Source organism: Corvus cornix, chromosome Z (genome assembly GCF_000738735.6).
Source record: "Corvus cornix cornix isolate S_Up_H32 chromosome Z, ASM73873v5, whole genome shotgun sequence".
Taxonomy (NCBI): domain Eukaryota; kingdom Metazoa; phylum Chordata; class Aves; order Passeriformes; family Corvidae; genus Corvus; species Corvus cornix.
This window is the reverse complement of record NC_046357.1, coordinates 70,514,023-70,658,201: the sequence shown is the minus strand read 5'-3', so window position 1 is coordinate 70,658,201 and position 144,179 is coordinate 70,514,023. Positions and strand designations below refer to the sequence as shown.

General features: G+C 38.2%; 2 long non-coding RNA genes across 4 annotated transcripts; one reads left to right on the top strand and one right to left on the bottom strand.

The window, feature by feature from the left end:
- Positions 1–40,911: 40,911 nt before the first annotated feature.
- Positions 40,912–87,503, bottom strand: LOC109145494. 2 transcript variants are annotated; one of them, XR_002046882.3, is made up of 4 exons: positions 87,302–87,503; positions 83,303–83,407; positions 44,923–45,024; positions 40,912–41,483 (listed from the first exon to the last, which is right to left on the bottom strand). It is a non-coding gene; the product is annotated as an uncharacterized LOC109145494 (long non-coding RNA). The 2 variants fall into 2 exon arrangements; XR_002046881.3 differs by lacking the exon at positions 87,302–87,503 and adding an exon at positions 87,109–87,178.
- LOC109145495 lies at positions 84,510–103,218 on the top strand. 2 transcript variants are annotated; one of them, XR_002046883.3, is made up of 4 exons: positions 84,510–85,144; positions 92,556–92,615; positions 93,198–93,289; positions 94,342–103,218. It is a non-coding gene; the product is annotated as an uncharacterized LOC109145495 (long non-coding RNA). The 2 variants fall into 2 exon arrangements; XR_002046884.3 differs by having other exon boundaries at positions 84,511–85,144; positions 94,524–103,218.
- Positions 103,219–144,179: the final 40,961 nt, after the last annotated feature.

Sequence of the window (144,179 nt, the reverse complement as noted above, 5' to 3'; positions counted from 1 at the left end):
TGGAAAGCACTAGATCTTATGTTTTCTTTTGAAGCCGTGGATGTGTTCATATTCACAGGAAAAAATAACAGGTCTTGTTTTCCCAGAGCTTCTCAGCTGAAGACAGGTACAAAGACATAGAGTTAGTACAGGAAAGATCTTGTGCATTTTGCCCTCGGAATCACTGTCTAGACTAACTGTGATAAGAAAAATAGACCAGTGGATTTCAGTCCACATCATATTGTCATCTCTAGTGGCAGGGTAGATGTTTTTCTAAGAAGATCTTTTTTTTTCCATGGAATTTGGACATATCTTTTTGTTAGCAAGAATTCTAGATATTCATGGCTGATGCATGAGAGAGTTTTTGGAGCTAGTTTTCAGTAGTATCATGCCAGATTTTTAGAAAACGAGGATTGGTTGATATGTCCTAATACTAAAAGATATGTACATCTGCTAAATGCAGTTGTCTTACATGGAAAATATCTTCTATTGTTCCTGTAGTTTACTAGAAAATAATAGCTCCACATTTGGAATCTTCAGAGACTTAATTTAGGGTATGTATGAGACAAGGCAGTGGTATGTGAGGCAATTAACTTTTGGTCAGGATTTGTTGTCACCATAGCAGTCAAAGTATTGAAAAAATTAAGAAAAAATAAAAGATTGTATGTAAAACTAAAAGATGGTATACATATTAGTCATACTTAAAAATATATAAATACTTAGAAACTTCAGTATTGCTAGCACTGACCAAAAAAGGGAGGTTCAGCTGCTGAATCTGTTTATTGTCAGACAGTTTGAGTAAAAACCCAAACCCACCAGTGTTCTACGACCAATGGCAGCTGAATTTCCTTAATGTAAAAAATTCTTAGTTGCACAATTTCAAAGTGATATGCAACAAGGCCAGGAAGGCTCTTCAACAACCCTTTATACTTTCCTACCATAAAACCCACGCCTGTGTCAGCTCTTCTCCATGGGCCACTGCTCCTCACAGGAACATGGTGCTGGTGGGCTCTCCACAGACTAGAGGTTCCTTCATGGCATCTTCACCTGCTCTGGCATGGCATCCTCCACAGGTCCAGTGTGGATATCAGCTCCATTGCAGTTCTCCATATGTACAGAGACAGACTGCTTCACCACAGTCTTCACCACAGGCCTGCCAGGGAATCTGCACTGTGGGAGTGTGTTTTGGTTTGGTTTAGTCCAGGTCTCCCCTCAGGTTTTGTACTTTTGTATTTACCCAGTTTGTACCCTCCCAGTTCTCTGTCAATTACCCTACTTCCCTCCTTTATCTCCTCCCTGGCCCTTGCCAATCGTGCTGGTACCGCCCCCAGGCTTCTAGAAAGCTCTGGCTGGGGCGTCGTGTGATTGGCCAAAGGAAAAAGGTCTCTCCCTTCTTCTCCCATGATTGGTTCCCTTATGCGCCCTTCATCCTGCTCACCACACCCTTCCCTCCTCTGATTGGTTGTCCCTATGTGTTGGGGTCCCTCCCCCGCCGTGTAGCCCTGGCAGAGGGGCCCTGAGGGCACAGACACGGGGTTTCCCTGCCCCTGCTCAGTCTCGTTCCCATGGGTTGGTTTGTGTTCCCTGCACGGGCAGAAGGACCCTTGGTCCCGTGACTGGGACAGTTCCTCGGCAGAGCCCCGGCCATGCGGCTGGAGAAATAAACATCTCTCTGAAACAGCTATCAAGAATCTGTCTGTACATATATATTTCCTTTCCACGGGACTCCTAGTTTGATATATGCGTGTTGCAGGATCCCCACTGCAACATAATGGTGGAAAATTGAGAGCAGAACGATCCCCGATCCCTAAGCGACTGATTTGTGTGAGTAAACCCTGGAAACTTTGGATTCCTCTTCTTGGTTTTGCTTTGCTATTCCATATCTAAACTATGGAGGAACCGTGGGAAGACTCTTGGCTCTCAGAGCCGCATATGGACATTTATCTTAAACTTAAAATGATTCTTGAACAACGATTTGTGAATTTTAGCTTGATTCAAGCTCAGAAAGAACTGAAAACACTTCCTGGCATGGTTGTTTAAGAACTTTTTCTATGTTTCTTGGGATTTAATTCTTACCAAGGGCTTTTGGAAAACCGTTTGGACACAGTTAATACTGGAGTCAAAATATATGCCGATGGAAGAATATTTTTGTGAATATTATTTAGTTACCGAGACTGTTGAGCAATGTCAGCTGTGTCCTGGCGAAGGGAAGCCTGGCGCAGGGACCGTGCGGCCCAGGCCACGTGCGCCGAGCGCTCTGTGAGCAGCAGCGAGGCAGTTCCCGCGTGCGGGTGGAGCCACGCGAGCCGCAGTGTCGGCGGCGGAGTGAGGTGCGGCGGGAGTGGCGGGACCCGGCGGTGCCCACCCGGCCCCATGCAGCACGTGGTGGAGCGAGCCCCGTGAATGCCCGGCCGAGAGGGGCGGCGCGCGGGCGGCGGCGGGTGGCGGTGGCGGTGGAGTGGAGCCGCGCCCAGCCGAGACGTGCGCTGGAGCAGGGCGCGGGGGGAGTCGTCGCTCGGGGGCCCGGCCGAGACGTGGGTGCAGCGCCCGGCAGCGGCAAGCGAAGCTGCGACCAGAGGAGGCGACGCACGGAGAACTGAGGCGGCGCGGCCCGGCCCGGCCCGCGCAGCCCCGAACGCGACCCCGGGAAGAGCGCGCAGGCACCAGCAGCCCCGACAATTCCAACACGGGAGCGACCGAAAGAGAGGGCAAAGACGCAGCGAGACAGAAAACAGCAGCCACTCGGAAAAAGGAAAAGAATCATAGTAATTAAGACCTTAGGGATAGTAAAATGGTATAATGTTAAGCAAAATTATGGTTTTATAACAAGGTGTGACAACCAGCAAGACATATTCGTGCATAGAACTGCTATTAAAAAGAATAACCCTGAAAAATGCATCCCAAGCTTGGGAGATGGAGAAGTCGTGGAATTCAAAATTATACAAGGTAGAAAAGGGTTACAAGCATTGCAGGTCACTGGGCCTGATGGGGTTCCTGTAAAAGGCAGTATATATGCAAAAAATCGTAGTCATGTTAGACAGTATCTCCATTGTAAGGCCCCCCTACAGTCTCCCTTTCCTAATCCCACCTTTCCCTTTTACCCTATATCCTGTTACCCCCAGTGTATTCCTAATCCGTTTTTTCACCCATGGTTTCCCTCACAAAACCATGCTTTTGCCAATTGTTTCCCCAAAAATCCCTTTCCAATGCCGAGTGGGGGATGAAAAGGGGGAGGGAAGAAGTTAAACCCTCTCCTGCCTCAGTTTCCCCACAAAGCATGCTCAGAGAGTTCTGTCTCCCTTCTGTCAACCCTAAGATGTTCCACAGAATCTGATTGGACATTTAAAGACCAGGAGGGTGGCTTGTTTTGTCTTGAAACGGTTCTTGTTATGTTTATCCAGTTGTTTTCATTCTCCTTTTATTAAAATAAAACGGGTGAGGTGTTGGGGTCCCTCCCCTGCCGTGTAGCCCTGGGAGAGGGGCCCTGAGGGCACAGACACGGGGTTTCCCTGCCCCTGCTCAGCCTCGTTCCCATGGGTTGGTTTGTGTTCCCTGCGCGGGCAGAAGGACCCTTGGTCCTGTGACTGGAACAGTTCCTCGGCAGAGCCCCGGCCATGCGGCTGGAGGAATAAACATCTCTCTGAAACAGCTATCAAGAATCTGTCTGTCCATATATATTTCCTTTCCACGGGACTCCTGGTTTGATATATGCGTGTTGCAGGATCCCCACTGCAACACCTATGATCCCGCCCTTGTTACCACCCTCCCATAAAACCTCCTGCAAGTGCCTTCTGAGCTTGCTCAGAGCTGGGCGCCCCTGGGAGGTGGAACCTCGTGTTCGAGGGAACAATAAACTTCCCAGATTTCACCCAGATCTGAGTCTGCCTCCTCCCTCCACCGCTTGCCTCCATCACCATGGTCTTGTGGAAGGACCCACGAGCCAGACCTCTGGTCTCCCAGAGTCTGGAGGCTGGTCCCCGCAGCCTGCTGCGTCCTGAGCTGACCGGGCTGAGTGGGATCTGATCCCAGGGGACGCAGAGGCACTGCACCTCCTCCCCCACCTTCTTCCCCACTACTGGTGTCTGTGAGGCTGCTTCTTACACATTGTTTCCCTTACTCCTCTCTTACCCTCTGCCGTGTGGCATTTTTATGCTTTTTAAAAAATACTGTCTTGGACCTACCATCACCTTGGGTGGGTGTGTTGGAGTCCTCCGGAACTGTCTGTTTTGGTACAGAGCAGCTCAAGCTTCTTCTCACAAAGGCCACCCCTGCAGACCCACACTGCCAGGACCTGAGCACTTGTACACAGTAAAGCTAAATAATGCGATCTTCCAGTGGACAAGATATTGTCAAGAGATTTCACCTCTAGAACTGACATTAGTGAGCCTTTTTACCGGTAGTTTCAGTGTAGAAGTCAAGGACTGGATGGGAATATTGATTTACCTATCTGTCCTTGAACTGAATCTTACAGGTACTTTTTGTTTATCAGTAAATACTGTTGGTAAAGCTGAGTACAGGTGTTACAATCCGGTTTAGACCCAGGAAAGCAAAGTAAGCTAAGTCTCTGAGCATAAACCAGAAAGAACTTAAAAGGTTCAAAATATTCCCAGAAATGAGATTAAAACCAAACGAGGTTAGATGTTGTTGCCAAAAAATGGATGTGTTTTATTTAATAGTAAAAGAGGCAAAGAGAAGGGAAAAGAAAGAGAAAGAAATGGAAAAAAGAAGTGTGCATGGGGGCTGGGGGGACAGGGAGAGGTGACAGGGGTTAGGTGGAAGCAGATCACCCATCCGAGGGTCCCAATGACGTCTCCTTGCTCCCCTCCATCTGGTCTTCCGGTGGTGAGGGTCCCCCATCGCCGCCATGGCCATGCCAGTACATGCTGCCACATGCCACATGCCACACCACATGCTGCCACACCCCGAAGAGTACAGAACTCTGTGGATTAATATACACCTCAGGCCAGGTGGGAACACCCACGTGTCTCTCTTGCAAGGGCTGGCTTGACACACTGTCCCTTGCAACACTGAGGGTCTGTTGCATCTGGTCTGGGGACCCCTTTGAGGGGGGCCCCTTTGATGGGCCATGTCATCCCCTTCTGCTGTGGTTAAGCTTCCTCCCCCCAGGTGAGGACCCCTCAGCTGGGCTCCTCTGCACAGTGGAGGATGGGCAGTCACTGCGCCTCTGACCAGAGGCTTTTCCCAGATACCCAAAGCCTCTCCTCCCTCCCACCCTTTGGTGGAGGGTCTGTGCGAGCCTGGCAGCTGATAGCCCTGGGCCTGTGGTCTCCACCTTGGAAGTGTTAAGCCTGTGCTTTGTGAATGTCCCCAGCCCTGAGTTGTTACTTTGTCTTATCCTCATCATCGAGCAGTGTAAGGCCTCAGTCAGTGCCCCGTTCAGGGTGCGGTATTCTTCTCTGCAGCTTTTGGAATACAGTTTTAAAAGTCCTTTAAGAAGATGTTTAAGTCATATAATATTTCAGTGTCTGACAACAGGCAAGGGCAATATCTGAGTCTTGCATCACCTCACTCTCTAGGGGAAAATGGTAATTCAAGTTATTAGGGTTCTTCACATGAAAAGTCACATAAAATTGTAACATCTGTTAGATAATTATGCTATTCTCATAGCAGATTTGCATCTTTTTCCTTCTGAGGGTGAAAATAAGCTGTTTGAAAGTTGGGCCTTTTATCTTAAGCCAGTTATCTTGCTGTAGGAAAAAGAGTCATCTTCGAGGGTCTTTCATTCTGTCACAGCATAGAAATCTTAGAGAGAGGTGACATGGCAGGTAGATGATTCATTTAGATTATATCCACTAACCTTTTGAAAGCCAAAATCAGATGAGGGAAGACTTGTATTGAACAGCCATTTGGAATAAGCCAGATATACAGAATCCATAGGTTGTCATGGTATTTAAGAGACTCTGAGAGAAAGACTTTTTCTGAAGACTATGGTAATGTTGAAGACAAGGATATAGTCCTTCAGGACCTCAGGTAGAGTCCCAGAGACTGTGACAAATGCCACTTCAAGTTTTGGTGTTTTTTAATGTGTGCAAATCAGTACAGTGTCTGGCTTCTTTCCACTCATATAGTGAAGTCTTGGATAAACGTCCTAATTTTTTCTACCACTTCAGCACACAGAGAGTAATCAAAGTTATGCCTATCTGGGACAGATTAATGTCAATACAAACAAGAACATGACCCCCCCCCCCATCTCGCTCTCCCTGCTTCTTTTGAGCTTCTGTGTACTTTGATTGATTTTAAAAACATGACCTCACACTTGGTATGTAGAACATTTGTGGTCTGCATTGACACAATGCAGACATCAATATACATTTCTAAGGCTTTTCAGGGGCATCATGGGTGGCATTCATGAAAATTTCACCAGTGTTTAGTGCTGTGGCTTTGTCTCTCTTAAGATTGTGGCTTATGGCTGTCACCTTTCCTCATCTATTCCCCATTTAATTTCTGTAATAAAATACTGAAGGGTATTTTATTGAAATTTTCTGTCTACACAAACTGGCTAAAAATACTTACGATTAATAATGGAAAAAACATTCAGCTTCATCATGAAATTACACTTTTTAGAGAGTTTATCAGTGTTCACAGTATTTAGTATGCTTTTTTGTGAAGCAGTGAGCACAAATAAGCTAGATAAGCATTATATATTTAGCATGTGATACTAAAGTGATTTTGAGCAATTTTTCATGTTCTAGAGAGACCAAGATACTTATAATGTAATTTAGATGTTTCCAGCATTAAAGTTATATGATTCTTTCAATCCATTTGTACCATGTACCACACACATAAGTGTGTGCATATGTGCGTAAAAGCGTCTGTGTGATAAGCTGTAGTAAATTCTCAACTCTTTTATAGGGAGAGCAATATAAATTAGTTTCCAGAGCAGAAAGTGTCATGGAAGAGGTGAGTAATTAATCAGATTGATAGCTTTTACTCTGTAGACAAAATTATTGCAAAAAGTTAATTTTGAATGTCTACTGTTACAAAACCTGAGTTTCAGAGCCTTGTTCTTATTCTTTTTCAATAGTAACAAAGTGTGCCTAATAAAATATTTAAATCAAATCCAGGTTTCCTGGTTTCTCAGTTATTAAACTGTTCTTATCTTAACACATGTGTTTTCACTTTTTTTATTTACACTCAGGGTCTGGGGGGGGAGTGGGTGAGTGTCTGCATGGTGCTTAGTTGTTGGTGGGGACAAGGATAAAATTAGTCTTTACTGAATGGGAAAAGCAATATACAGTAAAAAAATATGGAAATACACTTAAAAAAAAGTATAATCACTATTTACAAATGTTTTGTACCTTATTTTGTAAACACAAACACACTTGTAACCCAAACCCCCTTCTCTTCCGTCAAGGTTTTTTGACATTGTAATATATTTATCATGTGCTGTAAGCATTGCAATTTCTCATGAGAATATCTGAGCATTCTGTGATATTGCATAAATATTAAAGCAATACCTTTCCAGGTATTCCCAGATAACCTTCTGCAGTTTTTTTCCCCAGTTCTGGCTTTTTAGATCCTCCACAAAATTTTTGGTGCTAAGCAAAAACTACTTGTTTTCATATGGCTGCATTGAGCTTGTTACCATGCATTCACCTCCTCGCAGTGCAAATATATGTGTACAGGAGAGGTGTTAGAAAGTGTGAGTGTTGAAATCATGGTGAAGTTGTAATCTTCTAAGTCACACTGTTTTACAATTTTTTAATTGCACATTAAGTAAAGGGGGAGAAAACTGTTCAGACCTGAAGTTCAATGAAAGTGAATAGCCTGATATTGAAAGCATTAAATCTAATCTCAAATAATTTTGAACACATTGGAATAGCTATTTCAGTGAAAGCCAACACTAAATTTCATTTTCCAATGCAAAAAACTCTTATTATTAAAGTAAAGGGAACTGCTTGTCTTCACAAGAACTGGGTGGTCTGTCTTAAACTGTGATACAGACATATTCCCTGTAATAATTCCTGGAGTACTGTGACATCCAGAGAAATATGAATCCAATATGCCCTGTCTTCTTATGCCTTTTTCAATCTGTGCAGTGTTTATAGTCTCTTCTGTGAGAAACCTGATTGCATTCAAACAAGAAGTTTGAAAACACAGTGTTCATTGTCAGATCGGACCTTAACACAGAAAGTTCTGATGGGAAAGATGGGAACCATGGAAGAATGAGCTGCTCTAGAATGTCCTAAAAAGTGAAGAAAATTGATAAAAGGCAACATAATTAGCATTGGTCAGAATGGCAGAGGAGGTGTCCTTTTTCATAACTTCTAATTTAATTTAGTTCCATACTCTTGAGGAACCCATTAAGTGCTGATAACTTGGGGTGCAGCTGCAGTGAAACTTCAGGTTGAGCTCTGGGTGGCAGAGCCTGAGACAAGAGGTTGTGAACTGGCACTGACCCTTTGCACAACAGAGGGCACGGGGACCTGTGGGACAGCCAGGTGAGGGACACTCAGATACACAGCAGGAGATGAGGACTCAGCAGGAGCAGCCGAGACTTCTACGTGTTTGGACTGTGAGGCTATAAAACCCCAGGATTTCCTCCCTCCAGAGGCATCAGCTCAAGATATTGTGGCACGATGATTAAATTAATTTAATGATGAGATTTGAGCCTCTAAAATGGGAAACTGAGTGTGTCTGACTGTGTGAGTGGTGTGAGTAGGGAGTCAAAACTGTGTAGCAAGATCACTAACACATATGTCATTTCTTGGTCTTTTACACCTTTGTGATTAGAAATGCTGTTTGGGTGTGCTAGTGAGCGGACATTTTAAATTATACATCAGAAATTTTTCTTTCAAGTTTTTATCTTCACATTGAAAAGAAATTTCTGTTTAGTAGAAATCTGTATGCATGTCACAAATAGCAGCTCAAAAAGATGTTTAGGATACCTAGTATTTAATATCTAGCTATCCCTTACAGCAATTACTGCCTTTGCCATGTTGTATTGTAGCAAAATGCAACTGGAACAAATTAGAGGTCTGGTTTTAACTATATAAATTGATCTTGGAATTCTGGGAACTGATAAGGAAGTGGCTTTAGCCCAATATTTGATTTATGGTTCAATATGTTTCTTCATTATTTGATTGTTGCAAATTCAGGCAAACCTTACAGGCTGAGTTTTCCTGATAGAGAGCAAATGTCAAGAAACAACATGAAAACTGAAGCAAATAATACTAGTATTGTTCAGATAACTCTGCTTTAGCTTGCATTAGATAGCAAGTCATTAATGAGCATAAGACTTCTGTATAGCTATCAGAACACTTTATTGAAAAGAATATGTAAAGCAGCATTGAGTGTCCCTATCAACTGCTAGATTGATTTTCTTTGCATTTTCAGGAAAATATTTTATAATAATATTGCTACAGTGAGCGAAAAAGGCCATGTTTTTTATTTAGATGCTACTTAGTTGTAGAAGTGCATACTAGGAAATAAAAAGATGCCTAAGGTAGGGATTGGTGGTATGCATTTTTATGAGTAGAGAATGCATTACCTAAATATCTGTATCTGCACTAAATGACAGATAATTTACACTGTTGAAGTGTTAGGCAGCTTATAATCATTTTGTTATCCTACAAGTTTAATATTTTTCAGGCATATGTCTTCTTGTAACTAAAAAAAAAATCCGCACATAATATTTCTTCCAGATTAAGAAATAACTTCACTATTTTGCCTGTTACAACATTTTGGATATACCCTCCCCATAAGGTATTTTATTATATTTTGCAGGAGATAAGGAGTCCGTATGCCATAAAGATTTTCTTTAGTGCAAATTGTATTTTGATAGAGTATCTCTAGAAATTCTTTATTAAACATAATTAATATTGTTTCCATACAATATTTAAGGTATCAGAAGGACATTTAGTGGATATAGATGTAAATCCAAACTGAGCAATGGTGATGTTCCATATAGTAAAAAAGTTGTGCTATCAAAAAAAAGCTGAAAAAGTTAATCAAGCAGTAGCCAAGAAGCATTACATGAAAAGGGTAAAAAGAGGAAATAAGAAAGAACTGGGTGGACAGTGGGCCTGTGCATTGTGAAGAATTTTGAGATTTCCATAGTTGGTTTAATTTTAGCTGGGACCTGAACCATAAGAGACTGAAAATCTATCTCAATCTGGGAGATCACATCACTTAAGGAGATTAAAATATTTTGATAGGGCATGCTGCTTTCCAATGTTTGAGACTCCATGAACGGCCATGTTACTTGGTCTTCTTTTGACCTAAAGGCAAAAACGCTGAATCTCTGTCTTTATGGTGATCCTGGAGGTATTCTGGGAAGCTGTGTGTTTAAAGCTCAAGAAGATCCTGGACTTCAGACCATGTCACCAGCATCTGTAAATTGGATTGCCTCAGGAGTCAGTTAGCTCTAAAGACAGGAAGCTTGCGTGGAAGTTAGGAGGCTGTGAAATCCCTGCGTTTGAGGCAGCTACCAGGTTTCTGGTGGTCAAACAGCAGATTGCTTTGGAAAATTGCTCCAGATGAAGGAATTTGGATGCTATGTAGGTATGAAGATGAATATTACCATACCACCTAACCACTCCCTAGGCTTCAGTACAGTAAGTAGCCAAAGGCCTTGCCAGTGGTGAAAAAACATGGAGGCAAGTAGAACGTTTCCTTTGGCAAATCTATCTGTATTTTGTATGATGCAAAATATAAGTATCTTTATCAAAGGTGGTTTTATGGGGGAAGAAGTATCTCAGTGGATTGGTAAATGCCAATATACTTTCAGGAATTTTCTTAATCAACTTTGGAAAAAAACAACTGGGAATAGTGTAGAGAAAGTTCAAAAACCCCCAAGAATTACAAAAATGGTCTGATTACAGATGCAGACCTGGTAAAGTTACAGGTGTCTATTTAAGCATTAAAGTACTTTTTATAATGTGTCCATTTGTACAACTGATTACCCTAGAAAATATAATATTAAGTTATATAAGAACCATGATAAAAGTACAGGAAAAATAAATAATTTAAAATGGGTAGGTCAGAATTTCTGCACTATATTTTTTCATAGTGAGTAAGGCTTCATCAGCTTCATCAACTATCTGGAATTGTAGATGATGTAACATTATATTAGGCCAGTGCTGTTTATCTTCATCAATGACACAGGTGAAGAAATTGAGTGCACCCTCAGCAGGTTTGCAGATGACACCAAGCTGAGTGGTGCAGTTGACACACCTGAAAGACAGGATGCCATCCAGAGGGACTTGGATAAGCTTGAGAAGTGGCCCCTGGGAATTTCATGACAACCAGCAAAGCCAAATGTAGGTCCTGCACATGTACTGGAGCAATCCCTGCTATCAAAACAGGCTGGGGACTGAAGGGATTGAGAGCACAGAAGTACTTGGGGCACTGGTGGATGTTAAACTGGACATGAGCAAACAATGGTTCCCCTGATTCCAGAAATACATGGATGTTATGGAGACGGTCCAGAGGAGAGGCACAAAAATGATCAGAGAGCTGGAGTACATACTCTGTGGGGATAAACTGAGAGAATTGGAATTGTTCAGCCTGAAGAAGAGAAGGCTCTGGGAACATCTTATTATGGCCATTCAGTATCAAAAGGGGACTTGTCAGAAAGATGGAAACAGATCTTTTAATAAGGCCTGTTGCAACAGGACAAGGCATTAAACTCAAAGAGAGGAGGTTCAGAAGGTGTGAGAAAGAAATTTTTTACAGTGAGGGCGGTGAAACTTGCACAAGTTGCCCAGAGAGCTGATGGATACTTCATCCCTGGAACATTCAAAGTCAGGGTGTCTGGGGGTCTCAGTAACCTCAATTCATCTCTCCATTGCAGAAGGTTTGAAGTCGATTAGCTTTCAACCCAAACTATCCTATGATTTTATTACAAGACGGGAAGTAGAATCCTGTACTTCAGGATTTTATACAGTATTTGGTTATTATTGTACTCACATCCTGTTAAAATATTTTCCTGTATTTTTATGTAGCTAGCTTCTGTTGACCTCAGGGTACTAAATGAAATGAGATGATGACACTACCTTTTGTAGTACTGCCACGAAGTCAAGAAAAAATTAAATGTAGAACTTAGTTGGAAGCCAACTAAACCTTTGTCTGTCTTTTCCTCAGGCTCTGCTTCATTATGAACAGAATGCCAATCAGGCAAATATCACTAGATTATTGATTTAACTGAAATCAGTACAATTTATGTTTAAACACATATTCAGTTCTAGTTTTGCTTTATTATTTTTCTAATCATGCTAATATGATTCAAGAAAGCCTTCTGTGTATCAAAATTCTGGTGTGTATGGATCTTAAAAATCCACAAAACATCTTCACAAATGGGTCTATCTTTTGCATATACAGATGCAAGTGTGACAAGACCTTTGATGTGATAAAATTCCAGGTCATTTCTCCTTCTTGCAGCACTCTGCTGCCATTGTTTGGCAAGATTCAAGGCCTTAATGATTTCTTGAAGTAATGCTCCTTTTCAACGAGGTTAGTCATCTAGTGAAAGAACTGAAATCATACTGCACTTACAAGCAGTATGAATAAGAATGTTTTAATAGTGCGTAAAAATATTTGTACTTAGATGAAAATAAGGGTCTGGTGAACATTTACTGAGAAATGAATGATCTGCAAAGAGAGAGAGGATCCCTACTTCCTGCTGATGTCATGTGGGAGTTCAAGGTGTCCAAATTTACTTTATAATGCACTTCTCACTTATGATCTCAACACCAGTAAAAAATTCTTAAATACATTCTACATTCAGTAACACAGTAACTGTTCCAAAAGAGACCAGTCTGCTGAGCCTGGCTGTGTTTCTTTGCACAGCAAGTATTGGTGTCATGCTATCATTTGTCTGGTCTTTGTTATGATTGTGCATATGTTCCTGTCAGAGAATTGCTGATAGTGCTGGTCTGCTGCTCCAAGACCTGGGTCAACCTGTAATTAAAAAAAGCACCATAAAGGAGGAAAAACTTCCCATCTGAGACATTGGTTAGGTTCCCACATCTATTAACGAGAGTTTTCAGGCTTGACTGCTTACGAGAAACGTAATCAGGAAAAATATTCTAAGGACAAATGTGATTCCATTGTACATAGATAGAAAACCCTAGTGTTAAAAAACAAACAAAACAAAACAATTGTTCTGGAAAATAATGAAAGCAATGAAATATCAAATAAAGTTTTTCTGCCAAAGGTAAATAATTTCTAAATAGGGCAGTTGTTAAATACTTATGAATATTGGAACCTTTAAAGAACACACATGATCAATTCAGTGTTCAGATCTTAGAACTTCAAACAACTTACATTAAAAGATCACTGTTTCTTATATGCGTTATGTGCAAAAAACAACTTGTAGATATAGAGTTCTTGTGACTATTAATCAAGGCTTATTGAAAATTCTCTTGGTGTTAATTTCCATGGCTTGAAATTATATTATCATCTACTCTTTGACATAATTCTATGACTGCAGTGATAGAAGGGCTTGTCAAACATAATATTGCATGATACACTTCTGTGTTTTTCTGGCTGACCACTGCAGTGGCCTCCTTCAGGTAATGGAATCAAAACTACTAATAATGTTCTGAGATTTACATAAATACATCAACTTTAGCAAAAAAAAAAAGGAGAATGTTTGCAAATTAGTAGAAGGTGTGAAACACAGTATTACTATATCTCACAGAGCTTGCATTTTGAAGAAAGCTTTTTCGAAAATGTTTTTTGGAAAATAATTGTCAAAAAGAAGGTTTTTATTGGAAAAAATAATTAACCCCAAAATCTAATATTAACACTTTTAACTGAGCCAATACATTATTAGTAAATGCTTATAATGAAAAAGTTACTTTTAAGATGACATATCAGGAACTTTGAAATTGCTTTACCTGCTTACTGAACTGTAAGGTTCTACATCCATGCCTGGGTAGTGGCCTCTACCCCCTATTTTAATCAATGACATGTGACAGCAGTAAGGATTAAAAAGTATTCCTGACAGCTGGAGACATGTTCAGATGAGACACTAAATATAAGATACAGTCTGTCTTTCTTTTTTCTGGACTGCTTCTGACATTAATTTTAAGCAGAATTGATGAATATTTAATATATTACCTAATTGCGACATCTAAACAAAAATTAGATAGTAACAAAGCAACAGAAGATGTGAGATTTGTGTGTGAATTTCTTCAGCAGTATCTATGTAACCTGGCAATTTTTACAGTTGTCAGGTGGGATTCAAAATGTGGCAGGTAGCTCTTTTTAATTCAAGACACTGGAAACTGGCTTATGGTTTCCTAATGACAACATGAATGGAACCTGACTGGCATCTTTATCTGCATCAATGAAAAATAAATAAACGCATTTGCAACAACAGGAGACTTGTAACTGCTATATTTTTTCACTCCTCTAAAAAAGCAAGACAAAAGCATCTACCATGATGGATACAATTTCTTCCTCTTTATGTGTATTGTAAGCATGTCAACAGAAGGAGAAGGTTTCAAGAAAAAAAGGAGTAATTACTTAAAAGAAGCCATTTTTGTTACCTAGGTTGGTTTGACTTTTAAAAATGTGTGTTGGGTTATCTTTTTTTGTTCTTAGTAACAGCCTTGAGGATAAAAAATCATTCTGGATACGCAACACATTTGAAACTATATTAGCATGAAAAGGATGAAGTTTCACTGAAGAGTTAATGGAAGTAAAGGTGCAAGATCCATGGAACCAGTGGAATATGGTTCACGTATTAAGACACCATCTTTTCCACTGGTTGAAGCTGATCCTTATTTTGAAAATTTGTGAGAACTGTGGACTGTTTTCCATGTTTAAATATCTTATTCTGTAGTGATGATCAGTGAATTAGAGAGGAGTTTGTTTTGCTGTGCCTGAGCCTAGGAACCACACATTCACAGGAGAGACTGTACCACTTTCTCCTGCATGCCTACTCTTTTGTGGATAGGAACAGACATTGGGAATAAGATTTCCTATTAGTTGACTAGGTTCAGAGCAGTCAGACAGACTAGCTTCTCCTACTAGCTCCTCTGCTGTACCTGTCAAGGGACCAACAGAATTGCTGCAGACCTGATGAAATTTGGGGTCAGGGATGGGGAAAAAAAAAGGATGGGGCTTCACACACTCCTGTGCATTTGAAGCATGCCAGCTTTTATCAAATGGCAGTATGCTAATTTTGTGGTCCAGGCAGATTTGGCAGTTAGGAAAGTTTACCTCAGCTGCTGCCTAGTAGCAGTATTTGAAGCGTGGGTCTGAAAAAGCTGAGCTGCTCTCGATATGAATGATTGACCAACGCCTGTGTGAGGCAATGAGTACAGCAGGAAGCCAAACCCGGGTTTAATTGAAACAGGGTACCTGTGGTCTGAGGTAGATTGGCCATGAAGACTGCAGGAGGATGTGAGGGTGTAAAGAGTAGGGAATGTGTAGATAAGGCCTTCCAATGCAGGCTATTAATAATGGTTGGAGTCTGAGAGCATGCTTAGATGAGCTAATTAGCTAGCTAGATAGTATATGCTGGACGCTCAATAGAAGGCTGATAGCTGATAAGATTAAATGATAATATCATTTTGGGAAACAAGAAATGCACATAAGAAAAAATTTGATTTAAGTGTGATACAGTTTAAAGAATGTTAAGTGCATTAGTTATTGCACAGGTATATGGTACCTGATCTTCAGTATGAATATTGATGTCTGCCATTGTCCCTTAAGAAATTCAAACACTTAAGCAGTCAATTTGACTGTGAATTGAGCTTTGGGGCTAAGCATACCTAGGTGAATCTAGTCAGTTGGGATCAGAAGCATATTCTGGAGTAATCAAAAGTAGCTGATTAATGGACATTCAGACGCTGGCATACTAGCAGCTCTGGAAGCAGCAGCTAGTGTGCTTTGGCATTAGGCATTACAGTTCTGAGCTGATGTTTGGATGAACTGAGGGAATCCCTTTAACTGTGAGGTGGTCACCCTTGCTAGTGTAACAGTGTCCACTGAGAGTAGTGACACCCACTGGCAACTGTGACATTCACAAATACTTTAAGATAAAAAAGGACTAAATTAAATGACAGAAAGGGAAATATTCTTGTATGTGTACCTGATTTAGAGAAGCAAACTGTAAAGAATCCAGCATATACCACATCCAGGCATCTTTTCATCCATCGAAACAAGTCTCTGAGAAGAAAGGAAGGAAGCATGGTGTCCTACAAACTGTTAATCATATACAAAATTAAAGAATCTATTGAAAAACACTTTAAAAAAAATTAATAGATATTAACGAAAAGACAATTTTGGAAAAATTCAAGAAAAATATAACTTCGCAGAATTCAAGCAAGCTGCATTACAGTGAGAACCAGAAGTATAAGAATTTGTACATATTCCTTGGGAATATGTGACTATATTCATGGGGAGACGACAGTTCATCTATACTTACACCAAATGATTTGGTCTGTTGATACTGATGTGGCGAGAAAAAGGTGAGGAAGCAAATCTTCACGGTCTGACAGTGAAACAAGAAAAAGATTTTCCTAATTTGTTAAATGCACATATTAGATAGAAAATTAGACATATCTAACTTTAAGATAGGTATCAGTTGCAGAACATTTAAGGATGTAAAAAAAGACTGTAGATTCTGCATAAAGATGAAAAACCTGAAATTAATAACAATATGGTTACAACCACCTCACAATGTTAAAGACGAAGATTTGTAATATGAGCCAAAGACATTACTACACTATGTTGGGAGGGAAATTCTATTGAGACAGTTATCTAAAAGTATACCCTGTACATTTATGTGTGGTGTGTGCTATGTGGGCAGAGAAGACTACCTTTCCTTATATTAGAAGACTAATATGAGAAAATTACTCTGCTACCTACAGATCATAAAATGAAACTTTTATGAGTTGTCTTAATAATGTACTGAAATGCAGTCTATAATCTGCATCAGGTGTTTGTGGCTGGGGCTGAATCTGCATGATTCTTCTGACTGATGATGGGGAAATTGGTAGAGGCAAACCCTATGCAGAGGAGAAGCTTGGAATTATCTTTTCCGGCTTTAATAACAGGAAGCTTCACTCAAGTGTCAACTCGCATGCTATAATAGATTCTGTGGTTTTACTTCATGGTATAGAGGGAAAAGACCTACACTGAATAAATGGCTAGTTGCTAGTAACTGATTAAAATAATATTTTTACTTCCTAAACTACAAGAATTAATTGAGCCTAAGGGAAACTAAGTATTGTTAATCAAAACAGGAATTATGTCAGCCAGAGAAATGGGCTTGGATATTTTTGAAAGACTTTCTTTACAGTGACTTGCAATTCCTGTCATATAACTGGTTTGCCCTCACAGTAGTATATGTACTATTATAATACTCTGAACAATTTTTTTTAAATAAATGCTTCTTTTACAAAGGAAATAAGAGAATTGAGTTCTGTGAACCTAGTTAGGAAAATTAATTCAATTTTATTTTATCCAGTAAGATGTTATTATTTAGTAACTTCTGAGAGACTAATTTATAGGTCTACATTATTTCTATCAGTGGAATAATTCACAGAACATGTTGTTTAGCTTGGAAGCTTAAGAACTTTCCCATGAAATACCTCAAAATTTTTTTAGTGGATCTTCTTGTTTTTAATGGAGGAAGAGTGGAGTCATAAATGAGAAATGATAGGGGTATGATTAAGAAAGCATTTATTTTCTTATAATTCTAGTGCAGAATTAAATGTATGAGTCTCTGTTAAGTAGGATATACATAACTTCCCTAAATCTCAATTTATCCAGAAAAGAAATGGAGTTTTCACTTCTTTGGCAGAAGTACTCCTAGCCACCAGTATAATTAGGTACATGCAAATGTATAGCAAGTATTATTAATTTGAATTAGAATCTGTGAGATTTATAATGAAAAGCAGAGTAAGGCATGGTGAATGAGCCACTTGAATGGGATTTTGGGAAAGGCTGTTTTAAAGAGGGCAAAGGTAAAAGATCACAGAATATTTAAGATTGGGAGGGACATAGGTCAGTGACACAGTGGGTTGTCTGGTCCTACCTCCCTGCTCGAATATGGTCTTCCTAGAGTTCATGGCACAGAATTGCATCCAGACAGTTCCTGAATATCTGAAAATGATACACGGAAGTATTAGGACTAATGAAATTTTCCCTGGTTTCATGCAAAGTTGAAATATTTTCCAATGTTCAACATTGTTTCATTGTTCAAAACTGCAATGTGACAATTACTCTAGAAAGTGGAAATAATTCAGAAGATATATACAGGTTAAAAGATTAAGATACTGAAAGATCTGTTATCTCTGTTACCATACATATAATTCAGAACATCTCTTTGAACCTAGGGATTTAGCTAATAAATTCTCTCCTTATAGAATAAAAAACCAAACAGTTTACCTGGGCAATAAAAAAAGTGCTATTTTATTGATTTACAAAGCTCTTTGCTGCTTATGGCACTAAATCCCACTCTCTTTTTTGAGGTAAAACTCTTAGTGAATTCTACAGCAAACATATTTTTATTTGAACTTACAACCTCTGGCAGAGAAAGAGCTTTCCTTATTTTTTTTTTTCCCCAGGATAATTAAAGATACAATACTATCATAGCTCTATAAGAAAATTCCTTTCCTTTATCTCCTAGTGAGAGTTCTAGTAAAAAAAATTAGGGCAAAAAAAGATCTAGAATAAATTAAAAAAAATACCCAATCCCCAAAAAACAACAGGTTCAGTTTTCTTTGGATTTGACTTGGTACATTAAGATCTTTAAATTATTTCATTTTGGTGGCATCTGTATTGTGATGGGCCCTCTGGAACCCCAAGAGTTGCATCCAGAAGAGAAACCTGAACCTCAAACAGGAAAAATAAACAAAAATTCTAATAAAGGTTATGTCTCCAAGCTGCATGCTGATCAACTATCTCATGATAATACAGAATCAAAAGATAAATTAACCATTTTCAGGAATTCCCACATATCATAGTAAGTTATGAGTATTTATTTTGGAGCATTTCTGTAGAAATGTGGAGAAGCTGCAGAGCACATAACAGTCATGTCCACCAAGTCATGAAGGTAGCTGACATCATATGTGACCCCATCAAAAGAAATACAGAGATGCTTTCTGAAGAAACAGAGAGGCTGTCAAGTCTGTCACCACTCCCCATCCCTTGCTTCCTTCAGTAAAGTAAGATAAAATAGTTTAAAGCAGAAGGAGACATAGGTTGTATTGTAAAGAACAGAAACAAACTGGGAGCACTGACAAAAGAAGACAGTGCAGGGGGATTTTAATAACCTTGACTCACAGAAAAAATGATCTTTTTTGTGCTTTTTTGACTACCTAATATGTAACTTATTTGGTTTTGAGATCAGAGGTTTTAGAACTGCAGTGAGAGGAAAATGAGTATCCATTATATATATAATTATTTTCAAATATTTTTTTTGACATCTATAATCCTGTAGAATCTTTTATACTATGTACATCATCTTTATCAAATCCTAGATGGACCATTATTATTTTTGTAAAGGGTAAAGAAGGTAAGACCTTCCTTTGGTTAAAGAGGATTGGTTAGAGAACACCTCGAGACACCCACAAGTGAATGGGCCCTGATTCTCAGCATCCACGAGTGCTGAGAATGCTGGCTGAAACAATAACTAGATAACTCATAAAATCTTTGAAAGGTTGTGGCCATCAGGTGAGGTGCCTGAGGATTGGACAGAAGCAAACATCACCCCATCTTTAAAAAGGGCAAGAAGAAAGACCCAGGGAACGACCAGCCAGTCAGCCTCAGCTCAGTCCCTGGAAAGGTGATGGAGTACCTCGTTCTGGAGGCCATCTCACCCATGCAGATGAAAAGAAGGTGATCAGAAGGGGTCCACAGGGATTCAATAAAAGTAAAACATGCTCGACCAACCTGATTGCCTTTTACAGTGAGACAACCACCTGGATGGATGAAGGGGGAGCAGTGGATATTGTCTACCTCGTCTTTAGAAACGCTTTTGACACTGTCTCTTACAACTTCCTCATAGGCAAACTCAGGAAGTGTGGACTGGATGAGTGAACAGTGAGGTGGATTGAGAACTGGCTCAGTGGCAGACTCCAGAAGATTCTAATATGTGGCAGAGGGTGTAGTTGGAGGTCTGTCAATAGTGGTGTTCCCCAAGGATCAACAGTGGCCCCAGTATTGTTTAACTTATTCATCAATAGCTTGGATGAAGGGGCAGATGCCTCCTCAGCGCTGATGACACAAAGCTGGGAGGAGTGGCTGATACCCCAGAGAGCTGTGCAGTCCTTCAGAAGGACCTCAACAGGCTGGAGGTATGGGCAGGGAAAAACAGTTTGAAGTTAAACAAAGGCAAGTGCAGGGTCCTGCACCTGGGGAAGGACAACCCCTGACACTAGGACAGGCCGGGGACTGACCTGCTGGAAAACAGCTCTGCAGAAGAGATTTGGAGGACCTGGTGGACAGCAAGCTGTCCATGAGTCAGTAGTGCCCTTGGGGCCAAGAAGGATAATAGTATCCTGGGGTGCATTAGGAAGAGCATTGACAGCAGGTGAGGGAGGAGATCCTGCCCCTCGACTAAGTCCTGGTGAGGCACATCTGAAGTGTTGTGTCCAGTTCTGGACTCCTTAGTACAAAAGACATGGAACTCCTGGAGCGGGTCCAGCAAAGGTCTATGAATTTTGATTAAGGGATTGGAGCAATTCTTTTGCAAGGAAACCCTGAGAAAGGTGGGCCTGCTAAGCCTCTAGAAGAGATGACTGAGACAGGAGCTTATCAATGTCTAAGAGTATTTGAAGAGAGGGTGTCTGAGGACAGAGCAGGCTCTATTTGGTGGTGCCCAGCAATACAACAAGAGGCCATGGGCAGAAACTGATGCACAGGAAGCTCCACCTGAACATGAAGAAGAACTTTAATTTGCAGTGCCTGAGCACTGGGTCAGATTGTCCAGAGAGGGTGTGGAGTCTCCCTCACTGGAGATATTCCTGAACCAATTGCATTCCTGAATGGAATCCTGCGCAATGTGTTTTAGGATGACCCTGTCTGAGCAGGGAGGTCATACCAAAATTGCAGTAAATTGGCACTGATTTGCCTATCTAAGCTTTGATATAGGCTCCTGGTTTAACGACCTGGAAAACAAAAGAAGAAAAGTTAATATTCGTACCAAGTTTGAATAAAATACACTAACAACACATGGAAGTTCCATTTCATATTTTTCATAAAGTCTTTTAATATTTTAAAGTTTCCTGGTTAGGGATGTTGAGAAGAAATAAAGTATATCACCAGGAGCATTCTTTATTTCAAGGTATCAAGCTTGAGAGTGGCAATTTGGAGTTAATGAAGAATAATAATATCCAGTTTAATTGGGTTGGGTTTAAGCATTATTAGGGAGAGAAAAGTAAGATGTTTTACTGATTAAGACCACAGGTATATCAGTTTGTTCTGTTTGTTCTCCCTCCCCTCCTCAGGATTAGACTGCATAAATACTAATTCCAAGTTAGGACAACAAAGAATTTTCTGTCAGTCTTCTGGGTACCATGCAGAATGCCGGCTGCAATGCTGCATTTTTGAAAATGTATTACTTTCCTGCTAAAAGAGATGGATTTTCCTTTGACATTTTGACATCATCAGAATATAGAGATTGTCATGTCAAACAGTCTTCTAGAGTCCATTAGAAAACAACTACTAAGAGAAACGTAACACAGCAGGACTCTATTCTAGCTTGTTTTTTGAAAATAGTTCTTTAAAAGTTTATTTGTTTAAACTGGCTATTTCTAGGGATTTAAACTATGCCGAAGATTATTTCATGTAAGTCAAACAACCTTGATAATCACAGGTTGTCACAGACAAATGAATTCTTCTGGTTACTATGAGTAGATAAAACATTGTAAATGAAATAAGAAGTAGGTTGTTTTTGCACTTCTCACACTATGAATTTCAAGTAATGAATAAAACTTTTTGCTTGTTTTTAATAAACATCAAGTTTTAATAACACAACCTAGTTTTAAAGCCTCATTGTTGAAAAAAATGCTGTTCTCATGAAATTCACTTGCCATTAAAAATTCACAGAAGATTTGATTATCCTGAAGAATGCTGGCAGGAATCCTCTGGTATTTTGCATTTTAACTGTGAGTAGATCTTAGTCCTCAAACATTAATGAAAATATAAAATGATAATGAGAAATGCTTGTTCCCAGTCTTTACTACACAATAAGAATCTTTACAAAATGGGAATACTTTTACATACAACATAAATATATCCTGTATGGGGAAGAAATGCAACACCAAAAAAGCTAATGATATGCATGTTGCCATATCTGTAGAAAAGACACACACCTGCTCTGTCATCTGTGTTACATGGAAATAAAGTGGCTCAGTTTTCTGATACTCTGATACTTTCTATACTTCTGATACTTTCTCCTTTTCAGTGATGCTAGGATCTCTGCAGCTATTGTATGAAGATCTAGGTACTTAAATTGGAATTGTGCTGGGGCTGTATGCTTTTCTTGATAAAATTTTATGAGGTTCAGGATGTGAGTTGAACTATACTAAAAGCCTGGGCATAGTGGTAGATACTGAGATGTTCAGAAGATCTTGGTTATTTAGTCTAAAAATTTCATGTAGTCAGTCAGTCAGCATAAATTATTAATAAATTAAAGTTATTAATAAAACCCCATGCTTTTTGTAATCTCAGTACTTTTTCCACTTCTTTGCTACAGAATATTCTCAACATAAAGCAGACTAAAGAGGTTACTGTCACAATTTTCTTATAAAGCATGAATATCTCTTTGAGGTTGCTGTGGGGAGACCTCATGAGCACAACAGACTGTATATGTGGAAAGTGCTAGGAAAGTGTGAAATACTTATTTTGCAAACAATTTTTGCCTGTATCACTTTCAGTTGTCTTTTGTAGGAGGTCCTTTGATAGTATCTTTCAAATGACAACTGACTTTAAAATATTTGAATTTTGAAGGGCTCTTTTCTTCTCTGTTTTTTATGTATTCTTGAAGCATCAAGTGCACTACAGAGCTGTTGTAGTGAATGATTCTTACTTAAGTACAGTGAATGACACCAAAGTTTTATTCATCTTTTGCTTAAACTTTGCAAAAAATGATTTAGAGGCAACAGAAAGCTTTTCAAAGGATTTTTAAATCAATTAATATGAGTGGCATTTACTTTTTTCATTCCACATTTTCCATAGCTTGCTCTTAATGCTCTTCCATTTTCCCCCCTGCAGCTTTAGTAATCATATTGGTTCAATGGTCCTCATCTCTCTGTAGAGCTGTTTAATGATCAGGATAAAATGCAGTTATCCTTGAGATTTCCTTGAACCTTGCGTTGTTGGTTGAACCCAGATTCAGCCAACAAATGATTATTTGAGAAATTCTAACATTAGCAGTCCAGCTTTCCCCAAAAATATGCTAAGGAAACATGAAAAATTAGAAGTCAACTGCAATTCAACTCATTTGCATCTATCATGCCTAAATGCATAAAAGGTCATGTCCTCAAGCACAAAAGAACCAGTCACATCACAACCATATAACACATTTAAAATAAATTTTTGTCTTGGACGGTGTGCAATATTGCAATAATTGTGTTTCTACACCATGTCCTGCATTGACAGGTAAACAAAGACATTTTATTTATATAATTATTACAAAAAGATATTTTGTGTAAAAAAAAAAAGTGAGGATGAAGTGACCAAATTCCATAGGAATTTCTGCTTATTATAGTCCAGAATGATTCACAGAATCTAAATGATTCTAAAAATAACTGTGTGTTTATTTTTCTTAGGAATCAAAATAGATTAAAAGGAGATTCATGTGCCTTTCCCAGAAAGCCCCTAAATATTTTGAGTGTCTTCTGTTCTTATTTGCTAAATATGACAATGTGGAAGACTGTGTATCTGTAAAAGATGATAAAAGAGAGACAAGTAAAAATGCACTGTTTGATTCCATTTTTCTTCTACCTTAATTTACAAAATAAAATGAAATTGTCTCAATTAAAGGAGAAAACCAATGATGGTTTTAAGAAGAGCAATAAAAAGTAGTTCTGCAAAGTAGAGTAGTAGTTGAGTACTCTTCTCAGTTCTGGGCTCCTCAGTGCAACAAAGATATGAAGCTCCTGGAGTGGGTTCAGTGAAGGGCAAAGAAGATGATTAAGGGAGTGGAACATCTCTCTTGTGAGGAAAGGCTGAGGGAGCTATGACTGTGCGAGATGAGTGAGAGGAGACCTCATCAATGTATGTGATTATCTGAAGGGAGGCATCAGAATATGGACAAGGCTCTGCTTGGTGGTACCCAACAATAGGACAGGAGGCAATGGGCAAAAACTGATACACAGGAAGTTCCACATTTTACTATGAAGTGACTGACACTGGAACAGATGGTCCAGAGAGGTTGTGGAGTCTCCCTCACTGGAGATACTGCAGAACTGTTTGGACACAATTCTGTGCCATGTGCTCTGGGATGATCCTGCTGGAGCAGGGAGGTTGTACCACATGACGCACTCTGGTCTCTTCCAGCATGCCTCGGTCTGTGATTCTGCGAATCACACTCTAGCATCTATATAACTGAAAAACTATAAGAAAGTTACCCATCCCCTACCATGAAAACTTCTGGAAGCTGTGATTCTTGTTGTAGCTGTAAAATAAAATTTTAGATGCAAGAGGCAACTGTCTACGCACAGACTAGTGTTAATGTGCAGGCAAGGCTTCACATAATGTTTTCTTAGTGAGGAAAGGAGGAAGTAGACACTCTGATTTCCTGTGTTTATATTGTTTTCCTCCATCCTTTGTCAGAGATGATAATTTAGAATGTTTAGATATGCAGGAATCCTTTTAATAGTATTTACTGTAAATGTCCAAACTGGGGTAACCAGCCCTTTCTAGTGGAAAATTTTTTTAGTATTACTTTCCCAGATCTCGCAATACTTACTGTCTATTTAGAACATATTCCACTCTTTATTCTCATTCCAATGCTGAAATTCATCACTTTATAAGAATAAATAATTTTAGAGTGGTTGCTGGCTAAGTGATTTTTACATTATTTATTGACAATTATTATTTTAAAAGGAATTTTTTATTCCCAGTAAAAACTATTGATCTAAGTTACTCTATGGAACCATTAGTCCATTCTGTTCACTACTGATTGAAAATGAGTATCTAAATCTCTTTAAGAGAATCCTAATAGTTCTCTTGGGAGATTACACTCAGTGAAACATGTGAAACATGGTGAAGGTATGCATTTTTGCAAAGATTTTTATACACATATAATGCACAGAGATGTCAACTTTGCTATATTAATATGTGAAGAATAAGAATATGGAAAAGTACAATTCATGGTTAAGTACTTGTTAAAGTGGGCTAAATTATCTGCAAGTAACTGGCTGTCACCATTGCAGTATGATTTAACGTGACCCTTCAGAGCTGTTCTCTATGTGACAGAAGTTTGCAGGGAAGTTCAGTGATACCTCTAAGAGATTATGCCATCCGAATTATGGATTCAAACAGTGCTACCTTTTATGTGACTGTAGAAAATGAAAGGGTTTTTGATTTATAGATATTTTATCCCAATGTACATTTCTCCATTATTGTTCACCTAAAACTAGGCAATATATATACATAATTTCCACATTTTCCTTTGAATCCTCCAGCGAGCTATATTTAAAATTAAATGGCACCACTCCTTAAGGGAAATATGAGATTGAGCTAGTATTACTGAACTAGCAAAAAGACTCATAATAGCCACTACTAAGAAACAGAGCCCGGACAGCAATAGAAGTTTTGACTGTCAGGGACTGAAATGGTTCATGCCTTAAATATTGTTATGAAGGAGTTTTGCCTGTAATATCAAAAACTGTATAAAGAAGCTACAACACAGAAGCCCACCCCTCCTTGAAGATGCCTGACAGGAACTTTGGACTAGGAGTTAAGCTGCCTAGATAAGATAAAGGGGACATTAATATTCGATCATCTCAGGTTGAGGGACAAGAATGCATCCACAAGAATGCCAAACCCAGTAGCTGTCCTGATAATCATCTCCGGCTGGGTTTGGGGTGGGGGAGACACAGCCCACAGAGGCCAGGTTTACACAGACTCCCCCCACAAGTGAGGGTAGGAGGAGGAGGTTTCGGGTGTGTGGTGTAACCTTTGGTGAGAGGCATCAAACACCCATCCTCCGTTACACAACCTGGCCCAGCTGTGAAATCCCAACCCTGGGAAGGCCACATTCATGGGACATTCATGTGGGATTTAGCTGAGGGGGAGTCATAATCCATCAAAGACCCCCCAAAGTGCTCCCCAGAGTCATTCCTGTGGCCTTGCACCACAGGGCTGCATGTGATGCAAAGTAATGCAACAGACCCAGAGTTTGCTGCAAGAGACTGTGTCAAACTGACCCCTTGCACTGGGGGAGGCACTTGGGCATTCCCACCTGTCCTAAGTGTGTATTAATCCATTGGAGTCTATGTTTTTGGGGAGGACTGTCACCACCAAAAAGACTTAACTGGAGAGGATCATTGGGATGCTGGTGGGATCCATGGAGTGGTGATATTTTCTTTATTGTTTCTGTCACTCTCTGTCATACCACCTCTTTTCTATTTCTTTCTCTTCCTTCCTCTCTCATATATTTACTATTAAAAAACCCTGTACTATTGACTTTGGCATACGGTCTCATTTGCACTTTAATTCGTGTAGAGGCATTTCTAGTAGCTTTAAAAACCAGACCATAACACTGACATGGAGAATGCTGACTTTTCAATTGAATATTGAAATGCTTTGCTCAAATTCAAGGTCTTATTTTGGTGGTATTTAGTTTAGAATAGATATAGCTGGCTCTGCACACATTATTTATCGTAAAATTTCAGTTATGACAGCTGAGTCTGGAAAGACTTTTATTTTTTTCATTTGGCTGCTTCTGGTAAGCAAATACCATGGATTTTTTGTTTTATTTTGCATTTTACTAGCCAGATCAGGTTATAAAACTCATTCAAGTTTCTTCCTATATCTTGCTATTACACAGAGATTGCTAGTTGTGATTCTGCTGTGCTTTCTCTGTGGTGACAACCAGACTACATCTGTTATCTTACCATGTGTTTTTCTAAGACTGTTTCACACTGTCAGCTAAAAAAATACAGCAAGCCAAACTTTCTTTTATATCACTGTCCTTGCTCTAGGGTTCAGCTGATAGAAACTGCTGATTGGACACTGTAGCATCATAAAGTAGGCATGGTCTACCTGTGGACAGCAGAAAACAAAAATACATAGCTGCTTGTCCAAAGAGATTTTATCTCTTCTAAATGGGACAGCAGAGGAAAGATGGAGGTAGACTGCGCCATTCCCACTGGAACTTTATGAAGCTCTCTAAAATTTTATTTTTTTTTCTGTCTTAACGGTGACAATTCAGTGCCAGCAGGGTGCAATCATGGTGGCTTTGTACCCTGTAGAAATTTGTCACAACATGTAGAAAGGTAGAATTTGCTCCATTTTAAAATATGTTTTAATTTAATTTTAGCTCATTTTTCTTGTAACGAACATTTAAGGGCATTACAGAGTTTAGTCTTTTGTTAGTTTGTGTAATAGATAGCAGGGGAAATTATTTTGCCTTTTCCAAACCTAGCATGTACATACAACTCAAGTAGAAAGGGACACAAAGGAGGCAGTTGTACATTTGGACAGCAGCAATCATTTGATGTCTTTGCCTTTATTTAAGAGCTAAAGATTCTTGTCTGTCGGCGACTGAATCACGGACCCAGACTGGCAGGGGATCTGAATCGTTTGTTCAAAGGAATGAGCTGGTTTTATACAATTTTCTAAGGCACAGTATTTCCTAATATGGTAATTCTCACTATGTGACCTATCCTGTGTTGCCACATCAGCAACACACTTCCTAAATGTCCTTCTGTGGGGTGATCACTCGCTGTTCACCCGTCTGTCAGCTCCCAGCAGGCTCCTCTCCGTAGGGGCCTACCGTGCGACACCTCCTCCCCCCAGAGTCTGGAGGAGACAAACCTCTCTGTGCTACCATGTGCTCCTTTGTGCTGCGATGGGCCTCTACAGGCAACTTTTACAGCTCACAACCCAATTCTCTCTTATAATTCCCCATACTTGTCTGTTAGAATAATCCTAATAATGAAAAGCTTTTCTTCTATCTTGAAAAAAAAATAAAATTCTTAAACTTTCTTAGCATTGTGTGAATCTTCTTGTGCCTTTGCATTATTGAAGATTTTCTTTTGAGATCCTTAACAGCCAACAGACTTTAGAGGTGTCATTGGGAGAGGGAGCATTTTCTCTCCAGCTCTCCCCAAAGTGCAATACTTTTCTCAATCATACAAGTCTGAGACTTTTTTTCACTCTGGGCCAGCTTATTTTTGAAGAACCCCATATTTGTTATCCTTTCAATATCTTCAGGAAGTGGGTTGGAGATCTTTGTGATAATGCTGAGCCTGAAGTTTTTATACTTACACAAGGAATACAAAAGTGTAGGTGGGCTAAGTGGAATACATCCTCTTTAGACAACTCAAAATTTAGTGGTCCTAAGTGGAAGTTTGTTGTACATTCAAGCATCAGTGATCCACCTCAGCAGACATGCTGCTCTGCAGTGTTCTGTACAGTGCCATGCTGTATGGCACAGGCAAGCCTTCAGAATTGCACTCTGCTGCGCATACCTCTTGATGTGGGATAAGCTTGGCTGGATAACCATTAAGGAAGGCTCTCCAGGTGGCACACACTTGGTGTAATGGTGATGCTGGGAGCAGGTGTTTGTCATAAAGTGAAGCAAGTGTTTCCATATAAACTTCATTTTGACCAAAATACAAAAGTTGAATGAAGTTGCTTGTTGCTAAGAAAATTCTATCAAAACTCAACCACAGTGCCCTCAGGCTGTTGGGGTTCCTCCCCCCTGGCATGGGGTCCTGGGAGAGGGGCCCTGGGGTAGAGGCAGGGCCTACAGGGTTTTCCTACTCCCTGGTCAACCTTGTTCCTCATTGGTTGTTTTGTGTTCCCCTGCCCGGGAAGGACCCTCTGGTCCCATGATTGTTCAGTTCTTGGGCAAGTCGCCGACCAGGCGGCTGGAAAAATAAACATCTCTGAAAATATCTACCAAGAATTGGTCCATATAATCTTTTCCACAGGCCTTGTTGTCTGATACACGTGTTGCAAGAATCCCCACTGCAACAAATAGTTGGAGAATGCTGTCAAGACATCGATCCCTTGGGACAGCAACTGTGATTTGTGAGTAAACTCTGGATTTCTCTTCTTGTTTTTGTTTTGCTGTTCCATCTCTAAACTATGGAGGAGCCATGGAAAGACTCTTGGCTCTCAGAGCCACATAGGGACATTTTTCTTAAACTTGAAAAGATTCTTGAACAATGATTTGTAAATTTTACCTTAATTCAAGCTCAAAAGGAACTGAAACACTTCCTGGCATGGTTGTTTAAGAACTTTTTCTGTGTTTCGTGGGGCTTGATTCTTAGCAAAGCCTTTTGGAAGACTGTTTAGACACAGTTAATTTCTGAGTCAAAATATATTCCAATGGACGAATATTTTCGTGAATATTATTTAATTACCGGGACTGTTGAACAATGTCAGCTGTGTCCTGGCGAAGGGAAGTGTGCCTCAGGGACTGTGTGACCCAGGCCACGTGCGTCGAGCGCTCTGCGAGCAGCAGCGAGGCAGTTCCCGTGCGCGTGCGGAGCGACGCGAGCTGCAGTGTTGGCAGTGCTGTGAACGCCCGACCGAGAGGGACGGTGCGTGAGTGGTGGCTGGTGGCGATGGCTAGGGAGCGGAGCCGTGTGAAGCCCAGGCATGTGCCGGGGTGGAGCCGTTTGCAAGGCACGCGGGGCCATCACTTGGAGGCCTGGCTGAGACGTGGGTGCGGCTCCAGGCAGCAGCAGCGCAGCTGCGACCAGAGGTGGCAGCAGTGGCAGCGCGTGGGGAGCTGAGCAGCGCAGCCTGGCCCGGCCCACGCGGCCCCGAATGTGACCCTGGGAAGCCGAAACCCTGCGGCGAGAGCACGCAGGCACGAGCAACCCCAACGGCCCCGGCAGCCCTGGCAGCTCCGGCAGCTCCAACACGGGAGCGAGCGAAAGCAAAAACACAGTGAGACAGAAAACAGCAGCCACTTGGAAAAAGGAAAAAATCATTGTAGCTGAGGTTGTAAAATGGTATAATGTTAAACAAAATTATGGTTTTATAACGAGATGTGACAACCAGGAAGACATATTTGTTCATAGAACTTCTATTAAAAAGAATAACCCCAAAAAATACATTCCAAGCTTAGGAGATAGAGAAGTAGTAGAGTTCAAGATTGTCCAAGGAAAGAAAGGGTTACAAGCAGCAAATGTTACTGGGCCTGGGGGTGTTCCAGTCAAAGGCAGCCATTATGCACAAAACTATAAACAATATCCATCCCAGCAGCTTCCCTACCCGCAACCTACTTTCCCCTTTTACCCTATGCCCAATATGAACCCTTTCCTAAGTTTACCCCATCCCCAGTGTATTCCCAATCAGTTTATCCCCCCATAGTTTCCCTCACAAAACCATACCTTTGCCAATTGTTTCCCCAAAAATCCCTTTCCAATGCTGAGTGGGGGATGAAGAGGGGGAGGGAAGAAATTAACTATTGTTGTTTAGAGTTCCAACAATACAAATTGAAGAAACCCTCTCCTGCCTTAGTTTCCCCACGAAGCATGCTCAGAGAGTCCTGTCTCCCTTCTGCTGACTCAGGATGATGGCTTGTTTTGTTTTGTTTTGTTTTGAAACTGTTCTTGTTATCTCATGTTTATCCAGTTATTTTCAATGTTGAGTTTTAAATCTCTTTTTGTTAAATGGGTGAAGTGTTGGGGTTCCTCCCCCCTGGCATGGGGTCCTGGGAGAGGGGCCCTGGGGTAGAGGCAGGGCCTACAGGGTTTCCCTACTCCCTGGTCAACCTTGTTCCTCATTGGTTGTTTTGTGTTCCCCTGCCCGGGAAGGACCCTCTGGTCCTGTGATTGTTCAGTTCTTGGGCAAGTCGCCGACCAGGCGGCTGGAAAAATAAACATCTCTGAAAATATCTACCAAGAATTGGTCCATATAATCTTTTCCACAGGCCTTGTTGTCTGATACACGTGTTGCAAGAATCCCCACTGCAACATCAGGCCTCACTATGAATAGTAGAGCTGTTCAGCATGTTGTGCCATTACCAGAGGTCCATCCAATACTCTATCACCTCAGGTTTACCAGCATCAGAATAGATGTAAAATTTTATAATGTGCTATCAGTTGCTCTTGGAAAGTTATAAAACCTTTCTGCGCAATGTTTTTCTTACTGAGATTCAGAAAGATGACAAGTCCTATTGTGTAAAACAAGAAACCATCTAGAAAGTGCATTTTCTCTGTATCTCTTTCTTCCTTAGAATATTAAAGGTATGCCAAGTGAATTTCCATTGAAAAGTACAAAGGAAAAGCAGCTTTCTGAAAAAGTGGCAGAGAGGAAGAAAAGTTCTTGTAAAAATTAACTGAAGCATGGAAATTTTAAGGATTCTCCCCTGCTCATTTATCATCGTTCATTACACGTTGGGATACTTTACTGACTAAAATTTTCCAAATCTCTGCCCTAAAACTTTCCTCAGATTCCAATCTGTTCTCTTTTGTTGTTGCAAGATAACATTTTGACACTTAATATCAGCTGTAGGTATCAGATATTCTCAGATTCTCAAGAGAGAACATGACATAGCTGCAGCTGGAAGAAATCTTTTCCATCCGAAAAGCATTTTGACAAACATGTGGAAGATATGATAGGATAAAATTTTATCTAGAATGTCTGGAAAGTTGCATTGCTGGTGCATCACTGTTGTATTTTCTCTATAGAATAATGTCTTGTTACCTTTCTTTAGTGACTTACTGCCCAGCTCTTTAGTAGTTAAGCAGGATTACCTAATATATATATAATTGATCAATTTATTCTGTTGATATGAAAAAAAACCCCACCCAAATGTACCCCTTTCTGATTTTTCTGCTAATATTATCTCACTTAGGAAGGCTTTGGGAGTGGAATTGCTAATTTTGTAATTAGCTAAGGTAAATAATATCGGTGTTGACTGCTCAGAAGTCTGAGACCTGGTTTACAACAGGGAAAAAAGGTAGAATACATTTATAATTACAGAATTTGAAGGTATGTGTAAACATAAATGTGCTCTTTTATATAAGCAGTAAACATATTTTTAATATAGCATTAGGGGAAAAATGACTGATTTGGTCACATAAAGAGAAATTCCCTACGCTGGCTGTAAAAGGCAACATTTCAAACAGGAAGACTACATGTAACTGAAGTCTAGAGTGCTCTCTCCTTTAAGGGCTTAAGCATTCAGGAATATTTTTATATTTAGGATCTTGTTTTTCTGAGTGCTTTATTTTTCCTTTTGACAGTACAGATGCAGTGATAGTGTCTGAAGTTTAACTTGAAGAGACTACCTACCCATTTTGGTAATATTTATATAAAGAAGAAAAAAAATTGACTGAATTATGAGCTACAGGTTTTTTTCAGATGTTGCGGTAATCCTATAGCTCCTTTGAATATGTGGGTCAAGGAAAGTGTAGAAATTTTTCGGTTGCACTTTCAAATTTTTTTGGGCTCTGGTAGAGATACAAAAGAGAGACTGATATCTTGGAAAAGCAGCCTCTAAGAAGTATGTTTAAGATGAGATAGCTTGTCTGACTTTATGTTCTACACATAGTTGGGGATAACTATGTTTTCCATCTGAAGTCTGGCAATTAGCTCATGCTCAGCCTGATTTGCTTTTCTGTATAAAACTTAACAGCTACTAGGAAGTGATAGAGTTCTTGTATTTCATCACTTTAAGAAATTTCGTAACACTGACCCATTAATGCATAATTTTATTCAAGAATCAAAATACTGGAATCCTTAAACTACTTATTTAAAATTTATATTTTGGAATAAACTAATAATAACCCCCCGACACACAGATCTATAGATGTTGTCAGTATATCTGGATACTTTAGTAAATTTTTGATAATTTTTGTAGAGGAAATAGACATTAAAAATATTCTGATAGGTTTCTGTATTCTTCCAGAGCTTTGAAAACACTACACATACGATATGGATGTCTTATATTCATGTTCCTCAAGTGGCCATGAATCTCTGATCTTCTCTCCCTTATGGGAGGGACCCCCTGTCCATGTCCTAAATCTGTCTACTTGAGTGATAAGGGAAGAGAGGTTGCCAGTGAGGACTGAGGCAAAAAGTTGTTCAGTACCTCAGTTTTCTTATCTGTTGCCACCACTTTTCCAGGATTGTTTATCAGTGAGGGTATGATTTCTTTGACCTTCCTTTCCTGGCTGGCATACTTGTAGAAAGATATAAAATGAATTTACAAAGGAATAACTAATGTGAGGCTCTTGGCCTGCACGTTTCTTTCAGGTGATGATAATCTGGGAAGAATGGTTCCATTTCCAGGGCTGAGGGTGATTTTTTAAGTGCTTAAAAAGAAAAAGACTAAAAACAGATACTGTGGGAGACAGAGGAGAGTAGAAACTCCTGCAATTAAAGGAGGCTTTGATTTACAACCCTGGAAGAGACTAGGTCTGGCTTAATTGACAGAGATTTATAGATTTTAAGTTAAAAGATTACAAGCTTGTATTCCTATAATTATAAGTAAAATTGTACACTGGGTGTTCTGGTGGAGGGTTTTAAAATACAGTAGTGTGATTTTATATAGTTTACGTTAAGAATGTAGATGGTATAATAGAGACATCTGTGTGTATGTGACATGAGAAGTTACTGGTCAAGACATGGCTGCATTGCAGTGAGAAGTGCCACAGGTGATATAGGTCATAAATCCAAAACAGTGTGGTTTTAAGTGCCTATTGGATTAGAAAGTTATAAATTACAATGTAGCTCTAAATCTTGTGACTAGTCGCCATTACTCAGAGGTGTTGTAAAATCTCACGCCTCGACTGATGCTTTTGTTATTTTAAACAATAAATTAATGTAATTGCATAGTCCCATCCCTTAAAGTTATTTCCTCTGACACGTGAATGTGCGGGAAATTTGACAAGATACATCTCCAAAACTACTTGCCTTAAACTGCAAAAATATTTGCTGTGCTAAATATACTGGTTCATAAGTCTGTTTTAACCGAGTTACTGGCAGAATTAGTGGTAAGGAAGTGTCAGAACTGATACTATGGAATTTAATGTGGCCAGGATTTTGCCCTAGGTATGTCTAATCTAAGAAATATTTTGGAAAGTTTCAAGCATAAATCAGGAGATGATTGTTGAGTTTGTTGGCCACTTCCATTTTTAAAAGGTTCCACCAGAGGGAAAGGAGTCCAACTATTAAAATTCATAGATCTTTGATATACAATAAAAAAAGTCTGACCTCAATGATAAAAAAGGAAGTAACTTTAAAAAAGTAAAGTGAGTCTTAAATCCAGCTGGAATATTCAGTGCTAGGAGATTTATGTCTATCTGTTCGCTGGGTATTGCTAGATTTTTATTTCTATACAAAATTCACCATCTCTGGCTCCACAATTACAGATTTTAGTGAAAGAGAAAGTGCAATTAAAAAGAGAACAATTTAAAATTACATACCTAAAGCACATAATTTCTAGAATGTTTTTTAATTTCTCACTTTTAATTACATTGAACTTAGTCCTTGTATTAATCTCTAGGATTCACTGACCCAGGAATTGATGATATTCAAAACCTGATAACCTGATAGAAAGGTAGGACATATTTCCTATATTTAAAAGAAAATCCAGAGCTGTACTAAGTTTATGATAATTGAATTCTGATGCAATTCTTTACCTACTGCAGGCAAATGGGAACATAATGTTGAGGAGTTCTTCCTGTCTGCATATAAAAGAGTTCCTGCAACCTGTTTAAAGATTCTGGTCTAGTCAATTCTAGCCAATCAATGAGTGCTTGAAGGTTTTTTTCCTAGATTCATGTAACAGGATCTATTAGATAGCCTAACTCTGCTTTCTTTCAGTGTCTCTATTTTCAGGAGGGGATTGTTGTTTTTTTTCCAGTTTAAAAACAAGTCAATTTATTTTGATGGGAAACCTGTCGCTTTTTGTGTATTAAAATAGTTCAATTATACTTGAAAAGAAAAGAAGTCAGTTACTTTCTGCACTGCTTCCATTTTATATGCTAAAATGTATCTACATTAGATTTATGCTGCAGTGAAATATAAAAACAAGTGGACCAAAAGTAACTTAATTGACTCAGAAAGCAATAACAGTTTTGCTACTGCAGTTTGGTGCACAGCAGGGACTAATTTAACCTATTACCTGCAGCTAAAGTAATCTGCACTGAACTCCAAAGCTGACAATCAGAGAGATGGTACTGTAATTACATACCCTGTGTTAATTTAAACTCTTTACAGAATTTGTTACAGAAAGAGTGACAGATTTTGAGAATATTCACTAATGAGTTTGTATATTGAAAAATGAAATGTTTTCACAGAAGTGAAAGATGAAATGTTTTCGTATGTTTTCAATAAAAATATTTGGGGCATGAAGCAGAATTAGAAGACCTTTCTCTCTAGTCTGTGCCATTTAGAATGAGCTGGAACATCTGGCTAGTTATTGAAATATTTGTGAAAAGCAGCTGTCCATAACAGGAAGAACAAACAACTTCAAGAATGTTTTAGTTTAAAAAGGTATGCAGATAATAAAAGTCTATATTCTCTTAGGATCTATGTAAATTAAAAAAAAAAATTGCAAATTTCATGTCCTGGTCATGGTAATAATGATAGATTTCATGGGTTATCATGTTGAAAGAAAAAAAAAAGCTTATATAAAACATATAAAAAAAGCATATCTGTGTTGATTAGCAAATTTTTAGCAAAGATTATACATGTTTTCTGAAGAATAAAAGTGAATACAAATTAACATGTCTTCCAATCTGTGTTTTACTAATTCTTCACATCACTGCAACATCAATTATAGTTGTCATGCAATTGCACTTGACTACATACAGTAAAACAGGCTCTCAACTGGTGCGCATCTGTTGACTTCACGGGAATTGCTGTGTTATGTCTCAGCAAAAGATATTCTGCAGATTGTTTATCTCAGGAATCAATGCCAAGTTTTAAAATCAAAAAGAAACAAATGTTAACTCAGTCATTTGCTTTTTTATCTATTTGTCAGGATGTCAGGATGATTCTCAAATACCTGTTCATATCTCTTAAGTTAGAAAGTAATTGTGCTTTTCTGAAATACAAGAAAGTTCTCTGAAATAATTTATCAACATAATTTTCAAGAGAACACTTTGTTTAACTCCCATTTCATGCTTAGAAAGGCTGCAGAAAAAAAAAGATTTTATGCTAAAATTTTTGCTTTCCAAGTCTCTTTATCAGAATAATTAAAATAATAGTGCCATCATTTTCATTTTATAGTTTTTCATCCTGGAGGACCTTCAAGAATATCTCATTTTTTGGTAGTAGCAAATCAAACAACAAAAAAGTGAAGAGAATATTTTAGCAATAATAGTTCATTATCTTCAAATAATATAATTTTCTTAATCTTGTCCTCAGAGATGTAGCTGAAAAATAGAAATAGAAAGTAATTAGTGTCCCAAATCGGTGAGATTTTAGAAATGTCAGTTGAATCAATTTGTTTTATGCAGTACAATATAACTCTTGGTCTTTCTGTATGCTACTGACAACACAAAGACAGAGATCACAAGTTCTTGACCCATTAACAGTTGTGTCATCTCTATTGCTGGACACAAAGCATTGGTCAAAAATTCGTGGTCACAAAACAGGTTGGTTGCTTCGCCTCACATCTGCATGCCTTAATTAGGATCTTCAGATACACAGTTACCACAGTAGACTGGCAGGAGGAAGAAAGAACCTTACTAGGCTGCTGGATAATTGCCTAGTTGTAATAGAGAGCTATACTGGTGAAGCTATTGCTTTTGAAAATCAATGAGAATGACAAAATAACCAAGGCAATCTCAAGTGCTTTTTCAGTCCTCTGAAAGTGTGTTAAGATCTGTCTGGCTTATGTTTCTGGTTTGGTCCAAACTGTTTTTTCCCAAAGGAAGTAAATGTCTGTGTACAAATTTCTGGAAAACGTTATGCCCGTAACACACAGCTTCCTATTTTTATGCATTTCTGCTTATCATTCCAAAGTTTTCATACCATTTTCCTCTGTAAAATGTAAGGTCAGACAAATTGGAGCTATTGGTGACAGTTCTGGTTATAAATATTCTCTTCTTCCCTGTCTTTGCTTTTAAAGATTGCTCTATTCCTGACAGAAGCTGGATGAAATTCATTGCCCCTTCAGAGACTGATCCTTCTGCAGAATGTCTTCACTTTTGGAAAAGAATGATATCTTTTTGCATAAGTCAGGAGACAAGTATACATGTATCTCTTCTCACCCCTTATGTATGATCATGAACTTTTCAATGACTCTTTTTTTGTCACCTTTATTTCTGGGGTGATGTTTCCTCCTTTTCACATGTAGCTCTCCTTACTCTGTTTTCACAATCAATGAAGAAGTCAAATAGAAAAAAATTGTCCTCAGTTCCCTAGGCAAAGGAAAATGTCATCTCTGTTGTGAGTTCTTCCTCCAGCAGGAAGTAAAAATCCCAAGTTCTGATGGGGGAATATTAAAAGATTCAGTTTCAGGCCAGGTGATTTTCCAGGACTTTTCTGAATATGTCTTTGGCACCTATGTTTTCTCACCTAGAGGAATTTTAGTCCAGCTTAACATCACTGGCCTCCTTGAGTTGTTCCTTATTCACAAAGATGCAAGATAGGCCCGTGTGGTCCACAACAATTTATCCATAATTTTTTTCCTGTTTCTTTTATAAACTATTTTTAACATGAAGCATTAGTGCTGCAAACCCCACAGTTTTATTTATGAACCTGATTAGCATAGACAGCTCAGAGTTCTTTGGAAATGAAAATTATTTCTAATTATTTCAATGAAGTAATGAAAATTATTTCAAATTCACATTAGAATGTTTTTAGAACAAAAAGGAAAAACAAAATCCCCAGGAAGGATTTCCTGCTTTTTCTCAACAGATTTACTTCTTCAATTCTTTCCCTTTCAATTCAGTCTCAAACCTGCAAGCATCCATCACATAAATTCTTAGTTTTCTGTTTAAATATACAAATATACAAGCATTTGGTTTAGTTGCATGACCTTTGCAATATTTTAATGTTGCAAAAGATACAGTATAAGGACATTAAATTACTGCTGTTGCAATATTGCGTTTTTCTCCTTTGTCTTCAGCCACATTTTAATCTCTTAATTTGATTAATTGATGAGATGACAAGTGGACAAAGCAATGTGAGTTATCCTATGGATCCCTTTATTACTGCGCCTGGCTCTGCCTTGACAAGGAGGGAAGGAAAAAAGCATGAAGGGAAAGTTAAACACATCTTGTGCTAATGTAATGATGAACAACAGTGATACAGTTCCACTGTGGCACTTCTGGCAGGGGATAACAGTACTAAGTAATGAAACAGAGAATGACATGAACAAGCAAGCATATAATGAAAGGAGCATGTGAAGAAGATAAGGGAAACGATCCCATAAATTCAAAATTAAGTTCCTTCTTAAATTCCTGTAAAGGGAGAGCCCCATGGTGAATACCTGGCAGGGCATTAGCTTTTGCTATTCTCTTTTATCAAAACCTCTAAGGAGAGAGAAATTCACTCCTTTATGTTTTGAGGATTGATTCCAAGACTTTACATTTATTCATTTATTTGTTTTCCAAGTCAGATCTTTCATGATACTCTTATACAGTAGCATAAGCTGCAGGAGGGAATTCTGGCTGTTCAGTTTATTTTCTTTTCACAGCATTAATAAGCAGTGCATTGAAGAACAGGACAGCTTCTTTTCTGCAGTCCAGATTCTTGCTGCTGTTAAGTGTAAATTGGCAGAAAGGCTGCCTGCATTTGCTGGAAAAAATAAACAAAGCTGATAGCATGTTCCAGATCTGCAGCCTCATATTTGTTTAGAATTTGTTCAACTATAACTTTCAATGGGTACTTGAATATCAGAGCTATTTATACAGGGATTTTCGTTGAAAAGGTATGAATTCTGCAGTTCACCATTTGCTTCATTTGTAGAGCTGCTTCAGTCCAAATCATTTCATAGAGATGTCTGTTCCTCCTGCCCCCCTGCCCCAATTCCTCTGTGAGATATAACGTATGCTTGCAGAGGTAAACATTTCACATTCTATCAGCAAAGCCCTTTATTCCATATTTGTATAGGAGACACAGAGCAGGGCCTTGTTAAGATGATTATCTGAGATCTACAGAATTTGCTTCGGGGGGTGAGATAAACTAACAAAAGGGGAATTTTAGAAAATGCACTTGCACAACTCTTCATATCTCATCTGAGAGACATACAACGCAGAAATGATAATCCTTTGAACATAGATCAATTTTCTCTCTCTCTCTTCTGTGAAGGGCCCCTCAGCTGTAGAAGCAATGATGCTTTGTAGCTCTGTGTTCTGTGTTAATGGTGGGGAACAGAATAATTTGGGACAGAGCAGAATAAAGCTAAAAGAGTCAGTGTTGGGGGGTTGGTTGATTTTTGGGGGGCAGGGGGGCTATTTGTTGTTGCTGCTGGTTTTTGTTTGGGTTTTTTTTTACCCCTTATAGGAGCAGGGGCTGAGGTAGGAGCAATTGGAAGGGGAGAAAGGATTATTCAGTTGGTCTCATTACTGTTTTGTCTGTCACCACCAGGCAAAACACTTTGTCCTTGTAGTGGGTTGGGTTCGTAACCGGGCAGAAACACCAATTTAGTGTAGTGGTTTGGTCCAAAATACTCATTACTGTTTATCTTCCGTGAGATAAGAATTAGGAGAAATGCAAAGCAGGCACCAAACTTGAAAGAATATAAAGAACTTTATTAACAGACCTAAAAGAGGAAAAAAAAGTTATTCCACCTTCAGAACTCTCCTCCTCCCCCCACCTTCCTCCCTTCTCCCACTGACAATGTAAAAAGACAACCCTTGAGATGTTCAGTCTGTTTACCACTTCCATAATAACCTTGTTCAGTCCATTTAGAAAGAGAAGTCTCTTCTTGCTTGTGCCATGAAAACATTATCACAACGAGACAGCCGCCCACTTCCAAGCATCGTTCAGTCCATTTAGGAAGAGGAGTCTCTCTCCCTGCATGTGAGTCCCTTCCCCCGACTTGCAGCTTTTCCCGCAACTGCTTTCGGGGGTCCACTCTTGAAGTTTTTTGGGGTACAATTTTAAGGTTGAGCTGTTCAGAAACAAAAACAGAGGCCCTTCTCCTTCCCTGGGAGCAAAGGGTCTTCCTCATCTTCATCATTAAGACTATCTCTGGGAGCATCTCTAGGAACTGAGGTTTTCTCCTTTCCCATGTGGAGCAAAAGTCCTCATCTGGTCCATCTCTCCCTGTCCAAACTTCTCATGAAATTACAGCTGCGTCAGCATCTGCCTATCTCAGCGCAGGTGCTTTTGCTCACGAGCTGAACACTCCACCCCCCATATCCTCATGAAATTACAACAGGATACTCTGATATATCATAGCTTCACAACAGAATTTCAGCTTTAAGCATCTCCTCTTCCCTCAGGTTTTCAGCTCTTCACAGCAATAGAAGGGTTAATCTCACCTCGGCCTTGCAGCTGTGTGGCTTATCACTGTTGGTCACCTGACCTCTGCCAGACAGATGTGCTGATTTGCTGAAATCTTGGCTGCAGGGGAGGGGGGGTTTCCGAGCTGCTCTGGCTGCCCACAGCCCTGCTGGGGGGGTTCATCCTGGAGCCGTGGCCCAGCCCGGCCTGGCCCGAGCAGGGCCTGGCCAGGCCCACTGACCCCCGCTTGGGCCCCGCAGCCACCTGTCCCAGTGCCGGAAACGAGAGAGAGCTTGGAGGGGGAGTTTGTCTATTCTTAAGTGTGGATCACAGAGGCGGTCACAACTTTAAGTGGCTTATAGAATTGTCCATATTCAAACTGGCCAGCTGATAGGTTCTATCAGGTCCCAGAGGAAGCTGTAAGCACCCCTTAGCAAGGACGTCCCTTCCAGGACTATGCTTGCTAACCTATGACAACACTGTATTCAAACATTTTACCATCTGTTCATTCTACATGTACCTGAATAACTGCTTGCTTTCAGATTCCCATTGGTTTGTGCCTTGTACAATATATGGGGCTCCCAGAAGTAACTAGACGGGTCCTTGAGTATATAGAACATTCGCAAAAATGCCAGTATTACCAACCTCTCTCTTCATGTAGTCCTGATGTTAGCAGAATATCCATTATTTGTTTAAGGCTGTTTTCAAAAGTATCTGTGAAAAGTGTGAAAGCGAACTCCTCTAGATACTACTTTCCACAGTTAACTTATTTGAGAACACTTATCCTGGAGATTTTCAACTGTGTGACTGTTCAAACAAACTCACGCATTAGGATGTTTTGCCTGGGTATTGAACCTGCAGAAACAGAATTCTTGAATTGCTCCAATCTCCCTGTTTTTCACTCCTGGGAGGTTGCTTTCATTGTGCCTTCATTCTCCATCAGTAAAATGTGGGCAGTAGTGTTTCTCCACTTTCTACAAGCAAGATAAAGGAAAAACATTCAGTAACAAATTAATAATAGAAAGACTAATTATAGTAAAGCAGATTTTTTTCCCATAGACAACATATTTTCACTAACTGCTCTGTATCAAACATACCGGCACAGGAAAGTTGTCAGTCTACCTAAAGTAATTTAGGAAATCAGAATAATTTTGGATCCTATTTCTCTTGTGAAATGTAGAATCTACGTTCATATACATGAATGTCACATGTGGTGCTGGGCTGCAGATTTGCAACTGGCCATGCAAACAAGAAGACACTGTAGGATGAAAAATATAGAATCACAACAGTAAGTTTTGCTTCAAGCACGAGGGGTCCTATTCATACTGGGGTGCCCCAAATGTGACTTTACACAGGGTTCTTAATTCAAATGTTCAGATACAATGTGATTTGACTAAGCCCTAGCACCCATATTGCTCATTACTAACCATAGTAGAAGTTTGCAAAGCAATGGTACTTTTGCACCATTGCAAGTTCTTGCAGCTTGTCTATTTATCCAGATGTCCCTGGGATCAGTCTTGAAGTAGTGATGTATCTATGATGCCAGATCTTTCTGGTAGGATATTAGATGGGCAAGGATGCTGGTGTTACCTCAGTTGTAGAGGGGTATCCTTTGTCCTTCATGGACAGCTCTAATCTTCCAAGAAGCAAAGTCCTTATTTCTAGGGCCAGGCTGCCTTTTACTTTGTTTTGCTTAAGCATGAAGAATACAAATTGAATTTTACAATCCTGTAAAATTTGACTAACTCATTACATTACTGCATCTAATGTGAACTAATATATGTATTAACAAAGTTAGTAAGTTTTTATAATATAAAGAGTGTTTGGGGGTATTAGGGAAGAGAAATTTAATAATGCTCTACAAAATACTTCTCTAATGAAAAAGCGGGCATTTACCTGGGTAATTGACATCTTTTTGCTTGAGATTGTCCTTCACTTGTCACAGCTACTGCTACTGTTTTTTTACCTGAAGAATATTTTTGCACCTTCCCCAAAAAAACCTGGAAAAGTCTGCATTCCTCATTTCTGCTTGGCTTTGTACAAAATTAGAGTCATTTATACTAATATTTAATTCAAAACTCAAGTACAAATGTGATGGATAGAGCTTATACAAAACATATCATGAGATGATTTACACAAGCAGAAAATCTGTTAGAACACAGGGTAAAGTTTGCATCTTTTGACATCAAAGTCTTGTTTGTGCCAGAATAAGCATTACAGGAAATCAGCATCCAGCCCTTTCTGGATGAAGAACTTCAACAATGGGATTGCTGCATAGCCACAAGGTGAGGGGAAGTAATACAAAGTGCCTGAGCTAGGACTAAATAGAATTACAGAGTTGGTTAAATTAGACTCAAAAACCTAGCTAGTGTCTGAAGTCTGGAAACACATGGAAACCATGGATAACTATCCTTTTGAGCCTCCTGAACAATTAATACCATGTTGGAATGCTAAATCTACATAAAGGATACTTCCTAAATGACGTAATAGATTGAAAAGCATCCCTATGAGATCTGTCCTGCATGGCTATGTGTAGCACAAGGTCCATGTAAGTGTGTTGTTAAATGTTTAAGTGTAGGGTGCCTTTTAATGGCCTCTTTAAAGACAGCAAAAGAGAGGTTATGGAGAGCAGTTGTACATTGAAAGCCATAGGGTCTTTCTTCCTGAAAATACTTGAGATGATGAAAACGCTTCAAAAATACACAAGCAAGGGTTAGAAAAACTTTCAGTCCTAAAGTCACATTCCCACCCTTGTCATGCAGTGAGATATCAGTTCACTGAACGTAGAATTTAAGGCAGTGCATAAAGACATCACAGTAAAGTGCGCTTGGTTCAGTCCCAGGATTATTCTGCAGGCTCTCACCATGTGTTTTCTTCTGGAAAATGTATTTAGATGTCTTTTCTGAATGTCATTAATTATAACCAGGCATATGCATAGGAGGCATATTCTGACATGACAGCTAAGGATTGAAAAGTAAACGACTTGTGATGGTGATCTCAAAATGATTGGGTAGTTGGTTTTACGCTGAAACCATGTGACACAGACAGCTCTCGATAACCAGATTCAGGTGGGAGAGTGTTTCTTGGGGTTATTTAATTTATACAGCTTTTTGTATAATGGACTAGATTTTGCAGCTTGATGGATATAAAAGATGCCTTCATTCATGTAGTTAGGATAAAGACCATAAAATTGCTTCTTGGCTAGACCTGAGGACGTGAAAAAAATGCTTAAACTGCTGTGCTCTTTACAACACAAAGTATGGAATCTATGTGATGTAAACCTTTTCTAGACTTGATGGGTATATTTTTCACAGTGACCCTATTCATTTAGACATCATGCCAGTAATTTGAAAGGACAGACAACAATATTACGTATATATATACATTATATATATATATATACACACATATGTATATGTATGTATATATGAAACTATTGAAAGCAGCTGCCTACCAAAAAGCTTGCAAAAGGCAACCATTTTAAATTCACAGTTTAAGAAATAATTGAATGCAGTGGGAAGATTTCTTTTTATGGAAATAAAAGAAAGGCTCAAGGCAGTTACAATTTTAAAGAATAAGGAAATAATCTAAGTTGAAAAGCAGCAGTACATTGCATACATATCAGGTCTAGATAGAGGTAATCTCAGAAGTAACACGTAATTTGTAACACACAAATGTTCAAGCTGAAAAGATTCTTTAAAATTTATTTTTACATTTTTTTAAAATTTTATTTTTATTTTATTTTATTTTATTTATTATTATTAAATTTTACACATTGTTGAATACTTCGCAGCATTTGCAGAACATTGATTTTCTGCATTTATGGGTAATCTGTCTCAAGAGAAACTTTAAAATAGGATATTTGCTTGGTCAGGAGCTCTTCTATTGTTTCGCCAAAATCTCATAGGTGGTTAGAGCTATTTTAAGTATTTTAACTTCTGGTACAACCAACACAGGTAACAAAACTGACAATTTCACCAAAGAGTTTGCCCTTCAGACCATATCAGTGTCATTACCTGTATAGTATTTTGTGTGTTCAAAGGAAGGACAGATGGTTAAGTGCAGGGTTCCCTAGCCTTCCTTTGGCTGCACTTATGATGCATGGGAATTTATGATGCACCACAGCAATGTCATACTGAAGCATAGAAAAAAAAGTATTTCTGTACCACAAAATATAGAGCTCTAGATTTTATTAATAGCTTTTCACCTATGTGAAAACTTTTGCAACTTTTTGCAACAGAGTTATGTGTGTGTGTGTGTGTCTGTGTGAGTGTGGAATGGACCAGTCTGAATTGCCTCGGTTTCTGGTATTTAAAATAGGGATTGTCCTTTAAAATGCATTGAGAGTTTAGATCTGTTAGTGACTGGGAAGTTATGAAAGTATGTAAAAGAAAGACTGAACTGTTTTTTTACCTTTTTAAAAGAAAGTTGCAAATGCAAATTCAGTAGTTCCACAGTTAGTTGGTGTTGCCAGCCGGGCACTGTGGCTTTGTGGTGCTGGACCGTGGGGTGCCACTGTTGGGGAAGATGAAACAGGAAAGCCTTATAAATATGATTGCCTGACAAAAGATTTTGGGAATATGAAAACTATAAGTGACATCGAAATGAAGGCCACCTTTGAGATACCAAGTCTTAGTTACTGAACAACTGGAAAACAATGGTATGGCCGACTGAAGGTAATCCCCTCTTGATTGAACAATACCCTCTGCTTGCAGACAGGTCCAAGGGTCAGAGCAGACCCTACTAGCTCAGCAGAAGGGGTCCAAAGAGTAGTTTTTAGGAGTTAAGATGTAACACTCTGTGGTAATATAACAATTCTTATAGGCTGTATGTAAATGCTATAGGATTTGTATCTTGTATTAGATTGGCTAGTGAAAATTAGAATATTCAGTACAGAAGATGATTTATTGTATTGTAACGAGAACTTCTGTACCACTCTACTTACTCCCTTACCCGCTTACTCTCTTACTTACCTCCTCTTCGCTCACTCTTACTCCACTCTTACCTACTTGCTCTTACTTTTACACTCTTGCTCTCTTGGGCCTGCTCCGAGCTGCGGCTGGCAGCTCTAAGCAGTGCCCCTGTACCCACACCCTTTGCAATAAATCGCATGTTCCAAGATCTGACTTCAGAGATCTCTCGTCTCCGTCCGTCCCGACCGTCCGACCCACCCAAGCTCCTACATGCTGCAACCTTCCTAAAAGCGTCTTCAAAGCAAAGCCACTCGGCAGGACCACCACACACTCACACACGTGTACACGCACACACACATGGATAGCTCCTTAAAATGGGTCAATGGGAAAGAGATAGGAAAGGGTCTCTGTATAGAGTTCCACAGGAGCGATTTATTGCAGCCACACTCGTGGAGGGCTCCAAGGACAAAGACCAAGAACAATGGAAGGTCCAGGTTTAAGGAGGGGAGCAGATCGAGCATCAGGGACATCTGAGGGCACAGGGGCGGTATACAGGCGGGACTAGGGAATGGGAACCAATGGGGAAGCTCTGGGGGAGTGGTGAGGGGCAAGGGCCAATGGGGGAACCTGCAGTGAGAACTTTCTAGGACATGGGACATATGGGGTGGGAAGGCCAACGGCCAGCAAGGAAAGCAGAACTGGGATACATTAACAAAGCAAAAGCAAAGTGTCCCAGGGGAAGCCTCTTCTGTTCACCATAACCTGGGGACGACACTCTGGTCTTAGGGACTGTCCCACCAGCAGACTCTCTTTGTCCTTTGTACCACTGGCTCACCGGCCACCACAAGTTGGAATCACATAAGTAGGGCTGAAGACATCCATAAGAGATCATTTTGGATACACTCGTATGCATAATATTTTGCATTACTTTATTGATTTGATACTGAATGAGTTTGCAGAAGATAAAGCTTTTTGACACTATAGGGTCTCTGGGTGCTCTTTTACAACTTGGTCAGGGCCAGTTGACTGTGTTTTGATTGCATAAATACAGTGTCCAGAATGTACGCCACCACTTTCCACTGGAATTTTCCGATGAGAAATGTAGGAGCCCCTAATGGGTGAAAGATTGGCAAATGCTGGCAATGTTTGATGCGTAGAAATTCACTATGATCAAGCACATTGTTGGCATGATGAAGAGAACCTGAAATCATTCAGAGCTAATTCAGAGAGAAAGTCACTACTGAATGCTCCCAAGCTGATATACCCAGTAGCCTATACTAGTGGAAAATAAAAGAAGTGAGTTCAGAAAGAGAGCCAGTATAAAACACCACTTTTAATTTCCAAATTACCTCCTCCCAAAGAAGGGAAGATTAAAAGAGACGTAAAAAAGAAGAGCACTGAAAATCTGATCAGTGAGAAGTGCAAGGTTTTGCTGCTCCCTTATTTTTTTTTTTTTAGTGTGTGGTTGGAGTACTGCAATTAACAATGGCTTGGGCTCAGAAAGAGAGGCAGATATATCAACATGAGCCTGGGGCAGACAGAGATGAAGTAAGCTTTAAGCACAGGTCTTCAAAGGTGAAAAGCTAATGAATTAAAAACTGCTGCTCTTTCTGTCTTCCTGCACTGACTTGTTAATTACAGAGTTATGCATGACCTATACTTCAAGTGAAGCATGCAGAAGGAAAGTGAGTTGGTAAAGTAGGTGACAACAGTTAAAAATGCCACTAAAAATAACCCAGTCCTTTTACAATATATTATTTTCAAGTGCCTTGGGACATCATGATATATGAAAATTGCTGTGCTAATTGAAATTGCTATCTCTTCTCATAATAATTGACTTTATGAATCCCTTTTCTCCCAACTGGTAGAAAATGAAAGAGAGAAGGCAGCAGCCTCCCACTTTTTGCAGAACAAAAACCGGGAAAGATTTTGAGAGAATTCTCTGCGAATATTGTAGGAGAACATGAAATTTTGAAGAATTTATAAGCTGCATACACCCACATAATGTAGATTATTAAGATTATTTTTGATGCATAAGAATTCAAATAGGAAGAGTGGCTAAGTACAGCTCTAATGATAGAAGGGCATAATATCTGTTAGGGCATCTTTTGGGACATGTTAAGATCCTATTGTTGAGAGATGCCTCTGCCCAAATTAAGGTGCAAACAAGATCATATGCCGAAGCCAGAAATAAGTTATTTAATAGTAAATGTGAGGTAGAGAGATAGAAAGAAAAAGATAAAAGCAAAGGGTGAAGAGTGGAAGAGGGGAGAGAGTCAGATGAAGCAGAAGAGAGTCATGGCCCATACATACAGCAGCATCCTGTTGCTCCCTCTCCAGCCTAGGCTTCTCAACAGTGGGGATCCTCAAGTCATTGAAAATTGTTCATTATTTATCTATTTTAGCAAACAAAGAAATTAATGCTTGTTTTTTACACTGTTCTCTTATTCTATTAGTTAAATGATTCCCTCACCTCTAATGCTACTTAGTCCCATATTCAGTCTTTTTCTTCTTTTGAGTTGGTGTTTTTTTGTCAGTGGTTGTAATCTCCCTTCGCCTGAATTACCTTTCACCCAGTCCAAGCTGATTTCAGCACAGTTGCTGAGTTTGCTTTCCTCATGGCACATAAATCCTGTCACTATCAGTGATAAATTCTCCCTCAGCTTTGCTTTCCTCCACCTATGCCTGAGATGGACAACTGACCTTTATCTCAAGTTCCTGTCTTGGTGGTTTAACTTACAGTCCAAGTTTCAGTTAACCACAGAGGCATATTCAGGGTGGGGGGTTATGGTGATTCCAGATGCCATCTGTCCTATAACTTGAGAGGATCTTTGTCTGACCAGTAACATGTGTGTGAGCAGTTCCTTTACAGTCTACCACAGTGGTAATTTTTGCCTGGATGTGCACCCAGGATGTGCTAACTAAACCTTGCTTCCACTAGACTTGGAGTTAGAGGCAGCCTGTCCACTCCGTGCTTATCTCATGGCAAAATCCTTCTGTGGCCAAACCAGTGTTTGATAAAGGCAGCTGTGCTCTCTAAGACTTTACAGGATAGTAATTTTCAAGGTGTTTTCTTTCTGAGGTTGAGTGTGGTTGATGTTTCTTACGAGAAAATCTTCTGTGCTAGGTTCTGGGAAGGAGCAATAAAAATCAAAAAGGCCTGTGACTTAATTTGTAACCAGAGATGGAATTGGGACAGAGATATTACCCCTACTTATGTTATAAATGTGTTAGTGGTTTGAGAAACAGACATGGGAGGAAGTTACATGGAAATATGCCTAGTGATGCCTTTTCCTGGTCTTAAAATCAAGAGTCATACACAGTTAGAAGGGGAAAAGGGATTTTACCTTGGTATTTATTTTAAGGATCCTTAGGTGCACTACGTCCAGGTTATATGCATTGAAATGCACCCTGCGAAAATGTACACCCCAAAAAATCGGGTATAACATTATAGATTTTACTAATTAGCATATCTATCAAAGATTCCCCAGTGAGAGGCTCGACTGAGCCCCCCTCCCCAAGGAACCTTCCCCTGGATGGTTCTATCTTAGTTTACAGAATGTGTTCTGGAGAGCACCTTGGGGTCTGGGGCACACTGATCCCTAGCTACAAAGCTTCTAAAATGTTTAGTCTCTCAGCTTGACAAACAAGTCCAAGAATGTAGGGAAAAAGCACTAAGAATACAGAAATTGTAAAAAATGTGTAATAGGGGTATAAAATAAAAGGCAAAAAATCTTCATGGCATCACTAGGATGGACAGTTTATTACAAGATGTTTTTGAAAGGCTGTAAGATGAGCTTGTTGACATTTACTAATTTTTTAAAACAACACCCACAACTAATTTCTTCATTTTATCTCCATCAGTTTTCTTTCCCCCTCCCCTCCGCCCCATTTCCTTTTGTCTTCTTTTTTCTCAGCCACTAAAACTTGCCAATTCAAATATTGTGGTCAGAGCTTGTTTGCTTGAAGAAAGGATCATATGTGCAAATATTTGCATGCTTTCTTTTAGATATTTCAGTGACAAAACTGGTAATAAAATCAACTCTCCATAACACTAATTCTATTTGAACTGAATAATGAAAGCTTCTAACTTCCTCTACAAACCTTATTTTTCTACATGTGAACATGTAAAACATCATGGCACATCCTGGCACAAGTGTAGGTATTTGTCTGTAGACAAGAAGCAGTATTTGTAAGACATAAAACGTGAAGAAAGGGTCTAATATATATGTATATATATATATATATGTGTATATATATATATATATATTTATGTATAAATTTAAGTTATGTTGTGCTAACGTATTTTTGTGATAGGTAAAGCTTTAACAGTAGGTTAAGTGCTCATTTCACATGAAATGGCATGGACTTTTGTGATTGTCATACTGGTTTCTGCACACATGTATTTAAAATAAATCGCATGGTTTAAACTTTAATTTCTAATTTATTTTTGTGAGAGTTTTCAAGTAGCCATTACTTGATCTTTAGAAAAATAACGTACATTCGTTAGTAATTCTCTGTCCAATTCCCAGTTCTAAAAAAGTTATCTGAATATATGACAAAATATTATTTAAAAACATTTCAGGATGTCATGGGTTAGCATAGCTACGGAAGTGATTTTCTTGCAAAGAGGTGCTTACAGCTTCCTCTATGACCTGACAGAACCTATCAACTGGGTAGTTTGAATATTGGCAACTTTCTAAGCCACTTAAGGAGCTTGACACGCCTCTGTGATCCACATTTAAGAATAAACAAACCCCGGGAAAGCTCTCTCTTGCATCTGGCGTTGGGACAGGTAACTGGGGGGGAGCCCATGCAGCCCAGTGGGGCTGGGCCAGGCCCTGCTCAGCCTGGGCCGGGCCAGGACACAGCCATCCTGGAGCCGTGCGGACCTCTTCCATCTGCACCCCGCCTGCCCCAGCACTGTTACATGCAGATGGCACGGCTCCACACCCTCCCCTCCAGTGCGGCCAGAGATTCAGCTGAAGCTGCCCTGCTGCCTGGCAAAGATCATGTGACCAACAGAGAGAAGCTAACTCCAGCTGCAGGGCCAGGTGAGATTAACCCTTTTAGTGCTGTAAGTTTGCTCCAGAACAGATGAATCCTGCTGACATCAATCCTCTTCCGAGTCTGAGGAAGAAGGAAGGTGAAGAAAACACCAGAGAGACACCAAAGTCAGTAAAGAAGGAAGAGCTGAAACCTGAGGGAGAAGAAAGAGGAGATGCTTAGAAGCTGAAATTCTGTTGTAAAGCTATGGTGGTGATGGACTGTGATATATCAGAGTACTCATTGTAATTTCTTGAAAGCATGGGGGGTGGAGCATTCAAACTGTACTTGTGAGCCAAAGCACCTGTGCTGGAATAAGCAAATGCTGAAGCAGCTGTAATTTGATGAGAAGTTTGAACAGGGAGAGATGGAAGTGATGAGGACTCTTGCTCCGAATTGGAAGGAGAAGACCTCTGATCCTAGAGATGAAGATGCTCCCAGAGATAGGTGAAGAGAACCTTTGTTTCTGAACAGCTCATCCTTAAAATGGTACCCCAGTAGCCCAAGACTGGACCCTCGAAAGCAGTTGTGGGGAATGCTGTAAGTTGGGGGAAGGGACTTTCACATGCAAGCAGAGAACCAGCCTGGGCAGCTGTCTAGCTCTGGTACTGAAGCCATGAGAGAACTTCTTGTGGAGATGTCTCCATAGCATGAGCAAGAGAGACTCCTCTCCCTAAGTGAACTGAAAAAGGTTATTATAGAAGTGGTAAACAGACTGAACATCTCAAGGGTTGTCAGTGGGAGAAGAGAGAAAGGTGGGGGGAGAAGAAGTGTTCTGAAGGTTTGGACTGAATATTTTTTCCTTTCTTTTAAGTCTGTTAATAAAGTTCTTTATATTCTTTTAAGTTTTGTGCCTGCTTTGCTTTCTCCTAATTCTTATCTCACGGAAGGTAAATAAGTAAGTAATGAATATTTTGGACCAAAACCACTACACGGGAGTTTTTGAAAACCTAGTTTAGATTCTGGACAGCCATTCACCAGCTTTATGGTTCAGATACCTTCATTCATCAGAAAGAATGATGAGCCATTTACTAATTCATCTGGCAATATATTAGCAATTGCCTGGGTTGGTAATTAAATAAAGATAATAATAAAACATGATAATGTATTATCAGAGAAAGAGTTCCATAGGTGTGAAGAAAATAATTTTAGATTCCAAAGCTCTGGGAGAATGCATATCCATTCTGCTTCTGTTGTTTTGATTTAGAAGACAAGGGAATAAAAACATGAGCAAGTAAGGAGGCTTCACACAATTAGGGCAGCAGTACATTAGCAAAAGATCAATTTAAGTGTGAATTTATTGAGTAAATTTAGAGTAAATTATGAAAAATGCTAAACTGTTTGAAGTACCCCGAAGAGTTATATCTGGAGAATCATCCAGATAAGCATGGAGGTCCTCTGGACAATTAAATGAAATTAGATGGTTATGTCAAGACATACAGGATTCATGCTTTTTTTATTAGGGAAAGAGCGAAAGTATTTTTTCACCTGTATCCAGCTCAATCATGTATTTTATGATGAACTTTTAATTACCTTTTCAGTAACCTGATACTCCAGCAGTACAGGAAAAGAGAGATAGTTTTAAAAATCTTTAGAAATATGAGGTCTGGTGACTTGCCTGACCTCAGATCATGTCTAATGATAAGTTGTATGATGTCTCGGTTTGAGACAAATTATGAGGAAACCCCCAAAATGAATGGGTCCTCTAATGGAAGACCTCTCCCACCAGGTTTGGAAAGAAATTCCAGGAGAAAAGTGAAAAAAACCTATTTATTTAACAAGCAGCATGTATGCAGGCATGAGAGGGAAGAAAAAAAAGAATAATGTTAAATAATAAAACCTCTCACAGTGCAAAAAAACCTGATTAGATTCAGAGTCCTTTCTGTAGGTGTGGCTCTGCTCTCTCTGGAGCTGGGGTGTGGTGTGGGCCTCTCCAGGCCACAGTGTGGGGCCTCCCAGTCACGTTCTGGTATTGCAGAACAGTTCCAGAAGAAAAAAGAAGCCACAGTCCCAGGAAAACTCCTTGCTTCAGCTAAAGAACAAGAAGCTAGCTAAAAAGCAAAAGAATGCACCTCTCTGCCCTGCTGCAAAGCCGAGAGCTGGGGAGAGAAACTGAGGGAGTTATCTGTGTTTTTTACACAGGTGTCGCGGGTTTGGTTTGTAACTGGGCGGAAACATCAATTTAGTGTAGTGGTTTGGTCTAAAATACTCATTACTGTTTATCTTCTGTGAGATAAGAATTAGGAGAAATGCAAAGCAGGCACCAAACTTGAAAGAATATAAAGAACTTTATTAACAGACCTAAAAGAAGAAAAAAAAGAAAAATATTATACCACCTTCAGAACTCTCCTCCTCCCCCCACCTTCCTCCCTTCTCCCACTGACAATGTAAAAAGACAACCCTTGAGATGTTCAGTCTGTTTACCACTTCCATAATAACCTTGTTCAGTCCATTTAGAAAGAGAAGTCTCTTCTTGCTCGTGCCATGAAAAATTATCACAACGAGACAGCCGCCCACTTCCAAATATTGTTCAGTCCATTTAGGAAGAGGAGTCTCTCTGCCTGCATGTGAGTCCCTTCCCCCGACTTGCAGCTTTTCCCGCAACTGCTTTCGAGGGTCCACTCTTGAAGTTTTTTGGGGTACAATTTTAAGGTTGAGCTGTTCAGAAACAAAAACAGAGGCCCTCCTCCTTCCCTGGGAGCAAAGGGTCCTCCTCATCTTCATCGTTAGGACTATCTCTGGGAGCATCTCTAGGAACTGAGGTTTTCTCCTTTCCCATGTGGAGCAAAAGTCCTCATCTGGTCCATCTCTCCCTGTCCAAACTTCTCATGAAATTACAGCTGCCTCAGCATCTGCCTATCTCAGCGCAGGTGCTTTTGCTCATGAGTTGAACACTCCACCCCCCATATCCTCATGAAATTACAACAGGATACTCTGATATATCATAGCTTCACAACAGAATTTCAGCTTTAAGCATCTCCTCTCTCTCTTCCCTCAGGTTTTCAGCTCTTCACAGCACTAAAAGGGTTAATCTCACCTCAGCCTTGCAGCTGGAATCTTTCTTATCGCAGTGGAGAAGGGGGGAGAGCCGAGCCGCTCCGGCTGCCCACGGCAAGGCAGTGGGGGGGGGGTTCCACGGCTGGAACAGGTCCATCGGCTCCAGGATGGCCGTGGCCCGGCCCGGCCTGGCCCGAGCAGGGCCTGGCCGGGCCCGCTGGCCCCCACTCGGGGCCCGCAGCCACCTGTCCCAGCACTGGAAACGAGAGAGAGCTTGGAGGGGGAGTTTGCCTATTCTTAAGTGTGGATCACAGAGGCGGTCACAACTTTAAGTGGCTTAGAGAATTGTCCATATTTAAACTGGCCAGCTGATAGGTTCTGTCAGGTCACAGAGGAAGCTGTAAGCACCCCTTAGCAAGGACATCGCTTCCAGGACTATGCTTGCTAAACTATGACAACAGGCCGCGAAAAGAATTCCACCGCCTTCCCCCCCCCCTTCCAGAGCTACCTTTAAAGGCACAGAACTCATGTCTGGCATAGGGCAGACGAGAGGGGATACAGCATCAAAAAGTCACCCCAAGACATGTGATAATGGTTGCAAAGAGGTTTGCAATATGGGTTCTCAGCTCTCACTTTCTGGCGATTCCTATTTTACATCCTCTATTCTCTACAACTTGTAAGGATTGAAAATGAGGGAGGTAAGAATAGTTTTTGGAGTTCTGAAGAATAGATTTCCTACTTGACTTAAATTTACCCAAGTTAACATAGTGTTATTACTTAAATTTCCTTAAATAATTAAATCTACTTATATTTACTTAAATTAATATTGAAAAAATATGTGGCATAATGTGGCTATGCTGTGTCTCTGAATATTGTGATCGGACAGGGCAGGAATGATAGGAAGAATTTTCCATATATTTTGAAGCTTGGAAAATAAGGCTGCTCCACAGGGAGCAGGGTTTATGGGCAATAAAAGAAACTTTACTGAGAAAATTAGAATCACCATCAGAGGAGACGCAAGTGTTTTGAAATAAATTCACCTATGAAATAAATGCTAGTGCAAAGGATATTTACTTTAAACCTAACATAATTTCATACCCTTTGTCTGAGCTAGTATTAGAACTAGTCATCTTTAGCCTTAGGATCTTATGCCTTGAACTTTTGCAGAGATAGATTGCTGCTTCATCCTTTCCAGCTGAGGAGAATCAGTATTCAGAAGTATAAGGTTATCATTGTCTATTTTTAAACACTTAACCTTGTTTCTTGGCAGCTTTTCCTTTATGAAGTGCATTAATCCTATAGACTTGTGCATTTACAGGTTTGCACATACAAAATACTGTGAAATGTCATGTCAAGGATTAAGTTATCCTTGTCATCATCATCAACGTCATCATCATCATCTAGTTGCTAATAATAGATTTCCACAAAACTGTTCATAACCTTTAAAATATAATTCTGCTTAAAGTTTACTATTAAATTTCTTCACATTATTTTCTTCAAAAATTAAATAAAAAGTGATAGATGTATATAATACTTTCTTTAGGAATTACAGAGTTAAAGCTTCAGAGAAGCTAAAGAAAAAAGCCAGCAGCTCTTAACAGGCCCTTGGTACTACTGTGGGAGAGCTGTAAATTTCCACTGATTGATATTGTGAGATCATTTGGGTTTTCTGCCTTTTTTTTATTGCAAATCCCTGTAGTTTTGCTACAAGTTTAAGGCTCCCAATTGATGTGTCATGTCTTCATTGATCAATGAAGATCACTCCAAAGATTTAAGAACAAACCCTGTAAAATGGTTTCCTAGTTAACTCAAGGTGGAGTTCATATTCCCTGGTGATCTCAGATTTGAAAGATCTTTCTACAACGTTTTTGGTGGCCCTCTAGGTGCATTACATCTTGTTTGAAAAATTAAATATGTCTGGGCTGGTATACATATCCTTTCTTATCTGAAAGCAGGAGTGATAAAATTACCTTATACTTCCAGTATAAGCTTTGCAAGATTTCAGAGATTGAATTATTTTCTTTGCTGGGCTTGGCTGTCTTAAAATCTTGGAGAGAGGTACTATCTAAAAGGCAAATAAGTTCTCAGTCATTTGTGTTCTCTCTCAAAATATAAAAATAAGTGGCAGCTGATTCTAGCATCCTCTCTTTGACCCTCATGTTAGGATGGAGGGTTGCATCTCTTTAGATAAAATACAAGCACACTTATTTTTAGGCTAAACCAAATGCATTTCAGAGATATTTGAGAGAGAGATTGAGAGCGAGAGAGAGAGGAAGAGGGAGTGAGCTGAATACCTCAGAAAGTTTTATTTTACTTAGAAAAATAGGAACTGCCTTGGAACACCACTACATTTGTGGAAAAATAATATGCTGGGTTAGTTCCTGAGGTGGCAGATAGTTCTCATTTACTTCACGTGGACTCAGGGACTTTTATGTTTGGGGAAAAATTACACACACCCGCATCAACATTAGGAAAGTTTTGTTCTACTTCTAGGAAAGGAAAAAGCTGGAAACTTACATCCTGTGTTAGCCCTTTGGTACCATTTGAACATGGAAGATTGTACTGCAAATCCTATGCTTGTACTGTGTGAACAGCACTGTTAATTGTGCTAGGATTTCTGCAAACATTATAAACTATCATGAATAATTCTGTTGACATTTTTTTCTTTGAGAGTCACATGAAAGGGAGACCACAAGGGCTGTTAAAACTATTCCAGTGATGAAGAATCTGAATTTACTTTTCAAAACTTACTGAGCAACAACTATAGAAAAAGAAATAGCATGACTAAATCTTAATTATTTTAAATCACATAGGGCTCTTTACCAACAACTTGTGACATACATGCCTAAAGAGTATACTATTCACGTGATAAATAAGTGTGATATACTCTAGGCATCAGTGAGAATGTACAAATGCCATTTGAAAATTAAAGTGAATTGAAGAACCTTATTTAAAAAAAAAAGCTCTTGTTGCACAGGAGATCTGAGGATTTTTTTTGTGTATTGTAGATTGGGCATGTAATACAACACTAAATCTGTTTGCATATAATGAGCTACGGACTGCATTTTCTTATTAAGAGACCGCATCGGATAGAAGGAAAGCCATTCCTGCAGATCACTATAGTTCACATCTAGCTGTTTTCTCAGCAGCCAAGATTTTATGGAGCCCTTGGTGAAAGTAACACTTGGGATTTCATACATATAGCCTTAAATAATTCCTCTAGGAATTGATTGAAGTGGCTTTGCAAAGGAAGTATAACCTGTTTTGTAGACACCTATGTGTTTAAGCAGAGAAGTGTATGGTTTTGCATGACAACTTCTTGTGAATGTTCAGTTATTTTCTATTCTTCAGAAGTTAATTGCTGTCATCTACATATATTTGGCAAGAGTTTGCTCCAGATTATTTTCAGCCTATTGCCTATCACACTGACTATTACTTTCTTACTAAATTACATTTTCTAGACCTGTCTGTTGCCATCTCTTGACCATGAACTTGTTGTAGATTATTTAGTACAGCAGGGTTCCACCTCAGGATTAGGATGTTGGCATGATGTGGTATTAAAAGTACTTCAATAGTAAAAACAACCGTAAATTAATGGAAAAAACCCAGTAAAACAATGGCAAAAAAATCATATTATGGATTAAAAAAAAAAAAGTTTATTACTATCAGAAGGTCACGGGATCCTAGAAATCAAGCTGGAGGAGGCCCAAGAATCTTATCTGTTCCAGCCTCCTGTTCTAAACAGTTGAGCCATATTGGGCATGACTTTTCAATATATCTGAATAGGTTCTGAATTTGGGAAATTTTCAGAAATTTCTAATCCCAAAATAGGTTACCATTTTAATAGACCAAAATGCCTTGAATATCTGAGGGAAAATTTCCAGTCTTTTTAATAAAATGGCTATAATTATTAAAAAAACAGAAGTAGTATTCAAATGTTGGGGTTTCTGTTCAAGCCAATAATTCTCCATGTGGTAGAAAAACAAATAGTTGTGTGGTATATGTTATTCTTAAATTTAGAGGTGTGCAAAAAGTACCACTTTTTCTGACGTAATTGCTGTATGTTCAAAGGCAATTAAAGAAAACCAAAAGATGCTGTATTCACAAAAGCATTAAGAGCTTCATAGGTTCCAGGTATCTCAAACTGAAAATAAACGTGTTAATTTTTGAGAGTGTTTTTGCAAAATGCATTGTCTCACATGCACATACATATGTGTGTGTGCACACACTCTCCCCTCTCACTCACTTATGTCTCAGCATTGTAGCTGATTTGTGCTTTTGGTCCTATGTGTAACCTTTACCGCTGTGACAGTGATTGAACTTTATCAAATGCCTCTGGTGACTTGAACTGTCAGAAAGCAACAAGAGTGACTGATGCTTTCCTTGGCCTCACCTTCTGGGAGGAAAAATCCACCTCCTGAAACCATTTCCAAACCTGAGGCTTGCTAAGGTGTCAAAAGCTTACTTGGAAAGCAAATCAAAAAGAGAAAGTGAATAGTAAAAAAACCCAGTGTATTGAATACTTTTTTTCAAAGAAGAGAATGCAGCTTTGTAGGAGTTTATAAGCTGCCTCTTACATGAGAAACCCCCATGTGATTTGTCATTACACTGCATTTAGACAATTAAAGACAGTTATTTCAATCTACTGTTTGGCAAATGTTCTGTAAAACAAACTTACAGGTTTAAGGATAAATATCACCTAATAAGCACACTAGCAAATACTGAGTCTTATAATTGTGACTGACCTGTAGAACAGTTAACTGCAGGGGAAAATATATATTTCCCCAAACCGAAACGTTTCAGATCAGAATTTAAAATTATCTCGCTCCTTAAGCCACAGTCAAATCTCCAATCACTCTGGTAGCTGGAGATTTGAACATGATTCCAAACGTTGCATCTAGGTTGTTTTTGATCTTTCTGGTTTTTGCACAGAGAACTAGCTTTTTATTCCTTCAATTAAGAAGCTGAAACTGCAGAAACTTTTGCTACCCAGCACTTAAAAGCTAGCATCTGGCGGTCTCTCCCTCAGAGTGCCTCCTATGCTGTATCAGTATCTGCTGTGACCCTGTATTTGTTCCCCTTCACTTTCTGACCCATTATACTCCATGCCTACAGAAAGGGTTTGTCTTCAGCCTGATTTCAGCAATAGAGATCCTTAGAGAAACCAGGTAAAAGAATGTTTGAAACCAATTTTAAAGCCCTGGGACTTTAAAAAGAGGATTTTAATCAAAAATACTGTAATTTTAAGTCTGTTTATGCCTTGTGTAAAGTAGTAATTCATACCCTAGAAGAATGTGGACATTTTTCTTTAATGGGCAGGAAAATGGTCTGTGAAAGATGAGAAAACCTAAGTCTTAGGGGTAGATGTTTAAAAGCATGTCCTTATGAGAATATTAAAAACAAACACACAAAAGCTTCATTACAAGAAACACTTGTAGTTATGAGGCAGGTTGCAATGATTATCTATGTGTGTATGCATGAACAAACACACTTTAAGTCATTGTGGAACAGACAAGACTCATTTTAGTGCAAAGACCTGGAAATTAGGGAATGAAACCCTTTCATAATCCAAAACATGTCTCTTAGGCTAGATACTAGATCAGTGAGGAACAAATAGAAAGCATCATTGAAAGGCAGAGGTTACATTTCCAGGAATGTAGAGACTTAGGAATTACTACTGCAAATCAGGTGAGTTCCTAAATTAGTGTAGTTTCTGTAACTCAGAGCAACTAATGCAAAGTGCTTTAGCAGAGGTATGTCTACTAAGAAAAGCTGTGCCTGAAGCATGAAGGCTGATCTTTCCACATTTTTATTCTTACAAGGAAGGAGAAATTCTTTCTTACCATTAATTTCATGTCCAGATTTCTCCATGCCTCAGCTGATTAGAGGATGAAGGAATGTTAAATAGAGTTTTCTCTAGCTGCAGTTTCTGATTACTGAAGAATGACCTCTGTGTTTGTGTTCTGTCCTTGCTCCTTACGTGGCATACAGAAACTGCTTTAAAAAAGGGCACTTATACTCCCTAAAAAAGGATGTTTAACATAGGACATTAGCTGGAGTTCTAGAAGTGGTCTCAATACATTATCTGAGACAGGGTACCCTGGAAACCTCGGATCAGCTGTTTAGCTTGTCTGGGTCTGTATGTCATTTCTAAACTGATGGTAGTGTCATTGACACAGAATACTTGGAAAAATATTATGAGACTCAGTTAACTAAATATTAAAGAATTTGCACAGTCATTTTTCACAAGACCTAACTGACAATAAATGAATGCTTATTTGTACATGATACTGAGCACTCTACCTCTGCCCTTGTGAGACCCCACCCTGGAGTGCTTTGTCCTGCTGTGAAGGCCCCAACAAAAGGAGAATGTGGACATGCCTGAGCAAGAGGAAGCCACAAAAATGATTAGAAGCTGGTGCACCTCACCTATTAAGACGGGCTGTGAGAGTGGAGGATGTTCAGCCTGGAGAAGAGAAAGCTCCGGGGAGACCTCATTGTGGTCTTCTGGTACTTACAGGGAACTTTTAAAAAAGAGGGAGAATGACTTTTTACACAGGATAAGGGGGAACACTTTTAAATATAACTAGATGTATAGATTAGATTTAGAGAAAAGTTTCTTTACCCATAGGTTAGTGAGGAGCTAGAAGAGGTTACCCAGAGAAATTGTTAATGCCCCATCCCTGGAAGTCTTCAAAGCCAGATTGGATGGGGGCTCTGAGCAACCTGGTCTAATGAGTGGCATCTGTGTCCATGGCAGGGGGTTTTGAACCAGATGATCTTTCCGGTTCCTTTCAACCCAAGTTGTTCCATGGTTCTATGATTTGTTATGCTAGGTGAAATTGCCACAGCAACAGAAAATTTTAGGGGCAAGATTTTGGTCAAAAAGGGCATGAGTTGCATGACTACATGTTCCTCTAAGATCTGCTTTGCATATAGAAAGGCATATCATCTTTTCGCCCAAACTCCTTTTCAGACCCGTAGTGATAAATTTTCTCTGTTTTCCAGCCATTCATATACCAAGTTCCTGATGACCCATTAGACTTCAGCCCAACTAACAACTACAAATATCGTTCTGTATGAGGAATTAGGGTGAATATTTTACCCTCCCTGTCAACAGGACAAAAAAGAAATGTTAATACTGAGTAAAAAAAAGGGAAACCCAAATTACTTTTTCACTTTTAAATTAATATATAGTTATTTCATATATATGGAACATATATGGCCATATATAAATGATATATATTAAAAATATATATAAAAACCACATATAATTCATATGTATTGCTATTTCAGAGAACACAATGTGAGGGTATTGGAGAGTGAAAGAAGAGATAAAATCAGTAACATTAAGAACTGGATTTCTGGAAAAGTAGGGTATATCTGCATGAAAAATGGAATAAATTTCAATTCACACCACTGTGTATTATTCTATTCTGCTGAACATATTCCTGGGACTGACAGGAGAGAAGACAGCAAGGAATAATATGGCTACTCCACTCATTACATGTAAAACCCCTTCCCAGGCACTGCAGAGATTACTGTTTCTGTTTCATTCTCCTTGCCTTAATTGCGCCTTTCATATTTTGTGGCAGGATGTCTTGACGTTTAAGCCAGATAAACTTGCAGCCATTACTTCCCAGCCCTATTTTTAATCCTTCTAACAATGGCTTTAAGTTTCCCAGACCAAACTTCCAACTTCTTATGTATAAGTACTGTGCTCAGTTTAAGATTAAAAATACTTGTCTTTCCATTTGCTCTCCAGGACATAGTGAAACTAACTTAATGTTAGTCTTCTGTCTCTGTGATGGAAGTTTATATGACTTTTCAGGGCTTTTGCCTTCCTTCCCAGGACTATTGATCAATGTAAAATTTCCTTCACATTTTTTCCTTTTTTTTCTTTTGGTGACCTTCCCCATCATTTTGGTGATCATTTTTATGTCACTGTGCATTGTATACATCCTGTTTGTTACCAGACATATCAATACTTGTCTTAATATCAGATAACATAGAAACAAATTTAAACCTATGAGATTGCGAAGGAAGAAACAACTAAATGAGAGGTATTTGAATGTCAGGTAATCAATAAACACTAGAGAGTGCTTTGCAGAATATTCAGAAAGATTTCCTGTCCGTGTCAGACAACTGATATCTTTTCTTTGTGTAAAATGACTAATGTATTTCTAAGGAAGGCTGTTCTGTATCAAGGCAGAATCAAGAGTTAAGAAATAGTATAATATTATAAAAGTTGACCTAAAATGAATTAAAACTAGATAGTAGCCTTGCTGTGCATAGTCATAATTGCTTTATGTGAATATTTATTTATTGTGTGATTGAACTAGTATCATGATATATTATGCAGTGTTTTTTTAAACACTTTGGGTGCAAAATATTGTGATATATTGGACTTAATGCTTAACTAATTATTTTTTCAGAGCAATATCTGTTCCCATACATTTTTTATTGCTTCATCTGAATTGTTTTAAAATAAGGTACATTAAAAGATATACTTGTGTCTAGAAAATGGTTAATTTGATATCATGAATTAATTTGCTATTTAGTACAGAATTCCTATGTCTATTTAATTTTACTAAATCAGGATTTCCTGTTTTTTTTTTCATTTTTTTCCTGGAAAACAAAATTCAGTAGAAAAGCAATGAGTTTAATTCACACTAGCTTGTCATTTTATGGTTTTGGTTTTTTCTTTTAAAGATCCTGGACAATTACTGAATATTTGCAAAAGGAGTTCCTTATTCCTAGACATTTAGGAATTGTAGTAAAAACTTCTATTCTTTTTAGATTTTATATTTGTCATCAGCTATTTATTTTGTAGTTTTTTCTTAAAAACCTTGTGCTTTCCTTGTCAGAAGCTGAGACTACAGCATCAAAACCAGCTATCTTATTATAGCACAAATAATTTATTTACAGTTTTTCTATCCATTTCTGTTGCATGAACTATATGTTTCATAGTTAGTAAATATATATAGAAATCACAGTGATTTGTAAATGAAAGAGACAATGCAAAACCAAACCTCTTTCCTGATTAATTCAGTCCTTTCTGCTTTTATTACACATGTTCTAAAAGACTACTTAATTTGAATTTAGATGCCTCGACGAGCAAGTTAAGATACAATTTAAGAAACTTTAGAGGAAAAGTAAAGACACGCTAGATTTAGGGAGAGTGTCAGCTGTAAGGAAAACTATGTAGAACAAACGACACATAAAGGGAGGTTTCATGCAAATGTCTTCCACAAGAGATTAAAAAGAATAGATTTGGAAATATGTTTTAAAGAATATGACACATTTTTTTAAAATGTAAAAGAAATCTGATATTAGAATTTACTTCTTCAAAGCTAGATTTTCCTAAATATATGATACATCTAAGAATTTGATTTCATAGTTTAGACTTCCACAACAGAATTATTATGAACTTACGGGAATAAAACCCCCATAAATACGTAACAGCCAGGCCATACTGTACCTGAGAACCACATAATTTGCTAGATTAAAGTTACATTTAATCCATCTATATATATTTAAACAAAGTACTTCAAGTCTTCTGGTTTAGATTGCACTTCCACTTTTCTTCAGTAAATTGTCTCCACAGAAAACAAAGTGGAAAGCTTGAGATATATGGAAATATTGAATCATCTGTTGTTTGAGACAATAGGTGACATAATATAAGCTAGATCTTAATAAATTTCAATCATGATAATGGGAATCAGAGATTTGTTATTTAATTAAAACTAAAATTTCTTGAAATATGAGTTATGCTGTATTTTAAAATATTATGTAAGCATATTGCAAAGAATGTTCTTGTAAGAGCTGGGTGATTTTCACTTTTTAACGTTACATTAGAAGTCATGCAAAATAACAAATGTATTTTTAAAAATTATTCATTAGGAAAAACAAAAGAACCTAGGACTTCTTCTATAACAATCTGAGGTGGAAGACATGATAATGATGACAAGAAAGAAGTATTATGAACTGCTTATGCCTCCAAGATTCAGGCTGCCTTTTTTGTTGTTGGCATTGATGTTTTTTGGTTTGTTTCTTTTTCCACTCACAACTAAGGTTTTAACTTAAACCACAAATCTGATTTGTGTTTTGATCTCCTAAATTGAAAATATATTCTCAATTTCTCTTGAGAGGAAAACAAAGTATCCCTGACAAAGAAAGAGCCATCAAAACTGGCAATAAACACTAATGGTTAACTTTAATACTCTGTAAAGCATAAGAATTACAATTCATAGTGGAAGGATAGGTAGTAAACTACTCCACTGAAATGCAGTTTTGACTTGAAAGTAGTAAATGCAAATGTAAAATAAAGAGCTGCTAAAAGTGCATGTCAGAAAACATTCCCATAACCCAAATCTCCTTAGCTGGTGAAGTTCAATTAGTTAGTATAAGACAGGGAGATAAGACCCAGCTTCAAAGTGTGTCTTAGACATGATGGCATAAATGACTTCCCTGTTTAACTTTTTAAACGTTTCCTCTGTTTATAGTGGAATCCACATCCCAGAGTAAAATACCCAAGTGCCTTTCTTAGCCAGTGCATGTTTAAGAGCTTTAGCATGCTGTTCTAAAACAATTTAGCACTCAGAGCAGGGAGCTGTCTCAACATTGCAAATAAGAAATATTGAGTATATGTTAATGATTGCCACTATCTGCATCCATTCAAAGTAATCCACCCTTGAAGATGTGTGCCAATTCTGCTTCCTTGAAGTGTGAAGCAGACAAATTGGCCCAGTAGAAGAGCCTCAACAGGAGGGAACTATCTTGCCCAGACAGAGGCACTTCTGAGTATGTAAAGAGGTGATACTGTAGGCATTTGGAAAAGATAAGTTAGAAAATGCAGCTGCTTATGGTATTTACAAGGTCTTTATAGTTAGCCAAGAGGATCATTGATTTGCAGGTATTTCAATTCCCACTGTAAGCATCTGAGTCTTTATAATCTGGCCACAGGTTATTTTCAATGCTATTAGAGAAATAATAGCAGAATGAAACTTGGTTTCTCTGAGGGGTATTGCATTAGTCCATCTACTTTAGCAGAAAAAGACTGACATCTATCAAGTAATTATGCTATCCAAAAGATGCCATTCTCTCTGTCTCTCTTCTTCCCTCTCTGCATAGTTCTGTATGTGTGCAAGAAACAGAGACTGAAAAGGAGAGAAAATTGTTCCAAAATAGCAACAGAACTCCTTTGAAATGCAAATGGAGATTATGGAGAGGTCTTATTAGTGATATATTCTTTTTGTTCAAACTTACACATTTTAGAGGTTTCTGTTTTCAGACAATATTTTCAGCTATTAAAGGACAAAAAGACCTTGAACAAAGGATTTAGTTGGTTACAAGCCTTTCAATTCCCTTTTTGCATACTCTATTAAATTCTATAAGAAGGTATAATAAATACTATTCTGAATGTGACTTCCAGATCGTAAGACTGATAACAGGAATGGCAAGTCGTCCTGAGACTGTATCCCCAAAAGGCCGCTTGCTTCCTTATTTCAGTTCCAATGTCCTTTTGTGCCTGATTAGGGCATCCGTTTTTGCTGATCAGTGTAAACTAGCTATGTACATTACTGCCCTGAGGCAACATCTGAAATACATATAGAACTGTAATCTTTGTCTGTTAGGTGTTTTTGTTTCTATCACAATGCATGGACAAGGCAAAATGGGAGGATTTGTGTTGTTTGATTATAACTTAATTCATCTTTCATCTGTGAGCAGAAACCCCCTGTAAAACCTAGAGCAAAGAATATAAACACAGAGGCAAGATGAAAAAAAGAGGTGTTACCAAAAAGCACCTACTCTTGAAATAATTTACCAGCACTTCAAAAAATGTTAGGGATGGAGCTGAACTTACTCTTAAAATACTTCCTTTGTTTCATTATTTAATTCTTATGCTTCCCTTCAAAAAATCCAGCTGCACAGCCAGTACCACAGGCTCCCCCTCTCCTTCTAACTTCACTCAAAGGTAAAATTAATGAAATTCCAAAATTCACCATAAAATTCTGTCCAAGCTGTTAATTGCCAGCAAGGGATCTGAGATGTGAGATCATAAATGCATTCTAAAGGCAGTATTCACAAAAATTAAAACTCATTGGCAACCACTGTTTCTTGTATCAGAAGTCTCTTTATGGAGGATACAAGGGATAAGAGACCTGCAGCTTTATCTAATTCAAAGTAAATATTCAAAGCATATGTATGTTACTTGATATAGTGCTCTAATGAACTGATCAGTAGATATTTAAACTGAAACAAAGTAGCATTTAATGGAAAACTAGGAATGTAAAGTGTGCATTTAATGTAGGACCTTTCCCTCACTGGGCAACAAATATTCAAAGCTTGGAGGGGCATGAAAAAACCTGTACATCTGCCTGGAACTGCAGGACACCTGTACTCCCACTGGGGTCCCCTCATCAGCTCACTCAGTCTGACTTAAACCAGAACCCAGAACCCTTCAGGGCAGGTGAAGAGTTCAAGGAGCTCCAGGGTAGTAGTGACAGCCCTGAACACTGGGCAGCAGGGGGCATTTCAGCACAATCTCAGTCACTTGCTGAAGGCTCTTGAAAAAAAGGGGGATCCTCAAAGAAAGTCACTGGGAACTGGAGCTGGGAGCAGGCAGCTGTAAGGGCGGGAGCATGACGGTATTTGGGGCCTTAAACATGTGAATGGGAGGTAATAAAGACCCCTGCAGATTACAGCAGAAAGCAGAGGCCACCACCAGGCATCTGCTCCAGCCCCAGCTCTGCAGCTCTGCTTTTGCTCCACCTATCCACACCTGGTACATGATGCTCAGCAAGCAACTGAAGGAGACTGAGGCCCACCTGCCTGGGTAGCTGGTGGGAGAAGGCAGCTACATAACCACTGACCTTGTGCAGGTTGACCACCTACAGAGTTGCAGTCCTCCCACCCTGCAACATCCCACAGGGAAAAGTGACCCCAGCCAAGCAAAAGGCTACCCCTCTCCCCTGTACTCTGCTGAGCTCCCCAGCTCTGTGCCAGCTGGCAGAGATACCAAGATCATCCAAATAAAGACAGCTCTGACAGCATTGTTCAGGATGTGTTTAATCACATTAATCTCTTTAAAGGACAGTGCAAGTAAAAGGCAACAACAGAGCTGTAAGAGAAAGAAATCCAGTCTGGCCTGACTCTATTTGTTCCATAAACAGGCAAGAGGAGAACTGTGATCCTTGCACAGAAGAAAGGCAGGGCATCTTTGGGGGGACTCTATACTGCCAGCCTTACTGATTGGCTCTGCTATGGAATTAGGAGCAAAATTTCAACCTGGGCATGGATTTGCTACAGATGCTATGGATGTCCTCTTTAAGTAGTCTCTGGAACACAGCTGCCAGCACTGTGAGCACCTGTTGCCGTTGGCTACGCACATCCCAGCACTGCCAGCACAGAGGAGCCAGGAGCTGGGAAGTTGAGATTTTGCCACTCTTTACAAAGAAGCAGAGAGCTCCCAACTGCGTATCTGTGAGTGTGCAGGAATGACAGGAACTGGCATGACAGTGTACACCAGAGTGACTGAAGAGGAGGCCAGCTCCCTAGTAAATGGAGGTGTGCTCCTCTATGTTGCTGTCCAAGTACACTGGAGATCAGTGGTGCAGAAACTTGAACTGTGGAGGATGGTAAATGAGCAGCCTCACAAATTCCAACACAGGCTCTCTTGTATGTCTTGTACCACCTTTCTCTTGTGTGAAGGGGTGATGCAGAATGCTGTCACAATGGCTTAGGTCAGAGCATCCACCCACATGCACATGGGATCAGGACTGCTCAAGCATGCCCTGGCAAAAGTCCTCTTATTTGTTTTTATATTATTTTAATTATTTTAGTTATTATGAATTATTTTAAAATACTCCCAAAAGGTCTTTCAGAAATTGTTTCCTCAGGGTGCTGTTAGCTGGGTGGAAGATGGCTCAGTAAGTACCCAGTCTGTACTGTAACAGATCCCAGACAAATGCCAGGACCAAGAGCCTGCAGCCACATCTGACCCTGTGTGTTGGCTGTAGAACTATGTCCCAGACCCCTTTAGCATGCTGCATTCCTTGCTGAGGACCTAATGGAAGACTGAAGCAAAAGAACTGTCCCACTGATGCTGGAAAAGCTCCAGCACTACCAGGGTCATGGCATACTCATGCTTTCTGTAGAAGTAGGCAACTACTGCCCCACATCACCCCAGAGTCTATAAAGAAGAGGTAGAAGAGGAAGTCACCAAAAGAAAATCTCCCAGCTTCTTCAGCTCTGTGCACATTGCTGTCCCAGGCAGGGAAAACCACAGTCTTAATAGTCTGTTTCGTATCAACAGGACTCCACAGTGCTTGCAGGGCTGGGATTTTTACTTCAGGTGATACACAAACTCAAACTAACCCCGAACAACCCTGAAGATTGAAGGAAACTGCTCTCCTGCAACAGTAATAAGCACATGACTGTAACAAGCAGTAAGAGCCAAGCCAAGTGATTGTGCAGCTGAATTATGGCACCAGCTGAATATTCTCACTGAAGTCTATAGGGCAATCTGGCTTGAAGAGAACCAGGATGAAAAAATGACAGACAGGGAAAGGGGGCAAGTAATGAGAGACATTAAATACCTGTCTTTTAATAAGGTAATTATTCTTCCTTACATAATTTCTTTCTCCTATTGATATTTTTCCTGTTTGTCTACTGGTGTACTCATAATCACTTTTAGTGTAAGCTGATTTTCTTGCATTTCTGTTGCTGCTAGCTTTATTTGAGACAACTGTCTGGTGTGTTGGTCTTAAAATTTACACAGCCTGGCAGAAAACTGTTCTGGTAGGTTTTCCTTTGTAAAAGCTGGCTAATCTTTAACAGAAGGTGTAGGTGATGCAGGTAAGAAATTTCCCCAGGACATTCCAGGACAGAAGTTGTGATCAGATCTGAGATATAGATAATCATGTTGAATTAGATGTAACATCACTGGTTGTTCTTACTGATCCAAGTAAAATCCCAGCTGACAGTGATATATAGCAGTGCTACTATAGGTATAATACTTGCATTTTCCAATTAACCCTTCTTTTGCAGTCATATCTATATTTGGATGTAATACCGACATTTTTAACTAAAATAGAGCAAACTTTTTTGTCTTTTCCTTGGTTTTTTGTTGCTCTTTCTCTTCCATCTGCCAACTGCCAAATTTCATATCCATTAATTGCTTTCCATTTGTTACAAGCTATTTATACTGTCATTACAATAAAATTTAATTTTTCAATTAGTAAATCTCCAATGATTCCAAAAGTTTGCACTTGATTTATGCAGCTCATCTCTTTCAATTGTGCTAGTATATCTATTCCAAAATAGAGAAGGTGATGGTAGTATATAGTTTTAACTGATCAGGATAAAAAGCCCCGTCCAAATCTTGACGTAAAATTCTACTGTTTTCATTTCTGGATCAGTACCTACAGAATTATATATAAGTAAGTACTCAGATGGTAAGCAGGCCTAGTTTTGGATCTTGGAAATATATATATATGTATATGTGTATGTGTATGTGTATTTATATGTATATATTTACATGGATTTTTGCAATATTTATTTTAATATTTTAGATGCTGGTGAAAAACTGCTCAATGCTCATACAAGAAAGTCTCTTATTTTCTGGATGATTAGGAAAAATAGGATTTGAGATTAATTCCTGGTTGTATTGAAGTCTTTGTGAGAACTTCCACTGAAGTTCTCTGTGGATCGCATTTTCCGTTAATGACACCTGGATCGTGTATTGTGCAAATCTGACACGGACCGCACTGACTGTATCTACCAAAGCAAGACTGTAACTTGAAAACAGTATGTTCTGTATAGGCCCTACTGTGACTTTTTCTATTAACTTACTATACTTTCTAAAGCACATCATGAAGTTTGATACAATGTCCAAATTGCAACAAAAATTGATTAATTTTTTTTTCAATTTTCATTTTCTCAACAGTCTCTGTCTTATGAATGGATGAATATAATTTTACCTGGAGTTCTCTTTACAGTCTTAAGACTGTCACAAGAATGGATTGGGTGTCACTTTCTCTTCTTGTTACAGTCTTTGTCATGAGTTCCACAGACCTTTAATGCTTGAAATGTTCTCATTCTCATTACATATTCTCATTCCCATAACAAAGATTATAATGAGAGAAGAAAATGTCATAAAATTAATGCATTCTCATAACAGACTGTAATGAGGACAGAAAATGGAACAAAATTAATCCATTCTCATTACAATGTGAAGACTGTAATAAGAGCAGAAAATGGCATGAAATTTATCCTCCTTGTGACAGTCTTAAAATTGTACCAGGGCAGGAAAGCATACCAGATTAAATGGCCCTCAAGACAAAAGGCTCTAACTAGAACTGAACCTTGGTACCAAAGTAAGCTATTGTTGCCATTAAAAAATCCCCCAAAAGTGTGATCGTATGTTTGTGAGGCGATACCGTATATAAACCACCTATCATTTTAAGGCCCCCTAAAACAGTTTGAATTTTACATCTATGTCACCAGAGGACTGAAGAAGTACATATAGTTTGTGATATTCAGACCTTGAAGTCAAAACTTCAGCTCATGGTTGGAAACAAATCACCAAAAACGAATTAATATTTAATTGAGTGCATAACAGAAAACTTATTATGTGTATTGCACAAATTTAACCAAATATTTAAGGAAGTACTTTTGGCTTTGTGACTTTTCTTCTGGATAACATAAAAACCTTAACACCTCTCATTCCTCATGTGTCCTGGACTTCATTCACAAAAGGCTTCAGGTAGTAAACTGCTCCTTAACCCTAACATTAATCTTGTCAGTAAAATTTCTGACCCACTAATGTCCGCTCAGATATCCCTTGCCAAAACCTGGACAAATGGATAGATTTTAGACAGTATCAGTTTTCTAAGTTCTTCAGTTTAGGTTGTGCTTGCAGATGTGATAGGCTGTTCTGGTTTCAGCTAGGATAGATTTAATTTCCTTCTTTAGACCTTATCTTGAGAGTCAGCATCATCTGGGGATTTGAAGATTAAAGGGTTCCTCCTGCTGATTGTCCCTTTGGTGACCTTCCAAAGCAGCTCTGTATTGGGGATCCCATCCCAAGGTGCTGAGATCTCTCTGTGCAAATTGAGATTGGTATATGCTGCTCTGATAGGATGCAATAAGTTAGGCAAAGCAATCTTTAATACTACATCTACAGGCTCCACAACTTTTGGGGGCACTTAGCTTGTACTCTGATAATGAAATTGTGATCATTTAAAAAATCAGTGCCAAACATCGCCATTTGGGGGCATAAGCATCACTGAAATAAGATGAAGGATTTTTTTTTTCTTTTATGCTAATTTACACCACCTTAAGAAGAAAGTACTCCCCATATCTTAGAAGAATTCAGTAATCTATACTGGTTTAAAAAATACCACATCAAACAATAAACCAAGGTAAACAAAACCAAAACCAAATAAATAAACTCCCACCAAAAACTCAACGGTTTTTTTGAAGCCTCTGCCTCTAGTAATTCTGTAAAAAATGCCAAAGACATAATCCTCTATGATTTTCTTGAAAGTAAGTTTCTTATTGTGGCCTTATGAATGAAAATTACTTACTGACTCCTATCTACTCTGTTTGATAGAGTGCACTCTTTTAAACAAGTTGTTAAAATTTCTTCTGTTGTCTTCTCACTGTTGATTTGTCATAGAGAAATAGACAGACTTTTCTTTTTGCCACTATAAACATGCACCAATACAGCTGGGAATTTTTGCTCACTGGTGTTCTTTTACTGTCTTCTGAAAACTGTAGCCACGCAAGATTCCATATTACTTGACTCCCAGGAATTTCATACTGTACACTGCTTACCGTTAGACATCATGACTGAAAGCTAAGTTTTGTACAGACCTATGTGTCTTGTAATATAAATAGTCCTTTATTCACTAAATGTTAAGGAGAGGAGAAATAGGTTAAGAGAGCAATAGAAATTTTTAGTAATTTTTAATTTTTATTTGTATCACCCTTTTCCTCCTTTTCTCCTTGCTTTTTTTTCAATTGCTTTAAATTCGCAAAGCCTGATTATAAGCATTCATAGTTCCTGCAGAATTTTGAAAAACAATCCTCTGCTTTTTCCAGATGTTTTATTGAATGATTTCAATGAATGACTCAGCCTTTCTTACTCCTTCTTGTCCACTCAGGTAAAATGCTGTTGTCCAATAACACCAGTGAAAATCTTTCCATATGCCTGGCCTTTCCTTATCTTAAGTATAAGCTTACTGAGTTGGACACTGCTTGCTTTAGCTCTTTCTTAAGTACCATTTATATGTGCAAAGCCATGGGCTTTTTTTTTTTCAGAAGATCTTTATTTTTTAGCAGATCTCAAACAGTAATATTTGTTAGCCACTCTTTCACATACGAGTTCTAAAAGATGTAAGTCCCTCAAAGCTTCCATTTGCTGCTGGACAATCATTTCCAGTAAACTGCATTCCTAACATTTGGTCAAGAGGGTGAACAAAAATAGAAAGTCTGAAAGTCAGTTCAGAAATATGTTGATGCCAGAGTATAAAAAGGCATGTTATCTAAAAGTGACCAGGGGTTTTTATATCTCACTTTATTTTCAGCTAGTGTTCTCCACTGTCAAAGCAAACTTCTGTTGTGAGTGCTTTTCTGCTGAAAAAAACTTATAAATCATCTGATGATTAATGTTAAATATTTTATTCACAATTAATTAAAAAGGTTTAATGACCTAAATCTGACATGGATCTTAGAGATTCCTTTCATGTCTTATAAATATAGCACCAAAAGAATAATGCATATGGAATTAGGTGTTTCATCTAGTTGTGAATTCAGTGTCCTTGTTGCTAACCAAAGTACATTGATATATTATATGTAAATATGTAGGTTTCCTAAACAATATGAAAAACAAACAAAATTTTGGGGTGTAGTTTATAATTTTGCTTAACAAGCTTACAAAACTTACTGCAGGAACTGGTAACCCAAAGTACCACTCCTGGTTTTATTCTCATGTTTTACAATAATTTCTTCATAAATAGTTGGCCTAAATATATTCTTACAAGCAGGGAAAAGGCCATTTTTGAATTTTGCAAAACTGTAAAACTTTCTGTCAGTAAACTAGCACTGACTCAGTGTAAATCACAGCTAAAAAATAAAATATTTATTTGACTATATACAGTTCATTAATTATTTATGAATGGATAAGTTTTTACAGGATGCAGAATTAACTCTTCTCTCTGTAGCAGACAGGGGTAAAGTAAAAGAGAAAGAGTAAGCAAAGAGTACCATTACCAATGCAATCCAGGCAGTGCATACAAATGCCTTTTGTTTCTTACTGCTGACAGTAATCAAGCACTTAACATTTCATTTGGTTGCACTCCATAACCAGAATGCTACAGAATGCTTGAAAATAAGATAAAATTAAATATCTCAATCACAGTGTATATATGAGTTCTGTTTATTTCTTTGAAATAATGATCTTGGCATCTTTCCCCAGCAAAATGTGGCTATTCATTTTTTAAAATTTGTTTTGTTTGGTTTTGGTTTTATTTTTCCTGTTTTTTCTTTCTTTTGAATCTGTCTTTCTTGTTTAAAAACTCCAATAGAGTGCGAACCCTTAATCTCTATTGCACACCCAAAGCCTTTAAATATTGGGGCAAGTGAACCATGATGAACAGTAAAAGTGCACAAAATAAAGAAATTATATTTTTAAGTGGGTTTTTTTTAGTACTATAGAGACCTTCCTTGGCCAGATCTCTCCAACTCTCCATTAGTCCAACTGAGAGAGACTTTGTTTCAAGGTTTTCAAAAAAAAAAGCAAATTTTTTTCCTAAAGAAGAAGACAAACTCAGTGTTTTAGCACCAGTCACCTACCAAACTAAAAGGAAGTCCTAGGAACTCTGATCAGCTCTGGGTGCCCTAGATTTATATGGCAGTTCTTTATTATCCAAGAACACGTGCACATAGTAGAGCTTATTCAAAATGCATTTCAATGTGAGGACATGGAGTAAACCTGTGGTAGGCAGAATTTATGCACACAGGTATTTAGACCGAAGCCCAGTATTTTTTATGGATTTGTGCTGCACTGCCTCTCACCCTTGAAGCTGGTATGTCCCCAGAACTATTCAGGTTGGCAGGGATTTCTTTAGGTCACTGGATCCCACTGTCTTGCTCAAGGAGAATCAGCAAGACCAGGTTGCCCAGGTTCAGTTGCATCTTGCATTTCTCTGTAGAAGATCCACAGCATCTCTGTGCAATCTAGGCCTGTGTTTGACCAGCTTCACAGTAAAAAAAAAACAATTCCTGATGTTCAGAGGGAACTACCTGTGTTTCGACGTGTATCCCCTGCCTCTTGTACTGACACTTGGTGACACTGAAAATATTCTGGCTTCATCTTCTTCCTTCTTGTTAGATGTTTACATCTAACAGGAAGATCCCCCTGAGCCTTCTTTTCTGTAGTCTGAGAAAATCAGCTCTTTCCCAGCCTCTCCTCATGAAGAATGTCTAGAAATTCAGGACAGTGACCACTGAACTATTCAACTGACCTGCTTAAAAATGGCTTGAACTGTAAGACATATTACTGCAAGTGACTAAGTCCCACAAAAGTGATAGTTTTCAGTCAAAGCTATATCTGCATTATGAAAACAGGCAGGGGACAGCATGAATTGGAAAAAGATTGAGAGGATAGTTCAGTTTGGCTGTTTTCATGCACTGTTACATGCCCTTCTGATTTGGAAGTAAGTCTTCAAGGATATGAAAATTCTTGTACAGTTTTATGTATTTATTTTCAGGAACTGATTATACAGGGTTTTTTTGTCCAGCTTTGCAACCGTGCAAAGTCATGCTAGACCTGAGGGAAATAAAGAACTCCTCCTTTGAAGACATAGGTTGTGTTGCCTTACTAAGAAGCACATGCTTCCTGGACTGTGGATTGAGTAACATCTTGACCCCTTCACATATCTCTGTGAGGGGGAATAAAACAAGAAATAGGTTTTCAAACTTCTTCGTTTTATTAGGGTCACCATGCAGTGCTTCACTGACCGGTGTCAACTTGCTTTCTCTATGTCCTAAGTGACAAGAAACCAGTCTTATGGTACAGTCTTATTCAACTTGTTTATCAATGACCTGGACAAAGGGATAGAATGCTCCCTCAGCAAGATTGCTGATGATACGAAACTGGAGGGACTGGTGGATACATCCAAATGCTATGCTGCCATTCAGAGGGACCTTGATCAGCTGGAGAACTGTGTGGAGAGAAATCTAATGAAGTTCAGCCTTTCACACCAGCACCCCCAAGTCCTTCTGGGCAGGGCTGCTCTGGATCTGTTCATCCCCAGCCTGGCTTGGCACTGGGAGTGGCCCCAACTCAGGGCAGCACCAACACTTGGCTTTGTTAAACCTAATGAGATTCCCATGGGCCACTTCTCCAGCTTGTCCAGGTCCCTCTGGATGGCATCCTATCCTTCAGGAGTATTAACTGCACCACTCAGCTTCATATTATCTGCAAACTTGGATGATACAATGCCCCAACCCCTTTGTCTCTGTCATTGCTGAAGATATTAAGTAACACTTGTCCCAGTACAGACCCCTGAGGGACACCATTTAGCACTGATGTATACTGGGACTCTGAGCCACTGATGACCACCTCCTGGATGTGACCATCCAGCCACTTTCTCATCTATCTAACAGCCTATCAAATCTGTGTCTTTCCAATTTAAGCTGTCACAACCACCAAATATTAGCAAGCAGTGTTCAGCAAATATGTTCCAGTTAGTATGCCCTACTGACATAAAATTATATTAATAAATCTCATGTCCTGAAAGACAAATTCTAATAATCACATATGGCAAGAGTGGTTGGTAGTTTTCCAGTAAATTGTTACAATTTATGATTGTATTATAATTCTCAAATATATGAAACAAATCTGACTTTTATTTTTCCTGCACTTAATTATTTAATCTTGATGACTATACAAAACTGAGCCTGAAGCAAGAGTTTTAAGATTTGGATGCTGTATTTTTGACATGTCAAATTAGATGCCTGAATGAAACTTTGCTTTTAAGAACAGAGGTAAGCAATATAAAAACTGAACAAATCCTTCAATTAGAGTACAAAAAATAAGAGTAAATGGCAATTGCACTAAGAAATTGTAGCATGGATAGGTCCATGCTATTTTACTTCAAAAGCACAGTAAATGAAATGTATATTTCATTTAGTCATAATCAGTTAAGGACTGTTGATATCTTCAAATACGTATCTTTGCCATTGTGCCATACCATTTTCACAAGAATGCTCTTCAAACAGTTCTCAAGGTTAATTTCACTGTTACTCCCTCTGGCAGGGCAAGAAGATACAATTCTTTCTACTTGCCAATTTTTTTCCCATCTTGCTTGATATCAGCAAATTTTACTAATGCTAAATGTTTTCATCTTTTTTCAAGGCCACTGTTTGAATTTGCCTGTTATATTTTTTAAGGAAATACTGATATTTCAAAGAATATAGGAAAAAACATATTTTGCTTCTTGCTAGTAAGATTGCTGAGAATGTTGTACTCCTTCAGTGACAACACTATAGAAAAAGCTGGTGTGTTTCTCCACTTCTATTTCTGAGCAGTTAAAATTGAAGAGGATTTGCTTAAACATAAGTAAAACTGTTTGCCCCTTTGCCTGTATAACAGATTGGGGAGAAAATTAAATCTGTTAGTCACAATGTCGAACATTAGGATATAAATTAACGGTATAAACCTTAAAGTTTTACTTTGCAGGACATGCCCATAAAAGGGTCTTTTGTTCTTTGTCTCAAAGTAGTAATTTTACTGAAATAAGACTATTCTTCTGAGTATAACCTAGGACTAGATGTAACAACAGCACTATATGTTCAGCAATACCTTTTATTAATGTATATATTTCATGTTTAATCTGAACTTGTGTTCAATTAAGAGCACAAAACCTTTCGTTAGGGCCTGCTCCTGTATTTGCAGCCCGCAAATCTTTACCTATTCACATCAGTTGAAGATTTTTTCTGCAGGAAGTGTGCTACTTTCCATTTGAAGCTGCAGAATGTTTCTGTGTGCTATCACTATTTACTAATTAGGAAAATATCTGAAGTAGTAGAAATTTTGTAAGCCAATCCATATATTTACAGGCGAAAAAAATCCTCAAATTCTGTTAACAGATAGGCAGTTTTTCACATGCATCTGGCATGCAATCTTTTTGAAGAAGTTTATCTAAGGACAATAATAACACGTAATCCATATAAAATTATTGCATTATCTGTAATAAGAACTCAAGCAAAGATGACAGGGTTCATGAAGAATGAAGATGATCCCACTTGCTGATATTTTATAGTAACAAAAGACCTTCATATAATAAACTGACATAGAACTACAACAGCAATAGAAAAATAACAAAAAGGGTTTTGATTTCACTGTGCTGTTTAGCAGATATTACATTCTCCATTTCCAATTGTAATACAGAAAGAAACCCGAAAAACAGCCTGTGGGGTTTTGACACAGTTACCAATTACACTATTCTGGGACAAGACACAGGAAAAGTAGTTATTCTGGCTGTTTACACTTTAATGGTGTGGTTCTGCAGTCTCTGCAGTCAAGCCTACTGATCTTGTTTTTGTTAAAATGAGGAGTCATTTTTTCCCCTTTTTTTCCATACACCTTGCTAATCTGGCTGATAGATACTTTTTTTTTTTTTTAATTAATCAATCTTTTATTGAAAAGTGATTTGATTTGAGTAGGGTTTGAGTAGGTACACCAAAAATCCAGAGCCAGCACAGAACAAGCAACAGAGGCATGTGACTGCAATTCAGAGAACAAGCAGAGATAGCAGTGCTCTGTTAAGTTTGCCTTGGCTGATGAAAAGATACTGAGTCTTTAGAAAGATTCAGAATTGACACGATAAAGGATTTCTTTCCACCAATATCTTTCTCTAGACTTCTAAAAACATGAAAAGTGAGGTTTATCTTTGAACATGCTCAATTCTCCAGTATTATCCTTTGTGTACTAGTACTTTCATTAGTGTACTAATGAAGCACAATGAATGAAGACAGCAAAATCACCTACAAACAAAGGGAGTTGAGAAGAATTTTAAACACTATTCACCTATGTTTCTTTCTAATGAAACAGAAGTGCCAATGGTTTAAATACTTCTGTCAATGATCAGCTTAAAACATTACTTTTTTCTTCCTTGAAGACACTCAGTCTACAGGGATTTAAAATGAAAATTATGTAAGAGCATACTAAATCACCGAGTTAACTGGAGTGATACACTCAGATCATACAGGAAGACATAGGTCAGATATGACAATTTAGATCACCCATACAAACAATAAGTAAGCATAAGTCAACATTGTTTTGGGGAAACAAAAAAAAAAGAAAAAAACCGCCAAATGAAAACAAAACCCAGCCAAAACTAAAGGAAAGGAACAAACAAAAGGCAAAATCACCCAAACCAAAACCAAAAGAGCAAACAAACAATCCTCCCAAAACAAAAAGAAACAAACAAAATCAAACCCCCCAAAACTCACTTCCCTCCCAAAAAAAGAGCAAAAGCTACAATTTCAGGGGAAAAAAATATGATACCAAATAAAATATTTAAAAGAATAAGGTGCCTTTCCATCTTAAAAAGGACTGAGGGGTAGAAAATCTTTTGAGGTAATATAAAAAAAATAATTTGTATTGGTTAATATGTATCAAGTGGAACTTAAAAATAATCAAGCAGCATAACTGAGTTTAAAAAAGCAAATAATTCAGTTAGTGGTCTGATTTTATGAATTTCCTCTGTACAGCTAATCTGGGTTTCAGCTTTGATTTCTAAAATACGGGCACTTCATATACTATTCAGTTAAATGGAGGAAAAAAGCCCTAAGATTATGAGATTGATGTTTTCATTGTGAATCTTTCACTGACTTCAGGGAACACAGAATCAGATCTCTGAATATTTTGGCCCAGAAAAAAAAAACAGTTTTGAAGGCCAACTTCTTTTAGTTAAGGTGCTTGCCAACTTCATTCTTTCACATGCAAAATGTACAGGCTTTATATATACAAAAATATACAAAGCAATAGCTTTAACCACTAGCATTCACGTCAGTAGTGTATTTTTTATATATATTTTGTATTTGGTATATTTTCCTAAAAATAAAATTGCACAGGTCCTACTTCTAGCTAAACATTTAAAACTTTATGCACTGAGCAATGAAGTAACTTTCAACCCTTAATAACTGAACCTGCTCAGAAAATTATTACATGAATCTTCCAAAGCATAATATAGAAATATTATGTACATCTTAAGTATTTTTAAGTTATGCTTTCCATTATAAAATTTATGACAAATATTAAAAATTATAGTAATTTTATCTCATGATTTTCCAGGTAATTATGTCATGTTGCAGCGTAAATTTAAAACTTGCAACCTGATTGGGTCATAATTTAAATGCAGCAGTTTTATCTATAAAACAATTGCAGCTTCTGTGGTCTTTTGTTAAGAGGCTGTGTGTTGATTTTTGTTTGGTGAATCCCACAGGGTGATGTAGGACTGTAGTTTCATTTAAAAGAATTCATCATTAGAAAGACCCTGAATAGTTTCCATTAAGCACATTAAAGAGTGAAAAAAAAAATTAATTCTTTCTTCATGCATGAAGTGCAAAACAAGAGACATGGAGTAGGTGAAAACAATAAGAAAATTAGTTTCCCAAACTAGTGCTGACACTTGGTCAACATGATGAGAAATATGATCAGCCCCACAGCAATCTATCAAGATAGTTCTTGTAGGTACTATTCAAAGGTGAATTTAAAAAAAAGATTTCTAGAAAGGTACTAAAAATTTTGTATATGTATGAGCAAAGCAGTATTGCAGAGTAGAAAGCCAAAGATACTTGTTTGAAAAAGTCACAATAAGTGTTGTCACTCTTGATTAATCAGAGACACAAATCAGCTTCTCAGTAGTGAATGAAAGGAGACAGATATAGGCACTGATTGTGTGTGAAATGCCTTGAAAGAAAAAGAAAAGTAGGTCCCATTTTAAATAATAAGAAGTTGGAAGACAAAAAGGCCACAACCCACTTCTAAATAATGTTGCTCTACCTGATGTCAGATACATACCTACCACAGGGCAACATATTAAGAAACATTAAAACAAGATCCAATGCTTAAGAAGGAATGTTTCCCTCTTAGACATTCACAGGGGAAAAAAAAGAAATTGAAAATAAAAATTAAAATATTTCTTAGAGCAAGAAAAAGATTTCATCACATGCCTACATCACAAAGTGCTTATGCATTAATCCTAAAATAAAGAGTTTACAATTTAGACCACTGCAACCCAAAGCTCTAGAATATAGCAACAACAATTCTGCAGAATGTTTTTAAAGGTATCTTCAGAATGTGCATTTTAATTATACTCATTCATAGTGCTAGCGGAGTTAAAGACAGAAATTTACTGAAATGACACACGAACACCAATCATATGCTCATCAAGAATGTAATTCCTTGTGGATAATAAACATGTCTGAAATTGTACCTATGTTCATCATGTTGCAAATCAAAAGTGATCCACTGATCCAACAAAAAAGCCTTAAAGTATGGAACTTAAGAGAAAGGTGAGAAGAAAGCATATATACAAGAGAGTGTGTGTATGTGTATGTTCAATTGTGAAAGCCACCACTGTAGGCTGACAGATCCCTTTCCAGTTAATATTTATCTTCCATCTGTATCTAGAATATAGTTAGTAATTCACATAAAAAACACAGTCATTTCTTGTCTTCCTTCAGACCACACGGAATGTGCAATTATGAATTAACATTTCAGTTTTAACTCAGATTTTAAGGTAGAAGGTCTAACAAATACAATATCTAATGTAATACAATACCTTATACATTTAAAAGGAATCCATCAGAGAAGGCCCAGCCCTGTAATATCCAAAGTTTTCTGAGAAGTGCTATTCTAAAAATTTGAGCTTAGTTTGATTGTAAATATTATCTTGAACTAACCATTTAAAGTACTACTACACCTTCAATTTCTAAAAACTATGCCTCCAACCTAATAATAATTTTCCAAGGTGCTAGACAGGTCCAGTGAATTTCCTTCCAAACTATTTTGTTTGAAAGCTGCAATTCAAGCCTTATACATTATGAGGCTGATGGAAGATAAATCTGGCGCTTTCACTGACATCTGTATGTCACACTCCAGTTAGCATTCCCTTCTGTCTGCATCTGCTCTGTAACAATCATTCATGGAAGCACAGGTTAGAAGTGGTTTAGATGAGCAACCTAGAATAGTTTATAATGTTAGAAAGCAGCTGTTCAAACAGAGCACTCAAAGATTGGCAGCTACATATAATTATGAAAGTTCTTTACTTATGCCATTAGATTTTAAGTATCATTTTGAAAATGACAAACTCTCTTCCTCTTGGCAATGACCAGTAAATTAACAACACCAAGGGCACTGGAATGGCTTGTTTTTTTCAGATACATTAGCCTTGAAATATATACATATATATATATATATTCCATGACCATAAGAACACAAAACATTGTTTTTAAAATATCACTTCCAGTGATTAAAATGAATTGTTAGCTCCACTTAAAAAATGACATTAGACACACCATATAGAATGATTTGAATGGAAAAAGTGCATGGACTTACTCAGGTTATTGTTCAGTCACTGTAAGGGTTGGTTTGTACATGTTTTCCCAACATGTGCCCTCTGAATCTAAAGGAAAGTTGGTCACTGACTTTGACTGATCAATGACAGTACACTCAATCCTACAATCAGCAATCTTTGCAATTGCATGAAAATACAGAAACAAGTCTGCTAAACCTTTGAAACCGTCTGCATTGTCTCACATGTAATGCCATCCACATTCATTGCAAAATATAGAAAAAAAAGCAAGGTTTGCATGCTAACCAAGAGATCACTGCTTTTCCTTCTCTGCAGCCATTTATAGCCTTAGACTATCCAAAACATGTTAACATTATCACGATCCTGTCCCTCTGAGGACAGTTAGTGAGGTAGTGACTCATCTCTTAATAATAGACAGCATTAGTTTTTTTGTGGGGTTGGAGAGGTAGTTGAGGGGGAAAATGTGGTGATTAGGAGGGGAAGGTTGTTAGAGAGTTTTGTGTTGCTCTTTCCTGGTCCTGGTACAAATATTTGAGCTGTGTAGAGAAGGTAGATATTTACAGGACAGGGTTCTTTTATATAGAAGGCATGAACCAAAAGTCTCATAGTCCATTGTCCTGGAACATAGATCTCTTCCTATCCTATTAGTTCTTCAGTGTAAAAGCAAACCTTTGCAAGATGTCATCTTCCTGCTCCATTACATGCCTCCTACCATTTTACTTAAAAATCAACATGAAGGAAATTTTTATCAGATACTTTATCCAATCCTTGCATTTTCTACTGCAAGACAAATAGAAACACATGCCAGTTCTCAGCTTTAACAAGGCATTTTACTCCAAAAATTAATGTCAGAAGTTATGAATGGCTATAATATTGCATTTCCTTATTTTAGAGGGCTATAAGCAGTAACTTAAAGCTATCTTGAAGCATTAATCAACATAAAATTTTTGATTTAAAAAAACCTAGGTCCATCAATGCCCAATAAAACTTGTAACCAAAATCCCTCTCCCCAGCTGTGAACTTTCTTTATTCTTAGAGGAAGAACTCATGGTGTTTAAGTAGAGATTGATGTTACTCATTCATACCAGTGACTATGGGCAAGTCTCTCTCATTCATCCTTGAGGAGTAACCCAATTTAAAGGAGGAATCTCTGTGCACACGCTGAGAAAGGTGCGTTAGAATTCCTTATGGTTAACAAGAGGGACTGAGCTTTTATTTGATACAGGAACTGACTGACAGTCAAATGTCTCCAGTCCAGCTGTGCCAGTTCAACAGCTTTAGATAAGTTATCAGCACTATCACTTGTTGATTCCTCTGTCAGGAACTTTGCTAGGTCTGCCACATCTTCACCTCACGCGTGTTTAACTTTGGGATTATCGACTCTGGCTGGTTTCAACATTATTCAATACCTTCTCCATTGACCACTGGTAGCTTTGACAATAGGGTATTGTTTAAGTTGTTTCATGTGCACTCCAGCCACAGCATCTAGCTACAGTCCCTTCCACTTGAAACAGTCTATTCAATTCTAAATTTCTTACAAAGTCAGACGTACAGAGAAATTAAAAATCTATACAAAGCTGTGTCACAATGATGATGATGATGATGATGATAATAATAATAATAATTTATTTGAATGTGTCTTTTTTTTTTTTTCTCCAAAAAACAGTTAATGGTCATGATCCACAGGTCTACAAGTATGCATGAAATGATGTTTGCATGAACCTTTTAAGGGAAGAAGTTGTTAAATATTTATTAAACTGAATTACACATACTACACAAAATATTGGTGACATCAATCCTTGTATGAATTAAAATTTCAAGCCATTTATTTCACATTAGCAACCAGCTTTATGTGGCTTTCAGAGGAATGCCTGAATGGAGTACATTTCAGAAAACAAGCCTAGGGTTAAAAAGAGTTAGATCACCTCTTTATATTCCATATCAAAGGCAAAAGATTGACTAGAGTGTTCATTTAACTTTTTTCCTAACATTTCATAGTTACCTGCTGACTTATTTCTGAATTAAACATGTATAGTAATAAAGGTTTAATTCTGCAATCCAAATCAAAATGAGTTTTGATAATGTTCTTAAAATACATTCATAAATTACAAATCAGATGTACCAAATATTTTGCAAATCCACAAAGAGCTAATGTCAGTTATAAACCACAGAAGTGACCAGAAATGAGGAAGAAATCTGATTACTCTCAGTGAGAGCACTTACCTGAATAGTCACTCCCATTCATAAAGAAGGAAGCCTCAGACCTCACTCCAGATTTCATTAAGGTCTTCTGTGAATATTGCCCTTAACCGAAGCTTCACACACCATCTAATGTCAAAACACAACATTCCCAAATTTGGTGACATGCTTTCACCTTGCATTAGATGACCTATCTGGGACTCAGGACTAAAGCATTAAACATTTCCTATCTTTCAGCTCTTAGTCGAGCAATTTAGTGTTCAATCTCCTAGGACAAAAGAAACCAAAACCAAACCACAACTCACTCTCTCCTCTCCCCTCCCCCCACACTGCCTCTCTCTCTCTCTCTTTCATTCCACTGCCTTTATCAGAACACTACATAGCAAAACCAAACCTGACAGTTTTTCTATTACAGCTCTTATATGAGAAGCTGTTCAGCACTGCTCTGAACAAATTTTAGCTTTGTGCAGTAAAGTTTCTCTTTACAGGTGATATAACCTGACTGAAGGCAGAAAGCCCTGCAGAGTTGATGTAAGCATTGCATATTATAAATCACAAAACATGAAATACTTGCTTCTGGTCACAACTAGGATGGCTTCAGGCCAGAAGCATAGAACCCCTGTCAAGAAAACCTGAAAGAATCAATTGTATCTTTGGTAAAAGTCTAGGGAAAGATTAATCCTAAACGCAATCCAGATTTTATTTGGTTTTTTGTTTTGTTTTTGTTTAAGACACAGTCCACAAATCAGACTGCAACAGCTGTGTGTTTCAACAGAAAGGAAAAAGCTAAAACTGAGCTTACAAGATGATGATTATTAGGAAATTAAGGAACTTAGGACTACTTGTGACATTCTAGTTCTCTGAATTAATTAGAATAATTTACAAGCAATCTCAGCTAAGGATTTCAGACTTCTAATATTTAAATAGGTCTTCATATGGGAGACCAAGTGTAATGAAAGCCCTGAAAGGAAGACAGCAACTTGAAACCAAATGATCAAAGACTTTGCGAGAAAATAGGGTTAAATATGGTGAAATATGTTTCCCAGCCCTGACATCCAGCAGAGAACCTCACTGGTGTCTGGATAAGCAGGGAAAAACCTTGTACACGGATGTTGCTATCTCCCCAGTAAAGTAATATTTGTAAGTGGAAGACATTGATAGAGATTACCAAAAAAAATGTTCTGGGGAAAGATGTAGTGGATTAGACAGAAAACACAGCACAGGCTTTGAAAACAAAAAGTCCACTCCTGTATTTACATTTTCCAAATACAATTGATGTATGTGGAACTAAACATAGACAATAAATTCTCATTCTCAGGACACATTTCAAGATATCACTTTAATTATTCCTATTAGTCCTGTTGTCCATTGATCTCCCATTTCTGCCTCCCTCAGCATATGAATGATACTTTCCATGTTTCCAGCAGTTTTACAAAGCAGGGGATTTTGTGCACCCTATCTGCAGGTGCAGCAAGGCCTTGGCAAGGGGGAAACCAATTACCACTTTCAAAAGCAGCTACATTTTGTTGTTCATACTCATATCTCCACAGGGACACTTAACAATGTGTCCAGAGAGTGGTAACATGCCGCCAAGGAAACATGATTCTTTTGTTTGCTAAAATGTATAAATAGTGTAAAGTTTTAAGAATCGGCGCACTAGCTTTGTAGAGTTACCACATAAAACCCATCTTTTTACCAATATGAAATAAAAAACTCCCTCAGTTCTATGTGTGAGACTAGTTGACTCCACACCAGGTGATTAATTCCACCCTTACAGATGAAAATAGCTCTTCAAGGTCTTGAGAAAAGCATAAGTTCTCATGAAAATTAAGTTAACTGCAGTTCAAGCATCTGACAACCAACCTGGTAAGTCTTATTGTTGCTAGTAGAGATGATTTTATGATATATTTTGTAACTTACAAACTTTTTCTCTCTCCCATGCATTTGTTTTTTTAAATACAAGTAAGCCTTTTCACAGGTCTTAAGTTAAAAAAACCTCAAATAGTGCAATATACTGAAACCAGAAGATAGTTACTAACCTGTAGTTCATCTTCAGCTCAATTCTATGGAGCTGACTTCATTTTCTTAAAGAACTCTACATTTTCCTATGTGCATTTAAAAAAATGCACAGATTAATTTTTGACATGCTAAATACTATTAAGTCTGTGCTGAATCTTAGGCATTAGTGTTGTTTGTCTCATACTTCCACTTCTGTTGTAGCCCACAGTAGTTTTTGATGGTAGCTCAAATAAAAGGGCACTGTGTAAAGAATATAATGTATTTTTATTGTCCTTAATATATGGATACATATTGCAGGTTTATTCTTGCCGCAAGTGGAGTTGATCTTGATCTGATTCAGTGTTCCTTTTTTCTGTGTATATCCTTCCTAGAGAAATGGTTCTAAAGAGTAGGGGATGTATGAAAACAGAACAATTGGGGTTCCTCACCATACATTTCAAACAGTATTGTCAACATGACTACAAATATATAGAGAAAAGAGACATATGAAAAAATGAAAGGCTAATTTATTAAACTCTCAACAGTCAAAACCTGCATAAAAAGATACTGGCATCATCTGCTCTGATATAATGACTAAACATTGATTTGATCTTAAAACCTGATTTATTACAAGCATAGTATTTTAAGCATTTATCCACCTGCAGTATTTAATACATCTTGGTTTAATGTTCTGTCTAAAACATGAATTCCTAAGAAGTTACTTTTGTAGTCCTTATTCCCATAAACTTCCAATTGAAAATAATGGAAATATAGTCACACAAACTGAAAATCTGCAACACTTTGGACCTATCTCACAGTCAGCATCCACTGAATTCAGTTAGTGCTAACTCAAGTGTGTAAAGCCCAATTATGCAAATGCTACCTGAACAGGCTGTCTGCAATGTAAGATTTATTCTTTGGATTTGATCCTTTAAGAACCCAAGTTCCTTTTACATGATGCCTGCATGTGTGGAATTACAAATTCTTCTCTTATAAAACTCAGGTAGTTAATAGTAAATCAAATAATAAACATACAACAGTTTTTTCTTCTTTTACCCACAGGTATTTTGAAAGAGAAAGTGTAGAAGCTCTCTTGGTTTTTTTTTTCATTCCATAGAAAAATAATCATTAAACATATTTATAAACATATGTTTCTGTCCAATGACTTTTATTTATTCTAAATAGAAGGGTATCATATCAATCCTGGGGAAAAATATTAGTATTATGAAACAACATAACTGTGCATACTGCATGTCAAATAAAAATCTAATGTTTCAGTCTCAGATCAAAATTTGCCTTACCCTGAATCACAGTTTCTAACTAATCTTGTAAAACTATGTGCTCAGTGGTTATCATTATGCTACACTATTCAAGCCTAAATGAATATTTTAGAAGTTATTTTTCATTTTTCTCTACCATAATAGTGTCAAAGGACTGTTCTCTTTACATGTCACTCTTCTTTTTCTTAAACTAAAGGACAATAAAAAAATTACATCCTCAACTGTATCTTTATTCAATTATTTCATATCAAACTTTATGGTAAAAGGGAACTTGAGAGAGAAGGAATTTTTTACTATAAAAAATATAAAATCTATCCACAGTTATTAATATAAAGAGAAACCTGTAGAATCACTGCACATAAAAGAAAAAAGGCACACAAAACAAACATACCAAAAAAAAAGTAAACAAGAGACAACCCCTCACATAACTTAGAATTTCTGAAATTCTACAGATATTTCATTAATATAAATGAATTTATACATTAATATAAAATAATAAAAATTAATAATTTTTTTAAAAATGCAGTTGTGTCAGAAGAGTACATATTTTACCTTTGTTGTGATTTAAGGCCAGCTGGCAACTAAGCCACTAGCACATTTTCCTCCTCCTTCCCCAAGGGACTGGTGAGGAGAATCAAAGAAGAAACTTTTAAGTTAAGAACAGTTTAATAATTGAAACAAAGTGAAATCATTGTCATTTATACAACCCAAAGAAAAAACAGAGATGCACAATAAAATTGCTTACCACCTGCTGACCAAGGCCAATTCCCATCCTTGAATCCTGATCAAAGTCCTCCCCATTCTGTGTAAATAAGTAACTATTATTAAAAGTATTATTTAATAAATAAATAATAATCTGGTTAACTCCCCCAGTTTATATGCTGGGCATGACATTCTCTAGTGTGGAATATCTCTCTGGCCTATTCAGGTCACCTGTTCCAGCCTTTCCCTCTCCCAGCATTTTTTGTGTACTTTCTCATGGCAAAGTAGGAGAGACTGAAAAAGTCCTTGACTTATGTAGTGGTTTGGTCCAAAATACTCATTACTGTTTACCTTCTGTGAGATAAGAATTAGGAGAAAAGCAAAGCAGGCACAAAACTTGAAAGAATATAAAGAAGTTTATTAATAGACCTAAAAGAAGGCGGGGGGGGGGGGAATCATACCACACCTCCAGAACACTTCTCCTCCCCCCACCTTCCTCCCTTCTCCCACTGACAATGTAAAAAGACAACCCTTGAGATGTTCAGTCAGTTTACCACTTCCATAATAACCTTGTTCAGTTCATTTAGGAAGAGGAGTCTCTCTTGCTCATACTATGGAGACATTATAACAATGAGAAAGGCGCTGGGGTTGGTTCTCTGCTCGCATCATGTGGGAGTCCCCCTCCCATGACTTGCAGCTTTTCCCACAACTGCTTTTGAGGGTCCAGTCTTGAGCTACTGGGGTATATTTTTAAGGTTGAGCCGTTCAGAAATAAAAGTTCTCTTCACCCATCTCCGGGAGCATTTTCATCTCTGAGAATAGAGGCCCTCCCCCTTCCCTGGGAGAAAAAGGGTCCTCATCATCTTCATCTCTAGGACTATCTCTGGGAGCATCTCAAGGAACTGAGGTCTTCTCCTTCCAATTTGGAGCAAGAGTCCTCATCACTTCCATTTCTCCCTGTTCAAACTTCTCATCAAATTACAGCTGCTTCAGCATTTGCTTATTTTAGCATAGGTGCTTTAGCTCACAAGTAAAGTCTGAACGCTCCACCCCCCATGCTTTCATGAAATTACAACGGGTACTCTGATATATCATAGTCTATCACCACCATAGCTTTACAACAGAATTTCAGCTTTAAGCATCTCCTCCTTCTCCTCCCTCAGGTTTTTCAGCTCTTCACAGCACTAAAAGGGTTAATCTCATCCAGGCCTTGCAGCTGGAATTTTGCTTATCGCTGTTGGTCGCATGATCTTTGCCGGGCAGCGGGGCAGCTTCAGCTGAATCTTTGGCTGCACTGGAGAGGGGGAAGCCGGGCCGCGCCGTCTGCACATTACAGTGCTGTGGGGGGCCGCAGGTGGAACAGGGCTGCACAGCTCCAGCATGGCTGTGGCCCGGCCCAGCCCGGCCTGAGCAGGGCCTGGCCTGGGCCCGCCGGGCCCTGTACAGGCCCTGCAGCTACCTGTCCCAGCACCAGAAACAGGACAGAGGTCCCCCGGGCTTTGTCCATTCTTAAATGTGGACCACAGAGGCAGTGAAAATTTTAAGTGGCTTAAAAAATTGTCCATATTCAAACTAGCCAGCTGATAGGTTCTGTCAAGTCACAGAGGAAGCTGTAAGCACTTCTTTGCAAGAACATCACTTCCAGGATTGCTAACCCATGACAACTTAGAATAAACGCTACTTAGGAACAACTGAGACATCAGTGTGTTATCAACACTATGCTCATACTCAATGCAAAACCAGCATTGGATCAGGTACTGAGAAGAAATTAACTCTATCCCAGTTGAAACCAGGGCAACTTTAATCCATTACTTGTATAACTTAGCCTACTACAAATCCCAGATGTTGTGCATCAAAACTGGTGCTTTCTTCCCCCTTTTATTTATTTTTTTAGGTGAAACAGAGTGCACCATTTAAATTAAAAGCTAACAGGAATAACAGTTTATTCTTAGTGTGGTTTAACACTGTCATGCTGATAGCAAGATATCTGACAGTGACTTTGACCACCAGATTCTCAGCCTTTGTAAACCTCCCAGTTTCCAATGATTCAAACAGGATTAAGAGTTATCTCAAACAGAAAGGAAGAAAATGGTAATCTTTCTCTCACATTATTTCTCCTGGCTATGGGGAATATACCACCGGTGGAAAAGTGTTCCATTAATCCTGTCCTGCTAGCTTCTGGGACAAGCTGTTGGATGGTTTCAGGCAATGTTTTCTTGTAGGCTACTGTTTTCTGGTGGTTTCAGGAGTGTGAAAACAGCCACTTAACAGGGCTGCTCTTACAGAAAAGGCAAAGCAGAGTTATCTTTCAAAAGGAAATATCAGATATGCAAACTGACTGACACAAGTTTCTAACGAAATGGTTAAAATGAGAGGGAAACACACATCCAGAAAGTACCTGTTTACACCCATAAGCATCAAAACATTGTTGTATCCTCTTTCTGAAAAGTTACAGAACTGTATTTTTCTTCTTTTCAAAGGATGTTAAAATATTGTGTTCTTTAATTTGTGTATCTTGTAGATACATTTCTTCTGCTTTCCCAGAGTATTTAGGAAGTTGCAGAATCATTTGAAAAGGTAAAGGTTTGTCTCCTTTCTAAAGATGCATTACTTTAGAAACCAGTTATGACACTTTCTCTTCCTTTGATCTGATGAGGTTAATTTGGATGTAGTTCAAGCATGTCTGAGCATCTGTCTTTCAATTCATCTTGTTTTGGATGCAAATTGGACACTTAAGAAGGTTTTGCCTTTGACTCAGTTTATCTGAGAGCAAACACTGGATCCTCAGATCTTTGTAAATGAATTTGTGAACCATACTAATGTTTAATTAAATATTTTTATTAGTATCTTTACCCTGATCTGAACCATTTACATTCTGTTTTACCTAAATATTTTACCTGCACAATTAGCAAATGTCAGTAAACTGAAAATCATTAAATAGTTAAGGACTTCCTGGACACTCAGTCTTAAGTAATTGATGACATAGTCTCTAGTTTTAGTTAGATGAAATTAAAGAAATCCACTTTCTATGGCTAAATTCTGCCAATCAGTTACAGTATTGGCACTGGGATTAGTGCTTGGACTCAACCTTTAATACCAGCTTTTAACAAAATGCTACCTGAAGTGTCCACCTACCCACAAATCATCTGGCTCCTACAGGAATCCTCAGCCAGGATTCCTGCATTTTATGTGACAATCTGAGTTAACTGCTGTTAGGACTTGATTTTTAATTGCTATGCATTTATTTATGTTCTCTGCAAAACCCTTGCAAGTTAAGATAAAAATAGCACTGCCATAAGGATTGTTAACATGAAGGTCATAGTAAGCCTGTTTTCTGGATGGGAAGACTGAAGATTTTTTTTCTTTGTCTCTGTTCAACAGTAGATAACAGTACTGCAAAACTTAGAGTCACCGCAGTAAGATCTCTCTTATGGGTCAGGGTAGGGTGCTGCTGGTCAGGTCAGGCTCCATGGTGGGTGTTTTGCATGGGAATCACTTGCCTCTCTCTAGTACACTTTTGTAATTAGTATTGTTGCTCTTACTGTTCATTTTCTTACCTTATTGCTGTTTCCAGTAAATTGTTCATATCTCAACCCATGATCCTCACCTTTTGGGCCTCCAGTTCTCACTCAACTTGCCGCAAAGGGGAGGGAGAGGGAAGAAGGAGTGTGTGAGTGAGTGGTGCTTGGTTTGGAGGATTTTGGTGGAAGCAATAAATTCAGAATACCATTTTAAACCACAGTGGGCTGTTACAGAGAAGTCAGCACAACTGTGAAGCAAAAGAGAAAACTGATAGCATACAGCTAAATAAAGACTAATGTTTAAGGCAGATGTTTACTCAAGAAGCACCTATCAGCCTTTCCCTGAATGGTGACCACTAATTGAATTAATAATAAATGGGACACTTTAATCCATTTCAGCTACTAGGACCTGGTAAGAAAGGACATTTTTTTCTGTCTTAAACAATACACACAGAAAACATTTCCTTCATATCATTTAAAGCTTTAAGAAAGAATCACCCAGTTCAACACATGCAACTAAGCAAGTTACCTGGGCTTCACAGGGATGACTGATGCAACAACAGAATTAATAGATAATACAAAACCAACTGTGGTTATGTAAATGTAAAATGGGAATTTGTACATGCCTTGAATCAGCTTTGATTTAGTTATCCCAATTGATTATTTGCTGAATCCTATTAGGAGAGGCATATAAATGAGAAGTGAAATTTGGCAATTTATTCAAAGTCTGCTGGGAACTAAAGTGAATGAATATACAAAACATAGGAACTCACTAAGCATTTTAGCCTCAGTCACATGCTGAAAACCAGGTCTAAGTTTGTCCCACCTTAAATTTTTCTGTACCACCAAAGTGCTTGTAATTGCTACTGAGTTGCATATTTTATTGTATTGAAAAACATTTCTACTTTAATTCAAATTGCCTTATGTGGTTTTCTTTCTAGAAATACAGGGACAAGACTGAAAGAAGCAGTGTCAGTGTTTCAAATGGAACATATTTCTCTTTATACTCTTCACAGAATATAAGGTCCAAACTCTATACCCTCATGAGGATCCTCTCCCAGTGCCACAACTTTTAGTCAGCTACACTTTGCTCTTCGACTTCCGACTTAGGCTGACTTTTCTGTAGTACACTGGGTGGGGGGCATAAACATCTCAAAGGTATGTGAAGCCCCATTTCCTTCCAAAATAGTTTAAAAGGTGCAGCTGAGGTGTCAACGTGACATGCAAGTCTTGAATGGCAGCAGCAGTGTGACATTATGATGAGGCACGAGCAGGTCCATAAAAAGTGTGCTGTCCTAAAATGCTGACAAGAGGTCTGAACAGAGCTTTACTCTCAGCAAAGCAGATTCACACCAGTTAATGCAGTGAAAAGAATACACATCTCAGCCATTCAGAATATTACTGAGGTATGTTTTTTCAGCCCCTCCTTCTTTAAAGCTCATCTCAGAATACTTAGACCTTCATTTTACTTCTACTGCAAACTGGATCATTTGAGCCATTTTTATTTGCACATCTGTGTAAAGGACAATAAAGTTTTTCTCAGTCATCGTATGTCAAATAGGATGAGGGTAAACACTCATAATTGGACAAATTTGTATGAATAACCTGACCTGTATTTTCTGCAACGTGGAAGCTGCAAGTCAGCTGTGTGCCAGTGACAGACTAAGGGACATAAATGCAGCACACACAGAACAAATTAATCCTGTTCAAAATTTTATTAAAGTTCTAAGGAAAAGCAAAAATCATAAATTGAAAAGCAGTTTTTTCTTATTTCAGATGCTTGTGCCTAGTGTAACTAATCAGTGTGTGAATCATCACATACAGATGAACTGTGAGGTGAGAAATTAATGTTACTTCATTTAATCCAAATAATGGAATATTACATTGTGGAACTCTGAAATAATTGTGGATGTGAAGAAAGGAGACAATAACTTGGTTTTCAAATTATGGCCATCAGTGAAACTTATGTTACATGGAATGAAAGAAATGCTGTGTGAAAGAAATTATTAAGCTTTAGAACCTCATATATTAAAGTCTCTCTGCTGCAACATAAAAGATATGGTATTAAGTAAGCCCCATATAGTGTAATTGAATGTGTTCAAAGAAAAGGTAAAAATATTGATAAAAATACTGAAGTGGGAATAAAGACAGAATGTAAAAACTTTCTGTAAAATTGGATTGTATGAAAGAATTTTAACTTTAAAAGAGGAGAAAAATGACAAAAATTAATTGTAAAATAGAGATATGTATTAAAAATCACACTAAAGCACTCCTGGAAAGAATACATGACAATCAATAATTACACATTCTATTCACTCAAAGATGGGAGAAATTCAATTAATGTTTAGTCTTATTAAGAATGTTTAAAATCAGGTTTTGTTTCTTTTTGTATTAAAGAGTTTTCATGTAATTCTACAGGAGAAGATTTAATAAATACTCTCTGCATGGATATTAGAGGATTTTACTGGTTGCTAAGCTACTGCAAAACCTTTTTTTAAATTATTCTGTGGGTAAGTATTTGTTGGAATAATGTGCAATGCAATATTGCATTTGCTATGAATGCACAGACATGGAAAGTATTTATGAAGTCTGTGCAAGACTGTCCAAATTTTTGAGCCCAAGAACATTAATTTGTTCAGGCTACACATGGGAGAAGAGTTCCAGCAGATCATACTTCTCAAGAGTGAAGCAGATGCTGGCCTTAAGCAAATTAATGTAATAGATAAACACTCAGAATTGATTTTCATCTTGTAAGTCTGTTCTCAAGTCTTTTTTTCAATCTGTGGCAAACAGGGTGGGGAAATGACCTAGTGGAATGGTGTACAACTGATAGTAAAAGTGAGCTATCACCCTTTAATCAGCTCTCTACACAGGTAACAACACTGATGTTAAGGCCCATTGCAGTTAAATTGTGAAAAGTAACAAGTGCTTTAGACAAAAATATTAACAAAAAGAACCTCAACATCCAACAAATCAAAACCTGCAGTTAGTGCTTCTGCTATCCGGCAGGTTTATAGTTTCTTCAAATGAATAAGCAACGACAGGTCAATTATTTAAGTATATTTCTTATACTTCCAGTGAAAACTAGGAGACCATTTTCAGGAAGTCCTTTTCTCATCAACAGCCTGAATTTTATTATATTTTTAAAATTTTGATTCCTCATTATCAAAGTATCTGGCGCTTCTTAAAATCCATACATCCCCAGAATACTCATATGAGACAGGATACTGTGGTCATCACTCCTTGTAGCACAAAAGAAGTGCTTATCAAGTTAGTTGGGACTAGGTTGGGATCCTTGGTATTCATTCACCTTTTTTTTTTATAGGAATAGAAGCCAGATATAAAAGGAAATGTTTCCTGTTAAACTTTTTTAATTTCCTTTTTTGCTTTTTTCCCCCTCCCTCCTCTCCTGCCCCCATCTTGCCTCACCCAGCCCCTCCGCAGTTATCCATAGACAGTTTTAAAAACAGCTGGATGCATATAAATTTATTGACATATATTAGGGAACTGCGCAGTCCTCTGCACTTTTCTGCTGCTGGACTAAGGTTACCTTATCCTGCAGATCAGACATTTGCTGCAGGATGTGACCTGGTAGCATCACAATCAAGGTACAGCATGTGGCTCTCTGCTGGAAACATATCTAGAGAGAGAGACCAGGTGCCCAGTTTCTCCAACAGCCCTGCTTCAGTGTGACTGTAAGAAGGAAGGTAATGCCATCCCATTCTCATCCTTGTTCACATGTAGGTATGCATGAGTGGGCAGCTCTGATTTCCAACAAGGAATGAAACTTTAAGCTGTGTTCTGATCTCAGGGATGTAAGGAGACACTTCTAAACCTGTCAAAACTTTGTGATTTACTTCAAGTTATTCTACATTTTCATGAACAAGAAGTAAGACATTTCTTTTGTTGTTGCTGTTGCTGTTCTGAATGTATATGATGTAATTTCCCATTTCTTGTTTTGTAGCACAAGTTCTGAAAACACTCTTTTCTTATGAAACATATTTTATTGCCTTTATAAGTTTATAGCTCCTCAGTGCTGCATTTTACAAGAACAGAAGATGTCTGAGACCAAGAAAAACAAAATGGAATTTCTGGAAGAAAAATTTACATCCACAGCTTTTTCAAACTTTGAGACCCAAGTGTCTGCACCTTCCTAAACTTTCTAAAGGTTTATTTGGTTTAATTATATACATTTATTTTCTGTACTTTCTAAATCACTGTTGCTTTTGAATCTTGTTTTATGTCTGTTCAGGATAAGCTGAAGCATCCCTTTTCTGTGCTCAGTGAACAATGTGTTTTACAGCATTAGTAAATTAAAGTTACCGATTCCTTCAAATCAAAGTTGCATAAATGTTTGAATTCACAATGCCTTACTACATTATAAAGCTTTTCAGATTAGACCATAAGTAAGTGTAAATTCTTAAGACTGTTCTTGCCCAAACCTGTTGGTACTGCATGATTACATTCAGACTTAGTGTAGGTAATTGTGTCTGTGAGTCTGCTCTAATTTCTAGTAAATTTATACACAACAACAAAGGCAACCTTTCCCGTCATACCAGGTGCAGAGGGATACATTAAGACTAACAAAGCAGGAAGGGGTCTCGAATTGAAGCAGTTTTTAAAATGACAGCTTAATGAAAGCAGTGTGAAAATACTATCAGTTGGATGGAAAACATCTGTCCTCAACTATTCCTGAATGATGGAATGTTATGAGATACTTAAAGAATTTTTTACCAGTCTATGTCTCTATCAACCATAGTTCAGGCATGACCTGCTCCCTTTAATATCACAGCAGTGACACTCCACAAAACCTTTCAAATGATGTGTAGATCCTGTAGTGGTCCTTCTGCACTAAAGGAATCCTTCAGAAATGTTGCATGCCATGATTCATGGATGCATAATTAAGTTAAAACTTACATTTTTGTTCTAAATAAAAATCTGAGAGTGTAAAATAGCTAATGAGACTTATGATATGCTATTCAGACAATATGAAAATGAGAACCTTAATAAATGGCATTGTATAAATTTACTACATTACCTGTCATTTTATCTGAATCCATAAACACTAACTATAAACTGTGATGAAAGTCATCCTTACAGATTTCCTCAATTTGCTGATGTTTATTTAATGGTTTCAAGCAATATGGCTAATTGATCATTTTCCATTTCTGCCCAGTATTTTATATTCCACCTAGCATTTTCAGAACAGTATGACACATCCAAATTGTGCCTTCATTGTAACACAAAACCATCCTCGATTGACAGCAGCAGCAAGTTTGTCACAAATTCACGTTCGTTTTTCACAGTGTGATATACTGACATGTCTTACTGGCAACATACAAAAATCATTTACAATTCTAGCTGAGCCATTCATGCTGCTGTGGTCAAGGGTATGCCATTACTTTAAGTTTAAAATCCACTGATATAACTCAACAGTGCAAATTTGCTTCAGGCAGGTGGCACAGAGGTTCTCAGATTGTTTTTTTTTCTCCAGAATAGGAAACTAATTGGTCATTTGTTTTATGTTCCAAAAGGGAAAGAAAAAACTCAAGGAAGAAATTTGCAACAATTTGAAAGTAGCTCTGATAAGTACCCTTAAAAATGTACCTGGGCCCATGATTTATAGACAAAACACTGGGGACAGGGTACCAATTAAATGAGAACAGCCACTGGAGACATTTTTCTGCAAAACTGCTTGAATCTCAATACTTATTAGATAATGTCACTTCATTCATTATATACCACACCTTATACATTTTTACATATATGTTTTTAAATTTCCTTCCCTGGGATTAGTGTTCATCAGAGTTGTGCTTTGACAAATACTGGCAAGTGAATTTTAGTCCTGACAATGCCATTGCTGGCAGGTTGCTTTCTCTCTTTCTGTGTGTGGGTTTGTTTGTTTGTTCCTGGTTTTGTTTTTATTTTGTTGTTGTAGTTTTTGTATAAGTTTTGTTTGTTTGGGGGGTTTGTCTTGCTGTCTAGGGAGCTGGGTTTTTCAAAATTTTTTTTTTTTGGACCTGTTTACCTTGTCTGTCTTACTCCCTGTATACTCTCTCCCCTCTCCCTGTCTGTCTTGCGGGAACAGCAGTAACAAGGAGTTGGCCACCAGCTGAGGTCAGACCACCATGCTTACAGTCAGATAGATATACATATGGCTTTGCTTGACTAGGTAAAATACACATGTATACCTAAAAATCTGAATATTATTTAAACCTCAGTGTTAAAATCTGTTATGAGTCCCAGTGTGCTTGTTATTTTTGTCAAAGTAAAGTTCTGGTTCAAAGAACTATAGGCTCCTATAAATTTGATATAGTTTTTATATTCGCCCAGCCAAAAGGCAAATTTTAAGATCCATTGAGAGCATTTGTGAAGCCATAAAATGTTGTTATCTCAGCACTTCATTTTCAACCCATTGAGGAAATATGAATGTTTACAGCTGAGGTGTGATTTCAAGCCCTAGCATTAAAAATACTGTGTGAAATCTTGAGGTCACTGAAATCAGTGATCAGCTGCCTCCAAAAAGGCATAATTTTTATTTCTGCAACTTTACAGAGATTTGCTATCTGCTTAATATTAAAGAATGACAAAAACATTGCAAAGTGTCCAAGGAAGATAGGTCACAGTTTCAGTTCAGTTACAGATTAGTTTAAGAGCCAGTGCTAATACTGCTAATACCAGTGGGGCAAAACTTTCACCATATACAAGTGAAATCACTGAGGAATGCAGAAAGCCATTAAACAAACGAGAACATTTCCTTACATTACTGATGTATAGGAGCCATACACAGAAACTATCACATGGAATTGGGACAATCAACTGTTATGATAGAGGATGAACATAGTTCAAAAGAAATAAGTAAAAAAAAAGTTTCTTCAAAGTCAGATATAAAGAAATGAAGGCAGAAAAGTACACAGGTGAATATTATGCACATATATACACACAAAACTGAAATATAAAAATAGAGTAAATCCCTAATGAACATTTCCTGGAAGGCATAGTTATTGGCTTATATTTGTAGAAAAATCGTTTTCTTTTACATTAGTAGTGAACTACATCCACAATGGAAAGAAGGAAAAAAACACACACAAAAAAATACTTATTTTTGATTTGAAGAAAGACCTGTAAATATGTTGCACATTGTTACACCCTGGACACTTAATGTATGGGCTAAACCAAGGTTATTTTGCTTTGCGTAGACGCAAAGAAGAAATACCAACCAGATTTTCTCAAGAGCTAAACATCACACAAAAGTTTTCTAGCAAAAATATAGCAAATTAAGAAAACTTTAGCAAAGGACTAAATACAACACCAAATTCAATATAAAGCACTTATTTTAACATTACTTAGCATTAATTTAGCATTTACTTAGCCCATTCAACTTAGAAGCCCTTAAACCCATAAAATACTAAGTTACTCAAAAATGTTCAATGAAAAAGAGAATTAGGAGAAGAGAGAGAAAGACAGAAAAGGTACAGAAAAACACACACACGGCTACCAACTCCTAGGGTTCCAGCATGAGTTAGAAACACCAGGAGAAGGCAGGGTCTAGATGAATGGCTACTTCACAGTCAACCCCTTTTAAACATTTGGCCCTTCATGGGCCTGTCCCTCAGGTGGGACTTCTGGTCACTTGGCCAGTCAGGAGCTGGGTCAGCACTGCCCCTGCTGTGTGATTGATTGATTGATTGACTGACAGCTCTCCTAGGCTGGGGGGTCTGGGGGCAGGGCCCTGGCTCAGCAGAAGCAAGGCCTGACCCACCTGCAACCACACACACACAAGCATTGGCTTGATACACCAAACTTGTCCAGTCTGACGTGCATTCAGCACTCTGGAACAATCCTCCCCTATGCTTATCCAGATGAAAATAAATGCACAGTTGTAGTGTCCTTTCTTCTTGTACCACAAGCATTGTAATTAGCTATCAATCAAATGAATTTAAACTTTATAATGAAAATATAAATGGGGTTTTTTTGATAAGAGTGATGCTGGTGCAAAGTTATGCCTTTAAAGCTGAATTTAACCCTATTTTAGAAGGCAGTCCTGGGATTTATCCACTCTTGAATAAAAGACTGAAATTATCTTTTACATATGCATCTTCCTGTGTGCTCCCTGATTGTTTGCGAGTGGACACCATGGTTCTGCTGAAAGGTTATATTTGTTGTAATACCTTTCCTCAGAAACCTACATTTATAAACTTAGTAATTTAGGACGCTGCTGTATGTTTGGAAAAAGTGGTGCAGCGTGCACCATGTTAGAGGGCTCTTGCACTGTGAATGCTCATTTCTGGGAATGGATTAAAATAACATTGCTGTACCTGGCAGGTCTAGAGTGAGTCCTAGATCAGTCAATGATCTAATGCATAAATGGAAGGATCAGCATGGGTCTTTCATTAAGAAGCTGTCTGAGATGCTAGCTACTGCCCTAGGTACCTGGTAATGTGCTGACAGCTACAGCAATTGCCTAGGAACAGGAGGGGAAAGAAAAAAAGTCTTAGGCAAAGTCACAGATCTGCAAGCAGAGATCATAATTTAAAGTTCCTAAAATGCAGGAACAAAGTTTGTAAGCAAAGTTCTCAGACTAAAAATAAGAAAGCTGAGTTACTAAGGAGGTGTGCCTTTTAAGTCTTTGCTGAAGATTGACCCTTAGCAGTTGAGCAAGTTTGCATACAATGTTCAATTCATACAAAGAAAATTATGATTAAGAAGAGTAAATAAAGGAAAAATTCATATTTAAGCTGATCAGAAAGATAGCAAAAGTCTCTCCTTAGCAGAGAACTTCAAGAGAAGCCTAATCCCCACAGAGTGTAAGAAAAACAAATCTGACTGTCATTTCAAGGGCTAGAGGCACTTTTCTGAAGGTTGGATGAAATATCTTTGCAAAGCCCTGGGTATAAGGATGTGCCATACTTAATCTAAACCTTTGGTTGTTTCAAACTTTCTAGCCTCCAGGCAATGGCAAATCCTTCTGTAACAACTTATGGAGGGTGAAACTGAAATCATACACAAGACAGTGGCTTACACCAGGTAATGGTTTGCATGTCATAACACAATGCAATTTCCTGCCATTTTAAGCACTCCTGTTATGTCTAGCTACAATGGGAAATGGTCATAGCAATAGAAACTTCTTGAAGTATTACGTGTACAGTCACTCTGCCTTAATTTTCTTAAGCACACTAAGCAGCCCTTAGCTGAGTTTGGCTTCTAGGCATCTCTTGGAAGGCTGACCTCTTTACATTTAAAAAAGCTGGTTTGCTTAAAAGTAGGACACTTCTTCTATTCAAAGTTCAGCTAGCTCCTGCATCTGATAGCAAATGTCATAAAAATTTCAGCAAATCCAAAGACTTACGTGGACATGATTTCTACTCAGATGCCATTAGCACATTAAAAAAGACATGTTAAAAAAATTACTGTTCTGATTGAATCTTAATTTTTTCACTCTGTAAAGAACTTAGCTTGAAAATCAATATTCAGTACTCCTTTGTCAAACAGGCATGCTTAGTATGGCTGAAGAAAGGGTGGAGAAGAGGAGGAAAATAATCTGCAAAAGGGAAGGATCACTACCTGATTTGCAGGTGTGAGCCAGTTTTTGACCATTGCCTTTGACTGCTGGTAGCTAAATTTGGAATGACCAGCCACTGACAGAAAGGAATGACAAAGGAATCAGGGGAAAAAAAGAAAAAAAGAAAAACAAATGGAAAAACAAACACCTGTAGCAAAATCTATAGTGTATTTTAAGTAGCAACAACGTCCTCCTCTTTAAAAGCTTTTTAAATTCTATCAGGAAACCAGCCCTTTGATGAAAGGCACCTGGTTCAAGATGCACAACAGCTGTAAATTTATATTTTCTTTAAAGCACTCAGAATCCCTTTGTTTCTGAAGAAAATACAGCTCATTTTCATCAAAATATTGAGAGACTTGAAACCTGCTGTAGTCTTAGCAGAAGTAGCATCAGTTTCAAAAAATGTTGACTTCATGCCACATCTCAGTTGGATGGAGCCTTTCCTCTTTCTGTTAGCAGCTTGCATACAGACATCCTTTTCAAAGGCACTGGTAAACCTTGGTGTGAGGATTAAACTGAAGTTCTCCAGCTGCAAAGCTGATGGCAGTGGTAGATGGGACATAGGGCTTTTTGCTACAGCAACACTGTGTCCCCTGAGCTTACCATTTTGCCATTTGGTCTCCCATATTTATAAAAGCTGCGTAAAGTTGCCTTTGACTGCAGGCTTGGCAGGCTCAGATGTGTAGGAGAGGTAAATCTTCCTCAAGGCTCTGGCAGCCTGGCACTTGTGTGCTGTGTGCTCTGAACAGCATCACTCTGCTCCAGGTCACCTCAAAGCCTTGTAACATCTCCCCTGCCCACTGTATGCTTAGCTGCAGTTTACAAAGGTTAAGAGGGCTGCTGAAGTAATTGATCTGATTCTGCTTCTTTTACTATACCAGTGAAAATCCAACTGATTTTATTGGAAGTACAATAACAATTGTAATAAAGATAGATTAAAGGAAAAGCGGCATGTTAGGGAACCTAATCCTTTCACCAGCTTATGTAGAATTATTTCTGATGGGAAAAGCATAGGTGGCTACCCTGATCAAAAATATAAGCTTAGTTTTATTTGCATCTAAGTCTGCTGGAAGAATCTGGATGTGTGAATAAAACTGCATGTGGAGTTTTATGTCTTTATTTAAGTTTGGCTATAGGAATTCTGTAATCTTAATGATCACATCATACCAAGATGAGATATCAATGTCTCATACATTTTGTGCTTGTAATGAGTTTCCCAGAGGCTCTTTGCATGTGGTAATTGCATACCATCATTTTACAGTGGAAACTATGTGTTTGAGAATGAATACTTGAGATCTCAAGAATGTTTACTGAAAGAACAGAGGTAATCGTAGAATCAATATCTCCTTTAAAACTAACGATTCGGTTGCTTAATATTTTATACAGAGTAATAGTTATGCTGCATAAGAAACCTGAGAAGGACATCCATATTGTAAATTTAATGAATCAACCAAAACTCCTTGTATTGTCTGAAAATGACATGAAGGGTTTAGAAGAGTCTTTGAGCTAGTGAAGCTGGTGTGTAGTATTTCAAGCTGAAAATAAAGAGAATGATAGTATTTTTTGAACCCACTTCTGGGATCAATAGCTGTTTGGAAGAGATGAGATCCACCTGATTATGTAGGACAAATCTACCTTTGTCAGCAGCCTGGTATGGTTTGTAAGACACTTGGTAGGGAGAGATTCAAATAGGAATAACTGGGGAGGGAGAGGTTTCCCAGCAAGTAAGGAAGCTGTGTGTGGAGTAGGCAAGCCAAAGGCCTGGGGTGATGGGAGCAGAACTGGACACAGTAATTAACAAAACAGGAGTGAAATGCAATCTGTTTGAGAACAGGCATGAAAAGAAGGAAGTGTCTCAAAAATAACCTTCTTGGGAGAGCTCTCAAGCCTGTATTCAGTAGTCAGCACAATTGGGTGCCTCTCTGTGGTGGTTTGACCCTGGTTAGATGTCAAATGCCCACCAAAAGCCACCCTGTCACTGCCTTCATCAACTGGACAGAGGGAGAAAAATATAACAAATGGTTGAGATAAGGGCAGGGATGGATAGATCACTCATCAACTACTGTGATGGGCAGAACAGATTTAACTTGTGGTATTAATTTTTTGACAACCAAATGAGAATAAAATAATCATAATGAATAAAAAAAAAATCTTAAAACACCTTCTCCCCCTCCCTCTCTTCTTCCTAGACTTAGCTTTACTCCCAAAGTTTCTACCTCCTTTTTTCCCTAAGCAGTGCACGGGAACAGGAATGGGAGCTGTGGTCAGTTCATCACATTGATACAGGGAGCTTAGGCTTTAAGAGTTAATTGCTGATTGTGGAAATTGCTGGTATTGCTTAATTTTGCAGCTGCTTGCTAAGCAATGTGTATCGCTTGTTCAATACTTATTATGTGGGCCAGGTAAAAGGGAGGGATGCAGGGGAGAATAAGGGTAAGATGCCAGACCATTGGTAAGAGGAAGAAACTGTGACCAAAAGATCCTGCTTTCGGACCCTAAACCAGTTCAAACCAGCCTTGAGGCTTGGAATTGGACCAGGAACTCAGTGTGCAGTGCAAGAGAGCAAGGTGAAAAGTTTGAACCTGAGGAAGACTACTTACTTCACCAGAGGAAGACCTTACTTCATCCCTGAGACCCCAGCCCACGACCACCAGGTGGCACTGTACCGGCATGCTAAAATGCTAATGATGTCTGAGCTAATTATAATATGAAGCAGGGACCGACAATGAATATGTATAGGCATATGGTATAATTTAATGCATATGTAACGTGTAATCAGATATATATCGAGCTGAACACCATGGAGGGCACACATGGTTTTTGAGGGCTACCTCCCATGCATCCAGTGCTGCAATAAACATACCCACTTTACAACTTTATTAGTTGTGGAGTCTTACATGTTGGAATCAACATGTTGTCTCTGACACCTGTAAAGAAAGAACCTTGGAATCTTCTGCTCCAGCCTGGAGTTCTTCCCACAGAAGACAGTCCTGTGGAAACTGCTCCAATGTTAGTCCTTCCCATGGGCCACAAGAGACAGTCTTCCACATATTTTCCAGAATGAGTCTTCCCTGTGGGCTGCAGTTCTTCATGAACTTCCAGCATGGGTCCATTCCATTGAGTGCAATCCTTTATGAACAGCTTAGTCAAAAATGAGACCCCCTTTCTATGGATCACAAGTCCTGACAGCAAAGCTCCTCCAATGAGGGCTCCTCTCTCTGTAGGGTCAGAGATCCTGACAGAAGCCTGCTCCAACATGGGCTTTCCACAAGGTCACAGAATCTTTTGAGCATTCCCCTGCTCTGGCATGAAGTTCTCTACAACTGGCATGTGGATCTCTGCTTCCCTGTGGACCCCATGGGCTGCAGGGGCACAGCTGCCTCACCATGAGTTGCACCACGGGCTGCAGGGGAATCTGACCTCCAGTGTCTGCAGCACCTCCAGCCCCTCCTTCTGCACTGAACTGGCTGTCTGCAGAATTGTTTCTCTCTCACATTCTCACTGTTCTCTCCCAGCTGCTGTTGAGCAGTAATTTTTCCCCTTCTTAGCTCTGTTTTCCCAGACCAGTACCATCATTGCTGACAGGCTCAGTCTTGGCCAACAACAGTGAATTTATCTTAGAGCCAGCTTTGTTGGACAAAAAGGAAGTTTCTAGCACCTTCTCATAGAAGCCACCCCTGTAACCGCCCTGCTACCAAAACCTTGCCACGCACCTCTAATAAAATCTGTGAAATGCCTCTAGTGCATGCTGTATGGAAAAAAACCCCAAAACAAACCAAAACCAAAAAAACCAAACAAACCAAAAGGAGTTAGAAGTCTGTGTGCTGTCATAACGCTATGTCAGTGGATCAGGGAAGTGTAGTAAGAGAGCTCCCAAGAAAGGAGTGCTGTAATAGTTGGATACAGGCTCCTTAGAAAGACCAGAGTGGGAAGGTGCAAAGAATTGTTTTCCCTTTATGTGAGAGAGTAGCAGGAGTGCGCAGAGCTCTGTCCAGGGATAGGTAAGGAGCCAGTTGGGAGCTTGTGGCTGGATGAAGGTCAGCAGGTAGACCAGTGTGGCTGCTGCTGCAGTGGGTATCTGCTGAAGATCTCCTTAGCAGGAGGAAGTAGTAGCTGAGGCCTTCTTCAGATGACTGGAAGAAACATCACATTTACAGGCCCTGGTCATTGTGGGGGACTTCAACCACCCTGATATCTTTTGGAGGGACAAAACAAAAGGGTTCAATCGGTCTTGGAGATTTTCTAGAGCATGTGAATGATGGGTGATTGAGGAGCCAAGAAGGCAGGGTGCTCTGCTGGTCCTGCTACTTATTAGCAAGGAAGAACTAGTCATGGATGTGAAACTCAGGGGCAGCCTTGGCTACATAAGGTTGTGGGTTCATGATCCTACAAAAAGGGTGAAGGGCAAAAAGCAGGACCACAGCACCAGGTTTCAGGAGAGTAAACTTTGGTCTCTTTGGGGACTTGCTTACCCAATAATGTACAATAAGTTATTACAGCATTTCAGATTTTTTGACATAGCCATGTAAATACTAGATTTTTCTTTTAATTTATGTGCCTATTGGTAACTCAAAATTCTATGGTAGGAGAGCGTTTTCTGGATTTTTGAGGCAAATACTGATTTTGTAAGCAGTTTTGTCTTCATTTATACTTTAAAGTCAGAGACTGCACTAATATGAATAAATATCAGGATACTCAAATGAATACAGCCATACTTCTTCACTCCAGAAGTCCCAATTAAGGCAGGAGATTGAATATCTTTGTAGTATCTGCTTGCTTGATTTGCTTGATTTGCTTGATTTGTAATATCTTTACTTGCTTTAAAACCCTTCCTTAAAACCTTTTTTTGGGAGCAGTGCCTACAAAGACACGACATGGCTAGAGCAGTCATGTGTTGTGTCTGCTGCTTATCACAATGATCAGTACAGGGTAATTGTTTTCTCAAATTCCTCTGTGCATTGTCTTCATCTATTGCTTCCTCGTGCTTGTATTGTAGGCTCTTCCAAACAGGAAAAGTCTTCATAATGGTCAGTTCTTTCATTTTCTATTTCTGTTCTGTGTTTTTATGGAAGATCCTTACCTTTGGATAATTCTAAGGATAGCCTTGTCTAGATACAGTGACAATACAAGTACTAGTGTTAATGCTTTTGTCATTATTCTTGTTTATACATCTGAGAAGCTCATCTGTTTGCACAAACATAACTATTTTTTGGCTTGAAACTGCTCTCCCTAAAAATCTATGACCTGCCAGGAATACAACTTTTAGTATTTGGCATCTTACACTCTCCTTCACTGCTGGGCAGAATTCAAAACCAAAGTACTGTCTCTTTGAATTCATTTTGTCACAACTGGGCAGTTTTTCTTGTGTAACTCACAAGTTCACTTTTCACTCTTGTGTTAAGAAGAAAATCTCCAACTACCCAAAACTTTATTCTGAATTTAGAATTAATTGATGTGACTGTTCAAGAAAAATAAGTGCAACCTGGCCTAGGCAGATTTAAAATCCCTGCCACTAAGGTAGGTGTTCCACTGCCTGAGAGTGACAATGGACTTAAAAGTTTCAGAACAGCCTGCATCAGCTTCCTGTGGTTTATGTTCTTTGTTGCTTTCTTTTCGTCTCAAGAAACATAATCTAGTCATAAAATCTAAAATATGTTCAGTAGTTTCTAATCAGGCAACAGAAAATATGATCTATGCCACTGTGATTTTGCAGATCAGACACTGTCTTTCCACTATGCCCTGAAACTAAGTTACAGCTCCTGAGCATCCCACAGAAACTCCATCTTGGCCCTCTTCCAGATGAAAGAAAACAGCTGGCTAGAGGAGTGAGGAAATACAGTAAAACTAAAATAAACTCTGGATTTAAAGGCTTACACACACAATGCATGAGAGAATTTAATCTTCACTGAAAATTTTAGGACAAACTTCATATTTGATTCCCATCCTGTTTCCTCTACTTTATTTTTTATTGGTCTTTTGAATCAATGAAACTCTACTTTGGGTTCTGCAGTCCCTTCCTGTGATATAGAATACACTGTTGTGTCAGTAGTGACTTCAGACTGCTCTCTAAAAGCATAACAATGGATGTTAATGTTAGAATCAACACATTTCATTTATCTCTATCCAGGGACATATTCTGATAACAGATCAGCTAAACTGGGCAGCCTGTCTTTCCTTAGAGGAAACACTCCTGTATTCATAAAAAGCATTTTAAATGAGGTTATTTTTTGTTTTTAATGTTTGAAATTGGAAAAATTATGGATCTTTTTCAAAAATAAAAGAGAAAAAAGAAACAACACACAACCAAAACCCTAATTTATATTTAAAATAAAACTAAAATTGTTTTAAAAATTAGTCCCCTTACTCAAAAACTTAAGTGAGCTTGCATTAATTTATTAATTTTTATGTCTTACTTGTTAAAAGGAACAGAATAACTGCCTGATTTCTCCTTGCTTCATGTCTTTCCTCATTATTATAATGGATACCATTGAATATCCAGTTCTATACTAATCTAATTTGCATCAGGCTTAATATGATTCAGAATTATGGATTATGGTTATATTTGGTTTCTCATTAGTTTTTAACAATCCAAATGTGCAAAAGGATTGCTATTACAGTATAAATATATTTACTTGCTTGCTTTCTTTTATGAAGAAAGGTGGTCATAGAATCATAGAGCCATAGAATCATAGAATCATAAATCATAGAATATACTGATTTGGAAGGGATCTATCAGGATCAATGAGTCCAGCTCCTGGCCTGGAACAGCACAGCCCCAAGAATTATGGCATATGTCAGAAAGCATTGTCCAAACACTCTTACTGAACTCAGACTGGCTTGGTGCTGTTACCACTTCCCTGGGGAGCCTGTTCCACTGTGAAGACTCTGTGTGAAGAACCTTTTCCTACTATCCAGCTGAAACCTCCCCTGACACACCTTCAGGCCATTTCCTCAGATCCTGTCACTGGTCACCACAGGGAAGAGATCAGTGCCTGCCCCTCCTCTTTCCCTCACAAGGAAGGTGCAGACTGCGATAAGGTCTCCCCTCAGTCTCCTCTTCTCCAGGCTGAGCAGACCAAGTGACCTCAGCCTCTCCTTATATGGCTTCTACTCCAGATCCTTCATCATCCTCACGGCCCTCTTTTGGATGATCTCTAAAAGCTTTATATCTCTTTTATGTTGTGGTGCCCAAAACTGTCCCCAGGACTCGAGGTGAGGCCACCCCAGTGCAGAGCAGAGCAGGAAAATTCCCTCCCTTGCCCAGCTGGCAATGCTGTGCCTGATGCCCCCCAGGACACAGCTGGCCCTCCTGGCTGCCAGGCACTGCTGACTCAAATTAAGTTTGACAGGGACCAGGACTCCCAGTTTCCACGTTGCTGCTCTCATTCCCCAGTCTGTCTGTACATCCAGGGTTGCCCCATCCCAGGTGCAGAATCTGACACTTGCCCTTGTTAATCTCCATACAGTTGGTGATTGCCTATCACTCTAATTTTTCAAGGTCTCTCTGCAGGTCTTCCCTGTCCTCCAGCAACTTGACAGCTCCTCCCAATTTAGTCTTGTCACACTTAATGTTCCTTCAAGTCCTCTCTCCAGTTCATTAATAAAGATGCTGAAGAGCACAGGTCTGAGGATAGAGCCCTGTGGAACCCCACTAGTGACAGGTCACCACTCAGATGTCACCCCATTCACTATAACCCTCTGTGTCCAACCTGTGAGTCAGTTGCTCAGCCATTGTGTAACACTGTTATCCAGCTGTGGGCTGGACATCTTGTCCAGAAGGATCCTGGGAGAGACAGTCTGGAAAGGCTTTGCCAAGATCCAGAAAGATTACATCAGCTGGCTTCCCTTGTTCAACTAGGTGGTTTACCCTGCTGTAGGAGGAAATCAGGTTTGATAAGCAGGACTTTTCCTCTCATGAAACTGTGTTGGCTGTGATTGATGACTGTGCTGTCCTCCAGGTGTTTTTCAAAAGCTCCCAGAATAAGCTTTTCCATGATTTTACTAGGAACAGAAGAGAGATTTTGTCCTGGTTTTGGCCAGGACAGGGTTAATTTTTTTGCAGTAGCTGGGAGGGGGTGTAACTGAAAGGGTGTGGCCAGGACAGGATGTTATCCTATATCACCTAATGTCACTGTGGGGAGGCAGAGGTAGAGGGACTCTCTGGAGAAGAAGGGTGTGCCTGCCTGTTGTAAAAAACCCAAATGTAATGGAAGGGGAAAGCTGTCTGTCACTGTTCATTGTCTCAGGGCCTGCAGTGAGCACTTATGCATGTGAATCACTCTCTCTTTTGTGTACTTTTTGTATTGTTGCTGTTACTGTTCGTTTTATCTCATTGCTGTTTCTAGTAATCTGTTATTATCTCAACCCATGTTCTTCATCTTTTGTGCTGCTGATTCTCAACTCTATCCTGCCTAAGCAGGAAGAAGAAGGGGAAGGGGAACTGAGTGAGCAGTGTGTGGTTTAGGAGTCTGAGTGGAGGCACTGAATTGGGGAGTACCATTCCTAAACCACAGCAGATTGACAGGCCTGTAGTTTTCAGGGTCCTCCTTCTTGCCGTTCTTAAAAATTGGGACAATGTTCACCAGCTTCCAGTTACTTGAGACCTCTCCAGATGCCCAAGACTGCTCAAAAATCATTGAAAGTTGCAATGACACCAGCCAGCTATTTGAGGATGTATGGATGAAGCCTATTAGGGCCCATGGAGTTGTAGGGTTTCGGCTGTAACAGCAGATCCTGCACAAGTCCACTGGGAGTTGATCATTCTTGCAGTCATGGTCCTCCAGTTCAGGGCACTAAGACCCCCTTGGTCCATCATCTCTCGTGAAGACAGAGGATAAAAATACATTAGACGTCTCTGCCTTGTCTATGTCCCTGTTTGGGAGGTGACCATCCGTATCCTGTAAGAGGCCTATGTTATTTCTACACTGCCTTTTGACATTAATGTATTTTTTAAAACCCGTTTTAGTATTAGTGGAAAAGATTTCACACCACACTCTTTCACCTAGGTGAAAGAGATTAAGAAAGTTCCTTTTTTACATATCATGTCATTACACTAACATGTACTGCACTATCTCAGCCCTTTTCTACTTAACAAAGTGAGATCCTTTGAGGATTTTTTTCTGATAGTAATATGCTTTGTATGATTCAAATAAAATGAGAGATTAAAATGTCTCCAGAAGGACCATAATTTTCTAGAACAATTCTTCCAGAGCACAGGATGACAGAATTATTTTTTACGTTCAGTATGTGAAGCAACTTGGATACCTTGAGGTATACTTAAACTTTAAAGCTTGATATTATGAAATGCATTTTATTTTTGTAAAATGAGTCAGTTCATGCAGAATGACTTCCTCAAAATGCCAGCAACCCTGATAAAGGGCTAAATTGTTCTAATCAGGTAATTGTTAAAGTAATGTCATAGCTGTTTTCTTTAAATCAGTTTCATTACTCAGATCTGTGATCTATGAAGTCTGTACCAGCTACTAAAGTACAATTCATCTTAAATTAAAATGATGATTTTCTTTGGCAAGACAATACAATGTTCTTTGTAATGCAATGAATTATGTGGGTATACTTGTCAGTATAAATTTTCTGGCAACAGTAATAAACCATTTTATCATTCATTTTATTGCTGGAGAAAATAATCTTTTCCTATTCACACAGACGTATCATTTCCATTGCTCCTTAAGAAGGACTTGGTAATACTTCAATCTGAGTGCTATTAGAAAGCATTCTATTACTGCTCAGTAAATATATTACTTTCTTTTCCATTATGCTTACGAATCTCCAAAGAAGGACTTGCTTTTATTACCCTGGTCTTCTCTGGCACAGGACCAGCCTTCTTCAGAATCTGTCCATCCACAAAAGTGGCTTTTCATGGAAACACCTCTCACATACCGATGACATTGCAGTAGCAGTGTTCACAGAATTTTTTTCACCATTCAGTCCTAAAACTCCTCAATATGGTCAAAGTAGCACAGAAATATAACTATATTTCTAATATGATGTTAGTCAAGTTGCTGTAATTGTAAAACTCCCCTAATTTATATTGTACAAATGAATATGCCCTGTTACCAGACTGTAGTCTCTTCTCAGTTGTGACTAGACAACAAAGCCTCCAGACAATTTATTGAGTGTTCAGTTTTCAGAGATTTTGCTTATAATATAAACTGCATGGCTGAGAAGGAGTTAGAGTTTATGGTTCCAAGTGCTGTCTGTAGGGGACCCACAGCCTGCACAAAACAGCAAGAGATTCTTTCAATGAAACATACACAAGGGAGGGGGAGGAAGAGAACATACATGGAAAGGACAGACAATGTGGAGGAATGGAAACTTGCAATGACAAGGACCTGCAGGAGAAAGGTACCAACAATGATGCAGCAAATCAGAATGACAGAGGAGCTCATGCATTTCTGCTGGATATCATTTATCACATAATCTTCACACACTTTCTCATATTGTCGTGCTTTTGTCCCAGCCAGCTAAGTACCAGGCAGCTGATCAGTGACTCCCCTCCAACTCTCTTGGTGAGGTGGGAAGGAGATTGAAAAACATGAATAAAACTCATGGGTTGAGATAAGAATAGTTTTATAACTGAAACTAGACAAAATAAATAGAAGATAATTGTGATAATAATAGTGATAACAAAATAATAATAAAAATAACAACTGCAATGAAAAAGAGAAAGACAGATTAATAAAACCCAGAGAAATGCACAATACAGTTGCTCACCACCCACTGACCATTGCCCAGCAAGTCTCCGAGCAGGACTTGTCCTCTCCCTACCAGCTGCTATGGTTTACCCTACAAACCACTTTATATGCTGGTCATGGCATTTTATGGTGTTGGAATATCCCTTTGGCTCACTCAGGTCACCTGTCCTGGCTGTGATTCCTCCCAGCTTCTTGTGCAGCCCCTCACTGGCAGAGCATGAGACACTGATGAGTCCCTGACCCTGGGAAAACACTGCTTAGCAAAAGCCAAAACATCAGAGTGTTCTCAACATGATTCTCACACAGAGTACAAAGCACAGCACTGGACAAGCTACTGGGAAGAAAACCAACTCCATCACAACTGAAACCAGGACATATATAAGAGGGGTTTTTCTACTTTAATGTAAAGTGCAGCTTTGACTGCTGTTTTTATTTCTAACTCTGTTGGTTTTTGCTAAATAGTTGCAAAGCTACAAAAAGAGTAAGGAAGTATCTTATCTTCCCTGTATATGACTCTGATCCTAGACAAATCCAGCACTGCAGACAGGGAAGGATAGGAGTTGATTTCCAATTAAAGCTGTCTGTGGTGTCAGCAACCTTCTCTTGTTCTTTCCTGATAATCTGTCATAGCTCCTATTCCTACCATCTCTTTGTAGGTGTTCTGTTCCTCTGTCTTTATCCATGCCTTCTAAATAAATCTTTCTTAACTGTGATGTGCTTCAAAGCAGAAATGTCTCTTCAGACTTTGCTATGTATATTGATTCTGCCTTTGGGAACACAATTCACTCCAGTTATATCACCTTAGAATAATTTGTTCACCAGAAGTTGATAATAAACAAGGCATTGAGATCAATATCAATTAGCATCCATTAATAAATGAATAACAAACCAACAAGCCTTTTAATGTAAACAGAAATGGAGAATACATTGAGAACTTCAGGAGGAGCAGAAAAATTAGGAGAAAAAGTAATAGTGATTGTATAAATTTTTTTCTCTTTCCCCCACCCCTCTAATTGTTGCCTATCTTGTAGTGTGTCATTAATAGTTGTGTCCCTGTTTTATTGCCTCATTTATGCAGAACCTTACTAAAAAGGGACTGCAGGAAGGACTGGTGCTCAGACTATACCAATTCTATTACATTAAGATAACCTATACAATATAACAATTCAGTTGTATTAAGATATATCTCAGAGTGCTGCAACTTCTGTAGATATTTTAGATTATAAATTTTTCAGAGTTAGAAAGCAATTCTCTTTCAGAAAAGAAACTGGAGTTTGTGTTTGTTTCTGTTTTAGGAAAATGTTTGGCATACTTGAGGTTCACTAAAGAATAAAAATAATCACAAGTACTTTGCTCTCCTAGTATGTTTTTGCTTGGTCACACCATAAGACTTTAAAGAGAATGGACTTCTCCTAGTCCAGTATAAAGAAAATTTCCATTGGTTATATGAGAAAGGCAGGTAACTCTTTATCACCACTGAAGTGATTTGGGTGAAAATACCTGCCTTAAGACCAAAGAAATCCTAGTTACTATTGGAGACAAGATAAAACATATCTCTTTAATTCCTGTAAAAGGAAAAATTCAAAAAGGTTTATTTGGGAATACTAGCTTGATTTCATAAGTCTTAAGTGCACTTCCTTATATCAGAGACAAGGGAAAATGTTTAGGATGTGAAGCTCCAGGGATTCTTAGTGTCACAGCAGTAAATTAATGCCATTGAGAACTGACACTGATATAATAACATATAACTTGCTATTTCAAGTACTGTGCCAATTACCTGTCTGGTGTCTTATGATTAAGTTTAAAAAGCAAATATGATTCTTCAGACTGTGGGTTAAAATTTGACAATTTAGGAATATAGGAAGCAGGAAGGTGCTGAAAAACAGTCGTGTTTTACTGTGTATTACTGCAATTTGTTTTTTGAGAAAGTTTTATCTTGCATGTTTCTTGGTTAAAGAATAAGATGGATTAAAAAAATATGGAAAAATGAGAGTGACAAACAATAAAAGGCTGCAGGATTCAGATAAGAAATGCGTGAAAGAATAACACAACATAATTGCATATCTGAATAAATCTAAACCAAGAAATGGAATATATTTAAATTCTTTCAAATTTATCTGTGTCAACAATTATAAAAGAAAAAAACAAAACTAAACAACAGGGAAAAATGAATGTCATTTAAGCGAACCAGAACAACACAGAACAAATAAACATTCATATAAGGAGATCATCTGAAAACATGGTCTTTCTAGTTATCTTTGATGTTCTCTGTATTCCAAAAGCAAAAAGTTAGTTACAATAACAACTAATAAATTGTTAGTTAGTAGTCAAATGAAAAATTGGAGTAAATACTGCCAAGCCCCTAATGACCATATTTTGTATTGATTTATATGCTGCAGAAAAACATAATAAAATGCATATATATTTATCTCAGGAGTGAAAATGCTAGCTGAGCTAAAATTCATTCAGTCAAGACTTATGAGATGTGCTTATCTTCTATAGATTTTCAAGTACAGTATAAGTAGAATTTTTAGATTTCTTGTATTTGTTTTCTAGTTAGTTGAGGTTTGTACTCACGGCAAAAAATGGTCCAAATCTTAGTTACTTACTTATCACTCAATCAGCTCTCATTCTTATTATTGATGATGAAAAAAATATTTTCTAAGATGAAAACAGAAATCTTTTACTGCTTTCTGAATGGATTCTAATTTTTTTTTTCATAGGTTAAGATGAACACAATCCAGAACATTATCTGCATGAACTGAATACAACAAAGGAAAAAAAAGAGACTATTCCCAAACTTGTGAACAGTGGTGTACATCAACATCTATCCTCAAACAGTTTAGGAGGGTTTCAATGACACTGCATCATATACATGCTGGTCACAGGAAGCGGTTTCTGTATTACCTACCATTAGGATTAAAAATTATAAAATGGAATTAAAGATGATAATTCTTAGAAAAGCCATATAAAGATTAGTTTCCTACTTCTGCTTGGTTGGTTTTTTTTTTAATATATATTGTTAGAGAACAGTCCAATTATACTTTTCTAGTTTTATCCAGTTAGAATCATAGAATGATTTGGGTTGGAAGGGACCTTTAGGATCATCTGGTTCCAGCCCCACTGCCATGGGCAGGGACATCTTCCAGTAGATCAGGATGCTCAGAGTTCCATCCAACTTGGCCTTGAAAACTTCCAGGGCTGGATCTTCCATAACTTCTCTGGACAATCTATTCCAGTGTCTCACCACCCTCATGGTAAGGAATTTCTTCCTCATATCTAATCTAAACCTACCCCATTTCAGTTTGAAGCCATTCCCCCTTGTCATGTCACTCCATGCCCTTGCAAATAGTCCGTCTTATCTTTCTTGTTAGCTTCCTTCAGGTACTGGAAGGCCACAATTAGGTCACCCCTAATCCTTCTCTTCTTCAGGCTGAACAATCCCAATTCTCTCAGCCTTTCCTTACAGCAGAGGTGCTCCATCCCTCTGATCACCTCTCCAACAGCTCCATGTCCTTCCTGTGCTGGGATCCCAGAGCTGGAGGCAGCTCTGCAGGTGGGGTCTCACCAGAGCAGAGCAGAGGGGCAGAATCCCCTCCCTCCCCTGCTGCCCACGGGGCTTTGGATGCAGCCCAGGACACACTTGGCTTTCTGGGCTGGGAGTGCCCATGGCCGGCTCATGTCCAGCTCTCACCCCAGCACCCCCAAGTCCTTCTGGGCAGGGCTGCTCTGGATCTGTACATGCCCAGCCTGGGTTGGCACCAGGGGTTGTTCTGACTGAGATGCAGCACCAGCACCTGGCCTTGTTAAACTTCATGAGATTCCCATGGGCCACTTCTTGAGCTTGTCCAGGGCCCTCTGGTGTCATCTGCAAACTTGCTGAGGGTCCACTCAATCTCTTCATCTGTGTCATTCATGAAGATATTTAACAACACTAGTTCCTGAGAGACACCACTTGTCTCTGATACCCATCAGGACTCTGAGCCATAGACCACCATCCTTTGCATGAGATCATCCAACCCCTTTCTTATCCATCTAACAGTACACTTATCAAATCCAAATCTGTCCAATTTACAGAGAAGGATGTTGTGAGGAACTGTGTCAAAGACCTTACAGAAGTCCAGATAAATGACATCTGTAGCTCCTCCCTTGTCAGCTGATGGAGTGACCCTGTCTTAGAAGGCAACCAGGTTGGTGAGGCAGAGCTCGCCCTCAGTGAAACTGTATTGGCTGTCTGGAATCATCCCCTTGTCCTCTGTGTTAGCAGAGTTTCTAGGAGATTCTGTTTATGATCTTTCCTCGCACAGAGGCTGACAGATCAGAGTTCTCAGGATTCTTCTTTCTACCCTTTTTAATAATGGGTACAAATGTTTCTCTTTTCCTGTCACCTGGGACTTCACCTGACTGCCAAGACTTTTCAAATACCATGGAGAGCAGCTTGGCAACTACAACAGCCAATTCCCTCAGGACTCTGGGATGCATCCCATCGGGTCCTGCAGACTCCTGTGAAGAAGGTAAGAAAGATTTTTGCACCCTGAAAGTTTCTTTGCCACCCAGCTGTAGCAGTAATATCATTATATATTGTAAATTATAATAAGCAAAAGCAGGTTAAAAAAAACCCAACGCAACAAAAAGCCCCAATATTGAATCATTGATTCATAGAATTATTTAGGTTTGAAAAGACCTTTAAGATTGAGCCCAACCATTGATCCAGCACTGTCAAGTCTACCGCTAAACCATGTTTATCAGAACCACATCTGCATATCTTTGAAATACCCCTGGGAATGGTGAGCCAGCCAATGGTGAGCAGCCTGTTTGTGCTTGACAACCCTTTCCATGAAGAACACAATCTGAGATAATTTCCTCTTGTTCCATCACTTGTTACCTTGGAGAAGAGACTGACTCCCACCTGGATACAACCTCCTCTCAGGCAGCTGTGGAGAGAGACAAGGTTCCCCCTCGTTCCTTTGTTCCAGGCTAAACACCCCCAGGTCCTTCAGCTGCTCCTCATTAGTCTTGTGCTCCAGACCCTTCAGCAGCTCCATTGCCTTTCCCTGGACCCTTTCCAGTACCTCAATGTCCTTTGTGTCATGAGAGGCCCAAAACTGAGCACAGAATTCAAGGTGTGGCCTCACCAGTGCTGAGTAAAAGGGACGGTCATCATCCTGGTCCTGCTGGACACAGTATTTCTGATTCAAGCCATGATGCTCTTGGGCTTCTTGGCAACCTGGGCACACTGTTGGCTCATGTCCAGGCAGCTATCGACCAGCACTGCCAGGTCCTTTTCTGCGAAGCAGTTTTCCAGGGATTCTGGAGAGAGGCCAAGGCATCGTCAGTGATAAGTACTTTTTACTGCACTGCCCACCAGGGTTATCATTTTATTGCATTAATTTCCTGCCCTGGGATGTTGCATTCCCATGCATAGGGATGTGTTGAAAATAGCAAATATACTGGTAAAGGACTACAGAGAGGTGAAAGAGCCTAAAATAGTGCAGTTTCATAGATACTGCCCATTGGGAGGATCTGTTACACTTCCCTAAACTGTGCTTCACAGAATCACATTGTTGAAAGTAGACCTCATGGGATGTTATCTATTCCAAACACCCTGCTCAAGCAGGGTCAGTGAGAGCAGGTTTGCCAGGGCTGTGTCTGGTCACATTTTGAATAGCTTCAAGAACTGAGATTCTAAACACTCTCTGGGGAACTTGTGTCAGAATTTAATCCAGGCTTGAAACAAAAACAACAGCAGATTTCTTGTCTTCAAACAGAATTTCATGGTGGTTTTGTGCTTATTGCCTCTTGTTTTGTCAGTGAGAAAAGCCTTGTGCCATCTTCTTTATACCTTCTCTTTGGGTATTAATAAGATCTCCTGCTAAGCTTTCTTTTATCCAAAAAGGTCACATCTCTCTCAGGCTTTCCTCATGAGACATTCTGTTCATTAGTCAGCTTCATAGCCCTCCTCTGCTGAGTAAAGATGACCTCCCTCACACTGCTGCTGACTCTCTGACAGCACACTACTGGCCACCTTCACCATGACAACACTTCACTGGCTCATGGTCAACTTTTTGCCTGCCAAGACAGCCTGCCAGTGCTTTTTTAGCAGCCCTGCAAAGAATGGGTCAGCCTCCAGTGTTTTTTGGTGGCTGGTGGTGTTCCTCTGTGGGAAGAGATGGGATGGAGTTGATCTGCAGGCTGTGGGACGTGCCTGCAGAGGCACATGGAAGCACAAAGAAGCACATGGTGGCACAGAGATGCTTGTCTCCACCGGACCCTGCGGGGAGGAGGTGTCACATGGCAGAGCCCTACAGAGAGGAGCCTGCCAGGAGCTGACAGACGGGTGAACAGTGAGTGATCATCCCACAGAAGGACATTGAGAAAGTGTGTTGCTGATGTAGCAACATGGGATAGGTCACATAGTGAGAATTACCATATAAGGAAATACTGTGCCTTGGAAAAGTGTATAAAACCAGCTCATTCCTTTGAATAAATGATTCAGATCCTCTGCTGGTCTGGGTCTGTGTCTTGGTCACTCACATTCCTCCCCAGGTGCAAGGCTTCTCACTTCCTCTTGTTGAATTTTATGAGCTTTCTGCTAGCCACTTTCTCCAGCCCTTCCTGGTCCCTCTGAATCACAGCACAAGCACCTTGTCTACCAACCACTCCTCCCTGTTTTTTGTTGTCTTTCTTTCAAACATACTAGTTGGTATGCACTGTGCCAAGAAATAGACTAGTGTACTAGTTTGAAAACAAACTAGTGGGAGACACTAAGTCAGAATAACAATTTAATAGGAAAATAAAAGGAGGGGGGAAGGAAAAAAATAAAAGCAGATAACACTAGGTTAAACTGACAGAGTCAGGATACAACCCGGCACCCTGTTAGTCAGGGTGGTGGTAGCAGTCCGGTAGAATGGTGGCTGCAGTCCTCCTGAAGCAGTGATCCTGTAGAAAAAGGGTCTGCTCTTCCTCAGAAGGTCCAGTGATGGCTCTGTAGCTCCTGTTCTCTGGAAATCCAGTGGGAAGCTGTGTCTCTGGTGTTCAGAATCTCAGATTATATCCACGATGGGATGCTTGGTTCCTCCCTCTGGGTGGAGCATCTCACAATGGGGTAATGAGTCATGAGGCCAAGTGTTGATGAGGCTCATTAACAGAAGATAGTCCGGAGGGAGTTATCTCTGAGTCATTCGGCAGGACAATGATGGGCAATTAACAGAAAGATAGTCTGGGGGGAGGAGGCAAGGAAACGCTGCCCCACCTGATTTCAACAGCTCATGAGGACAGCAATAGAATACACTGCAACCGGGACAACTAGTAGTGAAACAATATGAATGAAGAGATGCTAATGGCTTTAATTCATTCTTCAGACATCCCTGCCTAATGTATGACATAGGTGTCATCTAAGCCAGGAAGACACTGATTTATTTTTCCTTGTTAAGAAATAGTCACAGTACTTAGTCTATATGCTGTTAAAGCAGAAGTACATATACTTGGTGTATAAATATTTTTCTTTTACTAACAAAGAAAACACAGAGGGTACTTCCTGCCCCTCCACCCCCTCAACTTCTCCAATTCTATTTTCTCTTGTCACTAGAACACTAACACACATTTAAGCTGTGTGTTTAACAGTCTCCAACATGTTTGACACCAGAAATTCCAAACAACCCGCAGTGATTTTAGGAAAAGCAGTTGGGAAATAACACTGATTTGTAATGGTAGCCCAGCTAACAAGGGGATGTAGAACAAATACTTTCAAATAAAGCATGGCAACGAAAGATGGATCAGAAGCAAATACAAAATCAACCTAGAGATAATGGTGACAGAATTATTAAAATTATATCTTTCTTGTAAGTTTAAAATTATGAGCCTAAATAACTGATGTACACAGTTACTTGACATCCAGATAGATGTTTTTCCAAATTAATGGGATACTTCTATGTCAAATTATCTAAATTGGGCCTAGAATTATTTGCATCAGCAAATGAGATATCTTAAAATGGCCAGACTAAAACACACTCTACAAATTTTACATTAGAATCCATATCTAGCACTGCAACTTTTTTGCTAGATAAAAGTCTGTGATACATACAAAGTTCAAGGAGCTTGCAAAATTTGATTTCCTCTGACAGCTGAGTACTTCTGTACTTCTGTATGCACAATGAAGATGAATATAAAATTTAAACACCCCTACAAAATTAAAGAGTAGGCACAAAATTAAACACTAGAAGGAAAGCCCGCTTTTGGCTGACATTAGTAATAGACCATAAGCATTCCAATAAGTCAGGAAATGAATTTGTGTGACATTTTAAGTTCACTAAGTTGGATTTCTCCACTTGTGTGAGTTCAAAAGCCAGATAGGCACTGATTTATATTTCCCTATTAAGAAATAGTCACAGCATATAGTCTAGCTGATTTTCCATTGTACAGATAAATAGGAAAAAATATCTAATATGACAGGTTAAGGGAAAAAGGAAGATTACACTGAAGTGCAAGACTGGAGAGCACATGAGAAATGACTAGCTAAAGTCATTGAAGCAAATTGTATTCAACAATCTGCAAAAGATAGTGTCATCCTTTGTAGAAGTAAGCCTGATTCTGATTCATAAAACAAGGTTCAGATTTATGCTACAATTATTTGATTCAGTTCAATTTACTTACAATAAAGGGAGGAAGATGAGAATCCCAATGATGTAATAAAAATACTTTGTCCTATACTTTGACCAGAGACTGGTAATGTACACATGCCATGAAGCTGTACCAGTTGGATGTGTTGAAAGCAGTTATTTATGCTGCACAGTTGTGGAAATCTGATTCATATTCTGAGCAAGATTCTGATACAATAAAGCTTTTTCTTTATGGTTAATATTGAACCAGTGGTTTTAAGCACTCACATACATAAAACTTTGCAGAACAAATGCATAATGATAAAATCAATGCTTTTTAAAGTATGTTAAAATCAGAAGACACTTGTAATAGGTGAAAGGCTGAAATTTCACCAGAAGAATGTAATGTGAACCCTATCTTTTCATTTATGAAATTTAAACAGCAGACTATGAAAGGTTTGTGTAGCTTTTATAAGAAACTTCACATGAGAGTTTTCTGCATAAATTAGTACTACCAAAACAAGGGAAACCACAGGTGATATTTTAGAAAATGATTTGGATGAAGCTGTCAAACACAGGGCTATAGAGTATCAAAGAAAGCATTGAAAATCTGCCCTGCCCAAAATGTAACCCCAAAAGCAGTTGAATTTATTTATTACTATGATAAATAAACTTTCTCAGAATGTATAGGATTTTATGAATATATAGAAAAAGTATAAAATGTAGCCCAGACACCTTAACTGGACAAGTAGAAAGAAACATATCAAAACCAAATGAATACTAACAATGAAAGGGAGATGAAAAGGATGGTGAGAAAAGCAAGAGAAAAATATTGTAAATAATCTTCAAAATGTGTTTTTGCTTCCTTTTAAGAAGAGTTCATGCTTTCTGACAAAAATAACATTAGACATATTGCATTGTTTAGTTTTACTTGAAACATGGTGTTGTAGAAAGGACTGCTCTTTTCTCGTGACAGTGCAGCAGACATTCTGAGTGCTGTTCAGTGACGAGCACTCAGCATGCTCTGTCTCTGACATGGTGTTCTTCTTCTATATCACCCAGGCATAAGTTGGAAATCCATAAATATTTCTAAACAAATTGTCCATTGATTTTTTTCCTTTTTCTCTACTTTCCATTTGTTCACAGCTGTATTGTAAAATTCTAGAGAGCGCCACTGAAAATTTTTAACAGTTTTCCAAATAATAGTTCAAGATCTTGCACAGTCTTGTAACAAAATTTTCAGTCTGTAGTATTGTTACCTATTTCGGGGTCCCCAAGAGCTAATTTATGTGGTGTGATTTTGCTCCAACAAAAACATTTAAAACACTTCAACACATGAAGAATTCCACTTCGACCACAGAGTTTGAATTTGGAGTTCTGATTGCCTCTAACAAATACACCGAGTGTTGAGAGAAGGAGTATTAAGTAAACAAATTTTTTTTGAACTCAGTAAACAAAGACCACATGTAGGTTTGTATTTGCTCTTTAATTTGCAGTATTAAATAATCTTATCAGTAGTACTGCTTTAGCGATAGTCTAAAGATTATTGCATAAAGATAGAATGGAGTCTATATATATTTTATTAAATAGCCTAGTTTAATGGAGAAACACAGGTAAGCTTTCAGGTCATTACTCCAGTTATTTTTCCAGAAAACATGAGTGCTGTTGTAGCCATTCTAAAAGTGACATTTCTTTTGAATCTTAGCTATTCTTCAGAGAGATATTTTCCTTCATTTGTTCATGTCCAGTAAACACACAGTAGATTTCAGATACTTTAGTTCTTTGAACAAGCTAGGAAATGTTTAGTCAGATTTTTTATGACTTTTTCATTTTATGGAAAGACTCTCCAGAAGGTTTGTATTTCTAGCACAGAGTAGTAAAAGAAACTACAGTACTTCAGTTATTTTAATAAGTTGCTGGAGGTGAATCAGCTTTTCCTTTGCAGTCTAAATTTAAAGTGTATGTGACATGTACCTGCCAAGAATAAATAGGTGTAATTGCTAGGGCTACTTCTCCCTAAACAGAATGTTTTCATGTCAAGATATTGGGGTTGTACCACAATATGTCTTTCTTTCTACTATGACAGCATGTGATGTCATGTTCTTTGTCTGTACTTAAAATGTGCATTTGTCCTTGACTGCATTCATGATCAGGGATAGATTGTCCTTTCTAGTGTGACACTTTTATACAGAGTTAAGGGTGATGCAATAAGGACTTACATCTGGAAAAATCTTCAAACACTTGTATGGGACGTTAGTACCATTCTACCCTACAACGCTGTAGATGAATGGGCTGGATTCCTTTATCAATTGGACCATGCACTGGAGGTATTTAAAGGATGTGTAGATGCAGCACTCAGGGACATGGTTAGTGGTGGACTTGGCAATGCTGGGTTAATGGTTGTACTTGATTTTAGAGGTCTTTTCCAAAGTAAATGATTATACGATTCTATGATTTTGTTCCACAATTTAGAAGTCATCAGAAAACGTTGAAAGCAGCAGGCCTTACAGCTTCTGTATGTTCAGTAATTGCACTGATTTAGACCCCGCTGTACCTCTGTGGCCTTGTGATACTAAGTTCTTGAATAGAGTGCAAGAGGATAAAACCTCACCCTTTTATATTTAGTGACTTAGCTGTTCTGCTTTCCCTGTTTTGTCTGGCTGAACTCAATTCAAAGATGCAGAGGTGAACAGCCAAGTGAAAATGGAGAGCATTCATCTAGGTCAAAATAAAACTATATGCAATTGAGTTTCAAAGGACATCTATCAGCAGCCATTAAAATTCTAATATCTGAGTCTTAGACAAAATTTAAAGAAAAGAGCAAATGACCAAACATTAATCAAGTCTCTTTACATAGGTTAAAGAAATGGAAAGTGATGATAACTTATCCTTGCTGCAGTTTTCATAAAATCACCTCATGGCCTACCAAGGTTACTGAGTTGTATGTCATCCTAAAATGCATGGGTAGGGACTGAACCTTTTTTCTCCCTGATAATATTTCTTCTTCAAGTATTACAAGTGTTAACTGTATCTTTGTTTTCACAGTTTGTGCCCTGCTATCCTACAGGTTCCAATACAACTGCTGAAATAATTCTGTTTTTCTTATTCTCTCATATCCTTAAACTAAACCTTACTTTTTCATAGGTCTTGTAATAGACTGGATTTATTGTTGCATCAGCTTACACTAGGCAAGCCTCTTATTATAATCACTCTTTAATAGCTTGTAGGGAAAGATCTTTGAGAAAATGTAGAGAAACTGCAGTACACATACAATTATTTATGTTTACTTGTCTTAAGGGGGCAGCAGCAGCACACTGTGCACTTTGAGAGCTGCATTTGTCTGCTCTGCCTGTGGACAAGATTAAGTGCAACTCTTTATTCGGTAGGGGAGCTTAATGGGATCTTGGTGATGTTTGTCATATCAGGTCTTTACAAAAACAAAGTCTGGTGTTTCAGCCTGATAGTGTTCATTTTTTGACATTTGTTGGACACATAAGCAATTTAATATCATGTTGAAGTACTTGGTATGTGTCACTGTAGTTTAGCTGGACAGGTATAAGGCTGTTGCTGCTAGCAGCAGCCACATATGCATGTTTTCACAAGCTTTACTCATCTGGAATTGGTTTCTGTAGTCATTACTAAGGCCTTCAGGACATAATATGGAAATAATAGAATGCAAATTTACTGCGGCACCACTCTTTAAAAGCCACAAGGTTTCTGTACTTTGACATATTGTATTCTAAATCCCTTACACAGAACACAGTTGATCTAATATGTTCTGAATCACTCTCACATTTTCCTCAAGTGTGATGCTTACTAGGCCCTTTGTCTGCTTTCTCAAACCAGTGTCTGAACAAGTAAATAGTTATTGCTTGGGTGTCCTTTTTTATTGTATCTTCTTGACTCTGTATCCCATCTACTGTAAATATACATAAATACATCATAAATATGTATTTCTGTGCGGGTGAAAGGCTATGAATACATGGAATTTCTACCGAATTCCTGGCATGGGTCCATGTAAGAGGAATCAGGGTTTCACCAAGTGTCTTCTAAAAGCAAATGTATTTTTCTTCTGTAAGTGGCTTTATCTGAAAAATCTTGAGATGCACTTCATAGGAGTGTGTCTGGAGAACACCCAAATCACTACATATCTGCATGTGATGCTGAGAAAAGAAATAGCTGATTATGCAGCTAGTGCTTCTTCTTCAATTTACCTCTATTCATCAACGATGTATTGTATGCAAATAGTGAAGCTGAAGGTAACAACTGTGGGGACTAAACTTTACTGAGTAATCACTCAGTGGTAGCATGATGTAATGATCTGTGGCAGATACATTAGAATGGCCATTTAGCAAAAAAAAAAGTTGAAAGAAAGGCATTTTCTTTTCTCTAAAAAGCAGTTACCAAATTACTGCGTCTACCAGCTAGACCATTCACTATGGCTATCACTGACCCAGAGAAGGAAATTTTCCTACCTGTAAAGTTGGTCTTTTTTATGTATGAGGTAAGCATGAATAGCAGAGAAGCATGCTATTGTCAGCTTCATGTGTGAAAGCAAAATTCATCCAGTTACTATGTCCTGAATAATTTTGATTTTTACAACTATTAGAGCTTAAATGCAAGGGAGAACAAAGCGTGTAGAGTGAAATTCTTTGCTTATTTTCTCTATCAAGTGGTCCATCTGTTCTGGATTTGGAAATGTTGGCTGCACCTGCAGGCTCACAGAGATGAGCAAAAAAAGAATAAAACTACTCTGCTTTCTCCCAAAGAATAAAAATATTAGTCCCTTGTAATAAAAGACTGCAATGGTGTAAGACTAAGGAAACTATGGTAGTAAAAAAGATTCTCCCACATGAGATATCCTGGACGCCATCTCTGTCATGCCAGCCTACTGTAGCTCTGCAACACAGTAGGCAGTTTTTCTTTACTTTTAGACAAGTGCTGAGAAATATTTTGTTCCTGAATATATAGTGTGCCACTGATGTAAAGAGCATTTTTAGTATTCAGTGTCTGAAAAAAGTTTTCAGAGTCTTCTCATCTCACAGCATTCAATGCTAAGTTGTAGGAAAATGCAATCAAATCAGGCTGTTAGCCCACATACTGCAGTAGATACACAGCATCCTTTATTCCAAGAAACTCTGTAAGATGAATAAAAAGTAGAAAGATACACAGGTCACAAACCAAGAAAGCCTACTGAAGACATTGTTTTGATATTAAAAGTTGTTCCTCTTTACACATACCTGTTTTTTTTCTGTATTCTCCCTGTATACCTATATGAAAGGTGAGAACAAAGACATCTAAAACTTGACCAGAACAAGACAAGATCTTTCTAGATAAGATCACACTATGTTGCACACTCTGAGCAAGATGACACAGCAAATGACAGAATGTTCTGGTTTTTTCCATCTTTTTCTCTTTGCTCCCCTATTTGCATTGTGCCTGAGCCTATCTGTGCAACCTTCCACACATGTTCATATGCTTCATATCCTCCCCTCACATAGTAGTCCTTCTTGCCATAATGTACTGGATAAGAAACACTAAATGGCATCTGATTATGACTATCAATGATTCTATAATTCCAAGGCCTCTGATTTTCAGCAATTAATTTTCTATGAGAAGTAGAACTTGAGTTAAAACTATTTGGGTTCCTTCCTTCGTGTTTTTTCATCGTAAAGGATTTAGCTTCTTGACAGTTAAATATAATTCTTCTATCCCAGGATTTGCTGTATGAATATTAATCAGACTTCTATTCCTTGTGAAAAATTTCACATGGTTGTCTGAAGTTACACTTTGCTTTATAAAGTACCTTGCTAACTCTGCCCTGAGCCAGGCAATGTGGAGAATGTCATAGCTAGCACTCAGTAGTGGAGGCTGCAGTGCTGCCTTGCTGTGGGGTGTGCAGCAACAATCACTAAAGGATAGTTACTGGGATTCCTCTGCTCCTGGAGGGTCAGTGCAGCATGTGAAGCCACTGTGCTTTCTGCTCTGGGTCTTTTCACCTGTGTGATGCACCCACCGAAAGCTATCATATAGATATAGGTGGGATTTATTAAAATGTTATTTGTATCACAGGATTTTTAACTCTCTTCACAATGGGAGCATTCATTGGTGAGTATCTGTTGGGTGCTCAAGCAGTAATTCCTGTGCACACAGACATAAGTATATACCTTCAGATGACACAAAATCCATAACAGAAGTGTTTGACCTTTGGTCATAGCTATGAGAGATTAAAAGGTTGTTTTTTATCAGACTAGTGTATAAATACTGTCTACTTTAAACTGTATGTACATTCCAGTGCACAGAGAGGCACAGCATGTGTACAAATAAAGATGTGGATACACTGTATTTGGACCACTAGTCCTTCACTTGACATATTACTCTGCTACAAATTACAATGATCTTGAATCATGCAAGAGCATCCATGTCTGTAATTTTCCTTCAGTGGGGTCAAACTAGGTTGTATTGTGGGTTCAAAAGACAATACCTATGTTGCAGATGGATTTTATACTTTTGGATGTTGGTGAGATTCTTTCTGGATTTCAAGAATCCTTTTCTCAGCACACAGTCTTCTCAGCATTTGGGTGATAACACTTTGGCTAACATTATGCAGTAAACTACCCTGTGCATCAGACCATGTAATAAAAAGTGTTTTTTTCAGACTTTTTTCTGATATTTGCTGCTGATGTTAGTTGTCATCTTGTTATTTTAAAAAAAATCTTTTTAAAAGGATTAAAAAAATTATATATTGGCTCCCTTCATCCTTGTGCTGGGAAATAAAAAAATCATGACATAATGACTATCATAATCATGACATTACCAAGACAAAAATATATCTGGGCTATGTTAAGTGATTAATCAGTTTAAGAAGTAATAAATGACTGTATGCTGGGAGGAAAAAGACAGGGGAAAACCAGAAGGTAAAGAAAAGGTACTCATTTATTTTACAGTGATTTACAGATTATGAGATTATGCACTTGCAATGAATACAAAAGACATTTTGGGGTGTTAAATCCATGTGAACACAGAGATCATGAACAATACTCTGTGGAAAACTTAAATAGTCCTTGTAGGCCTGATGCCTGAAGATGCTGAGCACAGGATAGTCTCTACTATAGCTATTTAACCAGGTATATTTATAACCTTTATATCCTTTTAAAAATTGAACTCTGTGTTCTTTGATATGGGGCAAGGAGATCAATACATGAAAAGGTGGTTATTTAAATGCAAACACATTTTCATTTATCTTGAAAAGGATTTTATGTATTAGACAATGAAATAATAAACCTATAAAAGTGTGTTCGCTTTTAAAAGTAAATCTGGTAGTTTCAGTCTGACTATCCACTGCTTCAGATAGTGACAGTGATCAGAACGTACTGCCTCAAGATTTTTTTTTTGTGTTCTCTCAGTTCATATGATCTCAGCACACTGTTTGATTTATCACTATCCACTCTACAAACAGTGTCTGACTGAGGGAAACAGGCTGTCTTAGGGCTGGCCTTAGGCACTAGAACATGGGCAGCTACTTGAGTCAGAAGGCTGCTGAGAGCAGCAAAAGGCCCTTTGTGCCAGTGCTCATGGAAACAAGGAGCAATAGTTAATGCAAAAATGTTTACCCTGAATACCCCATCTGCTAGTGACAAAGGATTCAGAATATATTAGGGACTGAAATGGAAGGAATGAAAAAGACGCTTAACTAACCTCAGCCTTCTGTAAACCTCGTCTCAAAAAATGGCATACTGTTGTTTGAGGGATTGTTGTCCTTGTCCTTACCCTTAGATGAGGCTTTGTTTCTGTGTACCCCGTCTGAGACAGCTTTCAAGCTTAGAAACCTACACATAAGATTTTAAAGCCCTCTAAAAGTTGTCCTCAGAATTTGCATCTGCAGTAGTAAGAGAAGGCTGTTTTGTTTAATTTGTTGGTTTGGTTTAGGTTTTTGGGGTTTTTTTTTAGTTTTGGGGAAGGGGGTTGGGGTTTTTTGTTTGTTTGGGGGTTTTGTTTGTTTGTTTTGTTTTGTTTGTGGTTTTTTGTTTGGTTTGTTTGGTTTGGTTTGGTTTGGTTTGGTTTTTTGTGGTGGGGGTGACAGGGCTTAGGTTTGGTTGGGGTTTCTTTTTCCCTTGAATGCAGGTAGATCACATTTCCTTTTAGTTTTTAATGTGAATAGTACTGCTCTGAAAACAATTCCCCAAAACAAAAGCTGCTGTGTCTCCAAATATGGTATATGTAACAGTAGTGATGTTCGAACTGCAGGAGACTACAAAATTGTTCTGAATTGTTACTAGAAACCAGGTTCAGACACTCAAAGCACATGTGAAATGTCAAGGGGACAGAATGGAGCTGTGCAAAAAATGCACTCCCTCGCACAAAAAAATCCTGCATACAGCTGATGGAAACAATAAAGCATACTAAATGTGCAGGAGAATGCCAGGACACCTGAGATCTGCACAGAGGAAGGATGACTTAACAGTAAAATAAATATTGCTGTCTTTTACTTTAGTAGTTTTGACAGTCGGTATTATAGGCTGTGTCTGGGGGAAGCAGTCAGCTTCAAGGAGGTCACAAAGTTAACCTGCCCACCATGCTGATTCAGCACAGTGGCACTTACCAAAGCACACAGAATTCTTCTACAGCACACAGAGCTTGCCTGAGCATCAGAAGAAATCTGGCATTTTTTTGTTTCCTGCAGGCCCCTGTGTTTTGATGTCAGGGAGGGCATCTGCAGAAGCTGGCTAACCAAGCTGGCAGACCATGGGAAGTGACAAGAAGAGTGATTTATCTCCTGACCTATTTGTAGGAAATCAGTGCTCAAATGTTTACAGTAAAAAGGTCAGGGTAATGAACTGCTTAATAATGAAGCTTTTTCTGAGCTTGTCTTAGAAAAGAAAAAAATATTGCAAACTCAGAAAGAGACATGCAAGAATCAAGAATACAAAACTACAGTGAATCCTATCTTTTTTTTTCCCCAACCAAAACAGTGTTAAACCATTATTTTGAAATTCAAACTTCATAGGCTGCATTTTAGTTTTTTGTTCATTTTGGGTTTTTTTCATTCATAGAAAATAATGGCAATAATATGAGAAATTTTCTATTTTCCTATAATTACTTTCACTTTAAAGTAATAGCCAATATATCACATAATAGAAAATGTGGTTTAATTTGGAATAGTCTGACTTCCTATTTGTAAGCAGCTTTGCAGAAAAGCTCCATTTATGAGCTATAGTTGTTTAATAATTTATCACTCTGGAAGCTTTAGCTTTGTGCACTAGGAATAAATCTATGACAAAAGTTTGAAGGTAAGAGTTTTTATTACATTAACAGGATGCAAGTAATGTACACAAGCTTTCAGGATCTAGTTATACTACTTATCCCCTCCTTTGATTTTCACCAGATGCTGGATTTCAATAAATTGAGGGGAACATTCTACAGACAACAGAAGAAAAATTGTATGCATGCAAAGTAGCCTATAATGTAACACACTCAATGTGGCAATAGCAAGCCCAGGAGTCTTAAGCCATACAAACATCAATGTATTGACTCTGCTTTTCACTTGAATAAAATCCATATCCCAGTGGAGCAGTTCCTGTTTCTGAATAGTTCACAAAGGCACTGTGGTGCCCTCCTCTGTTTCCAAACAAACCTTGTGCAAACAAGCATTCTCTTTGATCTTTGTGGAATGTGGATTTATACAGTGTCCCTCCACAGAAAAAAAATGTTCAAATGTGTGCTAGAAGGTCAAAAAGGTTGGCAATTGCTGCTTCACTAATGAAAAACCCACTTTTTTTTTTGTTGTTTTTGAGCAGATGGAAGCAGAACTATGTATGCTTGGAGGGAAGTGAACTTCTGTATTCCTCCCTATCATCTCAGAAAGTGTAAAAAGGCACTCTGAATGTCTGATAACAAAGCCATGTTGGACTAACAGAGAGATTGTTCTCCAGGAAGTGTATGGATTATCTTTCAGTTCACAAAACAGGAAAAATTTACGGTAATTTTCTCCTGTAAACACCAAATCAATTAGCAGAACTAATTAGCAAAATCAATTAGTCTGTGAAAACACAGCTCAGGATTTGGCCCATTGGGTAAATCAGTGGATGGTTTAAAAATATCAGTATAATAACCCATTAATTTGAATTCATCCATCCCTGTATTTTTTCCTACTGACAGTAATTCTGGTAATATGCTGCATATAATGGATATAATTCAAGACAAATTACTATTTATAATTTAAAATGACAAGGTCTTTATAATGCTATGCATGGGATAATAGAAATGGAAGGAAAATATCTGTGTAAGAAGTAAAAGGATTTCAATTAGGTAAGCTCATATTTGGTGTGCCAACAACGCATGTCATAAGCAAAATAAGGCATTAAAATCAAAACAAATGTTTTGGCTAAAGTTTTGCATTTTGGAGAGATATCATACATTAAAAAAATTTCGTCCCTAGTTGCAGAATTCTTGAGAGAGAGTGTGTCTCTAGTGATGTAAAACAATTATCTATCAGCTTAGAGTTATTAAAATAGTAAAAAACCCCAAAATTTAAGTGCTTCATTATCAGAAGTATTATGCTAGAGGGAGCAGGTAGGAAATTGCATGCTCTGAAAACAAAGTCTTTCATAATGCAAGTGTGGCTACCAGACCCATTGCCTCAAGAGACACATCAGATTTGTTGTCCATGTGCTTCACAGGTGGTTTGCACATGTGCAACAGAGTGGATCTATTTGGAATGTGATAAGCTACTGTGCATGTGCAGAAATAATTCTGCAAGGTCTGTGTAGGTGTGTGGTAGCACTTCCAAGAAACTTGGAGCCTGAGGAGTTTATGATAGACACCATCTGTTTATCAGATACAGATCCAATATATAAATCCTGCCAATAGATCCACAGCTTCCCAAGCTCACTTCACTTGTACTACCTACTGCAAGTGCAAATACTTCCACTTGGCCAAAAACCCCATAAAAAATGGCAGATGAAAACAACCCTTTACAAAACCAGCATGTTACATGAGAAGTGTGAGAAAAGATCTTTTCCTAGTTCATCACATCGGAGTAGGTTGGCCCCCTGGTATAATCTCTCTTTCTCTCTTTTTCTCTCTCACACTCATATAGTTAATAGTAAAAATATCTTGGCTTTAAAAGGCAAACAATTCCATTTACATTCTTAAAATGTCTTAAACTATTCTCTGCATTGTTTCTGCAGCTTTCTGAGTTTATAAAGATACTACTGAAACAGTATGTACAGTTTCATTCACTGCTAAAGAGTGCACATTCAGCCATGACTTAGATATGTTAAGGAAACAATAGAAGTTAATTATCTAAGACACTCTGATTTAGCCTGATGTGTTGGCTGCTTATTGAAGGGTTTTTGACTAGGTATTTTTGACCAGCAAACTATCTTCCAAAAAAAAAAAATCAAACTGGCTTTACCTCAAAACATTTTAATCCACCCCTTTGCCAAAATTTGAAGCCCTTCAATGTGGTAAGAATTATAGAAAACATAAAGAGTTATACTTAGATGTGTGAAAATTTCTCTGGATTCTCTTTTCTTTTAAGATGAAGTTTTCTTTGTGATAACTGACATTTCATTTAAGTTCAACTTTTCACAGGTGGCCGGGACTTGTATGTCTTTCATTTCACAGGGTCCTCATTTAATCTCAGGGTCTGTAATTTGCCTCTGGGTCTGAACACTTGCAGCAGCTGATGGCAGTAGTACAATGCTCTGACAATATAAGATACTGCAAAGATAATATGAAGTGTCCAAAGGTTACCCATTATGCTATGTCCAATTATGTCAGTAGCAGCTGTGTAAATTTATCACTATAATTACAGGTATGTCCAATCACTATGAAAGCTGGTCCTGTATATTCCAGAATGTCTCGCAACAATATTTCATGAAAAGCAGGTAAATCATGGAGATTTTTTTCCAGAATACTTAACAAGGCAAAGCACTATGGGATATGTATACATCTGAGCTGCAGGCTTTCTAAATTAAGCAGTGTAGCAATGTCATATTTGAGCCTGTGACTGCTCCTAGGCTAAACAAAGTAAACACAGTCTGCATGTAAAAGAGGAAGTATGCCCAGAATTGTGAAGATAAATTAATTAATATTACTATTTTTTTTCCTAATTTATATTACCTGCATTCACATACTTTAGCAATGAATTTAATGGAAAAACTTGTTAGGAAATCAAAAATTCAATGTATAACACAGTAGTGCAGGAAATATGCCCTGGGCCATATTGAATGAAAATGATTAAACAAATCATTGCAATAGGGGTTCATTAAGTGAACACTGAACACTGAATAAGACAAGGAAAAATGGTATGTAATTATGAAATTAAAGATTGTATTGTTGTGTGTTTACACATGGATGCTATTACTCTTTCTGCAACTATTGCCAGCTATTGTCTGCCATGACCACTTCTAGCAGGATTATTTTTAGTTTCTTTGGGGGGCAAAACTTTACTCTGCAATGCACATGGAAAATTCACAGAATAAAAAGATAATTATAATAATCATAATATTCCTCATATGCTTTTCCCATTTTATAATAATATGTTATATTTATATTTATATTTATATTTATATTTATATTTGAAGAACAAGTGCCCACCAATGTCAGTGGGAGAATTCTTGGATATGACCACAAGATTTAACTGTCAGGGATCACTGAAAACTTAGGCAAGATAAAAGCGATTTTTGCTTTACGTCTGCCTCTACAGTTCTGCCCTGCAGTTGTGCAAACCAAAAGTTTGATAACCTCAGAAATCTTACCCAGCTCTAAAAGTTCTGCAGAAATTTTTACTGCAGACAAAATTGATTTCAGGAATGACCATATCACCTGTGCAGCTTGTTTGGATTTTGTCAGCTTCAAACACTGTGACAACCTGGTCAGCTTCACATTAGAAATTCTTGTGCAGATGAGATGAATTCTTATAAAATCTCTGAACCAAAAATTAGGACGACCAGTCAATTAAATCAAGGGCTGGACTGAGAAAGATTGTTCCCTCTTCACTGTGAAGGGTATCCATGCCCTTAAGAGTGGCAGTAAGAAGTATCCCATTTCTTTGACCTACATCTTCTGTCAGGTTGATTATGCAAATTTTTTCCCTCTGAAAACAAGCCCATACTCCAAAGAGATAGTGATATATGATTGACCCATAAATCTATTAAACTGTCACTCAGGATTATCTAGAGGCTGTGTAGAAATTTACATCGAGAGAGACTGTTTTTTTCCCTTTTATTTGGTCCATAATGAAAAAGCTTGCTTTAAAGGGTTAAGTTCATTAGATTCAAGACCACTTTTTTATTCTGCTCTGGAAATAGTGCTGGCTTTTCACACTCTGGAGATAACTATATTTTTATTCAGGACTGTAAACAAATAAATGAAATTATAAGTAAAAACTTATTGCCTCACTGATCCAGATTTTCATTTGTATGGTTTGGTATAGCCAATTTCAGAAAAATTTGATTTAAACTGTCACTGATGATCAGTGCTTTTTGAGTCATGGTTTTATCTTCTGTGACTGATAAACATACTGAGCCAAGGGAAATATACAATGGACATCTTTTATTGATTGGACAGTTTATTTATATTTTGGCAAAATTGTAACAAGTAGCACCTTACTAGTATGAACTAGAGAACAGAAAACTGCTTTCCCTGCTTTTCTGTCAACGAGTATTTATTCTTAAAAGATAATTTTTTTGTTTCTGTTTCACTGATGGAAAATTTAACTAAAGTAAGATCAGATTCTCCAAATTTTTGCCATGTAACTGGGAGATAAATTCTCTCAGATAGATGGCACAAATGCAAAACTTGTAACATTTTAGAATGAGAGTATCAGGACTAATACTACTTTTGTTGTTTGTGAGCATTGCAGGAGCTGCATCTTTGAATTTTGAATTGTTTTGCTATTGGTTGAAATATTGACAGACCCATAACCTGCTCCTGCCCCTGACTACTTGATCGATCGAGTTGTCCTTTTGGACCATTTATAATGATTAAGAGGAAAGCCCTCTCAGAATGGTATTCCTGAAAAGGCACATATTTATATTTGGATTTTTCTCTCTGTTCTCCAAGGCCATCAGTTTACTGAAGAGATAAAGGCAACATGGAACTACTCCCGCCAAAAATGCAGACTTATTTTTCTACCATCTTTTTTCAAAATCTAATATTTAATGTTACCGCCAGCATAAAGACACCTTCATTTAAAATATTACTTTAAACATCTGCAAGTTTTGCTTTGCTGAAAACAATCCTTTTTTTTTTTTTCCCCCCCCCCGGGAGGGAAGTTGAGCATCAAACTGTATCACCCAGCAGCATTTTTGTTACATTTGCCTTTCAAGAAACAGTATTTTCATCCAGGTATATTAACTGTGTCTAGGAAAGAATGTGCAGGAAACCCTGTTTAAGTTTGTGGAATATGTATGCACAGCATAAAATAAATACAAACTGGGTTCTAATATATTTAGAAACCCATTCCTTCTACAATATCCATTTCCTAGATGATGTTCCAAATAATGGCTAACTCAGTCAAATGTGCACAATTCCCAGGAGTATTTTGTAAGGAAGTTTTACATTCAGATACATACTTTGTTGCTTATTTGAGATATCTAACTACTGACTTAATATACTTGACTGAAGGCTTTTGGGTCGTTTTTACAGAATAGACTTACACTGATTTCAGACTGATCCTATAAGCGGTGCAGTCCCCTTATCTGTAGTCCTTAAAGATATGAAAACCTTCCATAATTTGTGGGAAGTTCTCTTTGGTCTTGCTCTATACTTCTGCCAAACATGCAGAGAGCTAAACTTTTTAGAGCAAGAAATACAAGAAATTAATTTTGAATTTTTTCACTTTGTGTGCTCTCCATAAATAGGCTTTAACTTTTAGGTGACTTTGTTATTCAGAAAAAAATCTTCAACACTGTGCTGGTTTGGCCAAATTTAGAAATATATCCTCTGAGAGAAGGCAGGTCACCACCCCTCCCCCACCAGGTTCAGGAAAAATAAATTTTCCTCGAAGGAAAGTGAAGGAGATAAAAACTATTTATTTAACAAACACACGAGAAAAGGAAAATAATGCTAAATAATAAAATCATTCACTGTGGAGAAGAAACCTGGGAAAGTGTTAGAGTCCTCCCTTTGGTCTCCTCGGAGCTGGGGCTTGGCCCAGGGCCAGGCCCTCTGTGCTCGGTGGAAAGTCCTCCCAACGTGTTCTGCAGTCCAGCAGAAAAGGGAGAAATCCGAAAGTCCAGGGAAGGGGAAAAAAAAGTTCAACTCTCAGCCTCTCTTTGGAGAAAAGGAAACTGAAAAACTGGCCAAAAGCTGACTGGAAAGCAGCAAGCCAGGTGCCTGCCTCCTCCCTCCCCTGCTGCAGCTGGAAAAAAAAAAAAATCTCTATCTCTGTGTGACCTTGAACAAGCTGCAAGCTGCTTTGAAAAAGTTTTGCTCAGTTTTTCCTTCCCCCTCTCAGGCTCAGTTTAAAGGCATAGAAAGGCACAAAATTAATTTCTGGGCATAGGCCAGCAGTATGGGATACACATCATAAAGTCACCCCAAGACAGAGACTTATGTTGCAATGTTATGCAGTATTTTAAAATTATTTATGCCACCAATAACTTTGGTTATTTAAGATGTGATCATCAAATAATTGAGTCTGGAAGGGATCTCTGGAGAAACTCTGGTCCAAGCCCTCTACCCAAGCAGGGCCACCCAAAGACAGCTGCCAGTACCACAGAGAACTTTTTAGTATCTTCAAGGATGGAGAGTCCACTGTCTGGGCAATCTGTGCCAGTGCTACATTCAGGCTCACAGTGAAAATATAACTGGTTCATAGGGAGCCTCCTGTGTTTCAATGAGTACCCATCTCCTCTGGTCCTGTCACTTGGACACCACTGAAGAAAGCCTGGCTCTCTCCTTTTTAGTTAAGTTACTCCTGAGCATGCCCTTCTCTGTGCTGAACAATCCTAACTCTCAGCCTTTCCTCTTCAGTGAAACGCTCCAGTCCCTTTATTCTGTTTGTATCCCTTCATTGGTCTCCCTCCCATATGTTCAGTATGCTATGGGGAAGCCAGCTCTGGACACAGTACTCCAGGTGCAGCCTCATCATCACTGAGCAGAGAGAATGGGTCACCTCCCTCATCCTGCTGGCAACACAACGCCTTTTGCAGCCCAAGACACCTTAGCCATCTTTAGTACAAGGACAAATTGATGACTCATGTCATCACTTATGTAAATCACATTTATACCATAATAAGAAATTTGTTAAAAAGACAAGAAGAAAATTAAAGACATTTCTAGGGGATTGATTGAGACCATTTCTGTTAAGAAACGGCATGTAAAACCAGCATGAAAGCAACTTAGAAACTCTTATTTTACGTGAACTTTCTCATAGAATAAAACTCGCCGTTATATTTTGCAATTTGCAGTTTGTGAAAAAACTACTGAGTAGAATTTTGGAGTTGTTGCAAAAACCAATCACTTTTGTGAACAAATACTTGCAAATAGTTATTTAGGACTTTCTTTCACACCACTCATCAAAAACTTCCTTACGTGGATAGCCATAATTTCTCTGAAAAGAAAACTTATTCTTTCAAAGAATTAATAAATTTCAAGAAAATATATTCAAGTCCACATTACACATGACATCTTAATGGGTGCAGTGGAAATGGAAAGCCTGACATCACTTAAGGGGAAAAAAATTAGGTAAAACTCTTCCTTCCTTCTTTTTACACTTTACATTTACTAACAAGACTGAAATCTCACTGGGAGTTGTCTGTAAGTCTGAGTCATGCATCCTTCTTTTCAGCCCTTCCCGCTCCTGTCCCATCCCTGGAGCAGCAAGTGGGTTTGTGTCCAAACTTTGTGCTGTGTAATGAAGCATGGATTACTGTGACAGCTCCTCATCCACTCCAAATTGAAAAAAAATGTTGAGTAATTACTCTCTCCAAACCTTCAAAACTGATAGCAGGCAGAGACCACTTTCCTTCTAGCCCGTGATATCGAAATTGCAGGCACATCTTGATACACAAGGTGAGAGGTCTGCAGGTCTTGTCAGCCCACCTTCAGCCCTTCTCAAGAATTTTTGTTTGCACCCTTAGGTCCCCTTTGTGCTCCACCAGGCCCTGCTCCACGACACATCAATGCTCCTTCAGCACTCAAAGAGCCAGAGCTGCTTCAACAGGGGAAAACTCTCTGTTTTCTGTCTATGAGTTGGTAGTTAGGTGGGCCAAGCAGTGGTGTTCGAGCCAAGAAGACGTTAAAATTTCAAGGAGTTGGGGATCAAAATTTTATAAATCCCTTAAAGCAAAGCTATGCTGTTGTATTTTAGAACTTTTTACACAAAAGTAAAACTGAACTTTAAAAAATATATAAAAATGTTAATACTAGTGATATAAATTATATCTTTTATTAGCACTGGTGACCAAATTTTCCATAGCTTTGGCACCCACAATTTCAAAGCTAAGATAAATATTTATTGTGTAGAATTACATTAGAGTAAAGCTATACTTAATATGTTCTTGTAGTGGATTGACTGTAGCAATTTTCCATGTTCAGGAGTAAAACCAGAAGGTTATGACATACATTTAAAACCTCTCTGAACTAGAACTAAACTTTCTGAAAGACTCAAACCAACAGTCATGTACATGTGGAATGTGAACCAAGTTAAATAAAAAGTAAATGCTATGACAGTGCTTTTAAGTTCAGGATTTTAGTCTCCATGCCAATATCCTCAATCTCCTAGGTCAGATTAAATTTTCCATTATGTATTGTGATATCTTTTCCTGATCAAAAGTGGATACAGAAAACTGGTGCTGTCCCAAATGATTTGCATCAGACAAAATCCATTCCTACAAAGGGCTTATGTGATATATTTGGATGCAAAGATTTTAATTTCTCATCCATATGTGTTCAGTGAACTCTTTCTTTTCTTCTTCTTTGTGAAAATGTGCCACACACATTTTCAATGGAAAATCAAAATTTAAGAATGATTCCATAATTAGGGACATCTAAAAACATGGAAGAATTAAAACCATACAATTCTATTTGATAATAATTTTGATTTATGAAAAAGAAACTGGTGCGTGTAAGTATTTGTTTCATACCTTCATGTGCAGACAGACACATATCTACATGTTTGTGTGTGTAGATAGCTATAGACTTGCATATGTAGATGTATGAAGAAAGAGAAAGGTGACTTATTTTTTTTAAGTTTTTAATATTTTGCCACTACATTCCACTAGTTTCAGTCCTTCAGTGCTGTCTTGGTGACAGTACTGTCACACAAATGCTGCAGTGTTGGGCTTAATCATGGCTCACATTCCAATAGCCTTTCTTACCCTAGGCCAGTTCTAAGCAGGAACATATAGTTCTCTTGATAATTTTTAAGCATAAGGGTCTTTTCACTGGAGATTAGGCTAACCTCCTAACTAATTTCTTTCAAGCATTCTACAGGTTTTGAAAATCCATTCTTTACAACATAAGGTCTGTTTCAGTTAATCCTGATGAAAATATTCATGTTTATTATAAGTTTCTCTGTGGACCCTATTAAATTAGTATTTCACTGTCTCACAAACTTGAAAGATCATATTCTCACACTATTTATTTGACAAGTGTTTTATTATTTTGAGGACAAATTTAAGGCATAGTTTAAATAATTCTCAAAAAATGATGTAGGAGAAAGATGTCAGATGGGTGCTATGTCCTTACCACCTGGTCATTATTCAGTGTCTTAATCACTATTAAGTCTTCCGGTGAGTCAGAGATGGCCTGGATCCAGCAATCAATAGAATTATTCAGGTGCTTAAAATTGTGCACAAGATGAAATACGTTGCCAGATCAAAGGCTCAATGTCCTTACCAATTTATGGACAGAATATTAGGGAGGTCAAGGAGAAATGAAAAGCTTATTGAAAAGATGTAATATGTGTGATTCTGAGTGTGATATGGTAATTGATGCTGAATAATTAAGAGTAGGAATGTGTCACAGCCTAAATTCACTGTTGTAGTAGAACTACTGCTTGAGACTTTTTTTTCTCTCTTCTGTTGAGTTCAATGAACTCTCTGCTACAATTTCAGACATACGTATTACTCTTGCACTCTGAGGGAACAATTAAACTTTATTATGCAATTTGCAATGCCCACATAAGTGGTATAAATCTCCATCTTTTTATTTTGGAAAGTTGAGGTAATTAAATTTGTAGTAAAGAAAGGTTTAATTAATCTTGATTGTTGCAAGTTAGTGTCAGAGACTCATACGAATGGCATAGTCATGAAATGGAAGCCAAATTGCCGCAGAAAATAGAATACAACAATAGATGTGGCTGCACTGTCCATACTAGTGTTGCTGGGAAAACTTCAGAATGTAGAAAAAAAGTCCTCTAATAACTGTTTCAGCCTTGCCAACTTCACTACCATATGGATATTTTTCCTATGCTCTAAACAATGAGATATTGCCAGGATTTTCTTTTTAGTCCATATAAAGTGCTGCTGAAACCTATTTGAATCTTATCAATTTTGATGTAAAATAGAGTAAGCACTATGAAAAGGAAAGGGGAAGATGGTAGTTTTTCAACTATTTTCAACTGGAATATTTGATATTTTCCAAAATTGTATTGCACAAATATCATTAAGTGTCTTTCCTCCCTTGTGAAATACAGACTACTGTTTTGCTTCAGTTTGAATTTAAAATTGATGGGTTTGATATTCTCACTGAAATGACTTTTAAAAATTAATCACCCATATCAAAGTTACACAAAACCCTGAATTACTTTGCCATCAAAATAATAATAATAATGATGATAATTATAAAAATTATTAATTAAAATAACATGCTGACTCATGACCACTGTAACTTACTAGTAAACAGAAACAAAAATAAGTAGGGTTTGTGATAGGTTTGTTGATAAAAGGATTGTTTGGTGCTGAGATTAAAAAATCCACAATTGTAAACTCAGTAATATTTGATGCTATTGGATAAATAAATTTGGAAAGTGTTATTTTTTGTATTTTCCTGGCTAGCAATGAAATAAAGGAAATTGTTTGGAAAGAATAAAGAGATAAAACTATTTATCAGTAACTAAGAAGCTCAAAGTAAAGTAATTTAGATTATGCACTTTGTTGATTAATTACTACCAAGCTAAAAAATTGAACAATTGGTGAGATGTCCTTTTTCTTCATCTTTTTTTCTTTTGAAATTGATCCTACTTTATTTTTTTTAATGAAAAGGCAGATATATGTGTTGAAATAATATTGGCAAGATAAGCACTGCATTGAGATGAGATTACAGCAACAAAGAAATATTTTTCTTATCATGATTCTTTAAGTGAAATCAATTTAACATTTTGGAGCTGAAGTAAAGGAAGATAGGCAACGTCTGAGCGCTGCTGCTGAGACTAAGGGGTCAAAGCTCTAAGGAAAATCTATTACTCTACAGATTATGATGGCTAAGAACATGTAGTGGCTTTTTTAGTCAAATTTGACCATGAGTTGAAGTTTAGTAAAAATCTGAAAATGTTAATAAAAATGTAAGTGAAATGTTACTAGGTATATTTTTTATATTTTACTTTAAATTACGTTAAAAAACCACCAAAATTTAATGCAAATTTTCTCTTGCATTTTTTTCAACATGAAAGTCAATATTATTTGATGGCATGAAGATATAAATACCAAATGAACTATGAAACTAGAAAGTTTAAGGAAAAATTCTGTCAGAGATCCTAATATAGAATAGCACCTACATGTAGGTTTCAGTTATTGTATTCTTATCTATTATCTTATGCATTTATCATTTTAAAAATTAAACATATGTAAAGATCTTTGCTATAAAATTCTGAGGTGAGATTAGCTCTGGTTCTGTTGACCTGTATATGAGGCCAACTTTTGGTTAATTTTATATGGTATTAATGACTTGGCAAAGTTTGGTTCAAAACTGTTCAAATAATTTGAAGCAATTAAAGTGATGTCTCATTATATTAGCAATATTACCAAATATTTTGTTATTGGAAGGCTTTTAAGGGATTATTCACATTAATCACCCTTTGTCAAACATGACATGCTGACAGTCCAATTTTACAGAGAAAAGGCAATGTACAAACGATGTGATTATCACATTCTTCAGAGGAGAAAGCAAAAGGTGTGGCAGATTTAGTGTAGAAGTGAATGCACAGAAAATAGTGGGAGAGAGATAGTACAAGATACAAGACATCAGAAAAAAAAAAGAAAAATAACAAAACCTAAGGAAGATAAACATGTGGAGGGTTTTTTTTGCTTTTTTTTTTTTCCCAAAGAGATGTATCATGGCTCTTTGTTAATATTTCCACCTACAAATCAGACACCCATATATTTAACAGGCCTTCTAGCAATCATTTCAACCTATGGGCTTCCATTATGTGGATACAAAATAATGTAAAAAAAGTAAACATAATTGAACCCAATATATACACAAAATTGCAGAAGTTATACATGCTTTCAGAAAAGGAAATTCATGTTTAGTGGACATATTCATCCAAGAATCTAAATAATGTGATCTCATTGTTCAGTACTGTTGAAAATGTTGGAAGTGGTGATATCATTTACATAAAGAGAGCAAACACTAACCCATGATTGGGAAAGACAGTAATTTTATGCATGATAGTACAGGTTGCAATAAATAATTGTACTGAATTACATATCTGAAAACATGTACCAGAGGTGATACCTTTTATGTTACTGAAAGCAATCTTCAGTTCTTTTTCCCCCATTAGATGTTTTTCATCATTCACAAAATGGTAATAATCTTGGTGCAGCTGGTAAACAATTCACAGGTTTCAACTAGTGGAAAGCACTCATAAAATTATATACTATGCCTTTTTTTTCTTAATTAGCAAATGCTCCTTATTAATTTAATTCCAGTCTCTTTAAATGCAAATACATAAAACTGGATGTGGTTGCAAAAGAACATGATTTTAGGAAACTTTGAATGTCTCTAGCTCCTTCTAACTTCTGAAAATAACATTATTATTTTGAATGTATGATCCTAAGCATGTGACTCTGGAAATCGGAGTTTAAATTAAATAAATAATATTTGAATGTGTTATGCTTGAATTCCAAATTGGTATTCTGTGTGAAGAAAATGGCATCTTATAATGTGAATATCTGTCCTTTAAGAAGATGCTCTCAAGCTTTAAGATTTCATATCTCCCATTAGAATAAGCACGTACAAATTTTTGCACATGGCTGTGCATAACTAATATATACAAACCATGCTTCTGCAAGTAAATGGATGACAATTGCAAAATTCATTTATGGCCACTTCATTTTTGTATCTGTAATTTCAAGATGAATTTTGGGAAAAAAGTGACATCTAAATGTAACCCTTGTAACATAATCACTCAAGCACTATCTTCCAATATCACTCAAAAATGCACAAAAAGCAACTGTACAATTTATGACCTGAATACTGATGAATTTTCCTGATCTGCTACTAACACTGCCCAATTTGGTGTATCATGCCTGCTGATAAAGTCTCACTGAGTTGATGAAGAGATGTCATTTTCTGTCAGTAGGGCTTTTAAATTGTCAAATTTTTAAGCAAATGATGTTTAAATAGCAACCTATGCTGAAGTCAAACTGGAAATGTAATAACTAAATTTTCAGGCAGAAATAAGAGTCTTAAATCAAAATATTTCAAATATTCAGGACAGTTGCTTCTCTATTTCAGAGTGATTTGTCTATTATTTTCTCTCTTTCTCAGCAATACACAACCTCTGATTTAGAAAATTTTTCAGAAAAATTTTGAGGCTGATGTAGAAATTAATGCTGCTTTCTTGACCACAAATTTTCTGAATTTTCTTGAATTCAATCCACTGGGATTTTTTTTTCAGGAAAAAGGGAGAGTTTTTAGGAAAATCATTTGAGGTATGCAATAATATTCCTGATCAAAAAAGGAAGAAAGAAGAGCAAGAGAGAAAATGAAGAATAACAAATAGACTTTGTGGTCAGCAATTGTCTTTGCTACTTGATTAGTTAATTCCTGATGATTTCTGAAGTGTGAATGACCCAGAGTTAGTTTGTTGCACCAATTTAAAGTGTCCCAGACTTTGCCCACACAGTATTGAAAATGGAACAACCTGAAACAAACCTGAAATCCTAAAAAACTCTGCAGAATAACAAAGCAGGCTTTATTAACTCTAAGTGGTGACCTTTCTTCTGTCCATCATGTCCTATCTGATACTAGAGACCTGACTTCTTATCCATCAGCATCTAATTCTTTGCTTTGCTTGCATGCCCCTAATGGCTTATGTCTGTAACATGTAGAAACTGTGGGCTTCAAGGAGAAGCTTGAGCTCTCATTCTGCTTTCTCCTCCTTGTTTTGGTATTTGGCCTTTATTTTCTCTCCACAAAACCATGCCATCTGCTTCTTCCAAAATACCATGCAGTCACATGGCTGTCCAGTGTAGTTATCTGATGCTAAAATTCTCTTCCAAATTCTTTCCTGGTACTAAAACATCTTTGTCTCCTCTATCTTCTCAGTGTCCTGCTTCAGGAAACCTCCTGCCATGCAGAGATATACCAGCCTAGCAACTTCCTTCAAACAATGCTCAAAGCACTGCTCCAGAAAACATGTATTATGTAAAAACAAGAACCCACATAACAGTCTTCCTGGAGGGCTTCTTCAGTTCTCCATGCTTTTTTTTCCCTACATTTTCATGCCCCAGCATCTGCCCACTCCACTAATCACACATATACCAATGGGGCACAGTTTTTGTTCTGTCTTATGCTCATGATTTATGGTCTGACCTGACTTCCTTAGACCTTTCAGAGACTCTCTCCAGGGATGAGTACCTCTGCCTCTGCCTTGCATTTTCACTTTCCCACTGTCTTCTTAGTCTGAGAATGCTCCTTTCCTGGGAAAGGCCAGAGATAACTATACATAAATGAAGTCACATTCGCATATGGTTCCTATACTCAGAGGTACATGTATTAGAGCTGACTCCTTCTTACATAAATTATGCCCCTTTTTAAACATGCCAAAAGAAATTTACTGCTCTCTGCTATAAAATGTTTAAGATGTGAAGTGCAAGCAAACAGGCACTTGGCTAAGATTCAGATTGATAAGCCAGTCCATATATCATCACATCAGTCCAAGGACTGTCTGTTCCACTAGGATTTTGCTAAATCAGGGGAAAGATTTACATACAAGCAAATCCATATGACTGTACAAGATTTGATTAGTTATAAAGCTCACAAGTAAAATGCTTTGTATATAGGTGCCTTCTGATTATTCAGGCAAGTTCATTTGGGGCACAGTCCTACCAGGAGTGATTTAAAGACAAGTTGCTCATTCTTAGGCATTCTGGAAGTTGTCTAACACAGAGCGCAAGAGCCCACACAGAATTAAAACATCTGTAAATACAGGCCTTCTGCTGGCTTTGGACAAGGATGGATTGCTGTGAGAAAGGTAGGGAAGGTAAGATCGGTTTTGCTCACCCTTAGAGTCAAATGAGGAATGAAGAATACTGTTTTAGGACAGAGATGATTTACATTAAGCAAAAGG